The sequence below is a fragment of the Marmota monax genome, unplaced genomic scaffold (genome assembly GCF_021218885.2).
Source record: "Marmota monax isolate L192 unplaced genomic scaffold, Marmota_monax_Labrador192_F-V1.1 WCK01_AAM20220418_F8-fsc00206, whole genome shotgun sequence".
Taxonomy (NCBI): Eukaryota; Metazoa; Chordata; class Mammalia; order Rodentia; family Sciuridae; genus Marmota; species Marmota monax.
In genome coordinates this window covers 502007-633371 of record NW_026694490.1, presented here as the reverse complement: position 1 = coordinate 633371, position 131365 = coordinate 502007, and the positions used below count along the sequence as shown (strand labels likewise).

General features: G+C 35.8%; 1 protein-coding gene and 2 pseudogenes across 11 annotated transcripts; 1 reads left to right on the top strand and 2 right to left on the bottom strand.

Moving 5' to 3' along the window:
- Positions 1 to 16031: 16031 nt before the first annotated feature.
- Positions 16032 to 67571, bottom strand: Zmat1 (zinc finger matrin-type 1). Of its 11 annotated transcripts, XR_009224412.1 has the most exons (10): positions 67251 to 67571; positions 44369 to 44416; positions 42879 to 42985; positions 39001 to 39102; positions 38615 to 38789; positions 36629 to 36697; positions 25207 to 25306; positions 22414 to 24091; positions 20865 to 21066; positions 16032 to 20081 (listed from the first exon to the last, which is right to left on the bottom strand). XR_009224412.1 is itself a non-coding variant. In XM_046419173.1 (8 exons), the coding sequence occupies exons 1-8, from the start codon at positions 67534 to 67536 to the stop codon at positions 22771 to 22773; spliced, it is 2208 nt and encodes a 735-aa protein (XP_046275129.1). In that variant the 5' UTR covers positions 67537 to 67571; the 3' UTR covers positions 21399 to 22770. The 11 variants fall into 11 exon arrangements, 9 of the variants coding, with proteins under 9 accessions (XP_046275129.1, XP_046275130.1, XP_046275133.1 ...); XR_009224411.1 differs by having other exon boundaries at positions 16032 to 21066; XM_046419173.1 differs by lacking the exons at positions 16032 to 20081; positions 20865 to 21066 and having other exon boundaries at positions 21399 to 24091.
- Positions 67572 to 67676: 105 nt separating this feature from the next.
- On the top strand, positions 67677 to 120472 carry LOC124075656 (transmembrane protein 230-like; annotated as a pseudogene).
- A 3714-nt stretch (positions 120473 to 124186) lies between these two features.
- LOC124075655 (transmembrane protein 47-like) lies at positions 124187 to 127383 on the bottom strand (annotated as a pseudogene).
- Positions 127384 to 131365: the final 3982 nt, after the last annotated feature.

Sequence of the window (131365 nt, the reverse complement as noted above, 5' to 3'; positions counted from 1 at the left end):
TGAATTATACTGCAATAAATGTGGAGAGTAGATATCTCTTTGACATCAATATCATTTGTTCATTAGAATTGTTTTTGAAAATATCTTTGAATTCCTCCGAGATTCTAGAGCTGTGTCCTGTTCAGGTATGAAGTCATCCGTATTATTCTGTTAAGCAATATAGGATTTTTTTTTGTTTTGTTGTTATGATATAGTCAAGGGCTTCAAGACTTATATATCCAACCACATGGCCCTACCAAGATTCTTTATAGTATCCACAAACAACACAGTTAAAATAGCTTTTACCTTTTGGGCCTCAAACAAAACCTTGTCTTTCCCTCACTTTCTCATCTCAACAAACTTCCCTGTCTCAATTGCAAAGGTACACATTCCAAGAGATACACTTGATTCATTTCTATCATTTACCACAAACATCTACTTCATCAGCAAGCTCAGCACTCCCAGGTTTATTCCCTTCTCATGTTCTACATTGCAAACATTTATACATTGGCACTATATCTGCTTACCTGCATGACTGCAGTGGTTGCTGTTATAGTCTGGTTGTGGAATGTCCCCCAAGTCTCATATATTATAGGCTTGGTTGCCAGCCTGTGGCACTATTGAGATACAGTGTAACCTTTAGAATGTGAGGCTTAGTAGAAAGAAGTTAGGTCATTGGAAGCATGCTCTGGAAGAGAATTTGGGACCTTGGCTCCTCTCTCCCTCTCTCCTTCCCCCTCCTTTCTCTCTTGCTTCCTGGCTGCCATGAAGTGAGCAACTTTGTTCTACCATACACTTCCTGCCATCATGATCTGTCTTGCCATAGGCCCAAAGCAATCAGTCCAAGAGCCCATGGGATGAAACTACTGAAAACATGAGGCAAAATAAATCTTTTCTCCTTTTAAATTGCTTATCTAAGCTATTTATTACATAAATGAAAAGTTGACTAACAAACCCACTAACTAGACTCCTGGTTCCTACTGTTATTCTCTTAGTCTACACTGTAAAGAACTTCCAGAGTGAACTCCTAACAAAGCACACTGTGATGAGATCCCTTGCTTTCTGAAAAAATTAGTTGTTCTATCATAATAAGAACCAGACCCAGAATCCTTACTATGTCCTAAAGAGCCTACCACTCCATCCTGATTTATTACCAATGTTCCATAGCACAAGGTGGCATCCAAGCTGTTTCTTAAATGTGCCAAGCTTATTCATATTTCAGGGTCTTTCTTCTTGCTATTTCCTCTGTATAGAGTATTTCAATTCCTGTATCTTCCCACTTCTGACTTATGTTTGAGTATCAGATCAAAATAACTTCCTCAAATAATCCTTATTTCCTTCCCCACTAAAGTTATTCTGTATCACATTTCCCCATTTTATTTTTGTGGTTCTTAATTCTTCAGTGTATCAACCCCTCTGGAATGTAAGTTCCATGAGAAGTTGTGTCATATCAGTCAAATTATCTGCTCTATTTCCAGTGCTCCTCACAGGACTGTACATATTGTTGGTAACCAATAAATATTTGTTGAAGGAATTAAGTGACTTAAATATATGTATGCTAAGTCATGATTATCCAGCCAGAGTCTAGATAATGAGAGAGCAAACTCAGATGTCTCCAAAATAGCAGTTTTGTTTGAACCCATGAAAACTGCAGTTGGAGAATTGAGCAGAAAGTACCATAAATGCAAAGAATTATGTATACCCACACAGATATTAATACACACACAAATGAATGATATTAAACTAGTGAAGCCTCAGGAAGCTCTGTGGATTGTACTAATGTCTGTTTCCTGGTTTTGATGATGTAGTATACTAATGCAAAACATTATAATTAGAGGAAGTTGAATCATGGGTATATACAACCTCCATACACATTCTTTTGCAACTTTTTGAATACTGACCATGTTTCAAAATTTAAAGTTAAAAATTCACTGTATTTGTGGGGAAAATGAGGTTGGGGCACAACATTTAATAAGTTCATCAGTAACACATTGAAAATACTTAATAAAATGAATGCACTGTTTTAGATCTGATAAGAGATCCATAAATACCAAGTAAATATGACATGTTACTTGATAAGGTGTTAAATTTGTTTATATAAATAGGCATGAGAATGGTTGGAACCGTGAGTTACTATGAAGTGATGGGTGAAGGTTGCTGTTATGGTTTTGACTGTAATGTTCCCCAAAAGGGAATGTTTTTAAAGCATGATGCTCAATGCAACAAAGTTCAGGAATAAGGCAGCAAAGTTCAGGGATGAAGCTTTTAGGTAATGATTGGAACATGGGGCCTCTGAATTCACCATGGAGTAATCCATTTGATTAATCCATTGATAACTGGAAGGACTGGTGGGAGGTGGGAGCTAGTTGAAGGAGGTAGGTCACTGGGAGCATATTCTGAAAGGATTTATCTTGTTTTGGGGTCCTTCCTTTCTTTCTCTCTCTCTCTCTCCTCCTGCTCCTCCTCCTCCATCCGTCCCTCCCTCCCCTCCATGAAAATTCTGCCTTGGAGAGAGAAGACCAAACACTGAATCCTCTGCAACTGTATGCCAAAATAAATATTTCCTTCTCTGAGTTAATTCTTGTCAGATATTTTGGTCACAGTGACAAAAAGCTAACCACCACAATTATCAAGATATTGGGAACAGAAGCTTGGGGTGATGGTGAATGCCTATAATACCACAACTTTGAAGGCTGAGGCAGGAGGATCACAAGTTCAAAGCCAGTCTCAGCAACTTAGCAAGACCCTGTCTCAAAGTAAAAATATAAAAAGAGCTGGAGATGTAGCTCAGTGGTAAAGCACATCTGGGTTCAATTCCCAGTAAAAAAAAAATAGATAGGGGAGAAATGTGATTTTCAGAATAGTCCAGAATTTGAATCCCTTCTGTATAATTTTCAGGCACTATGAATGCCTGATGTAAATGCTAGGGACTTTCAGTGATGGAGAGATGGTATCTTTTGGTCCTAGCACTGCTGACTGACTCATGGTTGGGGTAAGGGAAGAGCAATCCAGGACATACAATATATAATGTGCAAAGTCACTCTTTATTATGAAAAGAAGCAGGATCTTTAGTGGGGAAAAACACAGAACACCTTTCAGCTTTTACAAGGTAAACTTCAGCTTCCTGATAAACCAGGGCCCAATCTCAGTCATAGGTATGGCTTCAGATTGAAAGAAGAGTAAAATAAATATGATGGAATAAAAATAAAAGCATCTAAGGGATCCTTTAAAAGGATTTATTTTTAATATCTTTGTTCACTGCAAGGTCCAAGTCATCCTCTGGGACAAGATATTTTTGAAGAAAGTGAAGGGAAAGAGTTGAGAGATCAGCAGAGACAGAATCCCTGAATATCATCCCTGAGCACCTGAGTTCTGCCCACTTGACCTTCCTGAAAGCCTAGAAACCTATTTCTTTTTACATTTGTGTTTCCTATACTACATTTTGATAAGAGTGAAGAATTTTAAAGTCCTTCTATAGTCCAGTCATTGTACTGAGGTAACTGTGCTGAGGAGTACAATAACCTCCTTTGGAATGAAAATGTAAAAATTCTGACTACATAATTCCAATGATAAATCTTTGCTATAGATACATGCTTTCAAGTTTACCAGGATATATGTATCAGAATAAACAGGTGGCACTGCATATAATGGGGAGAAAGTAGTAAAAAGGCAAATGTATATCTGCTTGTGGCCTACTAGAATTCATTGTTTAACAAAAAGCCCTTAGAAGGAACAAGGTAGCTTAATATAGACTGAGGAGAAAACTATGCTGGATAATAAATAAACATGAAGTTTAAAACAGTATGTATGGTAGGAAAATGTTTATTTGTATAGTATATTTAAATGTTTTAGTATAAAATTTTAAAAAATTTAAAAAGGGAAACTTTTGTATAAAACAACAGATTTTAAATAATTTCCTGCTATTTCCAATTATTAATGCCCATGCTTCTCTGAGCCCATCCCATTCTTGTGCACACTGAGCACTCATTTCTGAGACCACTTGAGGTTCATCTCAGACTAGGTGGAGAAAGTCTGTACCATTTTCTGCAACTCCTTGGAGAGGGCAGACATGGAGCTGGATCAGGTTCCCTCAACTGTAAAACATGCTTATGAAATTTGGAGATTTTTTCATCTTGGAAAAATTATTACACTATAAAATATAGATATTCTTCCATTTAACTATTTTATTTTCCCATTTAACTATTTTAAATGTACAGAGCCATAGAACCATTTCTGAAAATTTATTTGTAAGAAATACTTATTTCCAGGTTTTTTCTGTTACAAGGACTATATAGTTGTGTGAGATTTTCTAAACACCCTTTGGGACAGAGAGAGAGGTGAGAGAATCAACAAACCTAACAGGAGAGTAGCTAAAATATTGGGTCATGATTTTGAACCAGCACATTGGAATAGCCCTGTTGAATAATACTAGTTTCCTTCCTAACACGCATTCATATTATTCTTCTGTTCTCTCAATCTATGCCAGTCGAACTGGCCTCTGTGAGGCTTCTTGAATATGTCAGTCACCAGACAAACTGTGCCTCTGACTCTTTGTTTATGCTATTCACTCTATTTAGATTACTATTTCTTTTGACATTTTCTAGGCTCTCTCCCCTATCTCCATGAGATATTTGCTTAATTGTTTTGTTTTTATGATTTGAATCTTTAATGTCCTCAAAAAGTTCATATGTTAGGCAATTTTCAGTAGTAAAATGATTAGATTATGAGAGCTATAGCTTCATCAGTGGATTAATCAATTTTATGGATTAATAATTTGAATGGATTGTGATAACCATAGGCAGGTAGGACATGGCTAGAGGAAGTAGGCACTGGGGGTTTGGCTTGGATTATATCTTGTCTCTGACTCACTTCTCTCCTTCTCACTAGCTTCCCAGCTGGCATGAACCATGGCAGCTTTCCTCTTCCATGCCCTTTCACCACAATGTTCTACCTTGACTCAGGTCAGAACAATAGAGTCAGTTGTCCATGGACAAGAGACCTCTGAAACCATGAGCCCAAATAAACTTTTCCTCCTCTAAGTTTTTTGTCAGGTATTTTGGTCACAGAGATGAAACACAAATGCCAACTTATCAATTAGGACTTCCCTATTCGTAACTGAACCCTGAGACACACTCTATCCTCCTTCTTTATTTTTACCTAGCATCTAACATTCTATAATTTACTAGATAATGTACTTGTTTATATTCTCTCTCCCTGCATCATGAAAACAGGGATTCTTGTCTGTTTTGTTATTTGCTGTGTCCTCAATGCCAACAATGGTATCTGCCACATAGAAGGTGCTCAAGAAATAGCTGTTGAATGAATGAATTAATACCTTCATGTGTAAGACATGACTGTAAGTAGATGTCATGTTTTCATTTCTAAGGACTCTCAGGAACTTTGGAGACCTGTTATGTGCCAGTCATTGTGTTTGCGGCCTAACAGATATTACCTTATGTCTGATTCTGATAAAAAGTCTTCCTTTCATAACCTTCTTGCCGCTCTGGATAATTTAGCAAAAAATTTCTCAGCAAACATATACCAATGTGAGATCCCATTGTGCTGAATATTTGCTCCCTTTTAAGTGGAGTTACAACTCCAGAATATACATGGATAGGGACATGATTTTTCAGTCCCCTCCTAGGAACTCAGTAGTGATGTGGATGGAACCACAGTTATCACTAAATGAAACATCTCACACAAGTGATCTTCAGGAATAAAGAGCAAGCAGTATATTTGTGAGAGTTGTCTAATGAAAAGGTTGAGAAAGTGCTGGTGCTGCTGTTGCTTTTTTATTTTGATTAGCTTATTTTTGGCAATTATGATATCACAGCATATCTCTTAAAAATAAAATAATAAGCATTACTCAATAAACTATAGAATGTGGAAATGTCTATAGGTGAGTTTTCAACATGTACACATTATATTTAAAATGTCTTAAATGTGGGAAATTATAGCCCAAACTAATAATTTAGATTATATTAATTGAATTTATTTAAACTGAAAGGGGAAAAAAATCTAACAGCTACTAAAACCAGTAGTATTAAGTGAACTTCCAGACTTCTGAATATACAAGGAGCTTTCAAAGAATCTCATTCCCTTCCTGCATCTATTTTTTCCCAACTTTTACTTCTAAGGTTTTTGTCTATCTATTACTGATCTTGATTATTGTGCTTTGCTCCAGGCTACTGGAGCTAATCTCTTTACCTATAAATGTTCTATTAGTTTGCCAGGGCTTCCATTAAAAGTGCTATAGGACAGGTTCCTGTAATTCCAATAACTCAGGAGATGGAGGCAGGAGGATTGGAAGTTTGAGGCCAGCCTCAGCAATTTAGCAAGATAAAAAATAAAAAGGGGGCCTGGGGTTTTGGTTCAGTGGTAGAGCACTTGCCTAGCATGTGTGAGGCACTGGGTTTGATCCTCAGCATGGCATAAAAAGTAAACAAATAAAATAAAGGTACTGTGTCCATTTACAACTAAAAATATTTTAATAGAATAAAATAAATAAAAAGGGCTGGTAATGCAGCTCAGTGGTAGAATACCCCTGCATTTAATCCCCAGTATCACCAAGAAAAAAATTGAGTTACAGAAAAGGGTGTATAAATAACAAAGATTTATTTTGGCATGCTTGGATTCTCTTGAAGCCTCTCTTCTTGCGAATAGATGACTGCCTTCTTTCTGTTTTCTCACATGTTCTTTCCTATGCGTGTACACATGTACATATAATGTTTCTTTCTGTCCTAATTTCTTCTTACAAGGACAACAGTCATATTTGTCTAGGAGCCATTTTAACATCTTCATTTTAACTCAATCACCTCTATAAAGACTTTATTTCCAAATGCAGTCCCATTCTGAGAAACTGGGCATTCAAACTTCAACACATGAATATGGAGGAGAAACATTTTAACTCATAATATTCTGCTTTTTGGACCTGCAAAATTAATGTACTTCTTTTAATTTTTTTTGTTAAATGAACAGAATGCCTTTATTTGTTTATTTTTATGTGGTGCTGAGGATTGAACCCAGTGCCTTGCACATGCTAGGCAAGTGCTCTGCCACTGAGCTACAGACCCAACCCTTATGTACTACTTACATGCAAAATGCATTCATCCTCATCTCAATATCCCCAAAGTCTTAACTTATTTTAGCATCAACTCTAAGTCATAAAGCTAAGTATCTAAAAGAGTGAAAGAGACTTGGGGTATTGAGATAGGTGGGTTCTCAGGGAGAAAGGAAAATATGTCCTTACTAGATGGAGACCGAGATCTATGAGTATGACCAGCCATGCTCATCTATTTAGTTAGGTGAATAAAACCTCCAACATATGCTTATACCATATCAAATTTAAAAACCTATACAATGTGACCACAACTGATTTATGGCTAGAATGCTTAACCAAGGAGAAACATTCTGAACCCTAAATATCAAATGATTTACATGGGATTTGATTTTCACAAAAGGTTGCCTGGGAACCTGCACATTTCTTCCCAGGAAAATCATATATGTAGTCATAAAGCTCAACTCTGGCTGTGTCACTTGTCTTCTCTGAGAGAAGAGGGGCATCTGAACCCTGCTTTGGGGATGTGTATAGTGTTGCTATGCTGTCCTTTAATAAATATTTGCTTTTGCCTTACTGAAATTCCTTTCAGCAGCATAAGTCAAAAATATACCCAGTCCAAGTTGAAGTCCCGCTTCCCCCTCAGAGGGACTTCCTCAGACCCTCTTTCAAATGACAGGGTTATCATTTATCCTAAGGCAAAATTCCTTTCCAACTCTGAACATGTGGAGCCAAAAAGTTGTTTGTTTCCAAAATACAATGGTGGGACTAACATAAGATTGATATTTCCATTCCAAACTAGAAAAATTGGAAAGAAAGGGACCACAGTTTCCAAACAAGTCTAAAACATAGCAAGGCAAGTTCCATTAAAGTTTAATTCTCAAGACAATCCTCTTTGGCTTGATACTCTGTCTTCTGGGCTCACAGTAGTGGTAGCCTCACTTTTTTTGTCTCACTGTGGTAGCAGCCTTGCATCCAGACCCTAGGCATGTTAGCCTGGCCTACCTCTGCTTTCTGAAACCAAGAACAGCCATTCCTACCTTCATGGCCATTTCTTACCTTTTCTTGAAAGATATCAACAGCAAGATAGTTCTACTGTCCCATCCTGTAGAGTCTTAAAAGTCTGATAGTTTTCCTTCATCTTGCTACATGTTATTTCAATAGAAGTTGAAAGTATTTCTGCTGGTATAACCCCATCTCTATTCCTGGATTTTGTTCAGATGACTGATCAGACACATGAGTCACACCTTTAATCTCTTTATGGTGTAATTGCCCAGCCACACACTTGGGGCTTTCTCCAGAACATGTTTGTCACTTTTTATAATATAAATAGACTGGAAATCTTCAAGTTCTGGTCTATTTTTGCTTAATAATTCTTTCTCAAGTTTCTCTCTCTCCTTTCACTATAAAGCAACAGAGAAACCAGGCTGCATCTTCAGCAATGTTACCTAGAAATATCTTTTGCTAATATCCAAATTTGAAACGTAAATGTTCTAATTTCTATAAAACACTAGAGCTCAATTTGGTCAAGTTCTTTGTCACTTTACAACAAGGGTTGCCTTTTCTCCAGTTTCCTATTATATTTTCCTCTTTCCTAAGCACTCCCAAAATTTACCTTTAAATACCAGCAAATCACATACAAAAAACATTAAAAAGATAGTGCATCATGATCAAGTGGGGTTAATCCCAGGGATGCAAGGTAGGTTCAACATACAGAAATCACTAAATGTAATTTATATCATCAATAGACTTAAAAGACAATAATCCCATGATTATCTCAATAGATGCAGAAAAAGAATTTGATAAAACACAGCATCAATTCATATTCAAAACATGAGAAAAATTAGGGAGAGTAGGAACATACTTCAATATTGTAAAAGCTTTATATATTAAACCCAAGGCCAACATCATTCCAAATGGAGAAAAATTGAAAGGATTCCATCTAAAAATTGGAACAAGACAAGAGATGCCCTCTTTTACCACTTCAAATAGAAGAATAGAATTAGAAGAAAAAAATAAAGGGATATGAATAGGAAAAGAAGAACTCAAATTTTTCCCTACTTGCCAATCACATGACTCTATATTTAGAAGACTCAAAAACCTCCACTGGAAAACTTCTAGAACTCACAAATTAATTCAGTAAAGTAGCAGGACATAAAATTAGCACCCATAAATCAATTCTGTTCCTATTCATCAGTGATAAATCAACTGAAAGAGAAATTAGGAAAACTGTCTCATTGACTATAGCCTCAAAAAATATTTGGGAATCAATCTAACAAAAGAGGTGAAATATCTCTACAATGAAAACTACAGAACTCTGAAGAAAGAAATTGAAGAAGACCTTAGAAAATGGAAAGATCACCCATGTTCTTAGATAGGCAGAATTAATATTGTCAAAATGGCCATACTACCAAAAGCACTCTACAGATTTAATGCAATGTCTATTAAAATTCCAATGATATTCTTCATAAGAAATAGAAAAGGCAGTCATGACATTCATTTTGAAAAATAGGGCCCCAGAATATCCAAAGCAATCCTAAGCAATAAAATGAAGCAGGAGGCATCACAATACCAGACTTTATACTATAGAGTTATAGTAACAACAACAACAACAACAAAAAAAAAACCCGTGATAGTATTGGCACCAAAACAGACATGAAAACCAATGGTATAGAACAGAAGGAACAGAGACAAGCCCACATAAATACAATTATCTCATACTAGACAAAGGTGCCATAAACATACATTGGAGAAAAGATAGCCTCTTCAATAAATGGTGCTGTGGAAACTGGAAATCCATATATAACAAAATGAAATTAGACCCCTATCTCTCACCCTGCACAAAACTCAACTCAAAGTGGGTCAAGGACCTAGGCATTAGACCAGAGAACCTGTGTCTACTAGAAGAAAAAATAGGACCAACTCTCCATTAGGTCAGCTTAGGAACCTCATTCCTCAACCAGACTCTTAAAGCTCAAGAAATAAAATCAAGAATCAAGAAATAAAATCAAGAATTGGGATAGTAACAAACTTAAAAACTTATTCACAGCACAGGAAACTATCAAGAATGTGAAGAGAGAACATACAGATGGAAGAAAATCTTTGCCTCCTATACCTCAGATAGAGCATTAATCTCCAGGATATATAAAGAACTCATAAAAGTTAACACACACACACACAAAAAAAAAAAAAAAACAACAACAACAAATAACTCAATCAATGAATGAGGAAAGGAACTGAACAGACACTTCACAGAAGAAGAAATACAATTGGTCAACAAATATATGAAAAAATGTTCAACAACACTAGCAATTAGAGAAATGCAAATTAAAACTACACTGATTTCATCTGACTCCAGTCAGAATGGCAATTATCAAAAATACAGGTAACTTTAAATGTTGTTGAGGGTATGGGGAAAAGAGTACACTCCTATATTTCTATTGAGACTGCAACCACTCTGGAAAGCAGTATGGAACTTTCTCAGAAAACATGGAATGGAAGCACCATTTGACCCAGTTATCCCACTCTTGGCATATACCCCACAGTCTTAAAATCAACATACTATAGTGATACAGCCACATCGATATTTAAAGCAGCTCAATTCATAAGAGCTAAGCTATGGAACTGACCTAGTTGTCCTTCAGCAGATGAATGGATAAAGAAAATGTGGTACATATACACAAATGAATGTTACTAAGTGATAAAAAAGAATGAAATTATGGCATTTACTAGTAAATGTATGAAAATGCAGACTACCATGCTAAGTGAAATAAGTCAATCCAAAAAAAGGCTAAATATTCTCTCTGATATGCAGATGCTTACTCATAAAAAGGGGGTGGGGAGGGGAAGTTCACTGGATTGTACAGGGCTGAGTTTGGGGAAGGGCAGGAGCTGGGAATGGGAAAGACAGTGGAATGAATCAGACATAACTTTTCTATGCTCATATATGAATACATGACTAGTGGAACTCCACTTCATGTACAACCACAAAAATGGTAAGTTATAGTCCATGTATATATATTTCAAAGTTTTTCTACCATGTATAACTAAAAAGAATAAAAAATTTTAAAATCACCAAATTTACCTTTAATATTCATATTTATACCAACAGTCTCTCTTTAAGGTAATATAGACTTTTTCTAACATGCACTGCAAAATCTTTCCAGTTCCTCATTACCCAGTTCCAAAATCATTTCCTTGTTTTTAAGCATTTTATAGTAGCACCGTACTTTTTGATACCAAAATTCATGTTAGTCTGGGTTCTCCAGAGGAAGAGAATTAACAGTATATAGATGAATGAATGAATAGACAGACAGTTATTAAGGAATTAGCCTGTGAGATTATAGGAGGCTTCTTAGTAGGACTAAAGGCTAGAGACATAGAGAAGAGTTGCCCTTCAAGTGTAAAGCCAACTTGTTAACAGAATCCCTTCTTGCCCTGGGAGGTCAGTCTTTGTTCCAGTGAGTCCTTCAACTGATTGGATGAAGCCCACTCATATTATGTAGAGTGATATGCTTCAATTTAAATGTTAACACCCCCCCCCAAAAAAAACAAACCTTTTATAGAAACATCCAGGATAATATTTAAGTTGACACATAATATTAATCACCACAAACACTTTTGGCCAATATTACCTGGGAAGTTGCCTCAGCTGTGGGAAATCTCTAAGAAAATAGAAACAAAGGGAAGCCCTGAGACAATCCTTCACAGAGTTGCCAGAGGAGTTGAAACACACAACTATATTTATTTGAGAGAAAGGTCTGTACTGTTCACTCTGGCTCTTCACCACCTGCACTAGGAATCTTCATGGCTGCTGATGATCTGGGGAATGATGATGGTAAAAGAGTTCTTTAAAAATGCCATAAAACTTTCTTCCAACAACACTGCATTTTCTTTCTTCATTGAAACTTAAATTTTGACTACATTCAAGAGTTCTGTGAGATTCAGTTTCATTTTGTTGCATATGGATTTCCAGTTTTCCCAGCACCATTTGTTGAAGATGCTATCCTCCCTCCATTGCATGCTTTTAGCTCCTTTATCAAATATAAGATAGTTGTAGCTTTGTGGATTAGTCTCTGTGTCCTCTATTCTGTACCATTGGTCCACCCTCCTGTTTTGGTACCAGTACCATGCTGTTTTTGTTACTATTGCTCTGTAATATAGTTTTAAGTCTGGTATCGCTATACCGCCTGATTCGCACTTCCTGCTTAGAATTGCTTTTGCTATTCTGGGTCTTTTATTTTTCCATATGAATTTCATGATTGCTTTATCCATTTCTACAAGAAATGCCTTTGGAATTTTGATTGGCATTGCATTAAACCTATAGAGAACTTTTGGTAATATCGCCATTTTGATGATGTTAGTTCTGCCTATCCATGAACAGGGTATATTTTTCCATCTTCTAAGATCTTCTTCTACTTCTCTTTTTAGGGTTTTGTAGTTTTCATTGTATAAATCTTTCACCTCTTTTGTTAGGTTGATTCCCAAGTATTTTATTTGTTTTGAGGATATTGTGAATGGAGTGTTTTTCCTCATTTCCGTTTCAGAAGTTGTGTCGCTGATATACAGAAATGCCTTTGATTTATGCGTGTTGATTAAGTTAAAGCCAATATTATGTTCTTTACCTCAGAAAAACATCAAACTCAGAGTTTATCAATGTATCTTATATGTTAATATATCTATGCATAGAAATGACAAATTGCATTTTATTTCCATAAAATAGCCTTAAGATTGAAATTTTATTGATACATTTCTTGATATTAGTATTTTATTTTAGAAAAAATGATTTTGGATAGTTATTTATGATTTATCAATGTCTTTAGTAGACGTAGGACTATTCAGATGATGTATTTCTCCTCTGTGGGTTGGAGGGGAAGTGGTGGGAGGGGGGAATGAGGTTAGAAATGAGGTGGAACGTGATGATCATTATTATTCCAAAGTATATATATGAAGACATAAATTGGTGTGAATATACTTTGTATACAACTAGAGATATGAAAAATTGTGCTCTATATGTGTAATAAGAATTGTAATGCATTCCACTGTCATATATAAATAAAAAAAGAATTTTGCTCAAAAAAAAAGAGTTCTGTGAGTCTGACAGATTTTTGTTAGCTTATTACTTGCTTTTATAGAGAGACAGGGTCCTGAAACTCACCACTTGACTTCTTAGTGACACCACTGCCCTAAATTAAACAATTTTTGTAGATCCCTAAATGTATCATGAGTCCTGGGTACTGTGCCTACTGTACTTAATGGATCGACTCACCATGGACCAACTTCAGGAGTTAGAAAAATGGGAATTGCATTCTCAGCCCAGCCTCCACCTCTATGATCTTAAGCCATACACCTAACTATTCTGAGACTCACTTTCCTTTTTTTCACTTGGTTCTCAGAATTAAGATTTCAAAGAGATACATTGTGAAAGTGCCTAGCCCAATACAGGTTTTCAAAAATCTAGCTCCAACTCCCTCCCCTTACGTTCAAATGTTTCTTGAATATTCTATTTCCTCTCTTTTAGGAAATCATTTGCTGCTTTTTCCACAAGGGAAATTGGTAGCTGGGAATAACTGAATAAATTATTCCTTGAAAAACGTTTGGTGGCTCACAAAGGATACTCATTAATTCACAGGATTTAAATCTCAATGGAATGGAAAGTCACATTTCTTCTAGGAGAAGTACACTTTGAAAAGAAGGACTAGTCTTTTCAAATGCTTTTAATGAAGGAGGAGCTCTAGTAGATGCCTCATCTAGATAAAACCTTTTTCATCAAAGGATATGATGTTTAACAAGTTAGACCACTTAGAGATGAATATGTATATATTAACTATCTGAAGGTAGGAAATTGTGAGATTTGAGAAAAAGAAATTTTGCTTGGCTCCTCTGTGAACCAGGGATAATGAAGGTGACATGTGAAAACAAATTACAAAACTGAACTTAACCAGTAAGCCAATATAATTATTAATATACAGATCAACTATTATATAACCTTAGCTATTAGTAAAAATAAATGCTATGCACAAAGCATTAGCCCCAAAACTGTATTAACACAAGAAATTTGTCTTATGTTTATTCTCTCAGCCTTTTAGAGAGTAGACTCCTATCAAATTATTTTCAGCACAAATAATGAAAACATAAAATTTTAAATTCTCTGGTCCAATGCTACATATAATTTTGGAGAAATTTGTGTATTTGTTTATATCAGGTTTTGTTAAATAAAACTTCAAGGCACCTTAAAAAGAAAGGCTTGATAAAACTGTAGATAAAGTGATAGAACTGTAGATAAAGAAAAATAAGGTAGAAAGAACTAAGACTGAAGTGGAGTGACAAATGAGGGTGAATTTGGTATCAAACAACACAAATAATGCTCCACACACACTCCCATGCAATCTACCTGAATAATCTTCCAGCCTTTGAACACTCCATTATTCAGTAACCCTTGGGATAACCTATTTTATATTTGGCTGTTATTACTGGAAAGGGATTTTTCTTAGGGTTACCATCATGTAATTTAGCAACTGAATTTTGGTCAATTTAGTCATGTTTCCCTCAATACTACTCTACTTAGCATTCTAATTAAATTACATTTATTGAGAGTTCAATATGTCAGAAAATGTATTGGCATATTATATTATTTAGTCCTTAAATAACCTTACTAAGTGAAATTTTTTACAAAGTCTTCCTGTCACAAATCAGAAAAAGGTTTAAGGTAGCTAAATGACTTGCTTTCAGTGACCATAAAACAAATGAGTGTGAGTGATTATTTGAACCCAGTCTTCTGAATCTGAATCCATTGCCTGAACCATTTACATGTTAGGATCCTGTTTTCTCTCCCCCTTTTGGCACTATGAGTTGTGTTGGTACATGGTAGTTTACTTCTAGTTACTGAATAAGATATGTTACATAGAAGTGAATTCAAGGAACATTTCAGTATCACCTACTGATTTTATTTGATGTAAGATGCAGAAATATATATGGCCAGGATTTTATCTTTTTCTGGGATGGAAATAAACTGCCCCACCCAACCTCTTCAGGGATCTATGAGCTCTGCAAAAGAGAAACATTATGTGGAGAATATACAGTCAAATGAATGCTTACTTTCTTAGTTACTTTATACAGCATTTCAGGATACAGAAGAGCTTGATGACTCTCACTTCTTCCTATACCTATTTCTATATTTTTAGATACACTATTTATGAAAATCACCTAAGTACTGCACACTTCCTTCTTCTCCATCTCTTTGGGGTTACCTTGCACCTATGCTTTCTTTTTTCTAACAAATATCTTTTACATTTGTGTCTAGCTGGTGAGGTGAGATTGATGTACAGCTAATATTTTGAAAAGAAGTACACAATTAGATTTCCTGTCTATACTTCTATCTTCCATGTGCCAATTAAAGATAAATAAAAAATTTTGAAAGATTTTATGAAATCTTCCTCCAGAACCTTGTCATAATATACTTAAGAATTATATGAACTACTCATTAAAAACAGGGAAGAAAACAAATGCACCAAACATCTGGTGAGGTTGTACCCATATGGTATATTCTAGAATAACAGGTATGTGGGGAATCCTTTTTGACTTTTCCATAATATGACTGATCCTTGCTATTCCCAAACATCTTTTTACTAAGTGCTTATCTTAAATTGAGGTACGGGGTGAAGCTTTACTGATCCCAAGTGTTATAGGTCAATTATTACATTGTTTTTAATCCTCTTTGGTCTCAAATGGCCTAAGAAACTTAACATTTGTAATGAAAAATTATTTGGTTTTATTCCAATCTGAAGCCTCTTTCCATTAATCTCAGCATGATCTCAGTTTGACTTTCTTTGTATCAGTGTTTCTGATATTAGCCCATCTAAATAGGGCTTTGCTTTCCCACTTTCTTCTCAGTTCAAATATTCATCAGGAGTCTATGACCTAGTCTAGCATTTCAGTTTTGTCAAAGAATCCTATAGTTTTTCTCCCTGTGTCTCACTCCCAGTTCTCTCTGATACTACCCTATTACCTAATATCACACTTAGATTACTGTGCAGATCCTATGTTGTGTCTCCTTCCCTGCCTAGCCTCCAGCTTCACACTAAATGTGTTTTATGAGCACATTAGACTCATAAAAGACCATCAGAGATAATCCAGTCCAACTTTTTATTTTATTTTTTGCTTAGAAATATTTCATGATTCCTGTTATATTCTATTTGTGCTATTATGACAGAATGTCTGAGACTTGACTGGGTAATTTATAAAAAACAGAAGTTTATTTCTCACTGTTATAGAGGTTGCAAAGTCCAAAATCAACATGCTGGCATATTTTTGTTGTCTGTTAAGGGCCTTGTCTCCACTGCCAGGATGGTGACTTGAATACTTATTCTCAGGGGTGGGAGAGGGGTGGTAAAAACCATTCCTCATATGGCATAAGCACTGATAAGAATGAAGCCACATCCACAAGTCCTTTGTATAGTGACATTAATCCACTTGTGTGGGCAGGACTCTCATGATCTAAGCACCTCCTACTATGTCCTACCTTGCAATATTGATGCATTGAGAATTAAGTTTCCAGCATGTGAATTATGGAGAATATAAATACATTCAAACCATAGCAACTCCTGCTTCGTAACAGAACAAGGCTACTAGTACTGTTTATCAAAGTCCTCCATGCCCCATTTCTGGAGAGCCCACCCTTACTCTTTCCTGACTTGCCCTTCTCCTGGAGCTCCTCCTAGAAACCTCTAGCTCTCTTACATTCTGGCCACAAATTGTCTAATCTTAGAGACCAGTTCCACCAAACCTCTTCCTAGTTCTTTCCTTCTGTTAGAATACATACAGTCTCTCTTTTTCCCCTTATAAGACTAGTATTTCTCAGGCTGGGTTAAACTGTGGTTTGATCATAGTAACTGGTCTGATGGACAGTAGGAGTGATGGGTATAAATGCTTGGGGAAGGGCCTTATTGTCTTTCAAGGCAATATTATCTTTAAGCAAGAAAAGAATGCTAGCCATTAATTGTTAGAAATGTGTTAAGTGGCCACATTTATCAAAACTAATTAAATATAATGACACCCAGTTAATTTTGGATTTTATATAAACAATTTTAAGTGTATTTTATCTCAAATATTCCACGGAACACATTTATACTAAAATTAGCTCATTATATGAAATTCAAATTTAACAATTAAATTTGTCATCCCGTATTTTATCTGGCAATTCTAGAGTTCAGAGGGTCCAGGGGAAGGTGTGATGAAGATGAAGAGATGAAAATCCCTTTATATGCTACCAAGGATGCCTTCAGTTTAGACATATTTTTGCTGCTGTGAACAAAAGATCTGACAAGAACAATTTTAAGGAGGAAAAGTTTATTTTGGGGCTCACTACTTTGGAAGTCTGAATCCACAGACAGTGAATTCCATTTCTCAGGGCCTGAGGTGAGGCAGGATATCACGGCAGAAGTGTGTGGCAGAGGAAAGCTGTTGGGGACATGGCACCAGGAAGCAGAGAGAGAGCTCTCCTCACAACCACAAAATATAAACCCCAAAGGCATTCCCTTAATGACCCACCTCCTTCAGCCACACCCTACCCACTTTCAGTTACCACTCAATTAATCCCTATCAAGGAATTAACACACTGATTTGGTTAAGTTCTCATGGCCCAATCATCTGGCCTCTAAACCTTCTTGCATTCTCACACATGGGATTTTGGGGTATACCAGGTATCTAAACCATAACACCTTTTAACTTTCATATTTTTCCTTAAATTGATGATTCTCTCAGCCTTCATTTTCTTTCTCCAAGACAACAATGACTCTGAAATTTAGCAGTTTTCATATAATTGCTATGTCCCCTGATCCTCTCAACTGCTTGAGATATTACACATGCATGTATATTCCTGTCCAATAGCATCATTGGTGAAAATTTTAAAACTATACTGCCATAGCATGACAGAAAGCACCTACCATCGGTATTTTACCTCCTACAAATGAGAGAATCCATATTGCCTGCTCCAAAGTGCCCCTTTTTGGTGTCTATTTCCTAAGACCATTTCTGGTTCCTCTTGACCTAGGTAAGGTTCTGGGAAGAAATTATTATGAGGTAGGGATTTGATGAAGGCAATTTAAAGGGGTATCACAAAAGAAAAAATATTTGTAAGGCAGTGATAGAAGGATAAATGGAACTACAAACAGTCACGACAAATACCTCTGCTCATCCCATAAGGAACTCTGTAACTAGAATAGCCTTTTGCAGGTGTCTCAGACTGAAGCAGGAGGCCTGGTCTTAGGAAGGGCAGTTTCCTTAGACAAGGACTATTCCCTAGAAACTGGAGAAATGAATGCCTCTCACCTGAAAAAGGTGTGACAGGTAGAGGATGGTTTGGGTCAGCACAATACAGCATCCAATACAACATATTTAATTTAGATCTCCATTGGCTCTTTTACCTATTACTTCTATCAATCTTTTATATAATTAAAAATTGTCTTCACTTTGCTCTTATCTTCCTTACCATTTTTATCAGTGTTTCTCCTACCTTCCAAGTCTTTCATTTATGGATTTTTTTTTGTAATTGTTTCCTTCCATCAGTTTTTGTTTCACACCCTTCAGTTGACTGTTTCTGGATTATTTTTCTGATTCATTCTGTTTCAAAGGTTTAAATGTTTTCTTCCATTTAGCCCACTTAAAAAATTACTAGGTCAGATGTTCCAACTGCTTTTTGTCTGCATTTTCTGGTGTTCACATTTAACAGGTCTTGAAGTCTAATATGTTACTCTCATGTTTATATATTTATTTTGGTGCCATAATGCTTTCTGAGATCTGCTTTCTCTAGATTCTTCTCCTACCCTCTAACATATGAATTTTACATTTTTCCTTACAATCTTTCTGCTCTGTTCAATTTGATTTCAGAAACTAGAAGTTTCCTTTTTTCACATGGATTTACCCTGGAGGAAAATGTATGCTGAATGGTTCTGAGATCCTCAAGGAGTTAGTTCACCACAGTTCTCTTTTGATGATCCTGTGCAGTTTTCTTCACTTACCTGTAATTCAGAAACTGTAATGACTTCTAATGTTTTAGTTGCTCTCAAACATATTTTCCTCTTTTGGTCATATAATTAAGAGGAATTGTTTGGTTTAATGCAAAGAAGAGATGCTCAAAAATGTTTGTTTTTGCTTGAGCAACTGAATGAAGATTTTTACATAAATGGGTAAACTAGAAAATGAATGATTAATAATGACAGGCAGGCACTCTATTTTGGCTATATTAAGTTTGAGGTGCCTTCTAGCTACATGGATATATTAAAGAGATACAACTTTGAACTGGGAAGTTTATTTAGAACAGTTTCCTTTGTGAAGCCTTTCCTGAATGCCATCTTCCCCTTCATCATCATTCCTGTTGTAGCCTTTATCCAATTCATATCACAATTACCTATTTATTGGTCCATTTCCTCTTGTGGACTGTGTGGGCTTTTTGCGAAACAGGACATATGTTCATTTCTTCCTCAGGTCCCTTTCTGGCACAATACTGACAGTCAGCTATTATTTTCTCAATGCATGTATATAACAGGACAGCCAATTATATATTTTTTCTAAAACTCCCATTTTTGAAAAATATTTTTCAAATTAAGCCTATGTTTGCTCATTTCTACTATCCGTTCAGGGCACATCTCTGAAGTTAGGTACTATTAGTTTACTTGTTCTGAATACTGTCTTTAACATATTTGCCTCAGATCATATGTGAATTTATGTCTAGATATTGGTCTTTCAAACCAAACATGTAATACATCCCCAAACATTGCTTTCATATGTAATATATTAAATTATTTTTCCTCAAATAAGTCTTTATATTGTCTTCCATACCCCGTGCAGGATTTTTAAAAAACTTTTACTACTAAATTTAATCTTAACAGAGTCAGCAGTCAACTCCAGAAGTGGAGATCACTTTATATCTTCTCTCCCTGTGTTGGTGTATCTTGACTTAGATATATTCTTACCTCCAGATGCTTAGAGGCAGAAGATGGGAGCAGAGCAAATATGCAAAACTTGGGTTCCAAGTGCTTGTCACCAGCTTCAACCATAAAATTAAATTTTCTGGTTAACAAATAATTTACTTTTGCCAAAAAAGTTTATCCTAAAATCTTTGAAAACCACTTTTCTTGGGCAAGCCTAAGTTACTGCCTTAAGATTGTAATCAAAACCACACCCTATTTGCTCCAATAGCCACACTACCCAATTTAAATGTTTTTTTTAATTTACATGATCCATCTTCTATAAAGTTATGTATGGCTAATTTTAATGGAACATTGTATCTATACATTTTGAGAATAACACAGTAATTTGGTATCTTAGTGAATATTCTTGATATATAATGTTGAATTCCCCCAACAGATTTAAACAGAAAAAGACTTCTGCATAAGAATTTATCAACTGTAAAAGTGTTAATGATTCAATTGATCTTATCTTGCATTTTCTGTACGGAAAAAAAACTTTGTACTTTTGTATTTGTGTGTGTGTGCTCAGAAAAAAAAATGCCAATTTTGTGGCTGACAATTTAGTCTACTTGTTCTATCTTGGCTCTTCTTCCTGTCCTTTCACTAGTATACCAAATATGGTTTAAAAGGGGGGATGATACTATAGCATAAAATAATCTTATATTAACAGTCTCATGAAAGAAAAAAATGATTTGGGGACCATCTAACTTTTTGGGACTATTTATTTAACTAGGTATAAGCCCGACCAATAATATCATGCTTTAGCACATATCTACCATTTTATTTAAATTTCAAATATAAAAACCAACTATCAAATGGCTTGCCTAAATGCAGATATATCACCATTAAAATTTACTTACTTGTTGAATAGGTTTAGCACGTGAAGGGACTACTATAGCCTATTTTTCCTATTCCTGGTGACTCCATGTTGGATTCTGATGGCATTCTCAAGATCACGCTGCAACTTGATGGTACAACTGGAATCCAACCCTGGGATTTGGATTCCCAGGCCATTATACTTTCTATTATACCACAGTGATGCTCAAATGCTTACAGGAGTTGCTGATGATAAAAAAAAAAAGGAGCACCAGAATAAAAAAAATCATCAAAATCAAACAATTTAAAGGTAATAAACCCTCATGGGCCCCTATCACTTAAAATTTTTCCTTCTTCAGTTTCAAGTATTTAGCTGGTCATATTTTTCTAAGATAACACTAAGCTCAAGATAAAGTACCAGCTTCTACTAGACAAGCTGTAAAAGCAATGAAATTATTATAGCTTTATAGTGTGATCTTCCCAGAAGTATTAAGTGCAAACTATTTAGTTACTGCCCGTTCACTCCAAGACCAATCATCTATGGATGGAAAATGATCATTTAAATAAAACAATGTATAGAAATTAGAACACTTTAATATAAACACTTCCAGAATATAGAGTGATTTTTGTATCAGCACTTTGAGAACTTTTTTTAAAAGTATATATCTTCTAAGTTTGTTATAGACTATTTAATTTTTCACTTTCAGAACTAGAAAATACAAAAATACACTGCAAATTAGACTTAACAAAGAAAAAAATCAGTGTAAATTGTTTCATACATTTTCTTTTGAGAAAACTAAGAAACATAAACAAACACATCGATAATAAAATACCACCAACAGTAACACAAACCCCAAAAGGAATGGATTCAGCAATGCCTTGACTCCCACAGGGCTGACCATGCTTATTTTCCAAGAACAAATAGGATCAGGTGAGTTCAGGGTGGTATGGCTGTACACTGCAACTCTTGATAATTCTCTCATTAAAAAATAAATTATCTCTCATGGGTAAAAAAATCCACTATCACAGCAATCTGATGGACAAAGTAGAAACAACCCCATTTAGGGAAATTACATTTTATGCAAGATACATTTAATAATCTTTCTTTCTTTCTTTCTTCTGTTTTAAAAAATTGAGGAAAAGTAATTTGAGGAAAAGGCATAGTGAATACTTTCAGTTCACTTGGCTTTTATAGAGATTACATTAACTGTCCATGTGAAAAATCAAATAATTATTTAATAAAACCAAACTTTTCAACCTATGTCTTCAACCCTAAGGGAATAAAACTAGGAAGTTTTGAAATTAGAGGATAGACTCATCCTAAAGCACTGACTCTTCTGTCTTCTTTTATAAGTTTCCTTTTCTCTTATGTTCTTCTTGTGTTCTTATGTTCTTGTTTCTCAGAGGTTAGGTTTGGGTTTTTTGGTTCTTTTTTCAATTAAATTTCAAGTTTTACAAAAAGAAAGAAAAGGAAGGAAGGAAGGAAGGAAAGAAAGAAAGAAAGAAAGAAAGAAAGAAAGAAAGAAAGAAAGAAAGAAAGAAAGAAAGAAAAGAGAAAACCAGTTTCCCTTAACTGACAATGGCTATATCTACCTCTCCTTTTCATCTGATGCTCTTGTGTTTATCTAATTTCATCTTCTTGATGTTTTCTTCAATTCATCCTTGAGGAAACACCAACTAAAAGTTTAAAATCCCAAAGCAGATTCATCCCGAAATACTGACTCTTCTATTTTTCTTTCATAGGTTTGATTTTCTCTGCTGTTCTTCTTTCTAAAACTGACTTAGGCTTTTCGTGTTTCTTCTTTCATTTTTAATTTTTGCACACAAAACAACGAAGCTTTCCTGCACCAACAATGACCATATCAAACTCTCCTTTTTTTCATTGGATTCTCCTGTCTTTATCTAAACCCATAATGTTTTCTTCAAATCATCCTTTGGTAAACTAAAAGTTTAAAATCCAAGAATTGACTCATCCCAAAGCATTTCCTCTTCTGTCCTTTCTTCAACAGATTTTCTTTTCTCTTTCCTGTGCTTACGTTCTTCTTTTTCAGAGGATATATCATGGCTTTTTTTCTTTTTTCGATGCTTAAGTTTTCCTGAACTGACCCTGACTTTATCCTCTTCTCGTTTACTTTGTTGGATGCTCTTGTCTTTGCCTAAATCCATATCCTCATGACTCTTTTTCTTTTTATGCTTGGACTGCTCCTTCTCTTGCCTTTCTTCACCTTCCTCAAGGTGTCGTCTTCTCTTCTGGTGTCGCCGTTTATGAGCTGCTTGATGGTCACTGGTGTTGTTTTCTGAGGAAAGGTGCTTATAAATTTCACATTCTACACTATATGGACCAGAGTTATTTTCTTGCTGACTAAGGCTCAGAGGTACTGGTTTTTCTGAGAAATAGTCTCTGGGAAGTTGACAGTACTTTACAGAGTCTAGTCTCTGTTTGCTGTCATAAGCTGGTAAGCAATGAGGTAACTGGTTTTCTACTGTTTGTGAACTATTGTATGGTCCTGTATAGGTCTGGAAAGTCTCAAATGGGAGTCTTTGCTCAAACATTCTGTATCTTGTTCTGCTATCAACCATTTCTCTGTGCCTATGAGTTTCCACAGAGCTATCAACTATCTTTCTGAAACAAGTCTTTGGCTCTAATCCTCTGGCTTTCTGCACTTTGATGTAATCATCAAGTTCATCTTGGAAAGAGTCATATGTTCTCTTTGAATGAGCTGGTAACCAATGAGGTAACTGGCCTTCCACTGGTGAACTACTGTATGATTGGTGGTAAGTATGGGAAGTCTCAAAAGAAAATCTTTGCTCACACATTCTTTGTCTGGGTCCAGAATCAACCATTTCTCTATACCCTCGGTTCACAGAGTTTTCTCTCATCTTTCTAAAACAAGTGTTTGGATCTAGTCCTCTAGCTTTTTGCACTTTGATGTAATCTTCAAGTTCATCTTTGAAAGAGTCATGTGTCTTCTTTGAATGAGCTGGTAAGCAATGCGGTAACTGGTTTTCCACTGCTTGTGAATTATTGTATGGTCCTGGGTATGTCTGGAAAGTCTCAAATGGAAGTCTTTCTTCATACATTTTAGGTCTGGGTCTGGAATCAACCATTTCTCTATACCCAAGGCTTTCCAAATAATTCTCTTCCATCTTTCTGAAACAAGTCCTATACTCTAGTTCTCTCGTTTTCTGCATTTTGATATAATCTGCACATTCAACTTGGCAAGAATTTTGTGTATTTGAATTCTTTACTAGATTGATAACAAGGGATTCTCTGCAAAAAAGGACAGAAAGTTCTTGTTACAAGAATATTTTATTCTGAATATTTTCTTTGCTCTCAAAATAAAAAAAATCCAAATAAAATTTTAAAATCAACCTCAGGTTAAAAGCTATAAAGAATTACTTTTCATGGTAAAAAGATACAGTGGGAATAATCAGATATCTCCCAGGCATCTCACAATTTTTGTTTTTAAGAAAACTTTCTCTGGCTGGGATTAAAGGGAGGAGCATATATATCAGATGCTGATGTACTAAAAACCTAAGACATGTTTGGATGTGTGAGTAAGGGCCATTAATATTTAATGCTCTAATAAATGGTATGAACTGAATGTTAGAATGATATGTGTTTTGATTAACCAGTTCCTTGGATAGATCTACAAATGTGGCAAGTATTCTGGAACCCTGAATTTCTTTTTAACATGTCTAAATGTAGGTTAATTTTGGCAAGTCAGACAATTTAGGTCCTAAATATTCATCTATAATAAAGTAAGAGAAATGTTATATTTGATTTTTTTAAAAATAAGCCAATTATATAACAATTAAATATCCCTCTGTTGTATTACCTAAATTACCCACTCCTCAATTGTACATTCAATTAAAATCTCCTTAAAATAACTGTTAACTAAGCATTTATTGAGCTCCACCTATGTCCAAGTCAGGTATATTATATTTCATTTTTAACAATCTTATATAAGAGTTCTTCACAATTATACACTTTATAAAAGATGGATCTGGTATTCTGATCCAGGTCTGTCTAACAGCAAAACCTTTGTTCTTAACCACTACACCTCACTGAATGTTGACTGGATCATTGAAACCGTGGAACTAAGCCAAGCTTCTAGAAATGCTTTGAATTTGTATGGTTAGCCTGAGAATGATTCCTTAGCATCTCTCTAAAAAATATAATGCTCTCTGGTCAGGAGGGATATCAAAGAGCCAGCTCTTCCAGCACACTATCATGACACAAGAACACCTTTGGGGACACCAGTGTACAATGTTACTAATACTGTTAACCATATCCAGTTCAACTCATAAGGAAATGAATGCCCAGAGAAGTTTTGTAAAATATATGTTTGGTGTCAGGAACATTTTATCAAAAAAACCACTTACTTAATTTGATGTTCACTCCCTTGCATGTGGGACTGGAACATATCTAAAGATGTAAAGGTTATACTACAAATATGGCAAATGTAGGTTCTCATATTAAATGCTGAAAAAAATAGAAAGTTCAAGTTAAGAAGGTTAGTGTGGATACACTTAGAATCATTTGATATTAGGACTGGAGAAGAATTTATTAGAGATGATCTACTTGAAATTTCCCAATTAGGACTGGGCCCAGAATGGCAAAATGACTTAGTCAAAGTCACAGAGCCATTTAGTAGTAGTGAGCCTTTGTGCCCATGTCTCTTAATTTAATCCCCAGAATTCTTTGCACTATACCACACTGTTTCTGTAGCCTTGATTTATTCCCTAAAAATCTGGTATCTGTTTGCTTACTGTTGCTACATGATGGTGTAGCAGGCACCTCAAATTTAGTGTGCTTGCACAACTTTTGACTCTTTGTCCCTTGACAAACCTCTTTTTGTTTGCCACTAATTCTTTTCCACCCAACCAAAGTCTGAAATGTCCCAAAAGATTAAAGCAAAAGCAAATTTTTACACTCTTACCTGAAATCACTGTAGTGCATTAGCTACAAAAGTAATTTCCACATATTTTAGAAAGGAGAGAGGTTCAGTGAGCCCCACTCATAGGATTAAAGCTGAAAGCAAAATTCTAAAACAAAACTGCTAGTTACCATTTTAAAAGAGTCAAAAACTATAAAATAGGAAATGTCCAACAACTACCTTAATAGTTTGCTTCTTGGATAGAAGTGGAGGAATAAATTATTTTCATTGTCTTACTCTCACCATCCTTCTACTTTATCTTTGGTCAGAAGAAGCAAATTAATAAATTTCCTAAGTCAAATATAAAAACAATCCCACACTAGGAAATGAGGCAATAAATTGGTGCTGTAGAGATATTAAGGACAACTAAGGTCACCCTCTTTTATATCAAACAATAAGCTAATCATGGAAAGGAAGCTAAAATAATCATTATGAAGTGTATCTGTTTTGTCTGAGTGAAGATTATTCACAGAAATAAAAGACTACTGTCAAGTGGAAAGAAAGATGCTGACTTTGAAGACATGAGACTCTGTTCACTATTAAGATATACTCAGTGTGATACCAGAAGAGCTCAGCAGGTCATGTAAAAATTTGAATGAATGATTCCCAAATTTGTCCTCCTATCCCTGTATTCTGATTTCATGCTCACCATGTCACTCTCTGTTTATAATTTTTCCCATATTTTTTGATACCAAGAAAAGTACAATCTAGATGACAAACATAAAAACTGGGCATTGGGGTCATATAAATGTGTGTGTGTGTGTGTGTGTGTGTGTATATATATATACACACACACACACACATACATACACACACACACACACATACATACACACACACACACACATGCACACACATATATATATCCTGGGGTTATATATATATTCTTATGGTATATATATCCTCCTACCATAAATCAATAGCAGAATGACAATATATCAACTTAAACTATAATGTTTACTAAACTTCTCTGATAAGAATCACCTGGGGTATCATCCTGCAGAACATGATTCACTCTTTTAGGGGCAGGGACAGGGAATTTGTTTTTTAATGAATATCATTAGTTATTATTATCTGATATTTCATGAGAAATATACCAAGGGAATATTTTCCTGTTCCTTGGTTAATTTCAACCCCTTTCAAGTTTGTGATTAGTGGCTCCCTGATTTGATAATGATCAACTGAAGATTCTGGACTTCCTGAAAAACATGGGACTAAAATGAATCTTTACAAAAACCTTTTATAGGAAATTACTACTACTATCCTTATTTTAAGGTTCAGATTTATATGGCCAATACTATGCATTTTTTAAGGCACTCAAGTTATGCAAGGAATCCTGGCTTCCTCTAGATAAGTTGTCCTCAATGCTGGTTATATTAAAATTGTTTGGGGGAAATATTCATGATACAGCTCCACGTAAGATCAATTAAAGTAAGCTTCCTTACTTTGTGAAAGCTTTTCAGATGATTGTACTTTCAGCTATTGTTGAGCACCTTCCCTAGATTGAGCCAATGATCTTTATTGTGATTAAAAACTCAGATTATATATCAGAGCGTTTGTGCACTTATTTAGTGCTTATAATTATAAAATACACAGTATGTAGTTTTATCTTTAATTCCTCCTTTGTTTCTCCACAATTACGACATAGTCTAATAGAGACAACAAAGGACTTCAGAAGAGCTGCCGATCATATATCCAGAGGCAGTTCTAGTACTGTGGTGTGATTACTATTATTTTAGCTCTTGGCTTTTTCACAGAATGATGTTTTTTTCTTCTTCTCATCTGTAGACATCTCAGAAAATAATGTATAAAAACTGTGTAAACAGGGCTGGGATTGTGGCTCAGCAGTAGAGCACTCGCCTAGCATGTGCAAGGCCCTGAATTGGATCCTCAGTACCACATAAAAATAAATAAATAAAATAAAGGCATTGTTCCCATCTACAACTAAAAAATAAATGTTAAAAAAATGTGTAAACACTTTCTGTGAAGACAGGAAACCTATTCATTGATCTAAAGATCAGAACTCCTGGTCTAATCCTATAATAAAACTTCATTATTTCTTACACTCTCCATTATCTTAGAAACTGCTCCTTCGCCCCATTCAGATTTGCTGTACTTGCCCCTGCTAGGATCCTTTGTTTCTGAGTTTATCCAGAAACTGAGGCTTCTTTGCATCTTGTAATTTTCCGAATCTTCGACAACTCAGTACTTGGATGTCCAATCTTCTCCTAATCACAGCCCTATCTCAGAACTCCTTGAATAAAGGTCTTTATTTTTAAAACATGAATTGGGTAGGGTATGTCTTTATAATCTAACATTGTAGTTTCCAATTTGGCTTCACGTTGGAACCACTCAATGAATTTTAAAAAACAAAACAAAACACAATGTGTAGGATCCAGGGATGGTAATTTAATTGACCAGTGGAATGATATGAGCATTGGGATATCTAAAAGCCTCTCAAATAATTCTAATGTGTAGTCAAGGATGAGAACCTCTGGTCTAATATATTAAATGGTGGGGGACAGCAATTGAAAGTTACATGAAAGTAAAAAAATAAAAAGCAGCTTAATTTGGAACTTATGAAGAAAAACAAAAAACATCCAAATTACTTGTCTTAGAATTATGATAGAAAACAAAACTTTTTTTTAAAAAATTAATATTTAAACCTATTCTGTGATGGGATATACGTACACACACATACATACACATATCTATATATACACAGAGGAATCTAGTCTCTCTCTCTACACACATACTCATACACACATGCACACGCACACTTACACATTATTTCACTTCACCTTTGTTCAATCCTATGAAGTTACATTATTTTTACTTTTTACCCAACAAATTTGAGGTGCAAATGCGCAAGTGGCTTCAAACACATATCTAAATCTATGTTTATCCCTCTACATGTTACTGCCTAAAATAAGCAATTACCAAATATAAATTGAGAAAAACTCATTACCATATAAAGCACTAAGAAGTATATTGCAGAATAAAATATAACCCCTTGTCTCAAGGAGAGTGAGTCAGTTGTGGGGCTATAATTGATGCAATTGCCAATGAACAATAGACTATAATAGAAAAAGTATAATAGCAAGAGCTATAGCAGTAAGGGAAGTTGTGATGGATCACAGAGTACAGGAAGGATTTGAACTGTAAGGAAAGCTTACCAGGGGATGAAACAACATCAAAGATGGAAGAGACAGAAATGAGCATGATGTGTGGAATTTGAACAATCTGTTCAACAAAAAGTGAGTATCTATGTGGCACCAAGCATCATGCTACATGTTAGAAGTACGAAATGAATTAAACAAGACCAATTCGAGAAACAGATAAATGAACAAAGGATTTCAATCTCAGATAAAAGTAAGAAAAGTATGTTTGAGAGGTATGGGAGCTCAGTGAAGCATAGGCATTTAGCACAGTATAAGGGTCTAAAGATACTTCTCAAAAGAGAAATATGAATGGTCAACAAATGTATGAAAAATGTTCAACATCTCTAGCAATTAGAGAAATGCAAATTAAAACTACAGAGATTTCATCTCACTCCAGTCATGATGGCAATTGTCAAGAAAGATAATTAAAAATAAATGTTGGTGAGGAGGTGGGGAAAAGGGTACATTCATACATTGCTAGTGGGACTGCAATTTTGTGCAACCATTCTGAAAAGCAGTATAGAGATTCCTCAAAAAAAAAAAGGAATGGAACCACCATTTGACCAACCTATCCCACTCCTCAGTATATATCCAAAGGATTTAAAATCAGCATATTACAATGATGCAGCCACATCAATGTTTATAGCTTAATTCACAATAGGTAAGCTATGGAGCCAACCTAGGTACCCTTAAACAGAAGAATGGATAAAGAAAGTGTGGTATATATACACAATGAAATATTTATTACTCAGCCATCGAGAAGAATGCTTTTATTACATTTGCCATTAAATGGATGGATCTGGAGACTATCTTCTAAATGAAATAAGTCAGTCCCATAAAGCCAAAGGTTGAATGTTTTCTCTGATATGTGGAAGCTAACCCACAATAAGGCAGAGGGAGAAGAGAAATTCAGTAGATTAGACAAAGGGGAATGAAGAGAAGAGAAGGAAAAGGAAAGACAGTGGAATGAATCTGACATAATTTTCCTATCTGCAGATATGAATACACCACAGTAAATCACACCATAATGTATATACACAAGAATGACATCATAATTAGAATAAGATATATTCCATGCTTATATAATTATATCAAATGGATTTTACTACCATGTATAACTAAAAAGAACCAATAAAAATTTTCAGATGAAAGGATCTTTTAAATTTTCAATTGTATTAATTTCTAGTTTTATTGCATAGTGGTCAGATTTGTCTGTTTTATTTTTGCTTTCTGGAATTTACAGACTATATTTACAGCATATATGAGAATCTAGCTATTCTCTCAAGCCAGGTGTTAGTGAGATTTGCAAAATATATAGCACAGTAGTACTCTCTCTGTTCACTAAATTTTTGTTTGTTTTGGAAAATGTAGTTTTTTTTCCTTAAAATGTTATTTATGTTAATATGCCATGGGCTTATTTTGTTATTTTAGAGAAAATAATAATTATTAAAAAAATAAAAATTTCAGTTTTAATTTTCCAAACAGTGAATATCAATGGAAGTGATCTACACAAGTAGACACTCTTTGTAGTTCTTTAAAATTTTTGAGTTATAAGAGGGTAGGTCCTGAGGCAAAAATTTTGAGAATTGATACATTGTAGAATTGTTTTACTTTGTTATCCATTCTAAAAATCTTTTTCTTCTAATAATTGAATTAAACTCCTTACTCTTACTGACAATCCAAAAAAATAATAATAAAAATTTGTGGGAAAACTTGCAAAAAATGGGTTACCAGGAAAGACAATGACTTACCTAAACTTGGAAGGATGAAAAATAGTTAACTTGATGGAAAGAGTTGCTAAGAGCCTTATAGATACAGGAAAAAAACACTGATAGGTTTTAAGGAATTTTTTAAAAATTGTTATTGTTTTGAGTAAAATACCAGGGGACAAGTTGAGCAAGGCATAAGGGGTCAGATCAAAGACCTAAAACATTTTTTCTGTATGTTAAGAAAACTTGAAGTGTTTTAAGTAGTAAATGACATGGTTGTTCAACTATGTGTTTTTGAAGAATGTCTCTTTTGGCTATAATATAGAATATAATTTTAAGAGGAGCAAGCCTCGGGCCTGGGATTGTGGCTCAGAGGTAGAGTGCTCGCCTAGCATGCGCGAGGCACTGGGTTTGATCCTCAGCACCACATAAATATAAAATAAAGACATTGTGTCCACCTATAACTAAAAAATAAATATTTTTTAAAAAAGAGGAGCAAGCCTATATGTAAGGAGACCACATATATGAAGTGAATATAATTAACAGGGCAAGAGAAAATGAAGACATGGACTAAAAGGTTCTAAGTAGAAATAGAGAGAAACAGGCAAGTTGGTGAAATATTTAGTATCAAAATTGGTAAAACTTAGTGACTAGGTGAAGTGAGGGGTAAGGGAGAGAGAGGAATCTAGAGGAGGATAAAATAATTCCCAGAATCCTACTTTGGTAATTGAGTGGGTGGTGATCCCACTAACTGAAACTGGAACTTCAGAAGGAAGTGTTGTTTTACAGAATAGAAGCGTTAAGTAATGATGAGTATAAGTTTGAATACTTAAGGATATATGAAATATTCTTGAAACATTCATGTAAAGTTATCCAATAGGCAGTTATAGATAAGAGTCTGAACAGACAGAAAAAAGTCCAGAGAGATTTTGGAGATGTCAGGACATGGGGATAGTTAAAATAATCAGAATGGGTGAAATCTCCTTAAGATAATGTATAGGTGTGCATAGGAATAGCAACATAATGATAAAAACCCTGGAGAGTGTCACTCTTTAAACCAAGAGAGTAGAGAATGAGGAGCCTATGCAAAGTACAAAATGTAAAGGATGGGGTTATAATGATGAACAGAGAAAACAATGTTTTAGGAAGCTAAGTAAAGATGTCCACTGCATTTAGAAATTTGGAGGTCACTATGACCCAGTGAGGAGTAGTTTCACTGGAGTGATATGATAGAGTGGTAGCATGAAGGCTGGGTGAATATGGACCAACAATGGCAGTGAATTGAGGAGTGAGTGAATAACAAATTAAGACAGTAAGGGTAGAATAAGTTTTTAAAAAACAGAAACTTGGCTAAGAGGAGACAAGAAGAGTGCAGTAGTTAAAAGGGAACTCAGGGTTATAAGAGGAGCATCTGCAGGGGGGTACTTAGGGTTAGAGGAGGAAGAGGATCTGGGAAGGGCAAGATACTTAGTAATCCACATCTGATGGACAATTCCTTGTTGATGAAATTAAGAAAGAAGCTTGTCTAAGAAGTGTGATGAGGGGGAGCATAGAGCAAGGGAAGAGAGTCTTGGAGAGTGATACAGTTTTAAAATGATTGTTAAGGGTCATGGCATTTGCAGATAAATGGATGGAATTAGAGAAGATAATGCTAAGTGAAGTTAGCCAACCCCCCAAAAAAAATGCAGAAATGTTTTCTTTGATATAAGGGGGCTGATTCATAGTGGGATAGGGAGTGGGAGCATGGGAGGAATAGAGGAACTCAACAGGGCAGAGGGGTTGGAGGGGAAGGGAGGGACCATGGGATTATTAATGATGGTGAAATGTGAGGATCATTATTATCCAAAGTACATGTATGAAGACACGAATTGGTTTGAGTATTCTATGTATACAACCAGAGATATGAAAAATTGAGCTCTCTCTATATAATAAGAATTGTAAAGAACGGGGTTATATTATTTTTTATTTATATATAGCAGCATTCCGCTGTTATATATAAATAAAAAATAATTAAACATGATTGCTAAGGAGAAAAGTGAAGGAAAAGAAAAAGGTTAAGTAGGACTAAAGACCCAAAGTGGTTAGATACCAAGACTCTGAAGAGGTACTCAATCTCTAAACCTATATAATTTTCTCAGCATTACTCAGTAGCCTGTATGCTGAAATAGAAAAGGTGGAGAACAGAATTGATCCAGGCTTAACATTTCATTACTAGAATGTAAGAGGTACAAGTAAGCCATTCCAAAAGGTTTTTACAGCAATAAGGTGCAATATGATGGTAGAGGAAATACAATGAAGGACTACAGAAAGGAGAACCAGTTCTAATATTTTATAATACTTGAGGATGGACAGCATGTAAGTAGTCAAAGATGCCCTCAAAGATTCAAGTATAGATGGCTAATAAATAATGGTCCTACTGGCAAAGACAGAAATCTTGGGAAATTCAAGTTAGTTTTAGAGAATATTATTGATTCACTTTTAGATATGTTGAGTTGCATGTGAAGGCAAGACATTAAGTGCAATAATAGAGCTAGAAATTAGTAAGATAAACAAAACAAATACAATAAATAAAAATACATACATACTTTAGTTCCATATCGTTATGGTAGCCATTCCTGTACTAATAAGGCCTGGGCTGGATGAAGGACATAAAGAAAGCAGTGAGAATGATGAAGGAAAAAAAAACGAGAAAAGAGATTAGATATGGAAGAAACACATATAAGTAACAGCAGATGGAGAGGAAGGTTGAAACATAAAGGAGAAAGCTGGTAAAGAGTGAAAGAGTTAAGGTGGCATATGTCAAATAGCTTTTTTCTTACTGTCTGCTTATTTGTATTATGGGCTTCTACTGCCACAGTTCTTTGAAATCCTCATTAGTTAATTTAATTTCTCTAGCAATTTTTAAATTCTCAAATGTTTACTGCTCTTCAGGCAATAGGCAAGAAAGGACAAATCTATTCTTTGAGTTCTAGCTTCAGAAACTAGTGTAAAATGACTTCAATGACTGGATTAAATTAAATTGATGATCATTCTCCTCCCTCCTCATCATATGAAAATTTAACCAAAATTCTTTATCCCTCATTATAATAACCTTGAAACTTCAGAGTACTAAAATGATTTCCCCTTTAATAGTGACAAAAGTGCAAACACTACTCATAGTTGACTCAGTTAAAATTTACTCTATGCCACTAAACTATAAGCCACTTATCTCCGATACTTTCAGCTCAGAGATAGGAAAAATATCTTAACAATAGGAAGTCTGTCATTTCTCTAAACATATTTTACCTTCAGAAGCCCTATCACTTCTATTTCTACACTTGCTTAAATCAACATTTAAAAGCATAAATACCCAGGAGTGATGGTGCACACCTGTAATCCCAGCAGCTCAGGATGATGAGGCAGGAGGATCACAAGTTCAAAGCCAGTCTCAGCAACTTACTGAGGCCCTAAGAAACTTAGTGAGACCCTGTCTTATAATAAAAATAAAAAGGACTGGGGATGTGGCTAAGTGTTTAAGCACCCATGGGTTCAATCCTTGGTACCAAAATAATAAAAAAGAAATAAAATAAGATCATAGATAAAACCACATATGTATGGAACTTTGGGGGATATGTTGAATCACTTTAAGTAGGATAAAATAGTACAAACATGGATTAAGCACTTGATAAATATTAATTAACAGTTCACTGATTTATATATTATACCAATCTCTATTGAGGTAGGACTAATTTTTGTGCCAGTTTTTATTTCTAGTACTGGAATTATAAAAGAGTTAGATGACGCCCCTTCCTTCAAAGATCTCACATTGTAATGGGAGATAAAAACACATGGAGAGATACTTGGAAATGCAAGTTAAGAAAGCATAGAAAATTAGCCTTGAAGGAAGTAAAATGGCTTCCAGGTAGCAGCTGCATTTTAAACAATGAATAGGAGTTAGCCAGAGGAGGGTTATGGGAATTATTTCAGGCAATATGACATCATGAACAAAAGTATAGAGACAAGAAACAAGACAATGTTTTCTGGAAACCACAAATGGTTCACAGGAAATGACCTGCATAGATCATGGCAGGGAGCAGTAAAGAGTGAGCCTGGAGAAGAAAGGCAGGAATAAGAAGGTGCATAGCTATGAAGCTTAGTATTTATTCTTAGAAGATGGTGAGACAATGGAGGGTTTTTTAAGAAGGGGAACAACAAGAAAATATTTGCATTTTAACTAAAACACTTCAGTGGTTTAATTGAGGGTATGTTTGGGCAGAAAAAAACTGAAGAGAGGGGGAGTAGTTAGGAGGTTATGGAAGGATAATGCTTTTCAAAATTTACTGGGTGCAAATCACCTAGGGATCTTGTTAAAATGCCGATTCTGACTAAGTAGGTCTGCAGTGGGGCCTAAGATTATGTTTTCTAATAAGCTTCCAGGTGATGCCAATGGTGTTGATCAACAACCCACAATCTGAGTAGTACAACTTTAGGAAAGATGTTAGGGACCTAAGAATTTAGGGGAAGAATATGGCTGGAGATAAAGACATAAAACAGTGATAGCTTGGTGCCTGATTAGATATAGAAAGTGAAGAAAGTAGCATTGGGGAGTTCACAGGTTTCTACTTTGGATGAATACATTTGAAATGGCTTTGAGGTATCCAGGTAAAACAGCAGCTGCCATTTGAATATGTATGTCTAAAGTTTGACATAAGGTCATAAGCCTACAGATGAGAGATGAAACCAGAGGAATAGATTTGAATTGTGTTTTCTAGAGTAAGGTCAAGAATGGAATTATGGGGATACATCTAGGTATTGAACAACCACAAAGAAAGAGCCCATATAGAGAACAGGTAAGAAACAGAAACACATTAGAAGAACCAAAGCATAAGGAATTACATATGACAAAGAATAGAGCTTCAAGAAGATAGGAGTAATGAGCATTTCCACATGAAATAGCAAAGTCTAGTAAAGAAAGAATTGAAAAATAACAGCAAGTTGAGGGAAAAAATGAGTGGAAGAGAAAGTATGAAAGGGGAATAAAATACACTAGTAGTGAGAAGGTGCCTGTGGGGGGGGGGGGGAAACATGGTTAGAAGAGCAAGTGGATCACTCCAGTCAGGATCAGTCTATATTGTGCCTGAATTCTTGCCAGACTTTCTTAGTTCCAAGTCCTTCATTCATCATCTCTCCTTCCCACTTCTGTCAACTGAAATCACAGAAGTCTATGAAGATCTTATAAACCATAATGCTTCACACTTCTAGTTACCAAAAATATGTAGACAAATAACATATATATATATATATATATATATATATATACAAATAACATATATATGTGAGTATAAATATGTATGTGTATGTATGTTTATATCTATTTATCCTCATGCAATAAAGTGTTATTAACCCAACTAGTTTACATACTTGGTTCTTCAGGGAAAACGATATATTCTCATTTGTATTCCCAAGAATGGCCAGCCTAGCGCACAAGAGACACTTAAGCCATATTTAGTGAATGAACAGTATCATCACAATACAAATTTAAAGTACTTTTTATGAACCTAAGATAGCATACAACCATGTGAATACCTATATTTACTTCTGAATTAATAAGGGTCACCTAAACCATCCTGTGTTTCATTTTCTAGAATACAAACAGATCAAAGTAGATGGACTTCAAAGTCCTTACTTATCTAAAATTCCATGATTCCATGAATACCCTCAGTCCCTCACTCAATAAGAATAAAATGTTATATAAATAAACTAGTATGTTTTATGAAACATGAACTTCCCATGAAAGAGTTTTGGGATAATGTTCCTGTTTATCATTTGCATTTGATTTTATTGGAAGAGGTTTCTCTCTTATCTTGTCTACAAATGTCTTCCTAGCTTCATTTCTTTTGTGTTTTTTCCCAACATAATGTTGTTGGGCCATTATTGGACTATTAAAGGAAGCAGGACAGATTATTCAAATCCAAAGCACTGCTGGAAGAGGAAGGCATAGTCTTGTCTTTAGTCCCACCTGGAGGAGGCTTGGCAGCAAAAGGCTTCAGGAAGGTTGACTCTGTGTAAGTACGAACAGGCACACCTGCTGAAATAGTTATAATGAAAAGAGATCAGTATGTGTTCATATACTAGAGCTGCATTCATAAAGTATTACAGACATTTAGAATTCTTTAAAAACCCAGCATCTTTGGACTTTTTCAGCACAGGGATGCTGGATAGAAGAACTCAAGTCAAAAAGAACTTCCTTCTGTGAGAATGGAAATTTTAACACTCATTTATCACCAGGTTTGGGAGGGAAGGAATTTTCCATATCAGGCATTGCCTAAATTTTATTGGTTCATTTGAGGAACCAATAAAAGTATGACAATTGTCTTAGTGTAAAACAAATGGTACCAACCTCTAAGTTGATGTCTTTTTTTAAGTACTGTAGCAAATGCATCTATTCTGCCTAGGCTTAATTTTAACTTTTTTTTCCTTTTTTAAAAATTTTTTTTCTTAGTTGTTGATGATCTTTATTTTATTTATTTATACATGGTGCTGAGAATCGAACCCAGTGTCTCACATATACCAGGCAAGTGCACTACCACTGAGCCACAGTCCCAGCCCCTGCCTAGACTTATAATGTTTGCATCAGAATAAAATTGATGCAGTTAAGACCATGAAACTATACCTGTTTCTACAATTCCAGTTATTTCATTGCTATTTCACTTTCTCTCCTCGAGGCCAAGACAATGGATATTGGTGTCCGAAGATATGGTTGTTATAAAATACTTTCTATTTTAAGGCACACTAATTCTGTCCTTCATTAGATTGGCAGTCAGAAAAAAAAAATACAACAATTAAAGAGACTAGAATAACTTTAAAAACAAATTCTGGTTTCATTTGTTAAGAAAATAGTAAGTTTTAATACTGCTTCTTGTAGCATTGACTTTGCTGGGTGATGCCTATAAGATGACTTAGGAATTAATGTAGATGAATTTTCCATGCCAGGTATACCTTAGTACTACAAGGTTGAAGCTACTTAGAATGTGAAAAAATATTTATTTCAGAGGATTAATCATCATCTTTTTTGTTTTGCACACAAGTTTTTCAAAATAGAAGTTGGGTTTCCCAGAGTGTGCTCTGCCTTTTTAGATAATTTTGGGTCAGATCTCTCTGCACTGGTGGCCCAACATCACCAGAAGAAGGGAAAAAACAATATTTTATAATTTTCTGTATCTTTTGAATTTAACATAACAAAATTACTCAGCAACTACTGATTGATAATGCTAGTGGTACTTTTTCTTTATATTCATAGGAAGAAATAAATGGAAAGCCAGGGTAAAAGGAAAGTCAATAACTTTTTTTGCCTGCAGTTATAGCCAGGAAAGGCTGCACCTGTGATTATATTATGGTGAAGACATTGTTCTGAACACACATTTAAGACATCATTTTGGCAAGTACTATAGCAATAAAGAAGATGCCAAGGGGCAGAAATAAGAAAGTGTTAAAGAGCTTGTGACTTGATTATAAACTGATAGAGCTCTAGCTACTTGTTAATATTTACAGCAGTATAGCAAGTCACTTGCTTTATTTGGATTTAGCAAACTGAAAGTGAGATGTCATAACACCTTTTACATTCAGCTAGCAATTATAATCTCCATTGACAAGGACACAGAAAGAGATTAACTGAGTAGAAGAAAAATAATTAAATTGTTTAAACTGAAGTGAAAGTCTGCCTTATAAAAAATGGATGGCAAGTTTGAGGGAAAAGATGTCTGGATCTTTTATTAAAGAAAAAGAGGTGAGTAGGGGCTGGGGATGTGGCTCAAGCGGTAGCACGCTCGCCTGGCATGCGGGCGGCCCAGGTTCGATCCTCAGCACCACATACAAACAAAAATGTTGTGTCTGCCAAAAACTAAAAAAAAAAATAAATATTAAAAATTCTCTCTCTCTCTCTCTCTCTCTCTCTCTCTCTCTCTCTCTCTCTCTAAAAAACAAAAAGAGGTGAGTAGAACCTTACCCATCTCTGGTTGAAATCCTGATGGAGATACATAATAATGTTCCTCCATTAGTTGCTTCAGTTTTTTAGCATGGACCTTCCCCACATAGTGAGATTGAGCAACAATTGGAGAGCTAAAAATCATGTTGCAGAGATCACAAAATTTGTTTCTGTCTACTACTCCACTCCTATGCACCTGAAATAAGCACAAGCATGTTAGAATGATTCAATAGCTCAAAGTTCAGAGTTATTTTTTTCAAATATTTTTAGCTGTAAATGGACCCAATATCTTTATTTTTTAATGTAGTGCTGAGAATTGAACCCAGTGCCTCACACATGCTAGGCAAGCACTCCACCACTGAGCCACAATCCCAGCCCACATTATGACATTAACATAGACCACTCACCTTAAGGTTCCCAACATGCATCTTCATTCTCTTACCAGGCATTTCATTTTGTTCCCCATGCATTTGAAAATAAAATCTAACATTTTGAGCATGTTTTTCACTCTGAAAAAAGATATAATATGACTTTGTTTATCCAATAACAAAGTCATCAATATTTTATATCTCTCTGAATTTAAAGACAGTACTCATGAGTTTTATTACATTTTAACTGTACTGCTTATGAAAAAAAAAAAAACTTCACAGGCTTTCAAATCTCTAAATCTCACTTAACATAAAAAAATAATGCTACAATTTAGAAGTCAATCATTTTTAGGTTCTCATTTTTGACAGACTTCTAGTTGCTACCCAATATCAAATGACTTCTTCCTTAGTTACAAACCCCCGTCAATGGTCCCAACAAAAGAATATATTTTTCAGCCTCCCTTTCTATAAGATGTAGCCATGTAACTAGATTCTGGCCAGTAATAATCTGAAGTGTTTGGTGAAACTTTTGGGACGTTTCCTTAAAATTTTCCTTAAAAATTTCCTTAAAAGGATAAGCCCTTCTTCTATCCTACTTCCCCCATGCTTCTAGAATTATGTTGAAAAGGACAGAATTCACCTTGGACCACAGGTAACTGTGAGGACAAAAGCCAGTTCATCAGATCAGAAAGACATGAAATGCCTAGGTCACTCCTAATAGTACTGAGCTGTCATAGGATTCTAACACTGCCTACCTCTCAAAATATTTTATGTGAGGAATTAAACCTTTCTGGATTCAAGCCATATTAGAAACAAACTCTGAACAAATATATAACCTAATACGTAAGAAAAACCAAGATATTAGTGTAGGGAGAGGGTAAATGAACAATTTCTTAACACACTGCTTGAGGCAACATTTCTCTTTTTTTAATAGAGATAACCAAAACTTTAATTATGACTGAAACATAGATATGATAAAAAATAAAAGAAATAAGACACAACATATACACTTTTAACAGAGAAGTAAATTCTATATTGGGGGTTTTGGGGGGTTTTGTATTTTTTTCTTTGTTCTAATTAGTTATACATGACAACAGAATGCATTTCATTTCATTGTACACAAATGGAGCACACCTTTTCATTTCTCTGGCTGTACATGACGTAGAGTCACACCATTTCTGCAATCATATATGTACCTAGATTAATGGTAAACTACTCTCTTTACAGAATTTTAAATAGTCCATCATACAGAATAGGAAAGGAAAGGAAATAACAAGCCAGAAGCCTGTAACACTATCTAGTTTCAATAGATGTCTAGGTTTTGCTCTGTTTCTTTCAAAAGTCCTTTTTATGAGGTAAAATTTTATAGACACAGTCCTATACCCTCATGCCCACAATCCTTTCCACCTCTCTTCCTCCCCACAGGCAAATCTGATATATAGCATTTCCTTTCCTGCATTTATTCTTTGACCACATTTACATGTGTATGTAAAGTTTACATACTGCTCTTTAAAAATTTACAAAAATTGAATCACTTAAAATATAATATATATATATATATATTTTTTTTTTCAAATTGCTTTTTGAAACTCAGTATTAAAGGGGCTGGGGTTGAGGCCCAGCAGTAGAGTGCTCGCCTAGCATGTGTGAGGCCCTGAGTTCAATTCTCAGCACCAGATTAAAATAAAGATATTATGTCCAACAACAACTAAAAAAATATTTTTTTAAAAAAAACACTCAGTATTAAAGATTTATCCATATTGATACATATAGTTCTAGTTCATTCATGTTACATCTATATAATATTCTACTCCATATTCTACCCATCCAGTCCTCTATCAAGTGAATTTATTTTGCTTTTACAAACATTTCTGCAATAAACATATCTCCTAACATACATATTTAAGAGTTTATTTTGAGCAGATACCTTCAAATGGAATTCTTGGCTTCTAAAATATGTGAATTTTCAACCTTATGAGGTATTGTAACATTCTGAGGCAATTTATATCTCTCAAGGTAGTGTTTCTATCTCCTGATATTCTGAAGTGTTAAGTATCATTAGATTTTATATTTTGCCAGTATTATGGTTTTTACATGGTAGTCCATATAAATTATCACTTTTATATGGTAACCCATATAAAGTATCATAATATCATTTTAACTGCATTTCCCTTGATCACTAATTCAGTATCTCTTCTATAGGCAGTTCATAACCCTTTCCCATTTTTATTTTGGGTTCTTATTCTAACTTAGTGGTAATCCTTTGTATATTCTAGACACTAATCCTTTGTTATTTATATGAGTTATAAACATCACCTAATGTGTGGCTTATATTTGACTTTATTGTGACATTTTTTGCAGATAATATAAATTTCTCTTACAGATACTGTGATTTAATTTATAAAGCTGTGACTTAAAGGTGAAATTGCTGTAGATATAGGGAAACAATCCAATATAATAAAACAGAAGAATATCCTCAAAACAGACCATTGGGTAGAAATTAGTATACAATGACGAGTCCACCACAAATCAGTGGGGACAAGGATGGACTATACAACAGACAGTTCTGGGATATCATCTATTGTATCACCTGTATATCCATATGAAGAAATACTATCCACTTCTATGCACAAAAATCAATACCAGATGATTAAACACTTTGACATATGAAGAAGAACTTTTCAAAGTTTTAGAAGAAAGTGTATAGAATAGTTTCTTAAACATATAAGCATAGATATAAAAGGAGATATTAATAAATGCAACTTCAAAACTTTTGCTACCCACATTTTGTAGATTCAATAAACATGCTCAGAGAGGTGAAGTATCTTTCCCAGGGTTATACCACTATTCAATTGTGGAGCTATGACTTGAACCAAGCTCTTCATCCACAACCAACAAAATTTTCCTCTCAGTAATTATAATAATTTAATCCTAGTCAACATAAGGACTAAAATATAGTTTCCAGTAAGATTAGTAATGGACAAAAATAGAATAAGTATTTTAAAAAGTCATATGGGCATTACACTGTTTAAAGTAAAGATATCTATTACTTTTGGTAATCTAGATATCAGATATGAAAGAAATTTAACGGTTCATCAAATGATGTATAATGTAGAACAATATCCAATGAAAGCAAAGAACACTGAATATGAAATCAGAAGAAATCACTTTAGGCTTAATCATGTCAATGAATAGCTATGAAGAATAACCCTTGGCCAAGTTCAGTGGCACACATGAGTGACTCAGGAAGCTGAGGCAGGAGGATCACAAGTTCAACCTCTGCAACTTAGTGAGGCCCTAAGCAACTTAATGAGACTCTGTCTTTAAATAAAATTTTAAAAAGGTGTGGGGATGTAGCTCAGTGACTAAGCACCCCAGGGTTCAATCCCAATGCTAAAAAGAAAAAAATCACCCTGGGTCTGTTTCCTAATGTATTAACTAAAAGAGTAAGAACATTAAACATTTTCTCTTCTAGCTGAAGAATTTATGTTTGAGTATCTAAAATCATGTGACCAAGTCAATAACTGGTTAATTTTGTTAGTGTAGTCATCTTGTTTTGTAAAAGGAAATCCCTGGAGTTCTACAGTTTCCCTTGATTTGCATTAATAGTTTCCTACACCACGTGGAATATTTACTATAAGGATGAAGAGTATAGTTGCTTGATGGATATAAAGGAGGGAGAATGATGTGAAGAAAGTAAAATAGATATAGGGAAACAGTCTATGTTTAAATCTGGATTCCCCAAACTTAAGATAGTATATTACTGTCCCTCTCTGAACCAGTATTCTCCATCACAGGGAAATAATACCACCATTTCACAGGATTCTTGAAATCATCAAATAAGATTACTTATATGAAACTTACTTGCTATATTCAAAAACTTGCTTTCAACCCTATTACCCCTGTACTTAACCAACCTCATAATGCGAAATCCTTTGTGATTCGAACTGTAGCATCACTCCACATACTCGACAAAAGTTATCTGTAAAAAGTTCAGTCTTTCCCTGTTCATTCCAAGTGGCATCTATGAATAAAATAAAGGGAAGTAAGACAATGTATCACTTTAATGGATACATACAGGTACCAATTTCTTTCCTCAACTATATATTTCATATACCACTTGAAGTTTGACTGTTTATGAGGCTGCAGTAATACAGCTTTTTCTAAAACATTCAACTTAATATGCATATATTAAGAATGTCTCTAATGTCTAATATGAAAAGTTACATTCATTTAGTATGATAAGTCTAGTCAATGACATTTTAAAGGAATAGTCATGGGGCATCAGTAACTTCATGAGCTTCATAGAATGATTTGGGCAATCAATAATGAAAGACTGAGTTTTAAAACTTAGCCTGATATTTTGAGTTTTATAGTAGACAATCTTAGAAATTTGTTGTTTTATGTCTGTCACTTATGTCACGATATGACTCCAATGTTATCTAAAAATCACATGGAGAGGCCTGGTGATGTGGAGCAATGGTAAGTGCTTGCCTAGCATGTATGAGGCCCTGGGTTAGATCCACAGTACTGCAAAAAAAAAAAAAAAAAAAAAAAAAAGAAAAGAAAAGAAAAAGAAAATCACCTGGAACTACAAATCATCTTTGTCCACCATAGGCAAATATCTTCTATCACTGTACAAACACTAGGACAACCATTTGGCCAAAAAAATTTCATATTAACCCCCAAATATTGTGTTTGTGTGTGAGTATATACACTAAGATACAGAAATTGATGCTATAGTATTTTTCAATGTAATAAGTAACACAAGCCAAGTAATTTTGCATTTATACTTAGTGTCCACACTTTTATCTAAAGTCCTTAAGAGCTTCAATGTATTATACCAAAGTTTATTAGTTTATCTAAAGGGCATATATCACAAAATATCCAAATTTGTTTATTATTTGGGCATTTAATGTACAATTTGGTATCATATATACTTTCATGAAGAGATTCCATTGATGTATTAAATTAAAATTTGTAGAACAAATACAATATGTCCAATCCTCAACACTAATAAAAATTAAATATATGTATGCACATATATTCATAGGAATGTATAGATTGATGTAAACTAAATTTAAAAGTAGTTAATTTGGGGAAGTTAAGCAAGAAAAGGAACAAGGGGAGATAAAATAATGTTTAACACTCTGTACAACTATCTAAAGTTTTGCAAAAAGTATGTAGTATTTTCTAATTAAAATGATTAAGATGGCTGTCAGAAATATGGAAAAATAAGACCCTCTAGCGCTTGATCCCGCTACTCCCTGACTAAAACGATAAAGTGAACAACTATTCACACATGAAAATACTTTCAAGAGCTAAGGAAATCAGTTGAGAGATAATAGCTTCTGGGTGTAGTGCAGAAATACAATGAATTGAAGAGTACAGGAAAGACCAACATTACCTGCATCACCCCTCCCCAAATCCCAAGTGGTACAGCATGAGAGATACCCTGTGTATGAGGGAAGAAGAGGAAAGTTAGAACCAGACTTTGTCTTCAACCCCAACACTGGGTCTGCCACAGTGAAACCCAAAACTAAGCAGGTCTCCATAGTCCCAGATTCCAGGCTGGTGCTAAAAGGCTGAACTTGCAGGACTGTTCTGGTCCCAGTCCAGATTCTGTCACCCCAGTCTCCAAATCTATAAAATATTCAGTCTCCAGGTTGTTTCAATGCTGAGGTGAACTCTGGTCCTGGGCAGATATGGATATAGGCTACAGGTTTGTACCTGTGGATTGAGCCTTCAGGCCTGACCCAGCGCCAGGCAGGATCCTCCAGCCCTTGCAGCCTCGCCCTTCAGGCTGGCCCCTCTATCCCCATGCTCTAACAAACCAAGATCCAGGCATATTCCACTAGATCCCAGTTCTGAACCATGTACTCAGAGACTCAGTTTCCAGGATCACCTGAGTATCCAGGACCCAGCCTATCCCACTGAAGACCCAGGACCTAGGGTAGTTATTTTGGATATAACTTCTAAATGAGGCACCTGCATACCCAGCCTTCAGGCAAGCACCACAGCCACAGGCTTCAGGTTTGCCTCAGTGCTCTAAGAATCAGGATAGTACCTATGATCCTAAGTTCTAGATTAGTCCCTGTGGACTCAGGCTCTAGAGTGGCCCCAGCATCAGGCCAGTCTCAGGTTTCAGGATGGTTCTTGTGCCCCAGGTTCCAGAGGAACCATGGCCTTATGCCCACTCAAGTAGACTATGATGCCAGGCTAGACCCCTTGGATTGAGATTCAAAGATCACACTTAGAGACTCAGATGCCAGGTTTATTTCAATGGTTCCAGGTACTAAGCTTGCCCAAGAGCTAGGCCAGCCCATGCAGGTTCAGGTTATGGCCCACCCCAGCACCACTTCAACCTTTGTGAGCTCAGGCTTAAGGCTGGCCAGCAGAGGTACAAGATTTAGGCCTGCTTTTGTGGACCCAGGCCCCGGGCTCATCCCCAAAGTCCACACTAGTCTACCACACTGTATTTAGGCTTCAGGCCAATCCTGAGGACTCAGGTGACAGGCCTTCCCACCTGCTGACCTAGGCATTAGATAGACTGCTCAAAGCCTCCAGCAGCAAGCCTTCCTGAGGACTACATCAGATGGCCTGCTCAAAATCTCTGGACAGTCTGACTCTTGAAGGCTTTCCCAGACAAAGATAGTATGCAATGAGTGGGATAAGTCCATATTTGTTTATGTGCACAAACATCAATGTAAGGCAATGAGAAAAGAAAAAAAGGAAGTATACACCACCAAAAGAACACAATAATTTCCCTATAGCTGACTCCTGCCTGATAAGAATTCAAAGTAATTGTCTTAAAGAAGCTCAGAAAACTCTAATACAGAGAAACAATTTAATGAAATCAAGAAAACAATGTGACAAAAATAATAAATTTAACAAATAGATTGATATTATTTTAAAAACCTGAAAAATACAATGAATGAAATGAAAAATCTAATCCATAGCATCAACAGAAGACTTTATCAGGCGAAAGAAACAATCTATTAATTCAAAGAAAGGTTATTTAAAAACTACAATCAGAGGAGAAAAAAAGAATGAAAAGAAACAAGAAGTTTATAGGATTTAGGAGATAGCATCAAAAAGCAAATGTTCAGGTTATGGATGTTCATGAAGGAAAACAGAAAGACAAAGGAGTATAAAGCAAAGTGTGTGTGGGGGCGTTCAAGATGGTGGAATAGAGAAGATTGCTTTCCTGACTATGAAACCAAGAAAGCAAACAGGCAGCTTCTCAGTGAAGTGGGTAAACAACAACAACAAAAAGGAGAGCTTTACTGGAATTAAATACTAGACATTCAAACCATATTGGGGATTTGGGAGGTTGGCTATAACAAAATAAGGAAGAAATCCACAGTACCCCACAGCCACAGCTGTGACTGGAGGCACCATCTGGGGCATGCCCTCCATGAGCAAAGTGGAAGGATAAGGGAATTAAAGAAACCCACATTTTTAGGAGGACTGAGGCATGTCCAGGTACACAGAGTTTAGAGATCAAAGAGACTGCCTGACTAAACCTAAAGGTGTGCTACACAATATCCTCATGCAGGAAGGAAACTGCATCTCTCCTGGCTGTGTGTGGACAGAGGAAAAAAAAAAAAAAAAACATTTGCAGCTGAAGAATTGAAGCTGGCAGCTGGGGAAGCCAATGCCTGACTAACCTAAATTTGGCCTGAAAAGCAGTCCTGGCAAACCCACATTGGACAACATAGAGTGTGCCTAAGTGACCAGGAGAAAATCAAATGTGGAGAGAGGTTTACACATGGGTCAACAGGTCGTAGAAACCCACATGGCTCTCCTCCTACTCCTCCAACCAGGTTGCTTGAAGAACCAGCTGGGGAAAGAAACATCTGGCCAGGAATTCGAAAGAGTGGGGGCGGGAGAGATTGAGTTTGGAGACTGTACCCAAGACCAGGAAACAGGTTTGCAGGTGATGTAGTAGACTAAGAATTGGCTCCTTGACTACATGAGTAGAACCCAGGAGAGATCCCTGGAATACAGTCTTTCAATGTGGATCAGCAAGTACTGGGCCCTGGAGGGAACTGATTTAATATCTCCAGACCAATTGGCATTTAGCAAAGAACCTGCATCCACCTAAGCCTAAACCCTGCCTACATGAGTTCCACCTACAGGATTACCTCCCTCTCTTCAGCAACCCCACCAAACAGTGCTGAGAAGGGAAACTGAGAATATTTTTAATTCCAACCAACACAATTCTTTAACTTTTCATTGAGGTTCTTTTTATTGCTTTCCTCTGTTTAATTGTGACCTTAATGGTTCATGGACATTAATACATATTCATATTTGTTTTTTCTCATTTCTAGCATTTTTGAAGCTAGTTATTTTTCATGGATCAGTATTTTGAGGATACAATGTTTGATTAGTATATTTCAGTTTTGTTTTGTATTTTTTAATTTTCATTTTTAAAAAATTTACATTATACACACACACACACACACACACACACTTCTCTTAAGTTTCCCTTGATTCTCTTTCTCTTCTGCTTATAGCCAATCTCTATTATTCTCTTTTTCATTCTTCCCTTAATTTTACTTCTATCTTCTCATCTCCTCTCTCATAATCATCACATCCTACATCACTTCTTTTTTGGGAGTGGGGTACCAGGGATTGAACTCATGGGCACTCAACCACTGAGCCACATCCCCAGGCCTATTTTGTATTTTTATTTAGAGACAGGGTCTCACTGATTTGCTTAGCACATCGCTTTACCTGAGGCTGGTTTTTAACTCATGATCCTCCTGCCTTAGCTTCCTGAGCTGCTGGGATTACAGGGGTGCACACTGTGCCCAACCCTATATCACTTCTGTTCTTTCAGTCCACCATTTTAAATTGTAAACCCTTTTCAAACTTACTATTTTTACTGTGGGCAATAACTGATTATATCATTTCTGTTTATTGTGACAATTATCATTGTAAATGTCATAGCAGGAGCTATTTGTTTTAAAGCTGTATATTTGCATTGGTGGTTGTTATTATTTATCTCCCCATAAACAGTGAGGTACAGGAAAGCCTCAGGGACACTACAAGTCCACAGGATAGAAATTCTACTGCCTCAGATCCATACTGTTAGATGGGTATATACACAAACAACATGAAAAAGCAACTGAACAAATTGCCCCCAAACAAACCAAGATACTTCAATAACAGAATCCATCAATATCACTGTGAAGAAATATCATTGAAGGAATTTAGTATGTACAAAATTAAACTGATCTGTGAGGTAAAGGATGGTGTAAGGAGTGAAGGCAGAGAGAATATACATGAAGTGAAAAATCACTTCAATAAAAAAAAGATTCTGAAAAAAAATCAAGCAGAAATCCTGAAAATGAAGGGTTCAATAAACCAAATTAAAAATTTAACAGAAAGCATCACCAACAGACTAGACCATTTGAAAGACAGGCAATGAAGACAAAATACATAATCTTGAAAATAAAGATGACCATGGAGAAATGATGTTAAGAGATCATGAACAGAAATTATAAGAAATATGGAATAACCTGAAAAGACCAAATTTAAGATTTATCAGGATAGATGAAGGCTCAATATACAAACCAAAGGAATACACAATCTTTTCAATGAAATAATATCAGAAAATGTCCAAAATCTAAAGAATGAAATAGAAAATCAAATACAGGAGGCTTAAAGTCCCCCAAATGTACAAAATTACAACAGACCGACACCAACTCACGTTATTATGAAAATGCCTAACAAACAGAACAAGGATAGAATTTTAAAGGATTTCAGAGAAAAATAATAGGTTACATTTAGAGTGAAACCAATCTAGATCTCAATTCAATTCTCAACATAGATCCCCAAAGCTGAGAGGTCGTGGAATAATATATACCAAGCTCTAAAAGAAAAATGGATGCCTTCCAAGAATATTATACCCAGCAAAATTAAGCTTCAGAATTGATGATGAAATAAATAACTTCCATGATAAACAAAAGTTAAAAGAATTCACAATTAGAAAGCCTACACTACAAAACATACTCAATAAAATAGTTCATGAAAAATACATGTGAAAAGCAGAAAAGGGAGAACCTACACTGGAAGAATAGTCAATCAAAGGAGAAACTGACTCAAAGTCAAAACCAGAATTAAATCAAAATGTCAGGGAATAAAAATCATTTCTCAATAACATTGAAGATAAATGGCCTAAACTCATCAACTAACAGACACAAACTGACAGACTGGATTAAAAAACAAGATCCAACAATATGCTGTCTCCAAAAGATTCACCTCTTAGGCAAAGACATTCACAGACTGAAGGTGAAAGGATGGGGAAAAATATTATTCACATGGATCTTGTACACAGGCAGGGGTCTCTATCCTCATATGAGATAAAGTGGACTTCAAGCCAAAGTCAATAAGAAGGAACAAAGAAGAACATTTCATACTGCTTAAGGGAATTAAACAAAAACAAGGTATAACAAATATTTATGTCCCCAAAACGGAGCATATATGTGCATCAAAGAAACCCTTCTGAACTTCAAGAATCAAATAGACTACAACTCAATAATACTGGGTGACTTTAACACATCTCTCTCAACATTGGATACACCCTCCAAACAAACTAAATAATCTATAGAACTGAAAAATATAAATAATGTAGATTTAACAGACATATACAAAATGTTCCATCCATCAATGACTGAATTCACTTTCTTCTCAATAGTATGTGGATCCTTCTCTAAAATAGACCATATCTTAAGCCACAAAGCATCTCTTAGCAAATACAAAAAAATAGAGATAATACCTTTATTCTATCAGATCATAATGGAATTAAATTAGAAATCAATGACAAAAAATAGAAGCTACTCTAACACTTGGAGACTAGATAATATGCTATTGAATTACCAATGGATAGCAGAAGAAATCAGGGATAACAAAAAATACTTAGAGGTAAATAAGAATAGTGACATAACTTATCAAAATCTCTGGAGCACTATGAAGGCGTTTTAAGAGTAAAGTTCATCCCACAGAGGTCCTTCATTAAAAGGACAGAAAGTCACCCAATAAATAACCTAATATTACATTTCAAAGCCCTCAAAACAGAAGAATAAATCAACACCAAAAGCAGCAAAAGACAGGAAATAACTGAAATCAATGAAGCTGAAACAAACTTAAAAACAAGAATCACATGATTATCTCAGTAGATGCAGAAAAAGCATTTGAAAAAGTAGGGCATCAATTCATGCTCAGAACCCTAGAAAAACTAGGAATAGTAGCAACATACCTCAACATTGTAAAAACTATATATGCTAAATCCATATCCAACATCATTCTAAATAGAGAATTGTAAGCATTGCTTCTAAAAACAGGAACAAGATAGGGATGCCCTATTTCACTATTTCTATTCAACATAGTCCTGGAAACTCCATCCAGAACAATTACAAGAAAGAAATTAAAGAGATATGAATAGAAAAAGAAGAACTCAAACTATCCCTACTTGCCAATGACATTATTCTATATTTAGAACACCCATAAAATCCCACCAGAAAACTGATAGAACTCATAAATAAATTCAGTAAAGTAGCAGGATTTTAAATTAATATCCACAAATCAATTTCATTCTTATTCATCAGTGATGAATCAACTGAAAGAGAAATTAGGAAAACTATCCCATTGACTATAGCCTCAAAAAATATTTGGGAATCAAACTAAGAAAAGAGGTAAAAGTTGTCTACAATGAAAACTACAGAACTCTAAAGAAAAGAAATTGAAGAAGACCTTAGAAAATGGAAAGACTGCCCATGTTCCTGGATAGGCAAAATTAATATTGTCAAAATGGCCATATTACCAAAAGCACACTACAGATTTAATGCAATGTCTATTAAAATTCCAATGATGTTCTTCATAGAAATAGAAAAAGCAGTCATGAAATTCATTTTGAAAAATAGGAGCCCCAGAATAGCCAAAGCAATCCTGAGCAAGAAAAGTGAAACATGAGGCATCACAATACCAGACTTTAAATTATACTACAGACTTATAGTAACAAAAACGGCATGGTATTGACACCAAAACAGACATGAGGACCAATAGTACAGAATAGAAGGCCCAGAGACAAGCACACATAAATACAGTTGTCTCATATTAGACAAAGGCATCACAAACATTCTTTGGAGAAAAGATAACCTCTAGTGCTGAGGAAATTGGAAATCCATATGTAACAAAATGAAATTAGACCCCTGTCTTTTACCCTGCACAAAACTCAACTCAAAGTGGATCAAGGACCTAGGCATTAGACCAGAGTCCCTGCACCTATTAGAAGAAAAACTAGGCCCAACTCTCCGTTAAGTCAGCTTAGAAACCTAATTCCTCAACAAGACTCCTAAAGCACATGAATTAAAATCAAGAATCAATAAATGGGATGATAACAAACTAAAAAGCTGCTTCATAAGAAAGGGAACTATAAATAATGTGAAGAGAGAGCATACAGAGTGAAGAAAATCTTTGCTACCTGCACCTCAGATACATCATTAATCTCCAGGATATACAAAGAACTCATAAAACTTAGCACCAAAAAAGTCAAATAACCCAATCAATAAATGGACAAAGTAACTAAACAAACACTTCTCAAAAGAAGAAACATGAATGGTCAACAAATATATGAAAAAAAGTTCAACATCACTAGCAATTAGAGGAATGCAAATTAAAACTACATTGAGATTTCATCTCATTCCAGTCAGAATGGCAATTATTGTGAATAGAAGTAGCAATAAATGTTGGTGAGAATTGAGGGAAAAGGTACACTCATACATTTATGTTGAAACTGCAATTTGGTGCAACCACTCTGAAATGAAGTATGGAACTTCCTCAGAAAACTTGGAATGGAACCACCATTTGACCTAGTCCTCCCAATCCTCAGTATATACCCAAAGGACTTAAAATTAGCATACTATAGTGATGCGGCCACATCAACATTTGTAGCAGCTCAATTTATAATAGCTAAGCTATGGAACCAACCTAGGTGCCCTTCAATAGATGAATGGATAAAGAAATGTGGTATATATATATACAATGTTATATTAGCCATAAAAAAGAATGAAAATATAGTTTTTGCTGGTAAGTGGATGGAACTGGAAACTATCATGCTAAGTGAAATAAGGTAATTCCCCCAAAAAACCAAAGTCCAAATGTTCTCTCTGATGTGTGGATGCTAACACATAATAAAAGGGGATGATGAAGAACAGAAATACTTTGGATTAGACAAAGGGGAATGAAGGGAAGGGATAGGGTATGGGAATAGGAAAGACAGTAGAATGAATCAGAAATCACTTTCCTATGTTCATATGTGAATACACAACCAGTGTAACTCCACATCATGTATAATCAAAAGAATGGGAAGTTATACTCCATGTATGTATATGTCAAATTACATTCTACTGTCATGTATAACAAAAAGGAACAAATAAATTTTTTTTTTAAAAAACAAAGAACACTTTCCAAATTTGGATAAGTATAAATATCTAAATACTGGAAGAGCAAAGGTATCAAATCAGATTCAATTCAAATAAGAGTATCTCAAGACAAATTATAATGAAATTATCAAATATCAAGGACAAAGAGAGGATCTTGACAGCAGCAAGAGAAAAGAAGCAAATAACATACAAAGGAGTTTCAAAACAGCTAGCAGTGAAAGCTGATAATCTAGCTCAGTGGAACAGTGCTTGCCTAGAATGCTCACGTCCCTGTGCTGGAGTGTCAGCATAACAAAAAAATCCAGCAGTGGATTTCCTAGAAGAGACCCCAAAGACCAGGAATGTGGGATAATGTATGCAAGATAATGAAGTAAATAAACTACCAAAAATAACATACACACAAAAGCAGCCCTTCAGAAGTTAAAGATAAAGACTTCTCCAGACAAACAGAAATAGGGAATAAATCTCCACCAGACTTGTCTTACATGAAATGCTAAAGGAAGTTCTTCCAGCTGAAAGGAAAAGATATTAATTTGTAACATGAAAATGTAGGAGTGTGTAAAACTTACTGGTAAAGTAAGTACACATATAAATTCAGAATATACTAGTACTGAAATGGTGGTGGGTAAATCACTTATATTGTTAATAATGAAGCTAAAAAATAAAACTTTTGAGAATAATAGTAGCTACAATAATTTGTTAAAGGATACACATATAAAAGAATATAAACTGTGACATCAAAAATATAAAATGTGGGCTGGGGATGTGGCTCAGTGGTACAGTGCTTGCCCTGCATGTATGAGGCACCAGGTTCAATTCTCAGCATCACATAAAAATAAATGAATAAAATAAAGGTCCATCAACATCTAAAAAAATATAAAATGTGGGAGGAGTAAAGAAGTGTGAAATGGTTTTAGATGATCAAAGTTGTTATTAGCTTTAAGTAGCCTGTTATATCTATGAGATGTTCTTGAAATCTTTATAGTAACCATAACGCAAAATTTATACTAGATACACAAAAAGTGAAATATAAGGAATCAAAGCATAACATCAGAGAAAATCAATCATAAAGGAATACTGTAAGAGAGGAAGAAGAGAAAGGAGACATAAAGCAATTAATAAAATGACATTATTAAATCTTAACATTTCAATAATTATCTTGAATATAAATAGATTAAATTTTCCAATCCAAAGAGAGTAGCTGAATGGATAAAAAAGCAAGACCCAAACACATGATGCCTATAAGACACTCACTTCACATGTTAAGAACACATGTAGAAAGTGAAAAGATGGAAAGTTTTTCTATGAAAATGAATACCAAAAATAGAAGGAATAACTACACTTACATAAAAACAATTAAAGATACTTACTTTAAAAGTTAAGTGAGGTATCTTTCACTAAGCTTAATTTTCAATACCTTTCTATGGACTGAATTTTAAAAATTAAAGTTACTTTAAAAATTACATGTTCAAGATTAGAATAACTGTAATTAGAAACATGTCATAAAAGAATTAATATTTACAAGTTTATCCCTATAATTTATCACATCACCTCTGAATTGATTTTGAGATTATCCTAAAATATATGATTTATCTGACTCTAACATCAGCAAAGTAAAAAGGTTATCCAAAATCTATTTCAGGACTTTCCTTATTTCAGTAATAACCGCTATATGCAATGTAAGCACAGTGTCATAATCTTAACTTCTCAATGTGGATTTTTCAGCAGAGACCTTATAGACCAGGAACATGGGAAAATGTATTCAAGATGATGCAGGAAATAACTACCAAAAATAACATACCCACAAAAGCAGCCCTTCAGAAATTAAAGATAAATAAAGACTTCCCCAAACAGAAACAAGGAATAAGAAGTTTATAAGTATCACTAATTATCCTGTGGTGGCATTATAACATTACTGAAAAAGTGTTTCTTTTTTTCTTTCTTTTTTCTTTGTTACCCGGAATTGAACCCAGGGACGCTTAACCACTGAGCCATATCCCCAAGCCTTTTTATTATATTTTATTTTCAGACATGGTCTCACCAAGTTTCTCAGGACCTAAAAGTTGCTGAGGATGAGGATGAGAATCACCTAAAACTTGTGATTCTCCTACCTCAACATCCCTAGTGGCTGGCATTATAGGCATGGGGCATCACACCCTGCAGAAGCATTTCTTTCAGAAGTAGGGAACCACTAATTTATAGATTCAAGAATTCCAAAAATTTTACTCTGATTTCTCTCCTAGATCAACCTTTAATTCCAAGTTTCTTCACTACTGAGACAATCTGAAATTGACACTCAAGTTGGTAAACAAGAAGGCTGGATTTTTCCACCCAGTTTTTCATTACTGGTATTCCAGATCACTTCCATAAAGTCCAGGAAATTGCTGGTGTCCCTATAACTTTTCCTTTAGGATAATATTGCCTAGATTGCCTTTGACTCATTTCCTCAAACAAGGCCTGGGTCTTGATGAGGAATGATATAATATCCTCAGGCTCAAAATTCCATCCATTGTCCCTAGAAAATCACTAATTCATATCAATTATAACATAACATCCTTTCCTATTTACCTCTTAATGCCACTTAACACCACCTAGTTCAGGCCCTCAAGTGTCTTTGGATATAATTTAGCTTTACTGATATTTATTGTATTTAGATCCAAAGTATTATGGTAGGTGTTTTGAAAAGAGGTAGAAAAATGATTGAACATTGAAGGTTTTCTGTGAGTCAAACAAGGTGACAAATTATCTCTTTTGAATTTAAGACAAATGCATATGGTAAATGGTATTTTTGACATTCCAAAAGTTTGGAAATTGTGATTCAGTGAACCAAAACTAACCTGTCACATGTTATGTGATCAAGTTGGAAAGTAAATTTTGTTTTAATATACATATATATATATATATATATATATATATATATATATATATATATATAACCATTTTACGTATTGGGAATGCAAACTAAGTAATTCCTAATCTCAAGTAATGTACAATTCAGTAAGGAAGATAATATGTGTATAGAAAGTGCTAAAATCTGAAAACCAAAATATTTTATATGCTATAAGGCATAAGAAAGTATAGTGTATTCTTGCTGAAAATTTTGGAGAAAACTTCATAGAAGAGAACAGAATTTGAACTAAGCATTAAAAGACATGCAAAATTATAAAAAGTAGAATAATGGTATTTCAAGGAAGGTAAAAGAGTATGAAGAATAACACTGGAAAAAAAAAGAATAGCGTCAAATCATAATGAGATTCATTAGGGAATTTGGATTTAATTCTGTAAACAATAGACAAAAGGAGTGATTTAAAATTGGCATATCAGTTAAGTGTCCATGGAAGACCTGAGGCTTGAACTAGAAGAGGGGCAGTGGGCATAGAAAGAAAAGAAAGTCATGTCTATCAAAACTCGAAGATATTAAAGACTGAGATAAGAACTTTCTGTGAATATTATAAGCCTTTACATCTATTACAAATAAACTTCAGTAATGTTTTTTCTGATGTAAGAGGTGGAGCTTTGGCATTACATCCAATGAATGTATCTACAACTGTTTGTCAGTGGCAAATTCTCTTTGTGGGAGAATTTTATATGAATGTGCTGATGTCCCGACTTCAGTGAATCAAAAATGAAAACATAAAATTATAAAAGATGATGCTGAAGTGATGATTCACACTTAAAATTGACTTGAAATACTTTCCCCAAATTTTATATAAATAGTAACTCTCTTAATTTAAATGATTAATTCTACTCTAATTTTCAGCAACAATTCTTTATGTAAAATTCTTCTCGGGGTTTCACATCAAATTCACATGTGAAGCTTTTCAAAATCATACATACTGAATTAAAATCAAAATTTCTGTGGGTGGTTCAATTTATCCACAAGTGACTATGATGATCAACATGATGGGAACCCTTCCTTATAGGACAGGCTCAGATTCTTACACACAATGATGGTCCAATATTTATTTGGTGAGTAAAATGAACTGTAAAAAGATCTTGTCATTTAGAATGTTACTTATCAGGCTAAACTATGTTTAGTCTAATCTGTAAAGGTTTTAGAAGAAAAAAAGGATGAATGAGTGAATGCCCAAATTCCTCGGCACTATTCAAATCTCTCCACGGTTGAAGCCCAAGAATCTGTGTTTAAGCAGGTTTCTGAGAAGCTGGTGTTTGGCTGTACTCTCTGAAAAAGCATAACTATTGACCTCATTCAGCTTTCCATCATCTTACCCTTGGCTGCCCGTCAGAATCACCAATTTAAACAGGCCAATTCCAAGGCTCCATCCCACATTAATTAATAAGAATCTAAGTGTTTCCCATTCATTGTTTATTTTAGTTTCCTGGGTGATTCAGTTGCATAGTGAGAGTTGAGAACTAATGCTATCTTTTAAGAATTTTCCAGGCTTCTGTTGAACTGAAAGTTGTTTTCCTAGTGTAGGATTTCTTAACTTTAGTGTATATCAGGATTTCCTGGAGAATTGTCATAAGAGATCACTGGATTCACACAGCTAGAATTTTTTTTTTATTCTGTAGTTCTGAGATTGAGCTCAAGAATTACATTTCTAAAAAGTTCCCTGGAAATACTGATGCTGTTGGTGTAGGGACCATCTAGAGCTTCCATGGGGCCTAGTTTCATTTCTTGAAGACATGGTGAGTATGACCCCTCTTCTAATATTCCTTCAGTCCTTTAAAAGAGCTATTGCTTTTTCTTCCTTTCCTTTGTCTTTACCCCTTTTGTGAGTTAATCCCAGTTAGTTCATATGGCATGATTTCTAGTCCTCTTATTAGTTTGCCTAAATCCTTGCCATTCATAACTAACACAATCTCTTTAATAGGGTCACAATAACAACAAACAAGTAAAATGGGATCATCTTCTTTTTTAAAGTTATGGTAAAAAAACAAAATTTATATGGCTCTTAGCAACTACTTGTGGGGGTCACATCAATTGACTCATGCTCAGCTAACTTTTGACTCAAACATCTGGTTCTACTTCACCTAGGGCTGATTAATCTGTGTTCCTGCAGGGCACAGTTACATAATCAGAAACATTTCTGGACCCCTAAACAGACCCAGTATATACTTTTTGTTTAATCGGCTTTTTTGTTGCTGTGACCAAAAGACCCAACAAGAAAAATTTAAGAGGAAAAGTTTATTTGGCTCATGGTTTAAGATGTCTCAGTCCATAGATGGCCAACTCCATTGCTTTGATTCCAAGGAGAAGCAGAACATCATGGTGGAAACACAGTGGAGTAAACCAACTCAGAATATAGCCACCAGGAAGCAGAGAGAGCTCTGCTTACCAGGAACAAATATATAAATCAAAGGAATGCCCCTAGTAACCCACATCCTCCAGCCATAACATACCTGCCTACAGTTACCATCCATTTAATCCATTGATGTGGATTAATACACCAATTAGATAATGGCTCTCATAATCCCATCATTTCGACTCTAAACTTTCTTGCATTGTCTAACACATGAGCTTGGGGGGTGACACCTATTATCTAAACCATAACACATTAGTTCCATTTAAATTTCATCTTCTTAGATTCAGTTCATCATTCTAGTGTTTCAAGATCTTTCTGGATTCTGAATTTGTCATCTGGGGGATTGTGGGTGGTGAATTTCTATTGAGAAGTAATTTGAATACTGTTTCTTAGAGGTCACCCTGTACTGACAAATTCTTCTCAAGTTGCATGGCCCCTAAATTTTGACATGGATGTGATGATCTTCGCTTTCTAAAAGTGATATGTGAGATTTGGAGAGATTAAGTGGTTTTCCCAAAGTTACACATTTAGTGTCAGAGCCAGGATTCAAATATATGTTGACCCAAGGTTTCCTTGAGGTGGTTCTCAAGAAGGCCAAAGTCTTGAGTTGGACGCATTGCTCAATGGTAGAATTCTCGTCTAGCATGTATAATACTCTAGAGTTCAACTCCCAGTTACAACAAAAAAGAGGTGGCAAAATCTGGAATGGGAAACTTCCTTTCTAGGCTCAGCATTCATGATATGCTAAATAATTGTTTCTTTAGACCCACCCTACCCGCTTCCTCCACTATTTGAGACATGACTTTTGAACTCCCAGAAATAAATGGCCAATAGCCAATTCTGAGAGTGGGAGAGGAAACTGGTGCTCATAGTACAGATGTTTCTCAGCCTGTCTCAGTGTGAAGGCCTAGAGGGGAGGATAATTTCAGGGAACAGATGTTGAATTAGAAGTCAGGTAAGCAGATGATGTTGGCTGTGAGGAAGATGGTGGGGAAAGAAATTATTATTTACTAAATACCCATGATGTGCCACAAATTAAAAGTAAGTGTTCTGGTAAAAAATGGGAGTAAGGCAAGGTGGTGCATGCCTGTAATCCCAGTGGCTCGGGAGGCTGAGGCAGGAGGATCACAAACTCAAAGCCAGCCTCAACAATTTAGTGAGACCCTGTCTATAAAAAAGAACTGGAACTTAGAAACTATTTCTGCTAGTAATGGGAACCAAAGCATAGCTGAAGACATGAGGAAACCTGGGGGTTTGTGTCATCCTCTTTTCTTCTTTACAGTCTTTCCAAGATCTTTTCTTCCTTAATTGATTAGAATATTAAACAAATGTATTTATTGGTTAGTTGTTACATTCAGTTTTACACTGTTTCTTAATTCCATAAACAGAGTTGTAAAAAGCACCAGAGTAGCTTGGAGAAGTGGTGCACATCTGTAATTCCAGCAACATGGAGGCTGAGGCCAGAGGATCACAATTTCAAGGCCAGCCCCAGCAAATTAGTGAGACCCCCCCCCAATCCAGGTCAAAATAAATAAATTTTTTAAAGAGCTGGGGATGTAGCTCAGTGGTAATGTGCCCCTGGGTTCAATCCCAAGTACAAAAAAAACAAAAAACAAAACAAAAAAAAACACCAGAGTAAGAGACTGCATTACTGTTGTCATCCTGCTATTTACTTACTGTATGACTAAGAACATATCACAACCTTTCAGATTTCTGTTGTACTTGACTTTATATTTTTTATGGTGATTGGTGGAAAAAAGTTTTCTTTTAGATAGGAATACGTATAGAAGCAGAATTTTGGTGGAACACTTACAGAGGACATAAATATTTTAGCTGCATCCACATAATAAGACAATCAGAAACAAAAAAGATGACTTAACATTTTAAGAAGCCTTACTGTAAACATGGAACTTTAAGGGCCTAAAAAAATCGATATTTCTCCCCCTACTCCTTCCTTCCCTTTAATTTCTTGTCTATGTCCAAACCCTAAAGCTGGCTCTCCCCAAAATATTTCTTTGCAAAAACACACACAACCTTTCTATCACCAATTATATTGTTTAAGTCATTATTACAAGTGTCAAAAAAGAATTTTTTTGCATGTAACATTCTTGTTATAGATTGGTATAAAGAGCTCATTTTTTTCTCTGCAAATAAATACACAAAATTCATAGCATGTTGGGTCTTATAGCTTTCAATCCAATTCAGTAAGAAGTTAGGAGATGTAGGGTAAAAAATATAGATTATACATTAGAATATCAAATGACAATATACTGAATGCTACAAAGTATAAATTCATCTCTCATTTGTACTGAATAAATGTCATAGAACATGGTAAGGTAAATGCCCCCAGTCAATCTCTGGAATGTTATTTTAATATTTCTAGCATAGTGCTTCTGAACTGTTCTTCATTCCATGGTACTTAAATTTTTATGCTACTATGAACTTGGAAAAGATTAACAGATAGCAGAGCAAGATTTTATTCTCAGAATCAAAACTTACTTTAGTGAAACAGTATTGAGATCTTAATGATACAACAGAATGCTCTCAAATATGGACAGGGATGTACTGTCGTTGAAACACAGGAATTTCTAATGCTAACATCATTTCTTTACATTTTAACATACGTGTAATGAGAAATAGGAAATAACTGTCACAAAAACTAGAGTGGAAATGGGAAAAAATAAATCTGCAATGGAATAAGGGCTTAAAATGATAGGATATGGAAAAGATAAAATAATGTTTAATGGATGGTCCCATTATGGTAAAGAGGGTAAAACTGCTTTGCTTTGTGCCTTGTGGTCATAATAAACTGTATTTCCTCAGGTTGTCAACTGTTAACAAATTAAGCATAACTTTTAAATATGTTATTTTCCAGAAGTTAGACATGTCAGAAAGTTGTACAGAGTGGAGAAACATAGTCATATAACAAAACTATTACCTACAGGTACAGAGTTTCAGTTTGGAACAATGGAAAAGTTCTGGAAATGAATCACTGTAAAGCCTACACTGCATTATGAATGTGCTTTTATGCCACTAAATGGCACACTTAAAATACTTAGGCAATTTTTTTGCAAAACTTTTTAAATATTGAGAAAATAAAAGATAAAAGCACCTTCTTCTTCTGGAATCAGTGCATGAAAACAAATGCCCCAGAGTGAATCCATTACTGAGAAGAAAATGCAAGAGCAAGTGATAAACGTTTTTTGTTTGCTACCACAGTGTAAGTGAACCTCCTGAGAAATATTTATGAGGATTATTTGAATGAAAGAGTAATTTTGTGACAAATTATAAATGGAATCTGACAAGAGTGTTCATAATTCAATGTAATGTATTTTATTACATTTAAGTGTGGCTTTAGCCTTTGGTGGGAGAATGAATCAACCCCAATGTTCTATTAATAAAACTGTTGGTTTGGGGATGTGGCTCAGGGGCAGAGTATTTGTCCAGCATTCACAAGTCACTGGGTTTAACCCCCAGCACTGCAAAAATAAAAATAAAAGTGTTTATCTCTTTATTTCTTTACTACAGGAAATATTTACATGATCTGAAAAAAATAAAGCTTTCATAATAATTTGGAATGGGAGAGAACTATGACCTATTCACTGGGTAGTAAGAGAAAACAAGTTAAGCTTTTGAGTTGTTTAAATATATTCAAATCCCATTTGTACTTGTAACTATATAAACTTCAAGAAATTATTTAATTACTCTAAACTGATTTTTCATCTAAGAAGTACAGAAATGCATATGTAATTCCAAGGATTTGGCAAATATTAAATGAGATAAAAGTTTTTTTCATTCAACATGTACACACTTTAATAAAAGTATACTTTTTTACCAATCCAAACACTTTTGAGTTTTTACTTAATATTATGCATAAACATTTTAGTTCAGGTCAGGTTATCTGAAAGATCATCTAGTCTAAAATTTCTCATTCTTGATATTATTGTTACTTTGGGTCAGATGATTCTTTGTTGTGAGAGGCTGTCCTATGCATTGTAGGTATATCTGACAGCATCCCTGGCCTCTATCAATAAGATGTCAGTAGCATTCCCTAGTTGTAAAAAACAAAACCATATCCAGACATAATCAAATGTCCCCTGAGGGGCAAAACTGCCTCCAATTCAGGACGAATCCATCCTAATGTCCTCATTTCATAAATGAGGAAGCTAAGGCCCAGGGAGGTTACAGGAAATAAATGAATGGGGTGACTAAAATTTAAAAGATATAATTCTAGATTCAGTTGGATTTGGTCCAGAAAATAACTGTAGTAGTCCAGGGAAAGACAATAGTAATATCAGAGAAATACTAATCAGTAAACCATAATTATGAATACGAACAGCTCATGTTCTATGGACTTGGGGATTAAAGGATTACGATATAAAAATATTTGATTCAGCTTATACCACAATATATGCCTTTAATGAAATAAAATAAGATGGATTCATTTGATAGAAAGTTAATTTTAGTGACTTTTGTTAGGCTGGGCCTAGTTTGAAGAGTTACACTATTATGAAAATGCAAAATATCACTATCTTCTGCTTCCAAAAATGCAACTGTGTGTTAAAACCAAATTATCATATTTGATACGTTCTCCTATCTAATACTACTAGATAACACCAGACAATTTAAAATGAAATAGATTTTTGTGACAAAAATATAACACTTATGGCTTGGATCAGAAAAGAAAAATGAATTTGGTCCACACTTATTTGTGGAATTATAAATGTTACAGGATGTCTGAGGAAAGGAAACAGAAGATTACCATATTTATTCAGTTTGGGGAAATATAATTTTCTCTGTTTTATGAAATGTTCTTTGATTAGCCTGATAATCAGTTTAAATTTCTTAAAATTAGGTGATTCTACATATACCTGGCTGTATGAATAAAATGAATCTTACTTGCATTTCTTAAATAACAATTAGGTTTAGTTATACAAACATCAAATCTCTTCCTAAGGACAAATCATATATATATCTATGGCAAGAACTTGCTATTAGCTGTTTTAATTCATTGCTGAATGGGAATTTCATAGTCTAACTGATCTTGATGCAAAGAGATCCAGGATTGTAAAGAACTTCTTGTACATCCTGTTTAAAATAAAGTGACCAAAATGGAGCAAACCTCAAAAGTGTTGGCTGTAATACTATAAACATAGTCACAGAGAAGTTTGAGAAATATGCATTTTAATTGTGCAAAGAGTGCATGTGCTATATTCTCCATGATTACATCTTTAGAGATAATCTCTCTCAAACATTCTTGAATAAACAGGAATTTTTTGGTAAAAGCTGGCTTGACCTTTGAAATCTTTTGCATACCATCATAACCTCAGGAAAGAATGACCAGAGCACATCAATACTAAGATATAGAAGAATGAGGAATTGTGTTAATCTTGCCAAGGTGTTTTAAAGACCACACTCCTCTTAAGGAGTTTTCAGAAAGATTAATTGTGCTAGAAATACAAATCTGTACTGGTCAACGTGATGAACACTCAAAGCTATAAAGCCATCTAATATCCTTAAATTTTCAGGTTATTAGGTTAGTGTCTGATTCATTAGTTTACCAAGTTTTGGCTAATTTACAGAAATTATCACAATCAGATAATGACATTTCCCATTGTACATTAATAATTACAAAATAAAAAGGAATTAACAAAATAATTGAAAAGTACTAGATAAAATGTTATACATTTATGTCATTTTTATTTCAACTAAACCTTGACCTTTATAATCATAAACCTTTGTGGCTAGTGAATTCAGGGTTCATGCTTCTGAAGTCAGAAACTGAATTAGGTCCTGTGTACTCCATTAACTTACTTGATCCCATGACAGCTACTTTGCATCAGAAAGCCACCAAATACATGCCATTCATTCCAACAGGTTAATAAATGTGACTGGATCTGTAAGACTGGTTTTCAGATGGGAAAGAATCAAAGTTCTCACAGATATAATGAATATGGTAGGAAACTTGCTTAAGTTATTCTTTAAGCTTAGTAAATATTTTCATACATTGACACCAAAGAGAGAGGGCCAGAAACTAACAAATGTTCATTAACCTCTCTCCAGACATCCCCAACCTGTGAAATACAAAATAAAAAAATTATTTCTAACAGTTTACTAATTATTCTTCACAAATATACTAGACTGAAAATATAATGTGCATTAGTATGCCTCTATTATATAAACCACCATGATCAGAATGCAGATTTATAACAAACAATGGAACACAATTCATTCAGGAGCACAATTAGTTATTTAAAACTACATTTTTCCCACTTGTTTATTTTGTAGTTTTAATATTGAGAAATACTATTGAGCTCTTCGGTATAGCTGTGTCTTTTGTCTGTGTATCTTTAAGCACTAAGCCTAGTGCCTGGCACACATACACAGGTATTCACTAAGTGATCCCTGAATAAATGAAGGAAAGGTTAGTAACTAGGTTTTCTTACGGTGGACTTACTAACATATGACTTGAAACTATATTGAACAATATGAAAACAAAACACTTCTAGTGCTATGCAAAAGGATTAATAACTAAATAAAAAGCAAGAATCTAAAACAACAACTATTTCATAATTTCCTTTTCTTGAAAGAAAATAGCAAATGAACAGGGAGTTTCATTTATTTTTTTGTTTTGGTTTTTACTATGAGTACAGATAACATCATTACTGGGTGAAAATTCATGTTTGAGCCATTGAACATTTTTTAAAAACTTCATTTAATGAAATATGTTCTACAAAATCTCATGACCCCCCCCCTTACCATGAATTCTGAGTGTATTGAGTGTATATGTTTGAATTTTTTCATATGTCTGTTCACACCCCATTTTTTACAGTTTCTGATATTCCTTGACAATTTCTGATTTCCATTTACATTTGCCCATTGCCAACCCAGGAGAGACAAGATCCATGAATCTTAGCAGGAGATGAAAATTTATCAAGCCTCAGACACAGTGGCAAATGCCTATAATTCCAGTGACTCAGGAGGCTAAGGCAGGAGGATCTCAAGTTTGAGGCCAGCCTCAGCAACTTAGTGAGACCCTGTCTCTCCCTGTGCAAAAATTAAAAGGACTGGGAATATGGCTCAGTTGTACCGTGGGTTCAATCCCTAGTATCAAAAAAAAAAAAGGAAAGAAAAGAACAAATGTATCAGCAAAGGCTTTTTCAAATCACATTTAATGATCTTATCAGGAGGTGACTTATAATAAGCGGAATCCTGACAATCCTTTGGTGTCTTTTAGAGCTGTATCCTAACTAGACTTCAAAAAACCAAATGGGCAAATGATACTGGCACACAACCAAGTAACATTTTTCTCTTTTCTCCTTTATCCACTGTAACTGTCAGCAATTATGACTTTTGAAACTATCTACTTTCATAACAACCTCACAAAGCCACTGAGGCCTAACAGTGTTTTGGGCAGTGTGATATATCAAATATTCACCATTTGTGAAGTGAAAAGGTGAGAAAATTTTAATTTGGACTGAAGAGTTAATGATGGATATTTAGCTAAAAAGAAATGATAAATGATTTTTAGGTAACAATTATACTTGGTTTTTCATACCCTAATAAATTGTATGAACCCTAATTCAACACGGAATTCATTACTCAGTGAATGTCAGATGATGATTATTGGTCAAGGTTTCTTATATTTTGTAAGTTACTGTCCCTATACACAACCATGCAAATGACCCACGAAGGAATGCAGAACTCCAAAATCATGGTTCATGCTTTTAGATATGAAATTTAACTCAAGAGTTTGGACAGTCCAATTCCCCCATTTCAGAAATGACAAAACCCAAATCCAGGAAGCTTAGAACCTGTTCAGGGACACCAAGTCTAGTGGATTAGTTAGCAGCACTGGACTTCTAAGCCAGAGTTCTCTTCATACAGATAAGGTGTTGCTGCTACTTTATGAACTTACATCTCTTAAAGCCTTTAATGTTTGCATATATTCAAAGATAGTACAATCAAACCAGTTAGAGAGCCTGCCAAAAGCCTCTTTTTCCCCCCATGAAATGATGACCTTAACCTTAACTGTGAACAGGTATGAGAGCCAAATTGAGTGGTGATTTTGATGCCTATAACACTGCTCTCACCTTCCTGCTGGTTACAGCACAGTTTGGTATAAAACTTAAAAATCTAGGAGTTTCATCCTAGGACAATGACATAAATCCAAGCTGATTGAAGATTCTACCATCTTTCAAAGGTTACTTTTGCTAAGAGAGTTGATAAATAAAACACCATCATATTACAGTGTATTTCTAATATCCATATTTAGTAAGTGGCATTTTTGTAATGTGCCTATAACAATTATTGTGAGGGATTTGTTTTTATTGATTTGCCATTCCACCAAAGTGAAAGGTATGAAAGATTATGGAATGTCACACACAAATATGTATCATTTACAAATGCGAAGAGCAAATTTTTATGGGGTAATTTTAATGGGGTGTCCTTTTACAATAAAAAGGAACTTAAATTATTTTATTCAATTTTGGCATCCATAATCTTTCACTTTGGAGGTAAGTTAGCAAGATAAAGTAACAAAGCACACAGTGGAAATTACAAAATTTACAATGGCAAGATTCTCTGAGATCTTCTACAATGATATCGGTCTCCACCATCTAAGAACATTTCCAAAACTGCTTTAAAACACATTTCAAAGGTACATTTTATAAGTCTGATATTAGTAGACTGTTTACAAGTATATCGTACTTCATGTGAACTAAAGTCCATTTATATTGAAATAGTCAAGAAATACATTTTTGTTAGGAGTAGTATGTGTTGGTAAGTAATATAGCACTGATTCAAACCCAAAGCACCTTTAAGATGGGCCTGTAAACCTTGCTTTACTAGTATACAACCTCAAATAGCCACAGAAAACTCTCCAGTGGTCTCTGAAATCTCTACTTCTGCCAAACTCTCTGCCTCTCTTTCTCCAGTAGTCTTCTGCACCATATGCTGGATCCTAAAATACAACCGATCCTACTTGAAAGCCCAAGAATACAAGCTAACCTCCTGGAAATCCTAACCCCGTCTCTCTGTAAATAGCCTACTGCTAGTTTCTACACTTCAGGACATTGAATTTCATGGGGGAGGGGGGGTCTCCCTCATTTCTTTTCTTTCCTCTTTGATTTCTGTGCCCTTCCTCCATCAGCCTCCCCTTTCGTTTCCCTGACCCTCAAGGACCACAGCACTTCTACCTTGCCTCTTCTTTTCCCAAATCACACCTCCGTTCTACATCACACTAAAGCGTCTGGCTGGGAGAGAAATAATGTGTTATATACATATTTTTTCCCTTCTAACTCCTGCCTTGTGAGTACCTGCAGTTCCTTTGCCTGAGGACCCCAGTCCTTTGCGGGGAAGGGGAAGAGGTAGGGAAGCCCCTCGGCTTCAGTCCATCTTGCACACTCAGGGCTAATACAGCGGAGCGGGGCGGGGCGAGTTTGGCCTTTACTGCGCCACAGCAGGTGGGGGGTGGGGCGGAGGCGAACCGCGCCCAGTCCGATTTCGGACAAGCTGAAGAGAGGTAGAGAAGGAGATGGGGCCGCCCCCGCACCCCGGGACGGGAACTCACCTTCTCTGAGGCAAGGGCGGGTGTCTACTTTAAAACTACTGCCCCCCCTCCCCGCCGCCGCCATAGTGGAGCCGCCGGAGCCGCCAAAGCCGCCGCCGTCGCCACAGCCATCGGCTAGCGGGCAGACAGGGGTGGAGGTGGCGGAGGAGGCAGGCACAATCACTGCCACGGCCGCCGCCGCCGCCGCCGCGCAGGCGACGTAGGAGGAGGAGGCGGCAGAGACGGTAGCTTCCTGAGGGGAAGACTCCGCGGCCAGCAGGATGACTGTGCTCGGCGCCGCCGCCATGGCACAGCGAGGCGCGTACAATTGCACTTGCGCCCCGCTCCTGTTAGGCTTCTTTAGCTCCGCCTTCCTCTTAGCTCCTCCCCCTCGCCCCTCTTTTTCTCGCTGAACTGGAGCCTCGTTCTGGCTCCTTCTGTCCGCCAATGGGAATGCTGTACACCCACAGGACGCCGCCCCTCCTACCTCCTCCTGCTTGGCATCACCAGCCTCCCTTTGGAGGGAAAGTGATGATAGCCAAGGGTAAAGGTCAAAAAGCTCGGGATGTAAAAGCACGTGGACCTCACACAGTGAGGCCTTTTGGAGCATCTATCTAAAACCAATTTAATAATAATAAAAAGTAAGTCTGGAAATGTATTGATCCCACCTCCAAATTATCTCTAAAGTACATTTTATTCTGTTTTACATCCCTTAGTAAAAAGATTAGAAATAAGAATCTTTGGTCACTACATTTTCCCCATGGCCTCTTAAAGGACTGTTTATCTGTACATCTACCCATCTAAATTACAGTGAAGTTCCGTCCATCTGGTACCCAAAGAACTGGGATATTACTGATTTTTTTTTCTTTCAAATTCCCTTACTCCCCAATCCTGATTCATGCTTATTATTTCCTTGCTCTTTTAACATTTTTTCACATAGGTGTTTGTCTAACTAATATTTCTTAGTTTTGATTGGTTTCAAATTTCACAAATATTTATATCTTTTTCTAGGTAGCATTCTGGAACTGTTCCTTTTTTGTGGGGGTGGGGGAGCCAGGGATTGAACTCAGGGGCATTCGGCCTCTAAGCTACGTCCCCAATCCTATTTTGTATTTTATTTAGAGACCGGGTCTAATTGAATTGCTTAGCACCTCGCTGTTGCTGAGGCTGGCTTTGAACTCGTGATCCTCCTGTCTCAGCCTCTGTAGCCACTACAATTACAGGTGTGTGCCACCCTGCTCCCCTGCCTGGCTTGAAACTGTTTCTTTAACTCAGCATTTTGATTCAAAGAAGCACGCATGTTGTCACTTGGAGTTGTAGTTATTCACTCTCAGTGTTTTACATCCCATCCATTGCCTTGTTGATAAACATACCTCCTGGTACATGTATGAAAAAGTATGCTCTCCTTTCCAGGCTCACTTTCATTACTGTATTTAAGTACTTACGATGTCTTGTCAGAACTATGGTATCCTATCCCACTAATCTCCTTACCTGTGGTCTCAGTGCCTCCAACCTGTTTCAATATTGCTATCATTCATCACCAGCTCTCCATCGCCTATGGGATAAAATTAAAGGGCACATATTTGCATTTACTAATCCCCCCTCGCCTTCTGATCTCACTTCTTTTCACTCCCCCAACCCCTCCCCTCTTTTAGTTTATGATTCAGCAATACTAAATCTTACAGATTCCTGTGGAGTCCATGTTATTTCATGAGGCAGTGTTATTATATATGTTCTTCCTTCTTCCTAATATACCCTTCTGCCCACATGAACTCAGAAAACAAGATAATAAATCACCTCCTCCTGGTAACCTCTTTTGTCTTTTCTTAAGAGTTAATCCCCATCTTGTGTACTTACACCTATACCTATTGCATATTTTTATTGTAATTAATCATATTTTCTGCCTCCCCTCTTGATAGCCTGGAGCCATTTTGAGACTAAAGATATTCTGTTTTATTTTTTACTCCAAATGCTCCAGCCCAGTAAAGTCCTAAGACAAAAGCATTGACAGCCCCCCTCCAGGTCCCTAAGCCCCACAGATACTTGTGTTTTTCCTTGCACAATTGTTTATTCTTTCTCAAAGCTTAAAAGGGAGGTTTCAAGCAAAAATTACTTTAAAACATTTGAATATTTGTCAGTTGTGGCTCTGCATTCCTGAATGGCAACAATTAGCTGAAGCCGAAAAACAAATTCAAAGGCTCAGTGTGCTGGGCTTATAAAAATGTATCTTTATGGGATTTTGTTGTTGTTGTTCAGATTTACCCAAGAATACTGGAGTAAGTAAGTGGTTTCTCACTGGCATTCTGTAAATTAGGGTATCTTCTGGTCATTGAAGAAATTATTAGATAGGCCAGGCAAAAGAAATATTCTGCTGAAATAGCCAGTAGGACAAGGTAAACATAAAAATGGGGTGTGATTTTATCCCTTCCAATATGAGGGAGGAAATCCCTCAAACACATTGCCCCTCTAAATATGAATCACAGTTCACTTGTGTAAGAAATATTCACTCAGAATGGGGGAGTGTGAATCAGTCAACATTCAGTCAGCAAAAAAAGAAATTGCATTAGGTATTTCAAACAGAAAAGAAAATTAATGTAGGAATCCAGTACTTAAAGGAATAAGAAAGGTTAGAGGAGTAAAACATTTGTGTAAATATCTATGATATTTTTCTATAGAATGGAGACTTTAAAAGCCAGTTTACCTGGAATTCAGCAGGTAAAGAATATGAATTTGGGGTGGGGGGAGTCTTAGCATCCTTCTGTGACTTTCTTTTGAGGATCTGTGAGATTAACAGAAATATTCAGCAGTTCTCTGACCTGTGTAGCAATAATGATTATAGTAGTCAACAAATATCTATTACATTATAGAATAACTTCTTTCTCCTGAGACCCCATGGAAAATTCTGTGTCTGCCATTCAATCAAATAGTAAAAATACGAGAAAGGGTAATCCATTAAATGAAAGAAAATGATTTTTCTCCCCATTCTTCAACTCCATTTGGTCACATGCTATTTCTATCTGCTAGGCCAGTACTTTCAAGCACAATCATTTAAGCTTGCAGAAAAAAAAAGGCGGTGGCACCTTTAAATAACTGTAAATTGGCCTCTAAAGTTGCTTTTTGTGTCAGACAAGGTCTGCCAGAGAAACTTCCAAGGTCATCTAGAAGTGAACAATATGTCTTTAAATTTGCCCAGCTAACCTGCCCCACATTTCGGTGACCAAGAAGTGAATTTTGCTTGCTATAATATTAAATTCTGTGCTCATTGGTGGTCCTATCTGTCATTTTCTGAACATGCAATGTAGGAAGAGGCATGATGTCAAACAGCAAGCTCAAGAATGTGCCTTCTGGCTGCTGTTGTGGCTCATTGGTAGAACACTTGCCTAGCATGTGTGAGGCACTGGGTTCAATTCTCAGCACCACATATAAATAGATAAATAATAAAGGTCCATTGGCAACTGAAAAAAATTTACAAAAAGAATGTGCCTGATGAGTCTATTGTACATGAATATATGAGTTTCTTAAAAACAAACAAACAAAAACCCTTGCTTTGTTTGCCTGGGGAAACACTGCTTTTTTAAAAGTGGTCTCCTTTCTTCCTTCAAGTAATAAACCTACCTTCACACTTTAATTTCCTTGGTTATAGTCAATTAGCTTTGTATTCCCCAAGGGGTGAACCCACTGCCTTCTTACACTATAACATGAAAATGTCACCAGATTTCAGTCATATACTATGATAATCCTACACACTTTTCTTTCTCTTATACTTATCATTTTTCTCAGTAACTATAATGTTATTAAATGAATGCTAAAGTAATTTCTTTCACAAGAAAGGCATAGAATGTTGTAAAGAATAATAATTGTAAATGCCTATTATGGGCCAGACATTTCCCATAATTTCCCGTTCATCTCACAATGTTGATGTTCTATTGAGCTCATTTGCTGAGAGCCATAGCCAAGTAGGAATGATGCATGGCATTTTGGGTTGAAAGGTGACCCTGCTCAGGGATTAGGGTGGCTCCAGGTTTAGGGTGGATCCTGCTGGGATTAGGGCGTATCCTGCTGCCTCAGGAGCCTGCTCCTTTGGGGTTCTGAGAGAATTGGTGTGCGGAGCCGAGTGGAGGCAGGGTGTTCACGGGAAGTGTGGGCAGAGTGTCGGTGAGAGTTCGGGAATAAAGAGTTGCTGTTTGAATCTACAAGGCTTTGTGGTGGCTCGGTTATTTTGTGCCCAGCCAGACTGCGGCACTCATTAATCCATTTAAAGAACGAAAAACTCAGTCTCATGAGTGCAACTGTTCTATGGTTTTTAACTTAGTGATTGAAAAAGGTCTGTCTATACCATTGAGCCAAAGTGAATAGACTGTATTGATTTAAATGAATTTTAACTACCAACCCCTCAAATCATAGAAAGAATATAGGAGTGAGGGTGGGAAAGGGAATTTAGATCTAAGGTGGAAGGGAAGGTCAAAGGTGCTAAAACAGGAGCATATTTTTGCATAAAGGAGAAATCAGTGAAAAAACAAAAACTATATTTACAGTGCAGTGTAACATGCCTCATTTGAAATGATATGGGGACATTTAAAAGCCCACTATTACCTAACATAATGCATTTAAAAATATCAGAAAATGAAAGAAATAATTAAAACATAATTTTGTGGCATATAACTAGTAATTGACATAAAAAAATGAACCTAAGCAAAACAGAGAGTTCTGCTGTTATGACTTACCTCCTAAAAGTGCCACCTCTTAATACTATCACATTGGCAACTAAGTTTCAATACATGAATTTGGGGAGACATTCAGATCATAGCAGTGTGTATAAGGTGACTCAGTTTTGAACTAAAACTTTTATACATATGAACAGATAGAATATTTCAATGATATATATTATATATTTATATATAAATTATATATATTTATATATAGTTCAAATATTCTGTGTATATGAAAAATATATATGAAAATACTAAGAGTAGACAGCTTATGGTGGATCACAGTTAAGATCAAAATACAAGATAATTAATCCATATTCACATTTTTAAAAGATAATACTAGATAAAATTATTATACTATAGTATGTGTCTGGTTAGAGACTGATGTCATAGAAATGAATCTTTACTGATTAAAGTTTGTCAAATATATATTTTTAATTAAAATGAGTTTATCCAGAGTTTTTATAAGAATTTGCCCAGGGGCTGGGGATGTGGCTCAAGCGGTAGCACGCTTGCCTGGCGTGCGTGCGGCCCGGGTTTGATCCTCAGCACCACATACAAACAAAGATGTTGTGTCTGCCGAAAACTAAAAAATAAATATTAAAATTCTCTCTCTCTCTGTCTCTCTCTCTCTTTTTTTTAAAAAAAGAATTTGCCTGTTTATTCCTGAATTATTTCTCTCATATTATGAACCTTCCTGGATTCTCCTTCTTGTTCTGTTCCATACTCTCATCACACAGATTGCCCCCTGCCCCTGCTTCACACACACCTTATCTCCCTTGAGATAATCTCAAGGGAACATTCTTCAGTAATTTAGCATCCAAATCTATGCTAAAATCATGCTTTAGGCTTCCCGTGCCACGTAAAAATCTAAAAATTTCCAGAAAATTCTATTGGTTAAATTCAACTATAGAGAAGGGTTTTTCCCCTTTAACCTAAGTTTGTATTTTAAGATTTGTTAAAGGAAAAATATGTTATACATTAGTCACTTAATGGTCACACTGGACTATATGCAGTCAGGGAGCAATTTCATCATTCCATGTCTTTTGTTTCATATGCTTTCATGTCCTCTGGCTTTTATGCTTTATGTTATTCATCTTCTTTACATCATTGTGCAGCTTTTGCTTTAAGAGACATCAGCTATCCTCACAGGTGATTAGTCTAGAGTTATATTTTCACTGGAGACTATTCTCTGCATTTAAATAACAAATAATTTAAATAAAAGCAATTGCACACCCAATACTGTGGATTTGAAGATCTTTTTTTAATTGAGGATTGAACCTAAACCTAGTTAAAAGTATCTTCTAGATGTAAAGAATACCAGAATATATCACTGTAGTAATCTTTTTGTTATTGCTAAAAGGTATATTCCTTGCATGGGCATTCCGAAAGGATTCAGCACAACTACACAAAGTAAGATTTCATTGTTACAGAAATTATTTGAAAATTTAGCTTGATGATATCTATTGTGTGTGGGAATGTGCACACACATGAAGGTACTAAATAAACTAGATCCACATCTTTGAACTCTCTTTGATAGAGTTATTCACTGTAAGTCTTTTCTTCAGGAGATTGTCTTTTAAAATGACTCCATTCTATAAGTGTTTGAATGAGGGTCTGAGTTTAAGACCCTCAGTTTACAGATTCTGGTATTCCAAAATCACTCAAAAGTAGTAACATAGGAAATGTAACTAATTATAATAAGACTTGCATTTGCTGGGCAACAAACATGATGAGAGAGAAAGTAACCTCTCTTAGATGCTAGAGACTGATGTTTGTAACTATGGGACACTCATCTGTTGACTCTCAATTCAGTACTCAATACCACAGGCCTACCCCACTAAATATTTTGTCCTGTCAGTCTCTAGTGATAGCACAGACATGAGGTCCCTAAAAGGAAAGACTTTGCAACTTTATAGCAAGTTTGTATAGTAATGGTTCTCACAATCTTTCCACAAAGGGATCTATGGCCATTTATTAGCTAACTGTACAAAGGAAAGAAAGATGCACAGACATCTTTAGACCTTTGGACACAGACTTCTAGTTGACATTGATATCTGAAGACCTGAGACATCTTCATGGCACTGGAAGAGGGAGCAGATGAGTCATCCAGCTTTGATTTTCTGTCATTCTAATGAGTTCATGAACTAACCTGCTTGTCATTTCTCTAATCTTCACATATACAAAGTCTTGCAGAGGGTGACAGAAATCTGTGACACCCTTTAAAACTTCAAGGATGTAGGGGTAGTGATGTCCACCATTTTCTCATTTAATTCATCCTTTAGACTATTAAAAGTCCAGAGAGATTATGGAGGAGGAGAATAAACCACCAAAAAAATTATTATCCTGAAGGATGTATTAACACTCTCATTCTGTTGTAACACAGTCTGAAGAAATGCAGACCATGTGGACATTCTGTAGAACATTATTTTGATATACTATATAGATAACAACATTTAATTAAATCAATTTAGGTAGAATTTGTAGGAACACTTGAGTGCTTAGTAAACCACATGTGCTCCAGAGAATGAGAGAGAAAACTATCCCAGTTTTATGTCAGTGAAGATTGTAAAGGTCCAGTAGTCTTCTGCATATTTGGAAAACCACATTAAAACACATAACACATTATAGGATTTTGTGGTATCCACTATAAGTAGGAAACATCACACCTGATAGACCTTTTCAGATTGTGGAGCAATTTATTCCAATTTGGGAATATTGCTCTCATTCATTGACTAAGTGGCATGCAAAGCTACCAACTTTGAATAGGGCCAAAAGCAGTAAAATACTCTGTACTGGGTGCAAATTGGGGTACTAGCAGCCCTGCTACTTAGGGCATATGACCCAACAGATCTTATGACATTAGAGGAAATGCAGGGAGGACAGATTCCATATGGAATTGATGGCAGCTCTCAACAGGAGATTTACAACATAATGATTGATGTTCTAGAGCATTCTGCAGTGAAGAATTAGACAACATTTTAAATTTCCCACCATAAACCAGATACCATCAGACCGACAAAATTAAAAGCTTGCATGACATTAAAATCAAGGGGAGATCAGTAGAGGAAAGGGACCAAGGGATGGGAGGTGTGGTAGGAGGGGGAAGTACTGGGAGCAATATGGCCCAAATTGTATTGTCATATTTTGTATTGTATGCATGTATAAATATGTAACAACAAATCCCATCAGTATGTACAACTATAATGCACTAATACAAAATGTGGGGACAAAATCTTGAGTGAATGGGCCCAGTAAAAATTCATTGTAAATTGAAAGTGGTACAGCTGAGATTGGGCATTGTCATGTCCAGAAAGTATAATGAAACTACTGGAGGAGTGGGTCTCAGACTCCCAAGTCATCAACACTTGGAGCAAAGCCTCAGGTCTCAGCTCACATTTATGGTCATAGGAGATGCCTATGATAAGCAAATGGAGATGGGAAAGGACGAAGCCTGATTCCTAGATTGATTGACTCAGTATTACAGTGCAAACTGAAGAGGAATGCTGCAGTATTAAGCCTCATTCAAAGACAGCCCTGAATGATATCCACTTTAAGGGTCCAACTTTCCAATGTGAATAACTGTAGGCAGAGCATCTGATGAATGTATTCAAAGAGAAATGGCTGAAGGCAAAAATAAATATGAATTCAAGGCAGTGGAAAATGACTTGTCAAGTTGGTCAGTGTCCTGGAGGAAGAAGTGCTGGAATATAAGGTACCAGAATGCATGGAGAGGAAGCAGGTGGATGGATTAATGAAAGTAGGTAATAAATGAAAATCTTTGTATTATGTTTTAACACCCACTAGACAGCATTCACCACAGAAGAGATATTAAACAGTTGAGACACAATAAGCCAGCCAGTTCCTACTGGCAGTCTACTAAAGTGCCCAAAATATGGGCACCCAAATAGAGTAACCATTAATAGCAAGGATGGGGGTTATGCATGTGAACAATACCATAGGTTTCTTGAATGTATTTCTCTATCTAGAAATCTCAGTGTTATATTCTGGGTTTCTTTCATTCCTTCTTTTTGTATTATCATTTACTCCTAGAATGAAATGAAATTTTTTTCTCCTAAATTATAGTATACAATAGAATCAGAAGTTAGGAAAATACATAAAAGAAAATGGAAAATTACATTTTTTACCAACTCCATTAGGTAACTCATTCTATAACTGATAAGTCTTAAAAATAATTTTAAATGCCTGTGTCCTTCACCCTGCTGTGCTTGTGTACATTCATGTGCAGGAGCATGCACAATTTCCCTGAAGGATAAGATAACCACTTAACAAGAAACAAAATCAGTACTTTGGGTGCTAGAGAGATTGCTAGAGTGAATTCAGAAAGAATTCTTTGGGTCATTGTGACAGACTTAACTAATAGTTTTAATAACCTTGTATAAATCCGTTTGCCTCTCTCCTTTACCTCGCTTATCAATCTGTATTTCACTTACTTTCCTTCTAAAATGTACAGGACTGTATAGGGGCAAATGAGAGGATTGGGTGAATTGTTTTAATTAAATACCCTCTGATTCATGACCTTGAGGCATGGCAGCATCAAGAGGCACAATGAGGCTAATTACTAGCAAAAGTAGAAGTTTTAGATTCAGTAGCCCTGATACTGATCCTTGATTCATAAGAAGCATGTGAAAATGGTTTAAAGAACCCTATATTAAAGTTATGGTTTATCATTTCACTACAAAATGGAATCCAGTTAAATATTGCATCTACTGAGAGTCTACCCAAGTCCCCATAAAACAAACATGTGTCCATTGCTAAAGGACACTAGCTCCTCTTCTAGATTATATAGGTGTCTTTTTTGTGTGTGGATCTGGGGATTGATCCCAGGGCCTTCGGCATGTGAGGCAAGCACTCTACCAGCTGAGCTATATCCCCAGCCCCATGTGTCTTTCTTCTTATAACTGGAGGCCCCTTTTTTACACTCCAGTATCAATGAAGTAAAGAGGTGTATTTCTTTCCTTCTTCACCAAAACTAGAATTTAAAATGCAAAACCAGGATTGCTCTTCCAAATAGACCTCCATTCCTGTGAGAACACACACCTTTTCGGTAACATTATTATTGATGAAGACAGTGGTCACAATCAACCAATGTATGATGTTCACAACCTCTCCAGGGTCATAAAAGTTCAGCTGAGTTGCCTTTTTTCCAACTGTTTTTCAAACCATAGTTTCCATTTCCAGAACCCTATGATTTTAAAACATTTATATTTTATCTACATAGCTCTTTATCTATTAATATATCTCTATATTATTTTTAATATTTTTTAGTTGTAGATGGACACAATATCTTTATCTTATTTATTTCCTTTTATGTGGTGCTGAGGATTGAACCCAGTGCCTCATGCGTGAGAGGCAAGTGCTCTACCGCTGAGCCACAACCCCAGCCCCATATATCTATGTATTATAAATTCAAGTATATAGTATAGATGACTTAGGAAGTCAATTCCAATATTTTTACTGCAGGTTCTTTTCAAATATGTCTCCAATTCCAAAGGCAATAACATCTCAATATTATACGGATATGAAGTACAACATGAATCTTTGCATACCTGTTACAGGTATGCAAAATGGAGTATCTGTTACCCAAGATATCATTAAATGAATGGATATGAAAATACTCCACACAACAGTTATGTTGTAGGAAAAAAAATTGGGGTAATCTGTGACAATGAGAAAGCACAGTATTTGGCCCATAGTAATATAGAATCCCCTGGGGGACCCCAGAGTACAAGGACCATGCAAACTTTCCTCAATCCTTGCAAACCCCAGTGGGCACTTATTTAATGGTAACAACCAACAAGCAATTTTAAAATAATATTACTTATTGGCTTTTCTTATGAGAAGCTAATAGGGTAAAAGGATGTGAGTTATTAGGATAAAAAAGGAACCATGATTATTTTAAATCATGTCCATAAATTCTGACACTTGCTATGATCTGAATGTTTGTGTCCCTCTGAAATTCGTATGTTGGAATTTAATCCTCAATGTGTTGGTATTGAGAGGTGAGGCCTATAGGGGTGACTAGTTGGGATTAGTGACATTATAAAAGATGTCTGAGGGAACTTGTTTCCCTATTTTTTTTCCTTCTGCTTTGTGAGGATACAACTAGAAGACACCATCTATGAGGAATGAACCCTCATCAAATATGAAATCTATTGGCATCTTGATCTTGGACTTCCTACCCTTCAGAACTATAAGCAATAAATTTCTGTTGTTATAAATTACCTAGTATAAAGTATTAGCAGTCCAAGCAGACTAAGATACAAATGGTACTGAGAAATGGTGTGGTACTGTAACAAATACATAAAATTGTGGAAGTGACTTTGGAACTGAAAATGGGTAATTACTGGAAGAATTTGGAGGAGTATGCTAGAAAATCCTACTTTGCCATGAGCATAGCATTAAGGATGATTCTGGGGAGGGTTCACAGTAAAAGGAGACCTATAGAGAAAATATCAGTATTCTTAAGAGATTATCTAAATAGTCATGAATGGATTCCAAGATGTCAATCATTTACCACCAGAGCTGATCAATTACACTTAAGCAGTCCAAGGAAATTGCTGACCATGAATTTCCTAGCAAAGTATCTATATGGGTCTCTTCATAATACAACACCAGAGGGAGGGTACTGGATTAGACAAAATGCATTAAACTTCACCAGTATCCACTAACCTTCATTATCCTTCTGGTTTACTGAAAGGCTTATAAACAATGATATACAGGTAACATATACTGATAATTTAAATACCAAGAACAATACCACTTAAGATATGTGCATTCTTTATTTTACTCTTAAAGATACTTTTATATGGTATATACTTTTATTTATATTTCACAAATGAGGAAATAAGTCCTTAGAAAAAATAAATAACTGATAAATTATCATGCAAATAGCAAGAAGTTGAACTTAAGTTTCATTAAATAGGTCCATATATAGATCTCTTGCCTTTTTGTTCCTTAACCTTTTGTCATGGTTTTTCTAGCCATAAAAGGACACTTCCCACTTATAATTCTAGGTACACAAAACCCAAATGTAACACACCTTCTGCTTAATGACAGTGCCTCATTCTACTATCCTCTTTCTATCTTTTCACAAATCATACTATATTGGCACCTAGGTTGAAGATAGATAACAAAATGGGATTCACTGAAAATTCATAACCTTCCCTCACCCCAAAAGGTTATCCTCTATGAATGGAAACTTTCTACCACAGTAGACTGTCATTCTCCATAATGATGGTTGTAAGCTTTGGTTAACTGAAAGTTTCTCTTTGCAGGGAACAGATTACTTATTTACAACTGTGAGCATCTTCCCAAAAAGAAAATGATCTTAAATTATTTTTTAGAGCCAATATTAGATAGGATACCAGATATGGCTCCACCCCCATTACAGTGATCTTGAATGAACAGCTACTAGAGGACCCAGAATGACAATACCCATGACTCCCACCATAATAAACAAACACCTCCCTGCAAACCAAAGACTATGTGGCAGAAGCTCAAAAATGTTGTAGAGCATTCATTCTTGTTCAGCTTTTCCTGGGTATGCTTTATTTGATTCATGGTTTTGGATATAGGATTTTTATTACTCCAGCTCAATGTTAAATTCCTTGGAATCCTTTTCATCTTACTTTTTTGTAGTATTGAGGTTACATTTTCTCCACAAAAGTGACTCCAGAAAACTCAGAGCAAATTCCAAATCTTCAGCCACATTTGTAGTAATTTTTCAAATGTAAAACTTCACCTCAAAGTCTTGAAGCTATCTTAGGACTCATATTAAGGAACCCCTAACCTCTACCACATTAAGGTCTTTACAGGCAACATCCTCAAGTCAATAACAGACAAGAATACTCAGTGTCCATCACCTCAGGAATGATGAACTCAGACAACCCAAAACTGAAAAAATGATGAGCTCTGCTGAGAAGACCAACATATCCCAAATGATGATCTCAGAACAAATGGCACTCTAAAATGTCCTGCCACAACAATTCCACGCTCAAACCAACCAAAGAAAAATTCTAATCCCATCCCTTCCTCAAACGCAAATCTTGGCTAATCCATTCCACTTGTATACACCTTGGATTTTCTATAAATTCCTCAATTGCCCTTTATTCTCTCTCACCTCATTCCTTCCTTTAAGTTTCAGTCTATACAGACATCTGTTCTCAACTGATGCCAACCCCACCATGGTTACTGTAAACTATTTAACTGTTTGTTAAGCATTATCAGAATGCTACTGATTCTGCTTATGCATGCCTTTGTAATTTCCTATCTTTCTATCTTGCACAAACTACCTTACAAGAAACTGAAGGTTATTGGTAAACTCTTACCTGCCTAGATCATACCCAAGCCATGTCTACTTGTTTTCCAGTACAGGTGACCACTTATACAGCTAAGTTCTCCTCCTTCTAGGTATTGAATATTCATAGTAAGAGCTCATCATCTTCCCCGTTCTCATCATGGCCCTTGAATGTCCTTCCAACATTCCCTTTACCTCATTTACTTTTCCTTCGTGGACCTCATATCCTTCCTGACACCTCATCAATCAATATTACACACAGTCATGTCTTTCCTGACATGTCTGCACTGAGATAAATTTATCCACCAGAAATTTCACCTTCCAAGTCCTCTTGGGGTATTGATTCTCTTGTTTACCAAGGTTATGCATTCTACTCCTACATACCTATCCCTTTTTTCCTTATGTAACTTGACCTTTTGTTTTATGTATACTTAGTACTCAATTCACCCTGTGTCAAACTAGAAAATCCATCACTATCTGAATTAGTTCAGGGTGCTATAACAGAATACTATCAAATGCAATTGAAGTTTACTTCTCACAGTTCTGGAAGCTAGAGAGTTGAAGATCATGTTCAATCATTTTAAGGCTCTGGTTTTCAGATGGACATCTTCTTGTTATGTCCTCACACAGCAAGGAAGAAAGAAATCAAGCTCTCTTATGTCACTTCTTATGAGGTCACTAATCCCATCACGAGGACTCCACTCTCATGAACTAATTACATTCCAAAGGCTCCATATACCCATTGCGGGTTATGATATTAGCATATGGATTTAGGGGTGACACAAACATGCAGTCCACAACAACCTTTCTAATCTAGCCTTTCCACAAAAAGAAGCATTGAGCTATCTTTTTATCTATCATATTGATCTTCATCACAATCTTTGGAACAGCAGATATAAATTTAGGTATTTTCTCTTTAGTAAAACAATATCAATTAATAAGGGCACCCAGACATTGTCAGAACTCCTGAAAGACCACACACTAAGAAACTCAAGACTTAGAGGCCCTTAATATGGCATAAATCTCTCTAACTGCTATAGTGGCTCACAGAAGAATAGTATTGGAGTACTCATTGCAATCTCAAAGTAAGGTTGTTTTTTAAAATTGGATTTTTTTCTGTATGTAGATCAAGAATAGAGGCAAGTTCTCCAGAATATTAAAACAAATACAACAAAATACAATAATCAATACAACAATATGAGTTTAAAAGAGTCTCTGAACCTTAGTTGATTTCTTCTTCTCGCCATCTCCTTCTGCTGCATTGACTAGCTCTGCACTATTTTAGGGAGCTACAATAATTGAATAATTATTTTGAAATAACTTTGCAAATGTGTTTTCTCTCAGACCAAGGGTAAGTTCATTTTCAAGAAACCTGAAAGGTTGCTATGCTAACTCAAACATCAGGAATGACTGTATAGACGGGGATGTCGGTGGGGGTGGGGAGGAAGGAAGGAGGGAGGGAGGAAGGAAAGATGAAAGAAAAGAAGAAAGCAAGGTAATTTACATCCTTACTGAATTTGACTGAGTTCCAGAAACCCCCAAGCTACATTTCGTACCTGTGTCTTGTGCTTTTGCCTCCTTTAGGATCCTGAAAAGTCTCAGACCTCCAACACACATACCCCACAAATTCATGTACCCTCTTGATTCCTCTTTTCAACTTTTTTTTTCTGGCAGCTGCCTCTTTTAAACTCATACCAGTTGGGTTCCCTTTTATAAAATGTCCATGTGGGGTTTTTTTTCCTCTCTTTCTCCCTTCTGAACTTTTCACAGCATACCATCTTCCCAGCACTTTGCTTCAGGATTTCTCCACCTGAGTGAGTAAGACCTCTTTCATGCCAAAGGATTACTGTCATAAATTTCCATATATGAACCTAATATTTGCAGGCAAAAAGCTTTTCAATGTTCAAGTAGAGTTTCTATAACAACAGGATTTGTTCATCTTCCACCACAACCTCAGCAATTGAGATAGGCTATCCTTTCTCCAACTGGTCTAGGACTGCCTAAGTAAGCAGGTGCATGCAACCCACACCCCTGAATCCTCCCAGAGACGTTTGCTTCCAATTAGCGTTCCTTAGCTCTTTTCTATGCCATTCAATGAGACAATTCCTAAAAGGGAAACAGACCATGCACATAGCTACTTAAGAAAAAGGGCAAAGGATAAAGAAGGTGGAAAGAAAGCTCTGATACATAATAGCCAAATATATTATGATCTGGAAAATATCTTTCTTTTACAAAAGCAAATAAGGGAAACTTCTGCAGTTTCATAGAGAAAAGTTAAAAGTGGGGAAAACCTTTGCCCTGATGTAAAAAAAAAAAATCCACCCACTCATTCAAAACACATTCATTAAATACTTACTTTGTTCCATGAGTTTTACTAGATAGAAAAATGAGTAAGTGTGCACAGTTCCTACCCTCTGGGATCCTTTAAACCTAATGAAATAAGCAGATTTTAAAAATTAGGCTTACAAAGCATAGAAAGAGTGTTATGATGAGGGTATTCCAGGATGAAAGAAGATATCCCAGATGAGTAATTAGCTGAATAAAGGGAACTCAAAGTCACCATAGAGAAGATACTTCTAACCTGGATTTTTAAGGGTGAAATAGACTGAGCCAACTTGAGAGTATTCTAGATATAATATTTCAAGATTCAAAAGAGAAAAGTATGTGTAATGTTAGGGAGACTTGGAAAATGTGGTCCATTCAAAGATTAGTGAATGTTTGAATTTAGCTGAGGTATAGAGTGCACATAGGGAAGAAGCCAAAGAAGAGAATGTCAGCAGTCAAATCATGAAGGACCCTGAGTTAGGTATGCTAAGGGTCTGGTTCCTATTATTTAGTCAATAGGGGGTTGCTGAAAAGTTTTGTATTACATGTAGACCACTTTGGCAGCACTGTTGGGAGAAATTTAGGTAGAATAAAGGAGAGATTTTATAAGAGAACTTTGTAGTATTCCACAGTTTTTCTGAAGTAACAATAGCTAGAATAAAGGTAGAGACAATAAGAATAGAGAGGAGGGGAAAATGTTAACTGACAGTGGGTAGAATCTGGCAGCAGAATGAATGCAGGACAATGATGAGAAGTAATAAAAAATGACTCCCAAAATTTCAACTTGTATATGGCTAGTATGTTAAGGTAGAAAACACAAAAAGAAAAAGTGGAACTTATTTGAGGGAAGGAAAGAAGAAGACTTATTTTGTATGCACTAAGTTTGATATATCTGCAGAATGTTTTAGAGGCAATTGAGTGTATGGATCCACAACTCAGGAGCAAGAGCAGGGGGTTCATATTTGTGAATCATTAGCCTATCAGAGGTGGTTAAGCTGGTCAAATTCAAATAGGGTTTATACAATGAAATGAGAATGAGCCAAAAGCAAAGACAACAACAGAAAAGGCTAATATATCAGAGGCAGTTATAGAATGAGAAGCCTATAACGGAGAATGAGAAGTACTTAGCCACATTAGAAAGAGAAATACAAGAAAGTGGTATCACAGAATTTAAGGGCAGAAAGCATTGATGAAGAGCTCAAACAAAATAAAAAGTATTCACTGGAGTCAATTTTAGAACGTTATTATTGTGGTTTGGATATGAGGTGTCCCTGAAAAACTCCTATGTTAATGCAGGAATATTCAGAGGTGAAATTATTAGATTATGAGAGCTACAACTTAAACTAAGTCCATCCTAGTTTGAGTGGAATAACTGGCTGATGACTGTAGGCAGGTGGAGCATGACTTGAAGAACTGAGTCACTGGTGGTAGACCCTGGAAGGGTGCATCTTCCCTATGGCCCATTCCCCTCTCTTTCTCTGCTTCCTGGCTACCATGAGCAGAGCTGCATTTCTCCTCCAAACCCTTCTGCCATGATGTTCTGCCTCATGTTGGATCCAGGCCAATGGGATCAGCAGATCATGGACTGAACTTCTGAAACTATGAGCCAAAGTAAACTTTCAACCTCTTACTTGTTCTTATCAGGTAATTTTGGTCATAGCAGCAAAAATCTATCTAAAACAGCTATTTTAATTGAGGGACAGGGGCTTTAGTTTATAATAGGGTAAAGAAGGAATTAGAGGTGAAAATGTGGATAATTATAAGAACAATTCTTTTAAAAATACTCTATTGTGAAAAGAGTGATCAAAGAGTTTCCATCTTTTTTATTGACTGCTATAAAAAGCTCAGTAGATAGTGAAATGTCAGAATTCAAGGGATGAGGGGGACTATTTATGGAGCAAGGCCTTAAAGTCATAGGGAAGAAGGGGATTCCAAAGAGTTGGAGGTTGCACTGGAGTTTTTAGCTAATGGTTCAGAAGTGAGGTATTTGAGGCACCAAAGTGTGTGTGTGTGTGTGGAAGAGCAAACAATACAGGCAGAGATGAAGGAAATGGAGGACTCAGTTTGAAAAGGAGTCTTCCCATTCCACTGAACTTCTAGTGAAAAAGAGTGGAAATAATTGCAGGTACAGATATGGTTGTGAGTATGGCAGCAGAAAATTAGGGAATCTTATCTTCTGATCTCTGTTTTCTTTGTTAAGTAAGTGATGAAATCATGTGATGAAAGCAGAGGATTCAAGGACAGTAGCAAATGTCTGAAATAACTACTGGGATAAAAGGAATAAGTGGGAGAGAGAGGCATATACAGTACTGAAGGGCAAGTTGACATTTTAAAACTGGAGTTTGTAAAGGAACATGTGCTTAAGAGATATGCTATTGTCCTTAGCTGTGATTAGCACACTTGGGTGATGTTAGGAAAAAATGAAGTTGAATAAAATCAGATTTTAAAACTGCAAACAAGAGGTTAGAATGGTCAAAAAGGACAGAAGTTTATATGTATTTTTAAGAAAGTGGTGAAAGTTATAAATTGGCAAGAGGGAAGGAAGTGAAGACAGCATATTGTTGATGGAAAAAATGTAGAGGCAAATTCTCAAGGTCTCAATAATATCTATACAGATTTTATGGGTGTTTTGGTCTGCTTTTTAATCACTGTGACAAAAGACCTGACAAGTATAACATAGAGGAAGAAGAGTTTATTTTGGCTCACAGTTTCAGAGGTCTCAGTCCATAAATGGCTGACTTCATTGCTCTGGGTCCAAAGTGAGGCAGAACATCATGGAATAAACACAGGTTGGAGGAAAACAGCTCAGGACATGGCAAGCAGGAAGCAGAGAGAGCTCCATTCATCAGGGACAAAATATAACCCCTAAAGGCACACCTCCAGGTGCTTACCTCCTCCAGCCACACCCTACCTGCCTATAGTTATCACCCAGTCAATCCATATCAGATTAATCCACTGGTTAGATTGTAACTCCCATAATCTAATCATTTCTTCTCTGAATGTTCTTGCATTATCTCACACATAAGCATTTGGGGACACCTCATTTATAAGCCATAACAAGTGGAGAGAGTAAGGAGAAAGGTGAAAAGTTGTGAAGTGGTGATTAGAAAGTGGTATTAGTCTTTAAGGTGTCAGAAGTATAGAAATATGAGTGACAACTGTTTTCAGGATATGCCATGAAATGCTGTTCTCAGTATGTAGGAATGGTGAAAACAACTGGAATTGAATAAATCAAGAATGTATGAAGTTAAAGAGTTAGTTGATTTTTTAAAAATATTTTTTGTTGATGGGTCTTTTTTTAAATATATGTGTGTATTTTTTTAAGAGAGAGATAATTTTTTAATATTTATTTATTTTTTTATTTCTCGGCAGACACAACATCTTTGTTTGTATGTGGTGCTGAGGATAGAACCCAGTGCCTCATACTTGCTAGGCAAGCACTCCACCACTGAGCCACATCCCCAGCCCCAGGGGTTAGTTGGTTTTTATAAACAGACATTAAGACACAGAAGATGGAAAAGATAAGAGAGGAAGGATATGAATAGGGACATAATGACCAGAAAGTTTGTAAACACTAATAATCAAGAATGTTTGATGATTACATATAATCAGATGACATGAGAAGAAGTTGTTATGTGAAGGGATAAGAAAAATGATTTAGAAGTGGCCATTAGGTTATCAGGAGAATGTTTGAATCATCTTTAGGTCTGTGTAATGGGATTTGAAAGAACCATCAATTCTTTCATAAGAGGTGCATGAAAAGGAAATGCCCTTAAATGAGAGCCAAGTGGTGGTTTTAAGCATTCTGCAAAAGTGAAAAGCCAGTAGAATTTTAAGTCAATGGACAAGGTTCAGAGGAAAGAAAGAGAGTTCTGGGTATAAAAGTATGTGGGATTTCAAGAGCTATCAATATGGACAGAGATGACAGATATGATTTAAGTTGAGATTATCTAATTTCAAGGTTTTAAGTGGAACTCAGGAACAGGTACTGTCTGAGGTACTGCAGAGTAGAAAATCTGATAGAAGAGGGTATTTATTTATTTTCACAAAATCCACTTAGAACACTGATGAAAAAAATCTGGAGATTTTAGAAGAACTTCTAGCTTATAATAACAGGTCAACAAAATTCATTGACCCCAAGACTCTCACTTCTTAGAAATAAACAAAAGCAGTCTGCCAGGAAATAGGGAGTGATTCCTTACAGCCCTAAAGAGATCCTTTCCTGATTGTATAGGGACCTGAGAGGATGGTTTCTTCTGATGAGAAGAGGAGCAGCACCTTAGGGAATGGATGAATTTGGGAAGATGTGAGAAGAAATTTCATAACAGAAGTAATATTTGTTCAATGTAGACATTGAACCTCATCGGGGACCTATAATAAGGGCTAAAGTGTTAAAGTTCACCTTGGCATGTGTAGTCACATAAAGTCCCAGAAGCTCTGCTCTGTTGCCTCAACTGGCACCCTTAATCAGCAGACATATGTGCTTCTAATTTTTTCTTTCAGTTTCACCCCGATGAGTCCTCTTAATTACACTAGGCAGACTCCAATAGAATCTTGGACACTAAAAGTTCCAGGCAGCTCTCACATAATTAAAACCCCACAAATCTTGGTGGAAAGGGTGGGTGTGAGGAGATAGTCCCTTGCTTCTAGAGATGAAAATTATTCTTGCGACATAGACTTTAAATTATAGCATTTGAAAAATTGAGAATCGCACCCACTCATTTCTGCCAAAACCTCACTTAGAAAAGATTTCAGTACTCTTAGCATGTCACAATACAACATTTCATCTTAACTCCATGCTAATCTGAGGAAAGGGGATATAATTCATCCTATTGGGCTAAGTTCTGTGTATTCCAAACCAAAAGAAAGACTGTCAAGTGATAATAAGAAAAAGAAAAGGAAGATCATCAATCTATGAAACACACATGAAAGATGGTTAAGAGTTAGTTTTGGATTCATCATCTCGCTGCCATGTTCAGCTTGCTCATGGAATATCTACTATATAATAGTTGATGCACATATTCTCAACACACACACACACACACACACACACACACACACCTTTTTCTGCACTACCTCTGATGGATATTTCTATTTTTCTCAATAATTCTTTTAACAGATTAAGATACTATATTAATCCAGAGCTTTACAACACTAATAATAATCTGTTAAGTGCCTTCCATGAATTGTCATTATTACACAACAGCCCAATTAAAAACTATTAATATCATCCCATTTTTTTTTCAGAAGTGGAAACCAAGAGGTCAACTTGCCTGAGGTTACACAGCTAAATTGCAGATAACATTCCCAAGAAAGGAATCCTATGTAGCTTTCCTGGTGGCAGCTCCCAAAATCACTGTGTACCTGTATCTTGTTTTGCCAGCCTTTAATGTGAACTGCAAAATGTCAACATTATATAGTGTACATAGTACATAGTGCTCTTTCTACTTATAACTTCTCATTGAGAAGATTCATTATTAATAAAAATCACATAATTTTAGTGCTGCAATAGATGATAACAACCCTTTGTCACTTATTTCATCAGGAAAATAAAGTTACTAGAGGGAAAGTGACTAAGTGACTAACTTAATAACATATGTAGTCCATTAATGGCAAAACTGAGAATATAAATCATGTCTGTATGAATGCAAAATGCTACTGTCACCCTCAAAGTATTTCCTCCATTGGCCCACTGCAATGATTGCAAGCCCATCAATAGGAACTTCTTTTGAAATAGAGTTTTGTGTTAATCATTCATTTGCATAAAAAAAGGCCCATTGCTAAATTTATTGGATAGCCATTATGATCGGACACAGGACAGAATTTTGGTTTGGGTCTTTTATTTATTTATTTTGTTTATTTATTTTCTTTTTTCTTCCTTTTTTTTTGAATACTTGAGACTGAACACAGGGACTTCCACATGCTAAGCAAGTGCACTGAGCTACATCTCTGGCTCAAAAGTAACTTTTGATGAGGAAGAAGAAGAAAGGAAAGATCTATAACTTGAGAAATGCAGACCATGGTAAACACCAATGTTTACTTCAAAAGTAAGAGGACAAAAGGACATTGAATAATGGGAGAAAAGAAGCTAAAAAGATACTAAAGGGAGTACTGGGGTGCAATGAAGGGAAATAGTGGTAAAGACATAACCTCACATATCTTTATTAATTAATACATTGAAAAGTGCTTTTCTATTTACAGAGTGCTTTGTGTAAAACACTACAGAGTATGCTACTAGTAAGCATTTAATGAATTGTAACTTCATTTTCATTTCTATTCCTTCTATTTTTCCATTCTTGAATATACTTTGAGATGTATTGGGTCAGATGGTGCTGTTAGTTTTAATAGTAGGCTATGGTGTAGTGGAAAGAATGTCAACTCTGGAGTCAGCCATTCAGGACTTGAACCCTGTCTCAGTCACTTATTATTTGGTGTGAGAAGGTGAAAACACAATCTCATTCCCAGAAATGATTTATTTAGATTTTCTGCATATATTGTTGGATTTAGTCACTCTTCCTAAACTATCAAAAAGTAACAGAAGAGTAGACATTGGTTCCAATAGAATAAAAAAAAAAACCCTCTCATTTTATAGATGGAAATGAACATCTTCCCTTACATTCTTTCAAGATACCATAGACCAATGTCTTGTAATTGACATTCTTACAGAAAATGTGAGTCCCCTGGCCAGGATAGCATGCCTTATATTGTCCCCTTAATGTAGGAAGCAAAATTATATTTGTTCTTTGGTTCACCCCAATAACTCTGGATTCTTTGGAATTCCTGAATACCCTTGAAATTCTGACTACTCTCTTTTCTATGTCTTTCTGAATTACAGTCTTCCCTGATTTCCTTCAGGGTGTCTACCTGTGCTTGTCTCCAGGTTTACCCTATTGTATGCATCTTACAATCTTATGTCTCTTATTTTCAGGGATAGTTTCTGACTTGATCTTTGTGCTAACCTTTATATATATTTAGATAGATAGATAGATAGATATAGATATCTTTATTTTATTTATTTATCTTTATGTGGTGCTGAGGATAGAACCCAGTGCCTCACACATACTAGGCAAGCTCTCTCCCACTAAACCACAACCCCAGCCCCCTGCTAACCTTTGATTTAAGTATAATTTTAGTTTTTTAGCTGCTTCCCAATCTAGATAAAAAGGCTCCATATTGAATTTTTGGCTTTTCATCTGTTCTTTACCATGTCTCAAATCTGTCATGTGTAACTGATTAGAACTAATAAAAAAAAAAAAATCCTTCCAGAAAAAAAAAAAAAAACTGTGGATATCTATAGTATTCAGGATATAGAAATTCTATGAACACAGAGTAATATAGAAAAAGAGAAAACAATGTTGTATTACTGGACAAACATATCCAAGTTAAGTGCATATAGGCAATCTGAATGAGACTACTGTCAAAAGACAACATTACAAAAAGTTTAAAGATTTTAGGTGTCTTTATTTGTGATTCTAGAATTAGGAAACACTTCATTCTACAAAATAGAATAAATGTTCCAGGGACCTGAGCAGAGAAGGGATGGGATTTGTACACAGAGAAGGGCAGAAGAAAGCAGAAACAAAGAACAAAGAGTGAATCTTTCTTTCAAAGTTCCTTTAAAAGTTACTTTCCTAGTAAGGAAGGACCAAGACAAATCAACATCAAAATAACTGATTGATTAACATCAGGTTACTTCAAGTTACTTTTTTATGTTAGGATTGGAAACAGAGAGGATTTCTTTATCATGCTGATTAAAACTGGGCTGTTTGGGGCTGGGGATGTGGCTCAAGTGGTAGAGTGCTCGCCTGTCATGCGCAGGGCACTGGGTTCCATCCTCAGCACCACATTAAAAAAAATAAATAAAGATGTTGTGTCCACCGAAAACTAAAAAATAAATATTAAAAAATTCTCTCTCTCTCTCTGAAAAAAAAATTTAAAAAACTGGGCTGTTTGGGAAAATTGGCCATTATTTCTTTCTCCTTATCTTTAGAAGGTCAAATAACAACTAAGTTTCAGTTTGGTGGAACTTAAGTATGAATAACATCATTTTTATTTTTAGTCTGGTCTGTAGTGGCCTCACAGAAGAACTTAGAATTCAAAACAATGGCCTCCGATAATTTGTATTTAATGTTATAAAGTAGGGCATTTTCACATACATTTATATAGATAATTTGTAGCTAATACAAAACACATGTCCTTCAAATTTATTGTATGTTTTTCTTATAAAAGAACCTAACAGCACAATTTGCACGTTGTTTTCATTATAGTTCATCCTAAATTCGTTATCAAATTGCTATCACTGTTCTACTTAATTTCTTTCATCCAAACTATAAGAGAACCTTTCTAGCCTCATCTTAAACGGTTACAGCCTGAGATAGAAACTTGAGTTAATTTCCCAAGGTGCCAAAGAGACTTCCCTGTTGTTTACATTTCAAAAAGGATGAAGTCCAGACTCTCAGAGAAAGTTATTTACATTCCAAAAGGTTAGAGTAAGGACCCATGGTTAATTAGGTTTCCTGAAGAATGGCTCTTGGAAGAGGAGAGGAAATGCTCTATTTGCCCTTTACAAACAGACACCATCATTTTGTTTGCTCTGTCATTGACAACAGTGGTGCTTTAGCCCCAAAGAGCAGTTGTGCAAGCTGCCTAACATGCAGCAAGAAATACACCCACAGATCTGAAATGACTTGGAAATCTTATCTTTCTGTCTGATCTTATCTCAGGAGCACTAGAAAGATATTGAATTTCTCCTAAGTTCTTTACTGGTATCCTAGAGACCCAAAAGTTTAAGAGATGTCTACTTTCCATCAATACGGAAGAATCGGTCCATGCTGATCAGGCATGAATGCTGGCAACCAAATACTAGAAACCAGTTAGCATCCAAAGAAGAGCAAAATAGTAAGTTTACTCATTATGGTGCTTTTGTTAACTTACATCATTTCTTTGTTTCAGAAAAGTAATTTCAGCAGATGCTTTTGCTTTCCTAAATACATTTGAATCAAAACCATTTGTCAGAAGAGGTCCATATATCTATCAGTTGGTTCACGCAGAGTGTTATGATTGGTACTACACACACACACACTTGTTAGCCTTTATTTTTAGCTTAATACAATATTTCCTTATATCTCAAGTGCTAGATCTCACAAACCACTCTTTATTATTATTATTTCTGACCTCTAATCTCATGATATTCAAATTTTAAAATACTCAATAAACCTTATGGCTTATATAGAGAATGCAAAGCACTCGGACACTAATATAGATTTTACTCAAATTTGTTGCAAGAGAATATCTAGGGCTGGGATTGTGGCTCAGCAGTAGAGCACTTGCCTAGCACAGGCGTGATCCGGGTTCGATCCTCAGCACCACATAAAAATAAAGGTATTTTGTTGTGTCCATCTACACCTAAAAAATAAATATTTAAAAAAACTTAAAAAAAGAATATCTAGTGACATATCTAGTGAATATCAATAACAATTTTAAAAGAAATCAATTGCCAAGGTTTTCAAAATAATCTAGTTGAGTGACTGTTATTCATAGATTAACAAAAACACATTATGTAGATTATACCAAAAAGTTTCCTCTGAAAGAGTTCTCACTCCTCTAATTTGTTCCACGTTTGAACTCGGATAAGGGATAAAGTCTTCCCTGGTGCACAGACATGATTTAAGGCCCAGTAGAGTGATAGATCAGACCTGCTCCAGGAGCCTCAAAAATAATAGAAGGAAAACAGGGAGGTGGGCCACAAGGATCAAGGGGACAATAGGGGAGGAGCCATAGAAGGAGGAAGAAAGGAGGAGAAAAAGGAAAGTTGAGTTTCAACTTTGAAGAGTTGGAAAATATCTCTGTTGTGAATTTCATGGGTGGATGCTAAACACAGAAAAAAAGTAAATTGTCACATAAAATTAAACTATTTACCACATACATAGTTACATGCATGTATAAAGAAGATCAGAAAAAATGATGCCAATTTGAGATTTTGGGTGAGTCTGAAAGTGGGGGATTATCAGGCTGGGGAAAATCAAAAGAATGAAGAAGAAAATCAACCAGTGAAATGATAGAGTGTCACTACTTGAAGGAATAAATAATCAGTTAGTTCAACTCTCTCCTTTTATGAATGAGAAAACTGAGGTTTCCAAGGTACCAGTGAAATCATAAAAGGAATGCCTATGGCAACTGAATACACATGGAATCTGAAGAGATTTGCCAAAACTCAGACATATGCCCAAAGCCAGGCCTTTAATATTTTTATAATGTGCTTGAATTTTTTAAGTTTTTAAAATTTTTTATGCTCACTTTTTAAGTTTGGCTTTTTAATAAATTTATCTATTTGATATTTAAAAAAACTAGAAGTTCACAACTTTGAATCTGGAAGAATTCAAACATAGATAAACAATCTGTCGTATCAGAGGAATGCCTACATTGTAGTTCCGACCAGAAGAGTTGGTTATATTGTCATCAACTAATGGAATATTTGGGTGAAGGGAAAGGAATTAAAGCTAACACATTCATTACCAATAGCAGTTATAATAGAAACATGAAAAGCTTTGAGAAACCAAGTTTGTTCTATTTAATTTTGGATGGGAAGGGAAATGGGGTTCTGCCATCCTTAAAAATTGATACTAAGAGCTGGTTATAAACTGAATTTCTAGAGCCATGAATATAGAGGAAGGGCTTGCTGCCTTGTAAATATTATCTTCCTGATAAACGGGTGGCTTGATATGATCAACTGCTTATAATTATACATTTAACATTTGGTTATCAGGAAGTGAGAAATAACAGGATGAACAACTCCAAATGAGAGATGATAAAAAACATTCTGAATCACTTAGGGGGAAACTTTCTCAGAAACATACACTTAATCACCCACAATTTAGCCCATACTATATCTAACCTTTAACTTTAGAATTCTTGTCTCTAGATCTAGTGATCCAGGCCTAACTGTAATGAGAAATATTACAATTAATATAAATAATTGAGGACATAAAAAGATTGGCTATATTAGCATGTTAGATTATTCAGTTTTGTGCTTGTTGGGAGTCTTATCTTCTGGTTGAAGGTGACTTTCAGGATTAAAATTTTCCTGGCTTATAAGCAAAGTCCAAATTCTCTAACCACAAGCCTAACCATGTATTAAAGGTAAAAAGCAGGAGGCCATTGACCTGAAGCTGTCTCCATATTTTGAGCTCCTATATAATAAACCAACTGAAACCTAATTTAGGAGTATATTTTATAACAAAAATCTGGATTTCAGCCAATCAAATGCAGCCAAATGATCATACTATGCCAAGTTAAGGCAAATTTCTCATCACATCGTGCCTAAATGTGGCAAACACCTAGTTGTAGCCAAACAGATGATTTCTTTACTTTGCTTCCGTGTTTGGCCTATAAACTAAAGCTGCTTAGTGAAATCTCTGAACCTTTTCTTTTTCAGAGTGCTGCTTGCTTCATGAATTATTCTTTGCTCAAATTAACTCTGTTAAATTCATTTTGTTTGAAGATTTTCTTTTATACATATATGGAAGACAAAGACCATTACATAATTAATATAAAGTTAAGCCAAACAAGATGGAAACCAGTCTGTGGACCTCCCAGATATACAACTTCCCAGATGTCCAAATGCCCAGACAGCTAAATAAAATAAAATGTTATCCTTTGAAGTTTGATCCTCATGTCGAGTGTCTGTTCAGGATATTGAGGCCTCACTGACCAGGGATGAATATTTACCCGTGAATGACAGTACGAGAGGGATATTGAAAGTATCCACAAAGATTTAGACAGCTTTCTTTTTAACTTCACAGACAGACTAAATTAGACACAATGAGAAACACAAAGCAGGATTCCATTACTACAGGTATCTTAGTCAAAGGCAGCCCCCGTCCATGTGCATTGAGGTAACAACTGAGTAAGCAACGGATAAATGACATCAACACACAGGCCTAGGCAACTTAAGTGACCACTTAGAGTAAACAAGTAAACTAATTAACACAAACCTATAACCCAGTCACTATTTCTTCTTTCACAGTAAAATCAAACACGAAGAAAGTTTGCCAAAGTTGCTTGATACTTTGGTGACAAATCTAACATTCTAATTCTATTTGTTTCACTACATTATAACATTGTTGCCTGACTTTTTTCTCTTTGCTCTTGTATTTGCAGTGCATTGGAAATGAGAAAAATCACATAATAATAAAGAAACCAAGATTGTAAAATATTTCATAATATTACCATTGTATTGCCAATGGTTTGAGAAAAAACAAGTCCTATTTTTTTACTAGCAAAGGAGAAGCACAGGGGACTCCTGTCCCAAAGGCTATTTTTCTCCATAAGAAAAATTTGTCTTACAGGTGTAATACAGCTATAGTTAATGCCAGGTGAATTATTAGAGAATCAGGACTGATTGAACATGTATTAAGTGATGAGATCCAGCATGATAAAGTCCAGTATAGAAATAGTATCTTGCTCTGAGAAAAGATGGGGAAATTCTACTTAAGAACCATAGGTCTCCTAGTGAACCCTTGAACAATAAAAAGAAAAACTTTATATGGAAATGGTAACAATTTTGTGCCCATGGTTCCTGGAGAATATTAAGTATTATACTAGAAGTGTTCTAAAAATATAGTTTTGGATATAAAACATTAGAGCTATTTCATTGTGGGATTGTTCCCTAACCAGCATCTTTGAAGCAGATGGAGGGGAGGTAGCGAAAGTGATAACTATTATGATCATGCTTGCTCCCCGCTTCAGACTATTTCTGACCCTCATCTTTTTCTTCCTTCCCTCCAGGTCTGGCTCCTGACACCCAGAGTGTACACATCAATCTTCCCTTTATTGACTTATGACATACTTTCATGTTTGCAGATAACTCAAAACTTGGCCTAGAAATATAAAGATGGAATGATCAAAAATCAAATTACCTTGAAATTTTGTGTGCTAGATTTACAGTAACTAGACAATATTAAAGGTGAAAATCTGACTGCAGATTATTTTTTATTTGCAATGTAGAAAACCAAGGAAAGCTCTCACTAAGCAGCAGCATGTGATTGAATATCCAGCAATACCTAAATATTTTAATTGACTATATTTGCAACACAATCTAAAATTAGTATGAAGCTTTGCTGAAGAAGCTAATATGCACAAGAGCTAAAAAGAAAGGTATGGTCCAGATGCAAGAGAAGTTGATGGCATTATATCTGGACTGTTATGCACCATTCAGGAAACCATAATTTTTGAATGTCATGACCAAGGGCAGTTAAAGAACCTGTAATTAGGTGTGTTTCTGCTGCTGTAATGCTCCTGTTGACTTCCCACCCTCATCATTTCACCCATCCCTACTTTTTTCTTTATCTTTTTTCTCCCTTCTTCTCAACTCCTTTTTGAAGGTTTCAGCTGCTTCTTAGTTAAAAGTCCTGAAACTTTCCATGCTCTGAGAAGTGACTTCTCTTCCCATAAGGAATCTATATAATCCGTGTGGATAGTCAATTTGGAATGAGTCTTCCTTTTCCCAGATTGAAACAGGTGGCCAAGAACATCTTGGTAACTGAAGGGTATTGGGAATCAGGGAAATAAGAGCCAAAGTTTCATGGTGGGGCTGCAATACCAGGTCCTCTATCATCCCTTACATTGTAGGCAATGGGCAAGGAGTATAAAGGTGTAATTTGATATGTGGTAGTGGTGCCTTCATGTAGGCAGGATAGGATGCTCCTCTTAATGCCAATGACTATGCTGAAACAGGGAGATTGTTATGACAATAATAACAACTAACATTTACTGAGTTTCCCCCATGTGTTTGTGATTCCCATGTTATCTAATTTAATTCTTATAATAGTTCAGTACAGTGATGTTAATATTTGTACTTTTTGGAACAGAAAACAGAATTCCATGAGGTTACATGAACTGCCAAATATCACACCATTAGCCAGTAAGAGGAAATTGACTAGAAACCAGGACTGTCTGGTGATAGAGGAGCTTCTACTTCTAGCCATTACACTATAAAATCTAATTGTTAATTGGATATAATAGAATAACCTTAGCTGCCCCTAAATAGGTTTGCATCAATGTTCATTGCCTAGATCAGATATTTTTTCTTTGATTATGAAAGATGGCAGTGTTTGGAAAATTTGCTGGGTGAAATACATGTGAAAATTCTCTGTATTTTCCTTTGTTTGTAAAAAATGTCAAAATTTTAAAAATTGAGAATTGAAAATAAATGTGATCATAACATGGCTTTAGGAGGTTATAGAAAGTGTGGAAAAGGATGGCATGAGACTTCAGCAGATCTCCTGGTTTTAATCTCTGCTTATCAGTGAAAGGACAAATATAATAGAAGGAGTATGGCCTCTGAAATTAGGCTTGGATCCAAATTCTTGCTCCAATATCCTTAATTGTGGTATATTCACATGCAGTTTATTCATTTTATTAGCTGCACAAGATAATATGGATGACTCATAGAAACAAATATACTACTGAGTGAAAGAAACAAGTCACAGAAGACCACATGTATTTAAGATTTATAATCTCAATATTGTTTTATTTGATGTTATTCAAATAATATTCGTTTTAAAAATTTTTTTAGTTGTAGATGAACACAATACCTTTATTTATTTATTTATTTTTATGTGGTGCTGAGGATGGAGCCCAGTGTGCAAGGCAAGTGCTCCACCACTGAGCCACAACCGCAGCATGATCACGCAATTTTATATAAGGCTTAAAAATAATAAAGCTAAATAATATAACATTATGGATAGATACATGATAGAATGTTTTTTAAAAGACACAATACAAAAATCAGGATAACAATTACCTCTAGGGAAAAAAGGGGAAGTTATAACATATTGTAATGGTCTAGTTAAATCAGATGGCAGATTCACAGGTGCTCATTTTATAGTTATGCCTCATAATTATATAAATACATAAACATTTATTTATGCATATTACCTATAGTATGTGTAGACAATTGCATAATAAATTGCCTTAAATTCATCCTGTTTTTAAGATTAAATGTACAACTGGGTGCAGTGGTGCATGCCTGCAATCCTGGCAACTGTGGAGGCCAAGATAAGAGGATCACAAGTTCTAGGCCAGCTTCAGAAACTTAGATACCAGTCTAAAATAAAAAATAAAAAGGGCTTTGGATGTGGCTTATTGGTAGAGTGCCCCTGGGTTCAATTCCAAAATAAATAACCCAAAATAATAACCCCAAAATAAAAATAAATAAAATATACATAAAATGAAATGCTAAAATCTTAAATATACCACTGAATCGGTTTTGTCAAGGGCATGCATTACTATAACCTAACACCAATATCAAGTCAACTCCTCCATCACCTAGGAAAGCATCCTATTGCTTTTTGCAAACAATTAGCCAACCTCTGAAACTAGAGGAAATCATTGTGACACATATAGATTGAATTGTACAGCATTTATGAACATATCTACTTTTATTCAGAATAATGCTTTTGAGGTATATTCAATATTGTTGCAATACTAATTGAAATATCAACAGTGAATTCTTTTTTGTTCCTGAATAGTATTTCATTACATTATTGGAGCATAAATAGTTTATAGAGTCTCTTACTGATAAATATCTAGGCTGTTTCCAGTTTTTGGTTATTATGGATGAAATCTGCCATGAACATCTTTGTACAAATATTTCTGGATATGTTTTAATTTCTCTTGGATGAATACCCAGGAGTGAATTACTGGGCCCTAAGTTACATTAATGTTTAACTTTTAAAAGCAGTTGATAGTCTTATAACATTCTAACTGATGAAATTCCCACAACATAAGAACAAGAATATTCATTCTGTTTGCAGAAATGTATGACTCAAAATATCATGAATTACAAGGGGCTGGGGAATGGGGGGTGATGGCAAATGGATCTAAAATTTATTTTAAGGTGAAATTTTTCTAACATTAGATAATGGTCATGGTTGTACAATTGTGAATATACTAAAACTGGTGAATCAAATACTTTTAAAGGTTGAATTTTACAGTACATGAATTATATTTAAATGAAGCTGTTATAAAACATTGCCACTTTTTAGAGTAACTAATAGATAAACTTTTAGATAAACTAATAGATAAACTTTCATAAAACTTTTTACTCAGTTTTTCATTCTTTTTGATTCTCCTACTCATTTTTCTGGAGTTCATTTTAGTTCTCATTTATAGAAGCTATTTTTTACAGGGATCCTAAAATGTGAGCAAGAACAAAGAAATCAGCTTTTATTTGATGCCGCTCTATATTATCTCAAGTACTTCCAAAGAAATAGCAGTTACTTGCCTGTGCAGTAGCCAGTTTGAGAAATTATTTTTAAATAAAGAATATATATGTATATGCACATATATATCAAAACATCATGTTTTGCACTTTATATACACTTTTCATTTGTCAATCATACTTCCAAAAAGTTGGCAAAATAATAAAAAGGAAAAAGTGGATGTTTTAGACTTTTTCACATTATATATTATTCACCTAAGCCACAATCACCATTATTAGTAGTACTGTATTAATGTTTTAGGTAATATTTGTGCTTGCAATGTAATATTTTAAAAATTCTGTAGTCATTCCATGAAATAAACAAAAGATCTGTGGTAGTAACTTTAAAAAAACTAACATGCAATTAAACCACAATGACAAAGTGGTCACCCCTAAGTAAATATACATATTTAATATGCAGACTTTAAATTCTATATTCATAAACAAGGTTTAATAGCATAGAAGATATCTAAAATGTTAAGTGGAAAAAAAAGTAATACTCTTATCACAAGATCCTGTTAAAAGAAAAGCTAAAGGCAGTTGAGTTTAACAAAGCGTACTTGAGCAAGAATATGCTCAGGTAGCATTAGAGACCAAACAAGGTTCAGAATTCCCCTGTCCCCCTGCCCTCCGTGCAGGTTATATTTATAGCTGAAGAAAAGGAAGTGACATACAAAACTAACCTGATTGGAAGTTTGCATTTACCTAATATGGGCATGGTCTGGTCAGCTGGCAGCCTGTGATTGGCTGAAGCTCCACTGCTGTGATTGGCTGAAACTTTGTTGCTTGGTTACAAAGGTCTACTCTTGATTAAGCTACGATTTTTTTTTTTTTAACCCATCAAACTATGTCTAGAAGCTGTTTTAGGCTAAACTTTATGGAGGCTGGTTTGGACCAACTTTGTTTGTTTAACAATTCTAACTCTGTAGTATGAATATATTAAACTGTGACTTTAAAGTAAACCGAAATGTTAAAGGCACCTACCTTTGTGTGGTGACAGATTTTTCTTTCTTCCTATATTTTCTTTTTGTTTTTTTGCGTTAATTTTTTTAATTGTTAATGGAGCTTTATTTTATTTATTTTATGCGGTGCTGAGAATCAAACCCCATGCCTCACACATGCTAGGCCAGGCACTCTACCACTGAGCCACCACCCCAGCCCCCTCTTTCTATATTTTCTAAGTTAACTACATTTTAGTTTATGATAAAAAAAAGCCATCTAAATTCAAACATCATCACAAGGGAAAGTGATTTGTTATATTGGTTCCTGAGGAAATGGAAGTGACAAGAGATGTCAGTGTCATCATGATCCAAGGGTTTCTAGTTTTTGTCCTAATAACTAATTTTATTGGCACCCTAAGCTAGTCCACTGAACACATATAAGTAACTTACAATAAATGAATCACACAGCCTAGATAACTTGAAGGTCTTGATAAAGACTATGTATGTGCCATTCATTTCTTTCCAAATTTTGTTTCAGGAAATATAGAAATGTAAATTTTGTGTGTGTGTGTGATGGCTGAAATGTAGTACACAGAAGTAATAATTTCAGTTATATAATCAAGTGTGAACAAGGTTGTTGGAAAATAGGAACTCTTGTGTATTGTCACATAAGAGAGAAAGTTGGTAGTAACTATTAAAATGGAAAATGTGCATACTCTATGATCTGTATAAAACTACTATTGGTTTTCAATTGCTGCTTAACAAATAGTTAAAAACAGCTTAAAAGAACATGTATATTTATTATCTTTCTATTTCTCTTTGTCAGAAGTCTGAAACATTGTTTAACTGGGTGTTTTGCTCAGGATCTCACAGAGCTGAAATCAAGGTGTGCACAAGACTGTTCTTTTCTGGAGATATGTTTTTCTCCACATTTTTATTGGTTCATTATGAACACAGTGGTGGCAACTGTCATTATATGTTAGTACATGCACACATATAACAATATAATGTGACTAATATTCCTTCCTATCACTTCCTGCCTCCCTCTCCTCCTCTTACCCCCTTGTCCCTTGCCTCTACTCTACTGATCTCCCATTGCTTTTCATGTGATAACTGTAAGGGTAAAAGAAATCGAAGTTAAAGCGTAAAATGTAAAGGGTAAAAGACCCGGTGTTGTAAAGTTTCTAAGCTGCAAGGTCTGAGTTAAAATGTAAAGGATTAGGTATTGTTAGGTTTCTATGCTACCTGCAAAACCTGAAATTTCTGTAGCTGTTGAGACAATGCTTGGAACTGCCCAGTAAATATTTCCCCTGACTATTGGTTGTTTAATAAGGGCTTTGTGTGGTCGCATGTAGGCATTGCAGGGCCTGGACCAATCAGTTTAAATGTAACCCCCTCCTTAGGAATGACCTATCACTCCAGCCTGACCTGTTCCAGCCAATGAATGAACCAATCATGTTTAGGAGTTGTTATTCAATTTTCCCGTGCCTAATGATGATTTGTTCTGATGTATACAAAGCCCTCCGCCCTCCCCAAAAAGTGTACTTAAGCAGTGCTCAGCCCCTGCTCGGGGCTCTGGGCTGCTTTCCCTTCTTGAGTGGGCACGGAGCCCCAGCATGCTGGTTCAATAAATCCCCCTTCTGCCAATTGCATGAGTGGTCACTTGGTGGTCTCTTTCTCCGACGTTTCGCGGGACCCTTACAATCACCATCGCCTTTCTTTTCTGTTTTCTTCTCTAGCTTCCACAAACGAGAGACAACCTACAACCCCTCATATTTTGAGTTTGGCTTATCTTGCTTAATATAATGTTCTCAAGTTCCATTCATTTTCCTGCAAATGAAAATTTCATTTTTTTTCTTTTTTGGGTGGTACTGGGGATTGAAATCAGGGGCACTCAATTCCTGATCCATATCTCCAGCCCTATTTTGAATTTTATTTAGAGACAGGATCTCACTGAGTGCTGAGGCTGGCTTTGAACTTGCAATCCTCCTGCCTCAGCCTCCCAAGCCACTGGGATTACAGGTGTGTGCCACCACCCCCAGATAATTTTTCTTTATGGATAAATAAAATGCCACTCATTTGTTGATGGACAACTAAGCTGGTCCTGTGATTCGACTATTTTGAATTGTGCTGCTATAAACATGAGTATGCATGTATCACTGTAGTATGATGAATTTCATTCTTTAGGATACATACTGAGTAGTGGTATTGTTGAGTCATATGGTGGTTCCATGCATAGTCTTTTGAGAATCACCCCCTTAGGAGAGTCTAGACACCAGTGTAAGATATGCTGACAGGTGGTAATATCCATTCCCTGGGATTTTTAGTTAAAGACAAATCTTTACAAATACGAAAAAAAGAAAAGAAAAAGAGGCCTGGATGGAGGGCTTGTGGGGGGAGAGTTCTCAGTGTTCTAGACATCCAGGCTTCACTCCCAAGTAGGCTTTCATAAGGTATACTTGAAAAAAATAATTCATATCTTGCACTTGAAGGGCTGAAAGGGATCAGTGTTTCAGTCCTGCCCATAGAAGACTGAAGGGAATAAGCTGTGGCTAAGGTGGCCCTAGCCCACTGATAAAATTATACTACAGTTCTGTTTTTAAACATACTGAAGTTTCACTAAAAGCATAACAAATGTATGAGTTATCCTGCATACTATGTGCAATTCCAAGAGAAGGGGGCTCTTCTGGGGTAATATTAAAATGAACCACATCAAGAAGACTGTCTAGAGAACACCAAGACCCCGGAGGACAGGAATCCATCAGAATCTTAGGGGTTAAATGGGATCTTAAAAGCAACAGATGAAGGGGGCAAAGTTCATAGTCAGATATTCCCAGAGAAGGATCACCAAGAAACCTGCTTAAGCACCCTAACAGATGAATCCTCAATATTTTATCTGCTATATTGAAGGTCCTGGTTTTTGATGACAACTGCCAGTTACCATGGCCTGTTTTGTTCCTTAACTCTTCTTCCTCTCTTCCTTCTATTCATGTAATTTCCAGGAGGAATAGTGACTAGGGAAGAAGATAGAGAAAGAAAAGAGTAAAGAAGACAATTTTATCCTTCCTCTAAACTGTGGAGTTCTTTGCCTGAGGCATCCAGACTGATATGGGAAAATGTTGATAAAATGGTACAAAATTTCAGTTAGATGGGGAAAAAAAGAACTTTCAAACTAATTAAGGATTTGATTTGACATTACATTTGATGTAACTTTAAAATGACAAAAAAAAGACTATTCTCACATGTGAAAAGAACCCCAAAAGCTGCTAGATATGACCAAGATTTCCTAAGAAACAGGAAAATAATTCTTTTAATTATATTTAAAGGTTAAGTGTAGGTAAAAAATGATGCTTTTTTCTGCTTTGATCTATTGAATCATATTTATTTAATGAAATTAATTGTCACTCATGGCGTTGGATAAGAATTCTTGCCATCGACTTGCTGGTTTTTATCCAAGTAGAGACTTGTCATGGTCTGCAAAAGAGGCCCTGAGGGGCTTCATGGGAATGCACCATGCAAAACAAGCACTTTTGTTAGCCAACTGCCTTTGCTTCTGTCCATCTAGATGTTAATGAAAGAGCTTTGTCCAAGAGACCATAGGACAATTCTAAGATCACGTGGGAAGCTTTGACATTGGCAAGGTTGTGAGAAGTAGCCTTGAACTTTGGATACTCAAATGAACATTGGCAAGCCCCTCAAGCTGGAACTGTGAGAGTGTATACTCTGATAACACCAGCTCAAATTGATTTTTGTCGCCTATAAGCAGCTGTCTGAATTAATACCTTCAACCAGCCCATTTGTCAATCCTTTACAGGGATACCAAGGAGGTTTTATGGGAAAGACTATTTGGTTTCAGTCTCCTAATAAATAGTATACATAATGTATTAACTTGCTACAAGAAAGTTATGTGTCCATTCTCTCTGGAATCCAGAAGTCAATTTAAAAAGATTTTTTATTTGTTCATTCAAAATTATTCTCAGTCTCATTTGTGTGAAGACTTATCTAGGCATGGGGATAAAGCAGCATTTGAATGAAATATATAAAGTTGCTATACACAACAGCCTATTCCCATGTTATTATAGATGGAGGTTGACAATAAACAACAGAAAACAGAGATAGCATAAAGAAAGTATATAATGTGAAATAGTGAAACATTAAAATGAGGCAACCAAAGAAAAATAGGTCATAGGATATATGTAAGAGGACTGTATATTTGGTAGTAAATAAAGCACTTTGGATCCCTCTAGGAGCATTGGAAGTAATGGATTTAAGCAGTACTAACAGTGGAACTGTGGGAGCTTGGTAGAGGAAGTTCCTGCTTATCAGCATTGGTTGAACACTTCGTAGAAATTGCCAAGATAACACCAAGATTCACTTGGGAATAAAAAGAGATCAGAGATGGTCAAAAACAACATTGAAAAATAACAAAATTGGAGTATTTACCCTTCCCAATTTCAAAAGCTACAACAAGAAATATTTTTATGCTACCAGCAGAACAATAAACATATAGATCATTATGTACTTATATTTATGTTCTTGGATAGGCAGAATTAATATTATCACAATGCACATACTACTAAAAGCACTATATAGATTCAAAGAAATTCCCATCAAAATACCAATGACATTCTTCACAGAAATAGAAAATGTAGCCACGAAATTCATTTGAAAAAAATAAGAGGCGTAGAATAGCCAAAGCAGTGCTTAGTGATAAAAGCAAAGCAGGAGGTATCACAATACCAATACAGCATGATATTGGCACCAAAACAGGCATGAAGACCAAGGGAACAGAATAGAAGACACAGAGACAAACCCACTTGTCCTACTTGGCAAAGGTGCCAAAACATACATTGTAGAAAAGATAGCCTCTTCAACAAAGGGTGCTGGGAAAATTGGAAATCCATATGTAACAAAATGAAATTAAACCCCATCTCTACTCTGCACAAGACTCAAAGTGGATCAAAGACCTAGGAATTAAACCAGAAACCCTGCACCTGCTAGAATAAAATGTAGGCCCAACACTCCAACATATTGGCTCAGAAACCAGCTTCCTTAACAAGATTCCTTAAGCCCAACCAGTAAAATTAAAAATAATAATAATAAATGAGATCACATCAAATTAAAAAACTACTTCACAGCAGAGGAAACAATTAAAAGCACAAAGAGAGAACCTACAGAATGGGAGAATATCTTTGACACCTGCTCTTCAGATAGGACATTCATACAGAGAATATACAAAGAATTCAAAAAACTTAACACCAAAAATCAACCCAATCAATAAATGGGCAAAGGAACTAAAACTTTTCTCAAAAGAATAAATATGAACATTCAACAAATATATGAAAAAATGTTTAACATCTCTAACAATTAGAGAAATGCAAATGAAAAACTACACTGAGATTCCATCTCACTGCAGTCAGAATGGCAATTATCAAGAATAAAAGTAACAATAAATGTTGACAAGGATATGGGGGGAAATGAACACTCATACATTGCTGGTGGGACTGAAAATTGGTCCAACCACTCTGGAAAGCAATATGGAGATTCCCCCAAAATCTAGGAATAAAACCACTATTTGATCCAGTTATCTATCTCCTCAATATATATCCAAAGGATTTAAAATCAGCATATGATAGTGATGCAGCCACATCAATGTTTATAGCAGCACAATTCACAATAGTTAAGATATGGAGCCAACATTGTGCACTTCAGCAGATGAATGGGTAAAGAAAATGTTGTATATATACACAATGGGATATTACTCAGCCATAAAGAATGACATTTGCCAGTAAATGGATGGATCTGGAGACTATCATGCTAAGTGAAATAAGACAGTCCCAAAAAAGTCAAAGGTTGAATGTTTTCTCTGATATGTAGAAGCTAACCCACAATAAAGGGGGTATAAAAATGAGAATAGGAGTTCAGTGGATTAGACAAAGGAAAATGAAGGGAAGGGAGGAGGAATGGAAAAAGGAAAGATAATGGAATGAATCTGACATAACTTTCCTATGTACATACATGAATATACTACAGTGTGTCACACCATTGTGTACATTCACAATAAATTAATTTTTAAAATAACTATGGGTGAATAGCAGAAAGATCAGTAGACCAAAGGGAGCAGGGGTTTGGGGGAGGTGAAGAGAAGGGGAAGTACCAGGGACTGAATCAGATAGAACAAGATGTGTTTCATGCTTGTGTATTTGTCAAAATTGATTCTACTTCATGTATAACTAAAAGGAACCAACAAAAAAGGATCTCTATAACTCATCAATTAAAATATAATCAAATTTAAAAACGGGCAAAAGACTTTAATACATATTGCTACAAAAAAAGGTGCACACATGACCAGTGAGCAGAAGAACATATACTCAACATCGGTATTCATCAGGGAACTCTAAATCAAAACCACAAAGAGATAATCACTTCCTAGCCACTAAAATGGCTGTAATAAAAAATACAGTTTATACCAAGTTTATACAAGGATGTAGTGGAATTGAAACCCTCACATATTGATAGTTGGAAAATATTTTGGCGGTTCCTCAAAACACTAAACATAGATTTACTTCCAGTACTTTTACTTTGCCTAGGAGGAAGAATGAATAATCCCCTTCGGTTGCCACTTTCAGTATCTTTTTCCTAATGCATCTCTTAAATTAATACTATGTGTGATGGCTCTTTTTTGGGAAGGTATATTCAAGGGAAATGCAAACACATTTTTCACACAAAACTTATACACCAAAGTTTATAATAACTCTATTTATAATCACCTCAAGTTGGAAATGTCTATCAACTGATGAATGGATAAATAAACTAAGGTATTTCCATACAACAAGATGACTTGTCTTTCATTAAGACCTGCTCCCAACCCTTTCTCAGGCTCCCCTAAAGACTTCACAGGCCCTAGCATGTGAGTACCATGGCTTAGAGGCACGTTTTCCAAATGCTAAAAGTCTTGCCATATCAGAATCATTTATTTTGTCTAATAAAATGCCCATGGACTGAACTCCTAGAATGGCATTAACTATACCTCTACTACTGCCTCCCCAACCTCATGCAACGGAGGAAGAAGCAAAACTATACCAAATGGGGAGTGCACAAAATCTAGCACAGAACTTTGTCTTGGAGCTAAGTGCCAGGCCTGCCATGGTGAGCACCTGGTACAAACCAAACTCTCCATGGCCAGGCCCTGAACTCATAAACTGAGACTCTAGACATGCACCAGTGTCAGGTTAACCAACCTATGTGTTGGTTAGCCAGATTCAACTTTCAGCCTGCATATTGCCAGAATTTCAATGAACCTGACACAAACCCCAAACACACACATATACATACACACAGGACTGCACACTGATCCTGTGGGCGAGACTCAGATGCTACTCAGCTTAGTGTTATAGCCTTGGTAGCCAAGGGAGTATCTCTACAAACTATTCCCTAACCTGGGATAGTACGGCTATCTTCCGGCCAGGGTTGGCTGAAGGAGCCTCTAGATCTGCCTCCAGGACCAGGAAGAGACTTGTGCCCCAGTGCAACAGACCCATGTTTCAGCCTGTATCACTGCTGGTTGTGGCATGGGCCTCAGTGTCCCCTTGAGAATGTGCAGGCTTTTGTGGCTATGAGACTCTGGCATGAACCAATTTAGTATCAGTCTGTATGGCCAAGACCCCATTCATTGAGGGGTAGGCCAAGGTAGTAAGCACAAACTTTTCTCTGGAACTGAGTATTGGACTGGGAAAACCTAACACTGGGCAGATCCTAATAACTTTACTCTCCAGGCCTGCCTGTAGGCAGAGCCTCTGGAATAATTCTAGTGCAAGAAGAAGACATGTGGCCCTAATATATCAGACTTCCATTCTAGTCAGCATCACTCATGACTGGTTGTAGCCATCTTGGGTCACTGTTCCCTGTCAGGAATAGGCAGCCAATAGATGCGTGGATCTTTGTCCTACCCAGTGCTGTAGGTGGGCTGACGGCTCAGGGTGTGATTTGGCTCTCTGGTATCAGTATGTACATGTTGGCATAGAAGCCTGGCACTGGTTCCTCCGTGGTAAAACTGCTCAGGGCAAGGTAGAATGTTGCAATGCCTGACCAGAAGCCAGTGACTATTTAGAAGGTATCTAGGCCCACCCCAACTCCAGGGAGAAAATTGTGGGGATAGATTATCTTTTTAGGTACTTTGATTCATTCTCAGCAACATACTAACTGTACCTTTGGGGAAAACCTGGGCTTGGATTGCCCTCTAGTGGTAAGATAGTGACAACACACCAATAACAGATTGTAGGCAAACCTGGACCTGAGCACCATCCAGTGTGAAAGTAGTGGAAGTGAATACTCAGAGAAAATGAGGAGGCTATGTAAAATTACAGAAAAGACAGGCATTTTAAAAAGCCATATAACAAAGACTGAAATAAATGCCTAATTCTTCAATGTGCATATTTCATCATACATTAAGCATCAAGAACTTTCAGAGAACCATATCTTCACTCATTAGGCACCAACATAAGTCTCCAGAAACTGACCAGATGATTACCAGTATGGATAATCTCTCCAACAGAGAATTTAAAACAGCTGTCTTAAGGAAAATCAACAAGCTTCAAGAAAACACAAGAGAAATAATCCAATACTCTGACAAAGAAAATTAACAGAAAGATGGAAGCAATTAAAAAATGTTAAACAAAAATAACTTGACCTGAAAATACACTAAGCAAAATTAAAAACATGATAGAAAGTATCAATTGCCAAGAAGGTCTTACAGAAGAAAGAATTAGTGTTCTCAAGACATGTTTTTTGAAAATACAGTTAGAGGAGGAAAATAAAATAATAAAAATAAAATAAAAATGCAGAGGAATGAAGAAAGCTTACAGAGCTTTGAGGACAGCATTAAAAGAACATATATTTGGATTGTTAGGATTCAAAGTTCTTGAGAATGCCAAAGGGGTAGAAAGCTTGATTAAACTGATAATAATTGGAAATTTTTCCAAACCTAAAGAGGGATACAAATGATGAGGATGGGAAGGTCAAAGGTAATCAGCCAAATTTAAATTAACTAAGCCTACCCCCAAGGCACATTAAAATTAAGCTCTCAACATGAAACAAAGAGAAGATCCACAGGGCTGTAGGGGAAAAGAAATAAGACAGTAGGGTGGCAGTCTTCTCAGCAATATCCTTACAGGAGAGAATGACATGAGATTTTCACAGTACTGAAGGAAAACTGCCAACCAAGCATACAGTACCCAGTAATACCATCCTTCACAAGTAAAGAAGAGATAAAGATATTTTCAGGCAAACAGAACTGAGAGTATTTGTCACCACCAGGACTATCCTACAAGAAATGCTAAAGGAAGTTTTTGAAACTGAAAGATATGTTAATGAGTAAAAAGAAAATATCAGAAGATCTAATGCTCACTGGTAAGACTATTCAATTTCAGAATGCTCAAATATTGCAAACCATTCATTTCTTTAGTATGAAGAATTAAAAGAAAACAATTAAAATAACTGCATTAACAAATGAAGAGAGACAATATATAAACATGTACAATAAAACATTTAAAATTCAAACTGTGGGAAGGAATAGAGGGCATGTGTAAAATTTTTCATGAATATATTCTATTTCTTTTGTTTCTTTTGTTATTATTTCAGTCATGATGAGTTGCTATCATTTAAAAATATAGTGTTATAATCAAAAGATGTTTATGTAATCCTCAAAGTGACCACAAAGCAAACAATGTATAATAGACATACCAAAAATAATAAACAAGAAATAAAAACTTCTAAAGTAAGTCATTTAAGCACAAAGAGAGGCACTGAAAGAGGAAGAAGGAAGGAAGGAAGGAAGGAATAAAATTCTATAATAAAATTAGTAAAAAGTTACAAAATGATGGTGGTAAGACTTTACCTATCAATAAATGTCATAAATGTAAATGGATTAAATTTCCCAATTTAAAGATATAGAGTGATGGAATAGATAAAAATAAGAACCAAGTGTAAACTGTTTATAAGAAATTCATTTTACCTCTAAGGACACACATTTGACTGAAAGTGAAGAAAGGAATAGGAACATTTCATGTAAAAGTAAAACCAAAAGAAAGCAGGAGTAGCCCTATATATACCAATTAAAATATACCTTAAATCAAAAGCAGTAAAAAGAAGACAAGGAAGTTCCTTATATAATGGTGAAGTGGTCAATTCAACAAGAGGAAATAAAAATTCTAAATATATAAGCATCCTATATGTATATATAAAGCAAATATTTTTAAATCTAAAGGGATATATAGACTTCAGTACAATAATAGTAGGGGGACTTTTAACATCCTACATTCAGCAATGGACAGGTCATCCAGACAGCAAAATCAACAAAGAAACAGCAAAGTTAAATTACATAGTAGACCAAATGGAATTATAAACATCTAACTAGCATTTTAATCAATAGCTGTAAAATGCTTATTCTTCTCATTAGCACATGGGGTATTATCTATGATAGACCATATGGTAGGAATATTATCTATGATAGATCATATGATAGGCCACAAAACAAGACTCAATCAATTTAAAAAAATTCAAATCATGGAATATGATTTGACCACATTGAAATAAAACAAGAAATAAATAATTTTAAAATTTGGAAAAATCTAAAATACATTAAAAAGTCTAAAATTTGGTCTTGAATAACCAATGAAATAAAGAAGAAACCAAGAATAAAATTTTTAAATTTCTTGAAACCAAAGAACATTGCAAACATAGCATGCCAAAACCTATAGGATACTGTAGTGGCACCCCCTCCTCCATAGAAAATCTTAATTAAGTTTCCAGAGACCCTCACCATAATTGTTCTTAGACTGTCAGCAAGAATTTCTGTAAGAGAGTTGTGTGGGGGGGTATGTTTGCAGAAGCAGAGTGCAATAAGAAAGACTAACTCAAGGCCTTCACAGAGGTATTTCCATTTCAAAGGACAATAGTTAGATCCTAGGGAAAGTGCTTTACAATTCAAAAGATGAGAGTAAATGGTGAATTAGGTCCAGGGAAAATAGCTGGTGGGAAAAGTAGAGGGGAACTCTCCTCACAGGCACTGATTCAGAGATCATCCTTGGGGTTATTGTAAAACCTGACCTGAGTTGGTTGCCCAGAACAATAGGAAAAAACCCTACTTTTATGTGGACTTCTGCAGATTGTAAACCTCTGAGCTCCTCCCCCTACACACTGGGTATAAAGTTCTAAAACTTTCTGAACTCAGGGTTCAGAGGGATTGATTGATTGTGATGAACATCCACCCACCCCCTGCTGGACCTGGCTGTAGCCAATAAATCTGCTAATTTCTCCATATCCAGCCTCATCTGTCCTACAACAGTACAACAAACCCAGTACTAAGAAGGTGGTTTATAACAATCTGCATCTACAACAAACAAGTAGAATGATTTCAAATAACCAATTACCTGCTTCAAGAAACTGGAAAAAAAAAAAAACGGAGAGGTGTCAATTGTTTCAAATACATCCTGTAAGACCAGCATTACCTTTATACTAAAACCAGACAAGGACAAAACAAGAAACAAAAACTGAAGGAAAATATCCTTAATGAACATAGACATAAAATTCTCAACAAAAATACTAATAAACCAAATCCAACAGCTCATTGAAAAGATTATTCACCATTATCATGTGAATTCATCCCAGGGGTGCAAGGATAGTTCAACTTATATAAGTCAGTAAATGTATATACATCAATAGAATGAAGGACACAACAAATGATCACCTCAATAGATGGAGAAAAGGCATTTGATAAAATTCAACATCAATTTATGGTAAAAATACTGAACAAGTAAGATATACAAAGAATCTGCCTCAACATGAAAAAGCCATTTATAGTATGCTAACAGCTAATGTAATAAGAAATTGGAAAAACTGAAAGTTTTCCACAATCTAGAACAAAAAAAGTGCGTCCACTTTTGCCACTTTTACTCAGCATAGAATGTGTTTAAATATTGAAATCATACAAGGTATATTCTCTGAGTATAATGGAATAAAACTGGAAATCCTTAATAGAAAATAATGGAAAAATTCACAAATATATACAAATACAGAATAACACATCCTTAAAAAACTAATGAATCAAAAAAATGATATTACTAGTAAAATTAGAAAATACTTTGAAATAAATAAAGATGAAAACCAAATAAAACCCATGGGATGGAGTAAAAAGAGTGTTCAGAGAGAAATTTATAGTCATAAATGCTTAAATTAGAAAAGAAGAATTATTCTAAATTAATAACATAAATTTATACCTTAAGTAACTGAAAAAGGAAAGCAAGTTAAGTACTATAAGGGAAAAAAACAATGATTAGAGTGAAAATAAAATAGAGAATAAAAAACGTAATGGAGAGAATCAAAGAAACAAAAAATTGGTTCTTTGAAAAGATAACAAAATTCATAAATCTTTGACTAGACTTGTCAAGAAAAAATGAGAGAAGATTCAAATTACTAAATCAAAATTGAAACTGGAAATATGACTGTAGAATATACAGGGGAAAAAGGGGATTTTAATGGAAGATTATAAACAATTGTTTACCAACTAGTAAGGTAACCTAAAAATGGGTAAATTCCTAGTGAGACATAAACTAACAAAACTAACTTGATAAAAATTGGACTATGTCAAAATAAATCCTAATGTTATATATAACTAAACAGGACCACTAAAAAGAAATATGAGTGGATTACCAAGAGTATCAGTACAAAGGCAGCGGTGGCATCAGTGTCTGCTGGGGCTGGGGCTCAGCCGTAGTGCACTTGAGGCACTGGGTTCAATTCTCAGTACTGCATATAAATAAATAAAATAAAGGTCTATCAACACTAAAAAAATATTTTTTTTTTTTTAAAAAAAGAGAGCAGTGGCTGTAACTCTATGAGTCAGACTTTGGTGCAGAGTGAGATATTTATCTATGTGCAGGGCAACACTAGTGGCAGTCTTCTACCTGGTATTGAAGTTTGAATGATGTAAGGAGGATAAATTGCTACAAGACTAAATCAATGAACATGATGAGTTTTGGCCAGAAATAAGGTTCAGATTGTGGTGTTCAGTTCTAAGTAGCATAAGGATACTATTGAGAGTGGGGGCAAGGAGGGGCCACTGAAACTACATAAATTAGCCTGCCCTCAACAAATCATTCATCTGTGACACAAAGGGATGTACCATCTGTACTTTTTTGATGCCTCAAATAAAAAAAAAAATCCTGAGTGGAGTTGACTAGGCTGTGAGTCGTACTTCTGCTCCTAAGTATACCTGGCTAGACATGAAGCTAAACCTGATTAAAGTTTGACTTTCCCAGAGAAATGAGAAATTATATCCCATCTGATTCAAATGTATGATATGTCAAGATCATTGTACTGTCATGTGTAACTAATTAAAACAAATAAAAAAATTATAAAAAGTTTGACTTTCCCAATGTCCTCCGTGCTTTGAACTCTGAAATCCTTATCTCTCAGTAGTGAATGAGACATTCTGTTCTTCATCTCAAAAATGCAAATATAGTCACAAAGACATTCCGCTCATACTAAATAGAATGTCACTGATTACAAGTCCACTTAGGCAAAGTGGGGACACTTATAGAATTTCCAATGAAGATTATTGTCTCTTATGGGTTGAATGTTTGTGTCCCCTCCAAATTTCATGTTGACAATCCCCAATGCAACAGTACTAAGAGTTGGAGTCTTTAAGAGGTGATTAGGCCACAAGGGCTCAGCCTTCATGGATAGAATTAGTGCTGTATGAAAGGGCTCAAGAGAACTAGTTGGTTCTTCTTTTGTCCTTCTACTCTTCACCTATGTGAGAGTACAAGAAAAAGGACCTCACAAGACACTAAATGCTGTTGTCTTGATCTTGGACCTCACAATATCCCAAACTGTGAGAAATAAATTTCTATTCTTTATAAACTACCCAACCTAAGGCATTTTTGTTATAGCATCAGACACAGACTGAGACAGAAATTGGTACTGAAAAGTAGGGCATTGCTATAACAAATTCCTGAAAGTATGGAAGTAGCTTTGAAACTAGGTAATGGGTAGAGATTTAAAGAGTTTGGAGGTGCATGCTAGAAAAGCCTACATTGCTATAAATGGGGCATTAAGAGTATTTCTTGTGAGAGATCAGATAGCTGTGACTCATTTGGGCCCAAGCTCCAGAGAGCACAAGGGTTAAAGCTTGGCAGCATCCACATGATATAATCATGCAGAGTGCACAATCTGTGGATGTATGGTTATCTCATCCTAGTTTCAAAGAATGTCCTGGAGAGCCTTGGGACTTAGACAAAGATTTCCAAGTGGAGCAGGACTGCTGCAGAAAGACTCCACTATGGAAATGCCCAGGTGGAGCCATAGGGTCAGGACCACTGTAGAGAGTCTCCACTAGGGAAATGCTCAGCAGAGCTGAAGGTCAAGACCACTTCAGAGAGTTCCCACAAGTGCAATGCCTAGTGGAGTTGTAGTGGATGGACTACCTAGCAAAATCCCATACCTGTGGAGCTACTGGCATGGAACACCAGCCTGGGAGAGCTTCCAGTATCTGATTCCAACACATGAAAAGTGTTCATGCGCTGGACCCAGCAAAATCATGGGTACAGGCCCACCTGGAGCCATGTGCACCCAACCCCTGTCCTGTGTGTCCAGAAGGCAGGACATGAAGTTAGTCTCAAGCTTCAAGATTTAATATTTACCTTGTTGGTTTTGGGTCTTACTTGGGACCCATTGTCCCTTTCTTCTCACCTATGTCTCCCTTATGCTTTTCCCACTATTGTATTTTGGAAACACCTAACTTGTTTGATTCTACAGACTCAACAGTGAGGAAAAAAAATGCCTCAGGATGAATCACACCTTAAGCCTCATACATAAATGATTTAATTAATATTTAGATTATACTTCAGAATTTGACTTCAAAGTTGATGCTGGAATGAATTGAGACTTTTTGGGATATTGGCACTGAATGAATGCATTTTGTGAGAAATGAATTTGGAGGGAGCCAAGGGAAGAATGCTATGGTTTGTATATTTATGTCCCCTCCAAAACTTATTAAAACTTGATTCCTAATGCAATAATATTAAGAGGTGGAACCTTTAGTGCCTTATAAAAGGGTTCAAGGAGACTAGCTAGGTCCCTTTTTGCTCTTCTATTCTTCCCCTAGGTGATGATGCAGCAAAACGGCCCTTACCAGAAACTGAATGCCAGTAGCTTGATCTTGGATTTTCTAGTCTATAGAACAGTAAGAAATAAATTTCTGTTCTTTATAAATTTTGTTATAGCAGCATAAATAGACTGAGACACTTTCTCTTTGGCTATTCTTAATTTCAATCTATGGGGTAATTCCTAGAAGACTTAATAAAAAATGTTACAATTGCACAGTAAGTGCTCCTTCAGGAGCTGATGAAATGAACCTTGGCATAAAAGCACATGTTTAATTCCAGTCCTTAGACAAGTAGAAAGTCAATATCAGTAAGCTTCTAGAAGACAGAAATAATTTAAATTAAACCTGGTTCATCAGAGAGTAAGCTTATGTTTACTAAAATGTCAAGCTACAAGTGCAGAAAATAGAAATTACAGGCATCATGTGTTATACCTAATTGGTTTTTGGTTTGTTTGGCAATTCACTGACAGTAAATCACAAGAAAGAAAACATTTTCCCACAATCAGAGCATATTGAGTGTGAAACACAGCCAAGAGGCCCAGCTCTTCCTCATCCCACCTAATACTGAGGTAATTGGCACAGCTGAATAGTTGGAAGAGGATGGGAACAGGGAAAAGTAGCCAAAAAAAAATCTAGTAATCACTCTGCAGATTCCATCAGGATGATTGCCTCTGAGCTGCTTGGGATGCTTCCCCTGCAGAACACACCTCCATGTGGACCACAAAACATTCCAAACACACTGTGTGCTTTATGCTCTCCACCAGATTAGCTCTGCAAGTACACATCTGTGGGCTGTGAGTATAAGTGTGCAATACAGTCAGCCAGCTGACTTTGCAAGATTGGGAGAAGGCACACTAACTTGAGCATTTCAGGGCACTATCCTAGGGGAAACAAATGTGAAGATCTTGACTCAAATTGGCTTTGCTGGATTGAGAAAAGGAATCAACAAAATGATAAGGCAATCTAGGAAATGGGAGAAATATTTGCAGATTATATATCTGATAAGAGGCATCTTAGTTCATTTTGTGTTACTGTAACAAAATGTCTGAAGATGGGAATTTTATAAAGAGTTAGAGCAAGACATCTTCTTGGGTCTGATGTAGACCTCATGGCAGATGGCATCAAAATGGCAGGACCACATGTGGAAGAGTTTACATGGAAATTAGAGACTGGGGACAGGCTAGGATCACTCTTTTCATAGCAATCTGCTTTCATGTGAATTAATCCACTCCTACCAGACCTGACCCACTCTCATAAGACAGCATGTATTCGTCTAAATAATAAAACACTAGAGGCTGGATAACTTCTAAAGAAAATAAGTTTATTTAGCTTAAAATTCTGGAGGATCAAGGGCATGGTATTGATATTGTCTCGATTCTGGTGAAGGCCTCATGACAGATAGCATCACAATGGTGAAAACTTGTGAAAGAGGGAAAGGTCATATGGTAAGATAGAAAGCCAGTTATATACTGGGGACTTTCTGGAGCCTCATAAGAAGTATCTTAATCCATCCCAAGGGTATGATTCCAATGAGCTAAGGACCTCCCACTATGCCCCATATCTTAAAGGTCCCACTACCTCTTAACATTGTGACTGATGAGCAAGCTTACAATATATATGCCCTTGGGGAAGAAATCTCCAACCAACCCATGGCACAGCATTAATCTATGCATGAGGGTGGAGCCCCTATGACATAATTACTTTCTACTATGTCCCACTTCTTAAAGTGCCCACCATCTCAACACTGCCACACTGGGAACCAAGCTTCCAGCACATGAAACTCTGGGAGACAAACCATAATAGATGTTAATATTCAAAACATAAGGATCTCATACACCTCACTAGCAAATCATCATCATCATCATCATCATCATCATCATCATCATCATCATAATCCTATTTATGTAACTATCTAGACTTGAATAGACAGTTTGCCTAGAAAGTCACATAAATGGCCAACAGGCAGATAAAAAGTTTCTTAACATCATTAATCATCAGGAAAATGCAAATCACAACCACAAGATATAACCACAAACCTGTTAGGGTGGTTATTAATCAAAAGTCAAAAGATGACAGGTATTGGTCAGAATGTAGAAGAAGGAACTCTTATAAATTAATTATCAGAGGGAATGGAATTTTTTGAAGCCACATAATCCAACAATCCCACTACTCATTGTATATTGTATTTTATCCAAAGGGAATAAAATCTCTATTTTGAAGAGATATCTGCCTTCCCTTATTTATCCAGTATTATTTATAAAAGCCAAGGCATGGAATCAACTTAATTGTCCATCGACAGAAGAACGGTTAGAGAAAATGTCACACACCCACCCACACACACACACACACACACACACACAGTGGGATATTTATTCAGTCTGGGAAGAGATGGAAAATGTGCTATTTGCAACAACATGGATGAACCTAGAAGACATTATGCTAATTGAAATCAGCTAGTCACAGAAAGATAAGTACTATATGATCCCATTTATATATGAAATTTTAAAAGTTGAACTCATAATGTGCAGAATCCTAGTTTTCAGGGTGAGGGGTGAAGAGAATGGGTAGATGTTAGTTGAAGGACAAAAACTTACAGTTTTAAGATGAATAAGTTCTGGAGGCCAGTTCTGGAGAGTAATATTCAGCATGGTAACAATAGTTAATAATGTATCATACACTTCAAGTTTTCTAAAAGTGAAGATCATAAATATTTTCAACCAAAAAGCAACCACCTGAGATAATAATATGTTAATAGTTTGGTTGTAGCGATCATTTCACATTACATACATTTCACATTACATACATAGTAGAAGGTAATTATGTCATAGGGGCTCCACCCTCATTTATATATATAAATCACATAAGAAACTTTGAATTTATATAAATTTTATCTGTCCATTTTACTCAAAAATTATATCCCATCTGATTCAAATGTATGATATGTCAAAAAAATAACAGTATGCCATACATTTCCATGTGTTATAAATTTCAATAAATCAGTGTATCAGAGTACACCTCATAATGTTATGAATAAATACACTTGTGGAAATATTTTTAAAAAGCTGAAAAACATGTCTCAGTTGTGAAAAATATATTTTCTATTATGTTATATTTCATATTAATAAAATATTCTTAGAAAGCAGGAAGTTTTTAATATTTCTTTTTTTTCAGTGAAACCACTTTTATTTTTATATTTTCCACATAACTAACTTCATGTCAACTACAAAAATCATGAAATGAAGAACTGATCATGAACTGCAAACCCCAAATCATTGGAGTGATAAACAGGATTCCCCACTGTTATAAGTAACCAGGATATCATAAGTTCATATTTAAGTATTAAACACATCATATATTGAGAAATAATAAATATAGTATAGCAGAGGGGAAATTACCAGCACAAAGAGCCTGACATGTATTTTTAAGACAGATGAAATTTCTAGACACAGTTTTAGTCATTAAAGGGGACACAGAGTTATACCTTAGCGTGCACTGCTCTGTACAAAACTATAGTCTTAAATAAGTTACATTTCAGGCTATACAATTAGATATCACTTACCAGTCAATTCATTGAATATTTAATAATATACAGATACATCTTAATCCAGGTATATCATTTATATTTCAAACACATAAATCTCTCTATATTTCTTTCTTTAAAACTTACACATTGAAATTACAAAAAGCTAAATACTTGTGCAAGATATCTGAACAACTAACCCTGCTGAGTACTTTTTGAGTACTTTTATGCTCTGTGTGTGTATTATTTATCTAAGACAAACAATGGGTTTGTGGTTAACAACTTTGCTTATGAAATCATCAAACAAATCTAAAACTTCAAATATGTAACGTTAATGTAAGTGAAAACTTCACTCATGTTTATTCCAATAGACAAAAAATTCAGATGAACAACAATTTTCCTGTTGTGCTGAGCCTTGTTAGGTACGAAACACTCTAAAATATTATTGATGGAAGAAATATAGTGTATGGCTCTTTATTGGGAAGGGGGGAATGCTACAGAAGAAATCTACTTTTCAATAAATGGCAAATATGTATGCCTCAATCTGTAGCATATTCTGCCCCTTCCCAGCTTGTCATACTGACAGAAAATAAAAACTTGATAAGACTCTAGAAAATATATTGGTCTAACAGCATACTGCATCCCCCACTAGGTCTAAGAAAAGTGCCTCATTAATGTCAGCACCATAGTACTGTACTTTCATTTTTCAGGAATAAAGAGATCTCACAGTAGAGTGTATTTGGTAGCTGAAATCCCTACTCAAATATAGTTCTCATGCTGTTCTGACAATAGGCAATTAACTGCAATGCAGTCTGCCCCAGATTTTACTATTTCTCAAGAATTGCTTCAAAATATTCTATAATACTGCTAACATTCTGGAAATTTTCCACTCACAGTTTCTAATGATTCTTTATAGAATCATACACTTTTATAAAGGTTTCTCTCTAGGATACATTTAATCACTTTTGTCTATCACAACTAAACCTGGTAATAATAAACCTGGTACTTCATATTTGCTTTGTGATTCTATAGAAAATTCACAAGATCTAGCCTTTGGCATTTGAATAATAAATTAGTTTTATTTGAGAGGAGGAGGCTATTGTTCTTGGCAACTATTCTTAAGACAAGCTGAAAACAGAACTCTGTTCTGGACAGTAAAGCAAATTATTAGTACTATTATTGACATCCTAATTTTAATGGATGTTGCAATACAATAGCACATAGGAAAGTTTTATTCTTCTTATGCTTATTTTTGCAGGAGGGCCAAACCAGAACATACTGTTTTAGTGTTTTGTCAACAAAATAATTATTTATAACTTTTATAGTAGAATTGCATGTTTTAGGAGTATCAGTAAGGCTGGCTATGCCATGCAGCCTGGGACCTCTAGGCCACTAGTTGTGGGCAAGTTCCCTGCAAGAAGGCAGCTTGGTAGAATGCTCTGGTAATACATGCCTGAGGCAGGGTGGGAGCAACATGCCCTCTTTGTCATGAGCCAGGGCTATTGCCTGAAGCAAGCACAGCATAGTTCTGGGTTTGAAATGGTTGGCTGCTTTCCAGAAACTAGTTTTGTTTGATTTTGGTCTAAATTTGCAACAGTTCTTCTCCATGTGGAAAATGACTGGAAATGGGCAGGAAAATAGTACTATAGTTGTGTCAGGGTAACCTAGCTACTGGAATCCCCAGTAGTAAAGTAAAAACTCAAGGCTATCCAGCACAGACAATGGCTATATTGACCTTCAGTTTAAGAAAAACCTCCTAAGATTCCTTACAAGGTCATTGCACTTGCCTCTGTGCTGTTTTTGATTGGTGCCTTTCCCATTATTTCAGGCTCTGTCCTGCTATCAGGCTACATCAGCAAAGTGGGGTCAGACCAAGCAGTTCCTGTCCTGATCATTGGCATTCTGGTGTTCCTGCCAGGATTTTACCATCAGAATATGGCCCACTATGTATCCAAAGGCTACAAGAGTTACTCTTATGATGTCATTCCAAACTTTGATGATTAGCACTCACTTAAGCACTGAGAAGGGTCACAATGAGACTGTACCCATCTTTAAGATTTTGAGCAGAAACTAGGGCTAAAGACTGAGGAATCCTGCATTTTTCATATGTTTAACAAAACAATAGCTAGAGTTTATGGGGCCATTCCAAGAATGTTCACTGAGCTTAATTAGCTGATCAGGACATGATGTTTTTCATCTCCTGTCCCTGGCAAAAGCTCAACAAGTTTTCCCACATGAATATATATCATGGGGGAATAGCAATGTTACTAATTGGGAATGCAGGAAGTTTGCTGTAGTATAAAGTGTTACCACTACTTCCCTATTTACATTGAGAATTTCTTTTAAATAGTCTTCATTGTCAATTTGATTTTATACCAAATGGAAGAGTGTGGTATGTCTAATTTCTTATTACTAAGTAATTTATTTTTAAAATATCAAAAGATTTTAACCCTTACACTTAACTCTACCTTCATGTTCTGATGGAAGACCTCAGCACAATTGGTGAGCTCCATATGCAATATTTTTTACTTGGTTTCTTAGTGACATGAACTGGGATTTTTTAATCCACAGAGTAAGTTTTCAAAGTGTAAACACTTTTCTTTGACAACCAGCTTGATCTTGGCCAGCTCTGGTCTAGTTTCCCAATAGGTTGGCCTGAATATAATTTGAATCATTCTATCCTTTGTATATCAAGATGTTCTGTGTAGCATGCCTTTAAAGACTGGACTTTTGGCTGTTCCATATGAAAAATGAAGATAAGTAGTTACTAAAAAAAGGGAAAAATTGTATATTTTATACAAAAATAGGTTCATAATTAAACTTCCAAATTTGTATATTAAACAGAATTAACTCAAGCTTTCAATGAGAGATTAGTTGCAAACTTATTCCCTACTATGAACATTTCCTTCCCTTGAAATAGTTCCCTTGATACTTGTTATGGTTTGGATATGAGGTGTCTCCCAAAAGCTCACATGTGAGACAATGTGAGAGGATTCAGAGGGGAAATGATTGGGTTGTGAGAGCCTTAACCCAATTAGTGAATTAATCACCTGAGTGGTAATTGAAGACAGGTGGAACATTGGGGGCATGGCTTTGGGGTATATATTTGTATCTGGCAAATGGAGATCTATTTATCTCTCTGCTTTCTGATGATCATGTGAGCTGCTTCCCTCTGCCACACTCTTCTGCCATGATTTCTGCCTCATAAATACAAGGAAGGGAGGTGACCTTCTATGGACTAAAAAATCATGATCCCTGAAATAAACTTTTCCTCCTCTACAATTGTTCTGGTCAGATATTGTAGTCACTGCAGCAAAAAGCTGACTGAAAGCTTTTTACAAAGCTTTACAAAAAACAGTACTGAAAGCTGGGTCCTTGTCCTTGATGCTAATCCAATAATGAGGACATGGTTTTGAGGAAAAGGGAAAAGAAGTTTTATTGCTTTGCTAGCAAAGGAGAAGCACAGGGGACTCCTCTCCCAGAGGCTGTGGATCTGTCCATCAAGGGGAACAAGGAATTTTTAAAAGAAATGATTCAAAGGCTACATTCCACTTGTTCTCTGCCAGAGTTCTAATTCACTTGTTAATTTGGGAGATAGTCATTTCCGAGATATTCTGGTAACATGCTCAAAGTCTGAATTACTTTTTCCTGTGGTGAGTGTGTTCTCAAGAACAGATAAGTCTATCTGGATTGGGAAGAAAGATAATCCTGTTTCCCCTGAAACAGGGCGGGAGAGAGGAAGAGAAAGAAAAATATCTGTTTGAAAAATGACTTGCAGTGGCAGAGAAGCAAGGACTGTATTCAAAAGCATTAAGCAAACCATAATTACAAGGACATGGGTTTGAGAAAAAGGAAAAGGAAGGTTTATTGCTTTGCTAGCAAAGTAGAAGCACAGGGGACTCCTGTTGCAGAGGCTGTGATTCTGCCCATCAGGGAGTACAGAGGGTTAAGATTCATTCAAGGTGTTCCCTGTGGGGGAGGGGCAGTGGGTTGTGATTTACTAACAAGTGAATTTGGGAGACAGCCATTTCTTAGATCTTCTGGAGCCATCCCTGAAGTATGAGTTACTTGGTTTGTGCTCAAAAACAGATAACTCGGCCTAGGATGGAAAAAGGGTAATCCTGTTCCCCATCCCCAGGTTAGGAAGGGGGAGAAAGAGAAGAGGAAAAGAAAACATGTCCATTTTAAAATAAACCTCAGTGCAGAGCAGCAAGGGTTATAGTCAATGCATAAGGTAGTCCACTGTTACATGGTCAGTTAATGATTGCCCTAACATAAATACATTAAAATTCTGTGCACAAATCAGCCCATTAGTTGAATTTACTGGACCAGGTGATGTCACATGAATTCTACTCCTCTCTCAGGAAATGTATATAAATCTAAGGCTATTTGTTTTTTTAATGAAGACATTTAAAATACTTTCAAATATAGCAGCTTTCTATTTTAATGAATTTCACACAAAGTGATCATCCTAATTGCTACTGTCTTTGGAACTACAGTGCTTACAGAACAATCATTAATACTGAGATTAACACATTTTCAACTTTTCTTCTTAGGCAATTCTATTAATATTTTCCAGTGGAAGAGTATGGAAAATAGACCAGAATCTTTAAGGTAAATGTACTTCTGTATGGTAAATAAGTCTGAATACCAATATAAGCCTCTTAAGAATATGTGTAAGATTAGTGTTCAGTCCACTTCACTAGAGCAAATAATAATTTTATGTATAATTGGTAAATGTATATGGAGGATTATGAAACAACTTTTTACCATTTTATACTAATGATTCACTTTTTTTCTATAAAAATTTATGCACAATTGTTTGCTGCAATGTTTGGTAAATGATTTATAGTGCTCAAAACGAACTCATGCATATTTCTTTCTGATTGCCCCAGGGAAAACAGAGACTTTCAATTTCCCTCATTCTAGATGGGTCTGAGGCACAATTTCTAACTACATAATGAAAAGCACATGTCTCTACCTCTAAACTTCCTTCCCCAGGAGATGCTGATTGCCAAAGCATAACCTCCCATTAAAAAGAGAATTCTTGAAGGTGGAATGTGTAACATTAACCAATTATATTCACAACTCACATTAGGTGCTGAAGGGCATTCACTTTTCAAGAGCTCACTCAAGCAAAAAAACAGCACTCATTCTAAATGGTTGGGTGGGATAAGAACTTGAACAGTGGAATCCTTGTTAGGGCAAAGAAACTTTGCTTTTTAGGCAGACACACTATCTTTATTTCATTTTTTAATGTGGTACTGAGGATCGAACCAAGTGCCTCATGCATGCTATGCGAGAACTCTAACACTGAGCCATAACCCCAGCCCACAAAGGAGCTTTTAAATGTTGTTTATGTCAGCTGCTCCCCTGCAGACAATAAGAGATTCAGGTAATTCTCATTCCAACTAGTTTCTCACAATTGTTGCTGGTTCATACACCATTTCACTTGTCAAGAAAAATGACATGAACATATTGGAAGTTTGCAGCTTTTGCCTATGTCTAATCCATATCTTAATCTGTGCAGGTCACTCAAGTGGCTATAAAAGCTGGTTATGATGTTGACAGGCAAAAGACAAAGTATATTAAATGAATTGAGCAAACTGATGCTGCACAAGTGTTTTAGAAAACAGTGAGTTTAAAAAGATGGAGAAGTACATCTTTTGTTGAATGGCTGCTTTTTCTTTCTTTTTTAAAAAAATTTTGGACTTGGTTTTAGTAGTAGTCTTCATAGTTCTTAAGGTTCAGGCAATAAAAGATGGCACCCTCAAATGAAAATAGTTGCACCCCACACACCATAACCCATTTGAACTCATGATAAAATTTCAAGCTTACAATTTCAATCAACTTGATTCAGTAAAAGACCAGGTCTCAAACCTGTAAAACAACTGCTGCAAAAAGCATGACAGCAACAAGTCTGTAGAAGCACCTTCAATATCCCACATAGATATAAATCAAACCCACCAAGAATGCAGTGAGTGATGGCAGTGCCTCCCAAGAGCAGAGCCAGAATAGCAATCTGCCAAACACTGCTGAATGTGGACTTGAAATGCCAAATGTCTAAGCTAGCAGGTTTCTGGCAAGATTCCCACAAGAATTGGTGGTCAGTGGTGGTCCAAGCTAGGCTCAATAGTGCTTCATGTCCAGACACAGTGCCTGGAAGATGTACACAACGGAAACCAGCTTCAGTGGGGTTAGCACCTACAGGCCTATCTCTTCCATGCCACTGCCTGTCAAAACCGTCCTGGGGTGCAGCTACCACCCACCCCAGAGGTGAGGATACAAATTGGGTACTGGGAGCCAGAGCTCAAGCAGCCAACCACCGCCCTCTCCCCCGGCCATGTTCCTTGGGGATTACAGGTTCCCACTGCATGGGGAAGGTAGGTCTGTGGGGGCAGGTAATTGGATGGGGGTTGTCAGCAGCCACAGTGACATTGATCCCACCATGCACTGACTTTCAAGGCATGTTCTCTCAATATTTCTTTAACATGAGTAATCAGCTTTAAAGGGAAGAGGAGCTCTAGCATCCATAGTCACATATAGTGTCCCTGCTATTAGGAGCAAGGCAAGGGATCCTGTGAGACTCAATATTAATTATTACTCAGGAATTTTAGACAGTGCATCTAAGCATGACCAATAATTACAGAAATGATGACACAAAATTGCTTTTTCAAGCTGAATAGACTGCATACCTAAAAAATCCTGGAGAAAGAAAAGCAGAATAGCAGATATAGATCAATGAAATATTACTTGTCAGAGTTAATAACTTCAACTCTACACACAATTTGGATGAAAAATTGCATAAAACATGTAGTCATGAAAATATTAATATCTAAAAAGGAATATAACAGTTTCAAACATATGTACCTGCCTATTGAGAGAAGAAAACTCAGGACAAAAAAAAAGACTAAGTTAAACACAAATTGTTTAGAAATTTAATCTAATTCAAGTACAATTTTCCACAGAGTACTGGGCATTGCATATATGTGTGTTTCAGTGATAATCTAGAGATAAATAAGAGTAAAAAAAGCCTTGATATTTGAAGAGTAAATTTCACTGTCCACTCAGAAACAAATTTAAATGGGCTTTAGAACATAATGAAAATTTTGTTAGTACAAAGAAAAAGGATAGACAGATATACAAAATGATAATCGACAATACCATTGAGGCAAATCCTGATTGTTTAATAATTTAGTAAAGGTCTGTGTGGTAAAATGTGCATATAACATAAGCTTATGCAGACTTCAACCACAAAAACAACTGAAAGCAGATTTCATCCTTATTGATATAGGAAATGCAAGGAATAAAATGTTTACTGTCAAAAATGACAGAAAAAAATTTTACAAACAAAACAATCCCCAAAGAGAACAAGCGAGGGACTTTCAAAATGGTCAAAATACTTTAATTGGCCACACCTTATTTTTCATGGCTTGGAAAAGTGCCTTTGGTTTCTGCAAACAAGTATCTATCTCTCAGGTTTTCTAGGAGCTTTGGTGTTGTTGTTAGTGCTCTTGGAAAATGTGATTTTGGCTAGCTCCTTGGCAGCAGCAGGTCCACAGACATCTGGCTTTTCCAGAATCATTAAGTGTCTGCTTTACATAAAGGGCCAAGAAAAAAATCCAGGCACATAGCCTTGGAAAAGCTATCCCTGAGGTGAACTTGATTTTGAAACTTATAGAAGTAGCTACCTCAGCTGTGCATACTGCATCATTTTCTCGTCTCACCTTTCTGCTTCTCGATTTAGGCTCATGATTTATGAAGCTCTATTGCGATAAACCAGACTTGAGATTGCCTGGAAAAAAGGATTGGTTCTGGAATCATGACAAATATTCAGATGAGATTTTGGGCAATCTCAAAGCCTGAGTGAAGTAAAAGCAACATAGGAATTTTTGTAAATGATATATTCCAGCCCAATTCTGATTGGATAGTCCTATTGGCCATCAACCAATGTGAGATAAACAGGCCCTTAATCAACAAAGTAGTGGAAAATGACCTTCAGAACATGTACTTTGAAAAGACTCCACCTATAACACCTAGATTTAATAGGTTTTATTAAGATAATTTCATGCTTTTATTTAGCAATATGCACATTAAAATATATATTTTTCAAAAGACCTAGATAACACAAAGAAATACACAATACATAAAAATACCTAACCAAAATATTGAAACAAAATGAACTTTAATATGACTGATGAATTCTTAGATTAATCTTCTAATTTATTGCATTTTAGTCTATTATTTTATTTTCTCTCCTATTGTATCTCTTTTTTTTTTCTTTTGTTAATATACTGTTACTGTCAAGTGTTTTATGACCTGTAGTATGTAAAAAGAACACTGAAAATATGGAAAGGACCAATCAAAACAGCACACAGTGCATGGTCCAAAGGCTCAGCCAATAAAGCACTTCGTCTTGATGCCAGCCACAGTGGTTCCTCAGAAGAATAGGGACACAATATCATAAAGAAGCAGAAAGAGAGGGGGTTCCAAGATGGCAACCTAAAGGGAGGCTGCATTCCTTGTCACTCCATGACTTGGGATTCAGGAAAGAAAAGACTGTCTCTGGGAGGCAGCCCTTGCTGCTCTCTGGTCCCTGCTCTTTGCTCCGTTTGTCCACCATGACCATCTGCCCTTTGCCAGCATACCACCTGATCTCTTGCTGACTGATGCTGACTGCCCATTGTTTCCCCTTTGCCTGTCATTGCCTGCCCGCCTTATGTCCACCCACCAATCATCTGCCATTTGACCGCAGACTGCATACAGATCACCTGCGGCCCACTGCTGCCTGAAGTCCATTGTCAGGGTACCTGCAGGCTTGAATACACGCCTTGGCCACCATCTTGGGACACTGTCCAGGGCCTGAGAATCCAGGGCCAAGAGGCCTGCAGGTTTGCCAATACCATGGCTGCCATCCTAGGGGGCAGTTGTCTCAGTCTGGGGACTCTGACTGGGGCCTGGAGATATATTATTGGGTTACCTGAAGGTCTGGTTGCCCCTGAGGTCTTCCTGCTGGGTATGCCAGTGGCTGCCATCTGGTTGCCTGTTTGAAAGGTTGGTTCTTTGTGTGAGTGCCACCCTGGTGGTCTGTCTGCAAGCTGAAATGGCATTGAGATCTTGGGATTGCAATAAGACAGACCCTAGGGAATCTGAAGCCCAGATCCATCAGATTGTGGCTGGGTCTGTGTGAGCCAATATGGACCAGAGAAGTTTGTGTAAAGCCAGAGATGGAGAGGGGAGGCAGTTACCCCCAGGAGCACTGGTTGGAGAATCTGTAGAAAACTGGGCTCTTTCCATCTCATAAGTCCTGAAGTGTGCAGGGATGAAAGGGGCCAGCTACCACAGGTGGGAAGACTAGAAGAGGTTGGGAGGGCATCTTACTATCAGCTCACCCACCCAACTGGTCCCACACCCACCAGACTGGAGCTACCATCAAACTTCTGACAACTCCACCTATAGGTAGAGAAGGGAAACTGAAAATATTTTTGAAAGCCAACTGAAGCAATCATTCAATTTTCCATTGAGACTTTCCCCCCTTTTCCCCACTCTCTCTTAACATCTGTACCATCTTTTAATCTAAATATTTTTCATGCATCAATTTATTGAGGAATGGGATGCCTGAACAGTATATTACAGTTTTGTTGTATATTATTATATATTTACCTTTTTAAAAGTCTGCATATATTTTTTCTCTCATTTACCTAACTTCCTGGATTCTCTTTCTCACTTCTCATGCTAACAGCCAACCTCTATTAATTCCTCATTTGCTCTTACTATAATTTTTTTCTCTATCTTCTCTCCTTCTCCCTCATAAGCATCATCCTACACTACTTCTGTTCCCTCTTTGTCCATCATCTGATACAGTAAACTCTTTTAGCAAAATTACTGTTTATATTATAGACAATAATTGAACATATCATTTCTGTTTATTGTGACAAAACTGTAGATGCCTTAATAGGAGCTATTTGGTTTAAGGTCATATATTGTTTGCATTGGGTGCTGTTAATATTGGTTTCCCCCTTAATGGTGAGGTACTGGAAGCCTACAAGGACACTATAGGACTATAGGGTAGAAAATGTACTGTCTCAGATCCATACCACTAGATGGGAAGACACACAATCAACGTGAAAAAACAAGGGAACAAAGCACCTCAAAAAAACCCAAGATGCTCCAACAATAGAATCCATAGACAACACAGTGGACGAAACGTCAGAGAAGGAGTTTAGAAGGTACATAGACTGATTTTCAAAATGAAGGATGGTATCAGAGACAAAATAAAGGCAGTGAAAGATCACTTCAATAAAGAGGCAGAGATTATAAAAAGGAATCAAGCAGAAATCCTCAAAATGAAGGAAACAATAAACCAAATTAAAGATTCAATGAAAATTATTACCAAAAGACTAAACCATTTAGAAGACAGAATCCCAGAAAATGAATTTTTATATCTCTCATATATTTGAAGACAAAATATATGCTCTTGAAAATAAAGAAGATGATAAAAAACCATGAACAGAACTTCCAAGAAATATGGGATAATATGAAAAGACCAAATTTGAGATATATCAGAATAGATGAAGGCATGGAGATACAAACCAAAGGAATACACAATATTTTCAATGATATAATATAAAAAAAATTTCCCAAATCTAAAGAATGAAATGGAAACTCAACTAAAAGAGGCTTACAGGAACCCAAATGTACAAAATTACAGAAGACCCACACCAAGACAAACTATAATGAGAATGACTAATATATAGAATAAGTATAAAATTTTAAAAGCTGTGAGAGAAAAAAAATCAAATTACATATAGGGGGAAACCAATTCAGGTCTCACCTGATTTCTCAACCTAGACCCTCACTGCCAGGAGGTCCTGAAATAACAAATTCTGACAAAAATGGGTGGCAACCAAGAATTATATATCCAGCAAAACTAAGCTTCATACTTGAAGATGAAATAAAAACCTTCCATGATAAACAAAAGCTATAAGAATTCACAACAGAATAGCTTGCACTACAGAACATTCTCAGCAAAATATTCCATGAGGAGGAAATGAAAAAAAAAAACAATGAAAACAACCAAAGGGAGGAACTACACTAAAGGAAAAGTCAGTCAAAGGAGAAACTAAGTTAAGTTAAAAACCAAAAGTAAACAAAATGACTGGGGATACAAATCATATCTCAATAATAACCCTGAATGTTAATGACCTAAACTCCAATAATGAAAAGACACAGACTGGCAGACTGGATTTTTAAAAAATACCCAACAATATGCTGTCTTCAAGAGACTCACCTCCTAGGAAAAGTCATCCACAGACTGAAGGTGAAAGGTTTGGAAAAAACATATCGTTCACATGGACTGTGTAAACAAGCAGGGGTTTCCATCCTCATATCAGATAAAGTGGACTTCAAGCCAAAGTTATTCAGAAGGGATAAAAAATGACATTTCATTACTGCTTAATGGAATCATATATCAACAAGACATAACAATCATAAATATTTATGCCCCAAATAATGGAACATCTACATACATCAAACAAATCCTTCTCAACTTCAAAATTCAAATAGAGCACAGCACAATAATACTGGGTGACTTTAACACACCTCTCTCACCACTGGATAGATCTTTCAAACAAAAACTAAATAAAGAGGACTGGGGATATAGCTCAGTTGGTAGAGTGCTTGCCTCGCATGCACAAGGCCCTGGGTTCAATCCCCAGCACCACACACACACACACACACACACACACAAAGACATAAAAAAAACTAAACAAAGAAACTATAGAACTAATATGCCACAAAGCAACTCTTTGCAAATACAAAAGAATAGAAATACTACCCTGCATTCTATCAGAACATAATGGATTAAAGCTAAAAATCAATGATAAAATAAAAAGTAGAAGCTACTCCAACACCTGGAGACTAATTAGCATGCTATTTAATGTCAAATGGATAGCAGAAGAAATCACGGAGGAAATAAAAAAATACTTAGAGGTAAATGAGAACACCGAAACAATACATCAAAATCTCTGGGACACTATGAAGGCCATGCTAAGAGGAAATTTCATTGAAACAAAAGAGACAATTCAAAAATTGACAAAACAAAAAGTTGGTTCATTGAAAAAAATAAATAAAATTGATAAATGCTTAGCTACATGAATGAAGAGAGAGAGAAAAGAGAAACTCAAATTACTAAAATTTGTGATGCAAAAGGAAATATCATGATGGACACCACTGAAATACAGAAGATAATTAGAAACTATTTTGAAAATTTATACTCAAAATAGAAAATTTCAAATACATTGACAAATTTCTAGAGACATATGATCTACCAAAACTGAATCAGGAGGACATACACAATTTAAACAGGTTAATTTCAAGCAAGGAAACAGAAGACAGTATCAAAAGCCTACCAAATGGGCTGAGGCTGTGGCTCAGTAATAGAGCACTTGCCTAGCATGTGAGAGACCCTGGGTTAAGTCCCCAGCACCATATAAAACTAAATAAACAAAATAAAGGTATTGTATCCATCTGAACTAAAATTATTTTTTAAAAAAGCCTACCAACCAAAATAAGCCCAGAACCAGATGGATTCTCAGCCGAGTTCTACAAAACCTTCAAGTAAGAATGAACACCAATACTCCTCAAATTATCCCATGAAATAGAAAAGGAGGGAACCCTTCCAAACTCATTCTATGAGGCTAGTATCACCCTGATACCAAAACCAGACAAAGTTATATCTTGGAAAAAAAACTTCAGACCAATATCTCTGATGAACTTAGATGCAAATATTATCAATAAAGTTCCGGCAAATTGAATACAAAAACATATTAAAAAGATAGTGCACCACAATCAAGTGAGGTTCATCCCAGGGATACAAGTTTGGTTCAACATAGGGAA

Bases quoted from the DNA above. Each gene is read 5' to 3' on its own strand.
- Zmat1 (XM_046419173.1), bottom strand. From the start codon at position 67,536: ATGGCGGCGGCGCCGAGCACAGTCATCCTGCTGGCCGCGGAGTCTTCC. The intron at 42,986-44,368 runs GTAATGTTGGTC...TTTTATTCATAG, and splicing joins TTTGGGGAGGGGTGATGCAG to ATGCCACTTGGAATGAACAG. The intron at 25,307-36,628 runs GTGGGACTAAAG...TATTTTTTTCAG, and splicing joins TGCTGCCAAGCCTCCTCCAG to CATTTAATATGAGAACCTAC.